Source organism: Nylanderia fulva, unplaced genomic scaffold (assembly GCF_048542155.1).
Source record: "Nylanderia fulva isolate GAGA-0341 unplaced genomic scaffold, ASM4854215v1 Scaffold96, whole genome shotgun sequence".
Taxonomy (NCBI): Eukaryota; Metazoa; Arthropoda; class Insecta; order Hymenoptera; family Formicidae; genus Nylanderia; species Nylanderia fulva.
In genome coordinates this window covers 162,643-273,368 of record NW_028191090.1, presented here as the reverse complement: position 1 = coordinate 273,368, position 110,726 = coordinate 162,643, and the positions used below count along the sequence as shown (strand labels likewise).

At 24.8% G+C, this 110,726-nt stretch overlaps 16 protein-coding genes and 1 long non-coding RNA gene across 24 annotated transcripts; 16 read left to right on the top strand and 1 right to left on the bottom strand.

Moving 5' to 3' along the window:
* Positions 1-4,945: 4,945 nt before the first annotated feature.
* LOC114930275 (uncharacterized) lies at positions 4,946-8,221 on the top strand. The gene is made up of 4 exons (XM_029302026.2): positions 4,946-5,072; positions 5,867-6,126; positions 6,824-7,124; positions 7,641-8,221. Exons 1-4 carry the CDS (start codon positions 5,048-5,050, stop codon positions 8,204-8,206), a joined length of 1,152 nt encoding a protein of 383 aa, XP_029157859.2. The 5' UTR covers positions 4,946-5,047; the 3' UTR covers positions 8,207-8,221.
* Positions 8,222-10,298: 2,077 nt separating this feature from the next.
* On the top strand, positions 10,299-15,066 carry LOC114930283 (uncharacterized). Of its 2 annotated transcripts, none has more exons than XM_029302036.2 (4): positions 10,299-10,586; positions 11,497-11,756; positions 13,445-13,727; positions 14,251-15,066. In XM_029302036.2, the coding sequence occupies exons 1-4, from the start codon at positions 10,562-10,564 to the stop codon at positions 14,823-14,825; spliced, it is 1,143 nt and encodes a 380-aa protein (XP_029157869.2). In that variant the 5' UTR covers positions 10,299-10,561; the 3' UTR covers positions 14,826-15,066. The 2 variants fall into 2 exon arrangements, with proteins under 2 accessions (XP_029157869.2, XP_085346200.1); XM_085490074.1 differs by having other exon boundaries at positions 13,445-13,736.
* Positions 15,067-24,682: 9,616 nt separating this feature from the next.
* On the top strand, positions 24,683-29,144 carry LOC114930266 (uncharacterized). Of its 3 annotated transcripts, XM_029302011.2 has the most exons (5): positions 24,684-24,822; positions 25,738-25,997; positions 26,649-26,925; positions 27,448-27,981; positions 28,792-29,144. In XM_029302011.2, exons 1-5 carry the CDS (start codon positions 24,798-24,800, stop codon positions 28,794-28,796), a joined length of 1,101 nt encoding a protein of 366 aa, XP_029157844.1. In that variant the 5' UTR covers positions 24,684-24,797; the 3' UTR covers positions 28,797-29,144. The 3 variants fall into 3 exon arrangements, with proteins under 3 accessions (XP_085346198.1, XP_029157844.1, XP_029157842.1); XM_085490072.1 differs by lacking the exon at positions 28,792-29,144 and having other exon boundaries at positions 24,683-24,822; positions 25,826-25,997; positions 27,448-28,294; XM_029302009.2 differs by lacking the exon at positions 28,792-29,144 and having other exon boundaries at positions 24,685-24,822; positions 27,448-28,292.
* Positions 29,145-30,988: 1,844 nt separating this feature from the next.
* Positions 30,989-34,454, top strand: LOC114930265 (uncharacterized). The gene is made up of 4 exons (XM_029302008.2): positions 30,989-31,156; positions 32,070-32,329; positions 32,977-33,247; positions 33,764-34,454. Exons 1-4 carry the CDS (start codon positions 31,132-31,134, stop codon positions 34,336-34,338), a joined length of 1,131 nt encoding a protein of 376 aa, XP_029157841.2. The 5' UTR covers positions 30,989-31,131; the 3' UTR covers positions 34,339-34,454.
* Positions 34,455-38,180: 3,726 nt separating this feature from the next.
* On the bottom strand, positions 38,181-39,620 carry LOC146719520 (uncharacterized). The gene is made up of 4 exons (XR_014926492.1): positions 39,174-39,620; positions 39,025-39,084; positions 38,357-38,405; positions 38,181-38,272 (listed from the first exon to the last, which is right to left on the bottom strand). It is a non-coding gene; the product is annotated as an uncharacterized LOC146719520 (long non-coding RNA).
* A 310-nt stretch (positions 39,621-39,930) lies between these two features.
* Positions 39,931-43,683, top strand: LOC114930262 (uncharacterized). 2 transcript variants are annotated; one of them, XM_029302000.2, is made up of 4 exons: positions 39,931-40,026; positions 40,940-41,199; positions 41,847-42,117; positions 42,634-43,677. In XM_029302000.2, exons 1-4 carry the CDS (start codon positions 40,002-40,004, stop codon positions 43,206-43,208), a joined length of 1,131 nt encoding a protein of 376 aa, XP_029157833.1. In that variant the 5' UTR covers positions 39,931-40,001; the 3' UTR covers positions 43,209-43,677. The 2 variants fall into 2 exon arrangements, with proteins under 2 accessions (XP_029157833.1, XP_029157835.1); XM_029302002.2 differs by having other exon boundaries at positions 39,942-40,026; positions 41,028-41,199; positions 42,634-43,683.
* Positions 43,684-47,078: 3,395 nt separating this feature from the next.
* On the top strand, positions 47,079-51,228 carry LOC114930279 (serine protease inhibitor 88Ea-like). Its single transcript, XM_029302032.2, has 4 exons — positions 47,079-47,199; positions 48,700-48,929; positions 49,566-49,902; positions 50,397-51,228. Exons 1-4 carry the CDS (start codon positions 47,166-47,168, stop codon positions 51,068-51,070), a joined length of 1,275 nt encoding a protein of 424 aa, XP_029157865.2. The 5' UTR covers positions 47,079-47,165; the 3' UTR covers positions 51,071-51,228.
* Positions 51,229-55,930: 4,702 nt separating this feature from the next.
* LOC114930269 (serine protease inhibitor 88Ea-like) lies at positions 55,931-60,101 on the top strand. Its single transcript, XM_029302015.2, has 4 exons — positions 55,931-56,083; positions 56,861-57,108; positions 57,900-58,230; positions 58,746-60,101. The coding sequence occupies exons 1-4, from the start codon at positions 56,011-56,013 to the stop codon at positions 59,369-59,371; spliced, it is 1,278 nt and encodes a 425-aa protein (XP_029157848.2). The 5' UTR covers positions 55,931-56,010; the 3' UTR covers positions 59,372-60,101.
* A 583-nt stretch (positions 60,102-60,684) lies between these two features.
* Positions 60,685-65,154, top strand: LOC114930267 (serine protease inhibitor 88Ea-like). 2 transcript variants are annotated; one of them, XM_029302013.2, is made up of 5 exons: positions 60,685-60,842; positions 61,966-62,213; positions 62,999-63,332; positions 63,862-64,501; positions 64,956-65,154. In XM_029302013.2, the coding sequence occupies exons 1-4, from the start codon at positions 60,761-60,763 to the stop codon at positions 64,485-64,487; spliced, it is 1,290 nt and encodes a 429-aa protein (XP_029157846.2). In that variant the 5' UTR covers positions 60,685-60,760; the 3' UTR covers positions 64,488-64,501; positions 64,956-65,154. The 2 variants fall into 2 exon arrangements, with proteins under 2 accessions (XP_029157846.2, XP_029157845.2); XM_029302012.2 differs by having other exon boundaries at positions 63,862-64,526.
* Positions 65,155-65,748: 594 nt separating this feature from the next.
* On the top strand, positions 65,749-69,794 carry LOC114930268 (serine protease inhibitor 88Ea-like). The gene is made up of 4 exons (XM_029302014.2): positions 65,749-66,005; positions 67,162-67,409; positions 68,236-68,560; positions 69,110-69,794. The coding sequence occupies exons 1-4, from the start codon at positions 65,843-65,845 to the stop codon at positions 69,745-69,747; spliced, it is 1,374 nt and encodes a 457-aa protein (XP_029157847.2). The 5' UTR covers positions 65,749-65,842; the 3' UTR covers positions 69,748-69,794.
* A 5,679-nt stretch (positions 69,795-75,473) lies between these two features.
* Positions 75,474-79,704, top strand: LOC114930276 (serine protease inhibitor 88Ea-like). The gene is made up of 5 exons (XM_029302027.2): positions 75,474-75,645; positions 75,974-76,190; positions 77,041-77,288; positions 78,102-78,423; positions 78,923-79,704. Exons 2-5 carry the CDS (start codon positions 76,145-76,147, stop codon positions 79,543-79,545), a joined length of 1,239 nt encoding a protein of 412 aa, XP_029157860.2. The 5' UTR covers positions 75,474-75,645; positions 75,974-76,144; the 3' UTR covers positions 79,546-79,704.
* Positions 79,705-80,864: 1,160 nt separating this feature from the next.
* LOC114930277 (serine protease inhibitor 88Ea-like) lies at positions 80,865-84,108 on the top strand. Its single transcript, XM_029302029.2, has 4 exons — positions 80,865-81,065; positions 81,260-81,495; positions 82,389-82,731; positions 83,269-84,108. Exons 1-4 carry the CDS (start codon positions 81,017-81,019, stop codon positions 83,817-83,819), a joined length of 1,179 nt encoding a protein of 392 aa, XP_029157862.1. The 5' UTR covers positions 80,865-81,016; the 3' UTR covers positions 83,820-84,108.
* Positions 84,109-85,390: 1,282 nt separating this feature from the next.
* LOC114930281 (serine protease inhibitor 88Ea-like) lies at positions 85,391-88,106 on the top strand. Its single transcript, XM_029302034.2, has 4 exons — positions 85,391-85,511; positions 86,122-86,366; positions 86,768-87,098; positions 87,429-88,106. The coding sequence occupies exons 1-4, from the start codon at positions 85,475-85,477 to the stop codon at positions 88,013-88,015; spliced, it is 1,200 nt and encodes a 399-aa protein (XP_029157867.2). The 5' UTR covers positions 85,391-85,474; the 3' UTR covers positions 88,016-88,106.
* A 1,213-nt stretch (positions 88,107-89,319) lies between these two features.
* On the top strand, positions 89,320-90,525 carry LOC146719519 (leukocyte elastase inhibitor B-like). Its single transcript, XM_085490083.1, has 2 exons — positions 89,320-89,556; positions 90,204-90,525. Exons 1-2 carry the CDS (start codon positions 89,520-89,522, stop codon positions 90,458-90,460), a joined length of 294 nt encoding a protein of 97 aa, XP_085346209.1. The 5' UTR covers positions 89,320-89,519; the 3' UTR covers positions 90,461-90,525.
* A 368-nt stretch (positions 90,526-90,893) lies between these two features.
* On the top strand, positions 90,894-92,405 carry LOC114930278 (serine protease inhibitor 88Ea-like). The gene is made up of 2 exons (XM_029302031.2): positions 90,894-91,230; positions 91,725-92,405. The coding sequence occupies exons 1-2, from the start codon at positions 90,939-90,941 to the stop codon at positions 92,309-92,311; spliced, it is 879 nt and encodes a 292-aa protein (XP_029157864.1). The 5' UTR covers positions 90,894-90,938; the 3' UTR covers positions 92,312-92,405.
* A 1,114-nt stretch (positions 92,406-93,519) lies between these two features.
* On the top strand, positions 93,520-96,662 carry LOC114930271 (serine protease inhibitor 88Ea-like). Of its 3 annotated transcripts, none has more exons than XM_029302019.2 (4): positions 93,521-93,857; positions 94,640-94,752; positions 95,149-95,491; positions 95,991-96,662. In XM_029302019.2, the coding sequence occupies exons 1-4, from the start codon at positions 93,821-93,823 to the stop codon at positions 96,566-96,568; spliced, it is 1,071 nt and encodes a 356-aa protein (XP_029157852.1). In that variant the 5' UTR covers positions 93,521-93,820; the 3' UTR covers positions 96,569-96,662. The 3 variants fall into 3 exon arrangements, with proteins under 3 accessions (XP_029157853.1, XP_029157852.1, XP_029157851.1); XM_029302018.2 differs by having other exon boundaries at positions 94,505-94,752; XM_029302020.2 differs by lacking the exon at positions 94,640-94,752 and having other exon boundaries at positions 93,520-93,857.
* Positions 96,663-98,638: 1,976 nt separating this feature from the next.
* LOC114930282 (serine protease inhibitor 88Ea-like) lies at positions 98,639-101,360 on the top strand. The gene is made up of 4 exons (XM_029302035.2): positions 98,639-98,913; positions 99,601-99,845; positions 99,962-100,280; positions 100,710-101,360. Exons 1-4 carry the CDS (start codon positions 98,877-98,879, stop codon positions 101,300-101,302), a joined length of 1,194 nt encoding a protein of 397 aa, XP_029157868.2. The 5' UTR covers positions 98,639-98,876; the 3' UTR covers positions 101,303-101,360.
* The last annotated feature ends 9,366 nt before the right edge of the window (positions 101,361-110,726 follow it).

The window sequence follows — 110,726 nt, the reverse complement described above, 5'->3', positions numbered from 1 at the left end:
AGTTTCGTGAGGTATTTCTAATATCTTGCAAGTTTCAGTTTTGTAAAATAAATATTAATAATTCAAGAACTTAATTTTGTGAGAACATTATGTGTTCGAGATAACATTTAAAATTAATATAAAATTTTCGTGTTATATAAACTTTGACATTGTCACATATGATTACAATTGAATAACTGTTGCGATAGATTTATTGTTAACGTTTATTTTATTCTTTATTTTATTTTATTCATTAAAATTCACACTTGGCAAGATATAACTTACTATATGTCGTATAAAAAAATCAAGAAACAAATTCCATATAACGATAATATATAATTTATATTGCGATATAATTTATTAAATTATCTCTTTAAAATAGACTGTGAAATAATGTGAAAAAAACCTTTTTGTCATTTTAGTTGTTGACACAAATTATTTTGTACTAATTTTTGTACTGGAACGGTTGTTTGTCATTTCTATCATAAATATAATTCAATTTACTGTTTTAAATGCATATGTAGCTTTATATAGTAGCAATAAATAATTCCTAAAAAACAATTTATTATATCTTTTTATTATTAAGAATAATGCAAATATTCATCATCTATATATCTAGAGCTATTAAATGTGGATTATTTTAACTATAAGTTTAAATTTTAGAACAAATTATTTACTAGTAAATAAATTATTAATAAATATTTAATAAATAATAAATTAGTATATTTAAATTAATAAATATTTTGTTTGTAGACATCTTCCAATACTAACGTTTATTTATAAGACAAAATTATTTTACACTCGGCTCGGCTACCAGTGCATAAATTACATTCGATTGAATTAGTTAAATAAGAGAATTGTGTGTGCTTTATCAAACAACGTGTTTGTTCCTACTTTTCTGATCGTATAAACAAGAAGTGGAACTAAATATTCAAATTGATGAGTTTAAAAATTCTTTTCTAGAAATGTAAATTTCCTGTCGATTTTCGAATAAATAATGATTTAAAATATACGTATTTTACGAGTATATGTGGTATTATTTTATATATTGCCAAGTAAATTTATATTTCGATTAATTTAATGATCATTACTTGGCAAGTCTTAAAATTTGATAGTTGAAAGTACTCTAGAATTGCGTACTTGTTTTTAAGGGGATAAAACTAACAACTTGTATTTAATTTTTTATCAAAACTTTTTAACGGACCGAAATATGATCATCTAAAAATATGCGTTAAAAAGTTTGATTTCTTTAGAAACTTTTTTATTTATTTAATTTCTTTTTCAATCAATAGTTAAAATCAATAGTTTTTAAAAAAATTAAAATAAAAATTTTATTTCTATTTTTGAAAAATAAGTATAATTCCTCAAAGAGGGATATAAATGTACTTATATAATTATACAAGAAACTCCCTTAACTTTTTACAAAGAATCATCTCCTAAAATTTTTCGCACTTATTTAAATGCGCTCGGTATATATATTATATAAATTTTCAAAAGTGCTTGCTATATTTTATATACAAGCTCCGATTTTTTATCCACTGACCTTTCTGGATCATTTTTGTTTTATCTTTTTCAATTCTCCATTTTTTCAAGCGTAAAGTACGACCTGGACTTGCACATAAGCGAGTTACACTGCAATGAAATCTTGTCGATGTTCGTGTTGTTATCGGAATATTGCACGCGGATGCACAAGCAAGACCACTCTTTTCAGGAAAGTAATATTGTCAACGATTTGACCCAACTGCTCAAACAGATTTCGACCAAAGAGGGAATCCGCAAATTGCGCTGTATTTTAAAAAATAACTCAACCAAGGAAAATTATTTTAATTTCATTATGTGATCGAACTTCGAGATAAAGGAGGAGCTGCTGATCCACGAGCTGTTGACAGCTTTATGTGCCGAAGAATTATTGAATAGCGAAATTCAGATGAGCGATTTTGTGGTGGACGACGATTGCGATTTACACTGGGAAGAAGTATTTTTGGCTGTTCAGCCGTATTATCTATGAATCCAGGAAATCCTACGTTTGGCTAAACTACGACAAGCTGCATCGGAACATCTTCGCCGGGGAACTTAACAAATTCAACGAGTAGGAAACTAATTTGATTGTAGCGATACGGAAATTGAGTTACGGATTTCTTTGAATTTTTTTTGGAGCCATGCACAAGTTGAACCAATGTTCACATTTATAAATAATGACAATGTTCTGAGTAGAAATCTGTAGTCATTAGAAAATAATACGCATTCTTCGAAGTCTTTAATGGATTGGTTTTTGTGTAATATATACTAATAATAAGAGCAAGACGTATTAAAAATAAATCTGTTGTTTCTCATCACTTGATATCAATGTTTGCTAACTATTAAATTTATAAGTTTTTAGAAACTTGAGAAAAGAAGTGAAGTTCATGCAATCTTCAAAAATTTCTTAAAAATTTTAAAGTCGATTAATTCGAATAATTGTTATTAATTCAATCTCGCATTTGAGCTTTGTTGTTTTATAAATTCTTAATATTTTAATTAACTTAAAAAGAGGATTTAAAATATTATTTAATAACTTAATAAATGTCTTGTACATAGTTTTAAGCTTTAAGTATTAAAAGATCTAGAAACGAATCTATAACAAAATAAAAGAACAAATCTATAACAAAAAAAACACAGAAAATGTTTTGAATAATAAAAATGCTTGCTATTTTATATACAAGTTCCGATTTCTTATCCACTGACCTCCCTTTTCTTTTTTTTTTCTGGATCATTTTTTTTTAAATATTTTTTCGATTCTCCATTTTTTCAGACGTATATTATGACCTGGACACATAAGCGTGTTACACTACAAGACTGAAATCTTGTCGAATGTTCGTGTTATTTATCGGAATATTGCACGCGGATGCACAGACATGACCACTCTTTTCAGGAAAGTATATTGTCAACGATTTGACCCAACTGCTCAAACAGATTTCGACCAAGGAGGGAATCTGCAAGTTGCACTGGAAAGGTTAATTCGATCATGGCGATATGGAAATTAAGTTTTGTATATTTTTGAATTTCCTTTTTTTTTTGAGTGCACGAGTTGAACCTGATGTTCACTTCTATAAATATGGACAATGTTTTGAGTAGAAATCTGTAGATTTGTAGTCACACACACACACACACGCACGCATGCACGCAAGCACGCACACGCACACATTTGAAAATAATACGTAATCATCGAAGTTTCTAATGGATTGGATATTGCGTAATATATTCTAATTGTAAAAGCAAGTCGTATTAAAAATGAATCAGTTCTTTTAGATCGTCGAATTTTAATGTTTCCTAGCTATTAAATTTATAAGGTTTTGGAAGCTTGAGGGAAGGAGTAAAGATCGTGCAATTTTCAAAGATTTCTCAAAAATGTTATAGTCGATTGATTGATTGTTATTAATTTACTCTCGCATTTGAATTTTGTTGTTTTATAATTTCTTGATATTTTAATTAATTTAAAAGAAGAATCTAAAACATAATTCATATTTCTTATGTATTCTATGAAAAATATTTTAAAACGAGATAACGATTCGGTGTCAAAATTCATTTATATATTTATGTACATATGTATTTAGATAATTCTTAAATTTGTAAAATGTAATTGTGCATTGATAATACAACAGGAAAAAATTAATATAAATAAAATAATAATAAATATATAAAATAAATATGCAAATAAATAAATCATTTTAATGCATATCTTAATATTAAATACCGATATTAATAAAGAATTTTCTCAGTATGTTTTCTCTTCAAAAATACAAACGAGTCGATTACTGAGCTAAAATATTTAATTAGTAATTACATTTATAATTCGCACAATTTGTTAATTAATTTTTAGATTCTCATATCTAGTAGCATACAGATATTTCCTTCTTGAACTAAATAAATTTTTGATTTTAGAAATACCTCCACTATTATATACATTTTCTGTTTATAATTGTAATCAAAATTTAAAATATTTTTAAAGACTTAAATACAGAAAGTTAGAATATATTCAATTAAGTTAGGAAAAATTAAAAGAATTAATTAACAAATAATACTAATTATACCCAGATAGTCACAGTAATTATTATGACATCATTTTGATGTCATAATAATTACTGTGGCTATCTGGGTAATCATTTTGATGTCATAATAATTACTGTGGCTATCTAGGTAAATTACTATATATGATGTTTAACTCAATAAACGTTTTCTACATATCTATAATTATTATAAGATACGAATCTATAACAGAAAGAACACAGAAAATGTTTTACATAATATATACTAATCGTTAAATATACCAATTACGAATTAAGCGATTACGTTTTATATTAACTTATTGTTAGTGTTAAGTTTCTTACGTGTTGAGCATGATTTTCTCTGTTTTAACTTAATAGTGTAGCTTTAATCTATTTTTTCAATAATGTACTTTAACTGTATTCGTTTCACACATCATTTTTTCTATCTACTATAGATTGTAAAAATAAAAAATGGCATTTATTCTGTGTACTCTTTTCATATACCTTTATTCTTATCATATTACTTTTATTGTATTTTGATATATAAAACAATTACAAAAGCATATATATATATATATATATATATATATTTCACATGCGCATATTTATATAATAATTACATCTAGCAAAAACTTTCAATTTTAATATAATTAATGCTACATATTATTCAATTGTAAATTAAATAAATGTTTTTATAAACCTGCGAAACATAAAATAATATTTAATAGTATCTAATAGATTAATTGATTTTTTCGAAATAATTTACAGAATGATCATATTCGAAGAATATCTCGAACATTCTTAGAAATAAGTCGAATATTCTTTGAAAATTAAGCTTTTCATGGTTGATTTCTCGCGCAGAATCGTCGTTAGCCAATTAGAAATCAGAACGAGAACATGTGATTCTAATAATATTTCTTCTTCTTTCACTAAATGAAATTCCCTAACACCACTCACCAATTCGTTAAAATTGGTTTATCATTAGCATTTCTCTCAGTTCACGTGATAGAATCCAAGCAGCAACTTTGTCATTATAAACCACGATGTCAGAAAGTTATAAGACAAGTGGTGAGTTAATAGTATATTAGCTGACAAGTGCGGGGGATCATAAATTGGACGAGAGTGCAGAAGTTTGGCGCACGAGGCGAAGCCGAGTGACATTTCGCAGTCTCGGCCGATTTATGACCCGCACATGTTGATTACGATATTTCGTGTGCGTGGAGAGAGAGCCCTTTCTAAAATTCCATCATGCCTAAGGGCGACTTTTCGCGTGCCGGTTGCACAAAAAATAATATATTATAAAGTAACACAAGTCTGTCGCCAATTTATCTCGCGTATATAACAATTTAATGTATAATAATATTAATATTTTAAATAATAAACATATGTTATTACGCAAATATTTACTATATATATTGTTTTATATAAAATTTTTGAATAATATAGCTTAACAATAGTCATAAAATAAGTTTTGCGATCCGTTAGATTCAATTATTCTAGAATCATGTGTTTGATTTTGAGGTCTGTTAGCATTGATTATATTTTATCGATACACAATAATTCGAAGGGTTTATGTAGATATATTAGTAAACATGGGCAGATATTATACAATATTTTTCGGATATTGTTATTTAATATTTTGCCTTCTTTTCTTCTTTCTTTTTCGGTTGTCTTTTCTTATTAATTACTATATATTTATATATATAAAATAAATTAACATTTGATTTCTAGAAATCAATTTAATTGTATTTTGATGAGATATTGTAAAATAAATTATGATTTTCTACTTTTAATATCTATATTTACTGCCTTTGTCAGTTTAGCTTAATTAACACATTTTCGTCTTCCATGTTTATCAACAGTTGTCATCGAAGGTATCGATTTCACCTTTCAATGTCTGCAGAAAATTATTCACATAATGCCACGGAAAGATTTTGTCTTTAGTTCGAATAGCTTATATGAAGGACTTATGATGGTTTATCGTGCATCCAGCAATGAGACTAAAGAACAATTGAAAAGTATCCTTCAATTACCGATACATCTTGGAACTAAATTCTGGGCATTAGACAAAATAGTGGAGGAAAGAGATAAGATACTAGAGAAAAAAAGAAAGAAAAGGATGGTAAAAAATATTTGTGCCTGATTTATATTTAATAATTCTCAAAATGTTTATTAACGACTTATTTCAGAAATTTAAGTTAATGTAGGAACATTTTTGCACAGCATATATAATTTGACCTATTATTACATGCGCGATCAATGGATATTAAAATATTTATATAATATTATAACACACAATGAAACAGATCATTTCTGCTAATTTTTAGTTTTTCAGATAGCTTTGTATAGAATTACGCAATTGATTAAGACTAACCAAAAATTTTAATAATTTTAATAATTTGTTAAATAATTTATTCAGCGGGACCGAAATTACGAATGCATTTTTAAGAGAAATAGAAAGTCAAGAATTAAAAACTTTATTTTTAACTAAATTTTGTCATTGTGCATTTTGAACAATAATATGTATTTAAATATAAAATAGTATATAATTACTACTTTATTAATCAAAATAGTTCAATAACCTAATATATATAAATATCTGGATAAGATAAGGATTCTGTTATATTAAAATATTACATAATATTATATTTAATATTATTAAACTAAAATTTATTATGAAAATGATTATATGAATGAATTTTGTATATATAATATAAAATTCTACTTTTAAAAATAAATTTATGTAATCCATAGATAAAGTCTTTTATTTAAAAGAGAAGAGAATATAATCAAAAATTGTTTTATATTTATTGTTCCAGGTTAATCCGATGTTCCATGCAATGGACGTTTGTTGCAGAGAGCATTGTTGTTGGATTAAAGATACCAAATGTTACAAAAAAAACAACCATTTAACTCCTGAAAATTGCAGATTGTTTGATCATTCCAATATTCCTAATGTAATGAATGATATTAATGAAGTATTGAAAAACGAGATGCAGGGTTACATCCCTCAACCTGTGGTATTTAACTCATTCAATAACAAGATGGAATTTATTCTTTCGTACGGACTGCGGCTTAAAAGTCACCAAACAGTCGCGTATCCCTTTAGCATTACTACCAGTAAATATGTCATTTTAATTTTATTTTACATGTGTGTGTACTTCAAATCTCTTTAATCTAATTCTATTATTGAAATTGTTTTAACTAATTTCATAATCAATTTATATTTCTAAATATTATATACTATCATCTATATGAAATACATAACATTAGTAATATATATTTACTAATATTTTATTTTATAGATGACGTTTTATATAACAATTTATAATAACAATTTTAATCTAATAGAAATGTTAGCATGAGAAAACATTTTCTACAGTTGATTAAAAGTAAACATAAACAAACGCACACACATGTACATTTCTCTAATTTATATGAATTTATATATATCATTTCTAAATTTTCAATATATGATCACAATGTGATTAAGTCAATACATTTTTATCTTGAGAGTGCAAGAAACATTATACGGATTTTTAAAAATTGAAATAAACAAAAATAGTCAATGCAGTAATATAATTCCACTTCTATTAACTTTTATTACTTTTTTCTATAGTCTTACAATTTTTTCAGGGATATCTCGCAAATTCGGCATGTTTGTGACTAAGATAGTATTTACAAACGAGACGTCGCTGTTCGCATTATTTCCAGCTGCGGAAAAATTATTAAAAGTTGATATTTGGAAAATTGATAAAGATATTTCTGGATTGGTCGAAAGATTGGCAACTAAAGAACAAGCCGAAATGCTCCGTGAAACACTGTTTAAAAATGAATTGGAAAAATTGCCGGAAGAAGATGCAATATACCTTAATTACTTTGAACTGGAGCACGAATTGCCAATCAATCAGTTGTTGGAAATGTTGAATATCAAACATGTATTGAGTCCAAAAAAGGCCAGCCTGTTTGGTTTTACTGAAGAAAATCTGCATCTCGGCGGTGCGAATCATCGTGCATATATCAACTTTACACCAAGAAATGTTACTGCTAATGCAGTTAATATATTCTATACCGAATCTGGAGGGTCCCTTACATCAATGCCCGAACATAACAATTGTACTAAATACGAAAATTCGTTTGTCTGGTTGTTGTGTAACAAAGAATATATTCTTTTTACTGGCGTTGTCAATAAAAATTGTTAGGTGACTTCCTCTTCAGCTTCTGTTTGAATTATTTTTAAAACAAAGTAGTACAACGAAATTTCTTTATAGTTTCGTGAGGTATTTCTAATATCTAGCAAGTATCAGTTTTGTAAAATAAATATTAATAATTCAAGAACTTAATTTTGTGAGAACATTATGTGTTCGAGATAACATTTGAAATTAGTATATAATTTTCGTGTTATATAAACTTTGACATTGTCACATATGATTACAGTTGAACAATTATTGCGATAGATATATTGTTAACGTTTATTTTATTCTTTATTTTATTTTATTCATTAAAATTCACACTTGGCAAGATATAACTTACTATATGTCGTATAAAAAAAATCAAGAAACAAATTCCATATAACGATAATATATAATTTATATTGCGATATAATTTATTAAATTATCTCTTTAAAATAGACTGTGAAATAATGTGAAAAAAACCTTTTTGTCATTTTAGTTGTTGACACACATTATTTTGTACTAATTTTTGTACTAAAACGGTTGTTTGTCATTTCTATCATAAATACAATTTAATTTACTGTTTTAAATGCATATGTAGCTTTATATAATAGCAATAAAAAATTCCTAAAAAACAATTTATTATATCTTTTTATTATTAAGAATAATGCAAATATTCATCATGTATATATCTAGAGCTATTAAATGTGGATTATTTTAACTATAAGTTTGAATTTTAGAACAAATTAATTACTAATAATCAAATTATTAATAAATAATTAATAAATAATAAATTAGGATAGTTAAATTAATAAATATTTTATTCGTAGACATCTTCGAATACTAACGTATATCCATAAGACAAAATTATTTCACACTCGGCTCCGCTATCAGTGCATAAATTACATTCGATTAAATTAATTAAATAAGAGACTTGTGTGTGCTTTATCAAACAACGTGTTTGTTCCTACTTTTACCGTATAAACAAGAAGTGGAACTAAATATTCAAATTGATGAGTCTAAAAATTCTTTTCTAGAAATGTAAATTTCCTGTCGATTTTCGAATAGATAATGATTTAAAATATACGTATTTTATATGTGGTATTACTTTATATATTGTCAAGTGAATTTATATTTCGATTCATTTAATGATCATTACTTGGCAAGTCTTAAAATTTAGTAGTTGAAAGTACTCTAGAATTGCGTACTTGTTTTTAAGGAGATAAAACTAACAACTTGTATTTAATTTCTTATCAGAACTTTTTAACGGACCGAAATATGATCATATAAAAATATGCGTTAGAAAGTTTGATTTTTTAAAAAATTTTTTTATCTTTTTTATTTCTTTTTCATAAAATCAGTAGTTTTTAAAAAAATTAAAATTAAAATTTTATTTTTATTTTTATTTTTAAAAAATAAGTTAAAGTAATTCCTCAAAGAGGGATATAAATGTACTTATATAATTATATAAGAAAAACCTTCTTAATTTTTTACAAAGAATTATTTCCTAAAGTTTTTCGCACTTATTTGAATGCGCTCGGGATATATATTAAATAAATTTTCAAAAATTTTTGCTATTTTATATACAAGTTCCGATTTTTTATCCACTGACCTCTCTTTTTCTTATTTTCTTCTGCATCATTTTTTTTTATATTTTTTGATTCTACATTTTTTCAGACGTATATTACGACCTGGACTTGCACATAAGCGAGTTACACTGCAAACGAACCTTGTCGATGTTTGTGTTGTTACCGGAATATTGCACGCGGATGCACAAGCAAGACCACTCTTTTCAGAAAAGTAATATTGTTAACGATTTGACCCAACTGCTCAAACAAATTTCGACCAAGGAGGGAATCCGCAAGTTGCGCTGTATTTTAGAAAATAACTCAACCAAGGAAAATTATTTTAATTTCATTATGTGGCCGAACTTCGAGATGAAGAAAGAGCTGCCGATCCACGAGCTGTTGACAGTCTTATGTGCCGAAGAATTATTGAATAGCGAAATTCAGATGGGCGATTCCGTGGTGGATGACGATTGTTATTTACACTGAGAAGAAGTATTTTCGGCTGTTCAGCCGTATCATCTATGAATCCAGGAAATCCTACGTTTGGCTGAACTACGACAAGCTGCATCGGAACATCTTTGCCGGGGAACTTAACAAATTCATCTTTCATGGTTGGCTTCATGCGCAGAATCGTCATTAGTCAATCGGAAATCCGAACGAGAACACATGACTTTAAACGATATTTGTTTTTTTCTCACTAAATGAAATTTCCCAACACCAACATCTTCCCAATTCGTTAAAGTTGGTCTATTATCAGCATTTCTCTCAGTCTACGTGATACAATCCAAGCAGCAACTTCGCCATTATATACACCACGATGGCGGAATATTCTACGTATAATCGTAAGTTCAAAAATATTATATAAAGTAACATAATAAATCTATCGCCAATTTATCTCTAATATAACAATTTAATAAATAATAGTAATAATATTAATAAAAAATATTTGTTTTAACGCAAATATTTCCTTTTTATTATATTTTGAATAAAGTTTTTCGATAATTTAACTTAGTGATAGTCATTTAATAAGTTTTGCGATCCGTTAATTTCAATTGTGGTAGAATAATGTGCTTTATTTAAAGGTCGGTTAACGTTGATTATATTTTTTCGATACACATAATAATTCATAGTGCTTATGTAGATATATTAGTAAACATGGGCAGATATTCCAATATCTTTCGGATACTGTTATTTAAAATTTCCTCCATTCCCTATTTCTTTCTCGATTGTCTTTTATTATTGAATTTTATATATTTAAATATAAATTAAATTAACATTCGACTTTTAGAAGTTGATGAACGGATATCTAAAGAATTTTTACTATTTCTTTTCTTCTATCTATTTTCAGATATAGATTATCAATTTATTTATAATAAAGTTTACATTATAAAGAATATTTGACTAAAGCGAGCAAAAATTATAAAATACATGTATCGCATATTTTCTCTAGTAATATTGCAACTTATTTATATTTTCTTCAAGAATATTTAAATAATTTTTTAGGATATACATCGTTGCTAATCTTTTATCGTATATTTTAACAAATTTGAAATTAAATTAAAAATTTTTGCAAAACAAATCATTGTCTTGCAAATTACTTGTCGAATAATTTTAATGCTATTTAAGTAGCATATTGAATTTAATTAGATTCTGATGAAATTGTAGAATAAATTATGACTTTCTGTTTGTAATATCTCTATTTGTCTTTTGTCAGTTCAGCTTAATCATCACATTTTCGTTCTCCATGTTTAGCAACAGCTCAGATAGGATATTTTGAATTCAACCTTAAATGTCTGCAGAAAATGATTTGTATAATGCCACAGAAAGAGTTTGTCTTTAGTTCAGACGGCTTATATGAGGGACTTATGATGGTTTATCGTGCATCCAGCAATGAGACCAAGGAACAATTGAAAAGTGTCCTCCAATTACCGATACATCTTGGAACAAAATTTTGGGCATTAGATAGAATTGTGGAAAATAGAGAAATGGAAGAACAAACAGAAGAAGATGTGGTAAAGAAATTTATCTGTTGTTGTATTAACATTTTTCCACAACATATGTAATTTAACCAATTATCACATGCATGATCAATGATTATTAAAGTGTTTAAATGTATTATTATATAACACGATAAAACTCAGATTATTCCTGCTTTTTCTAGTTGATAATATTGCTTTGTAGAAAATTAGCAATCGATTGAGGCTAAACGAAAATTTTAATAATTATATTAATTGTGAAATAAATTATTAAGCGGGACCAAAATTACTAATACGTTTCTAAAAGAAATAGAAAGTCCAAAATTAACAATTTCATATTCAATTAAATTTTGTCATTGAGCAATTTTTAAACAATAATATTTTCGACTATTGCGGAGGAATACTTAATCGGTACGATGCGAGTCGGAAATTAAATAATGAGAGGCTTTAATTGCATGAAACTGAAAGTATATTCGTTAAGAAAGCACAGTCTTAAAAAGTCGATACATGAATATTAAATCGCTCGGATTAACAATATACGTCCGTACGCGGTGACAGTCGATAACCGAATCTCTCCCACGCAAAATCGCTCCTCATATCTTTCGCCTCAAAAATCCATCTTCGATAGGCTTCGAGAGGCTTCGAAAATTTTCTGTTCGTTTATTTCCTTTGTCTCTTAACGTCTTAATATTTGTCTCCGTGCTTCTCGTCTTTTGTCTCTCTCTGTCTCGTCTGTTATGTTTTTATTTATATTTATTTGTGTCTCGGTACTTTTCGCATGTGTGTGGCCGTATTCGTATAAGTATTTTCGCTCGTTAATTTTTGGGAAGTATGTGACAATGTAATCGCCACAATATATATTTAAATATAAAGTATTATAATTACTGCTTTATTAATCAAAATATTTCAAACTAATATGCATAAATACGTCGATAATATTATGATTTTGTTAAATTATAATATTACATATAATGTTGTATTTAATAAAATTAGACTAAAATATAATGAAAATGATTATGTGGAATAATGTTGTGTATAATATAAATTTCTACTGTTAAAAATAAATCTATGTAATCTACAATTAAAGTTAAAGTCTTTTATTTCAAAAGAGAAAGATTTTAAAAATTGCATATATAATTTGACCTATTATTACATGCGCGATCAATGGATATTAAAATATTTATATAATATTATAACACAATGAAACTCAAATCATTCTTGCTTATTTTTAGTTTTTCAGATAGCTTTGTATAGAATTACGCAATTGATTGAGACTAATCGAAAATTTTAATAATTTTAATAATTTGTTAAATAATTTATTCAGCGGGGCCGAAATTACGAATGCATTTTTAAGAGAAATAGAAAGTCAAGAATTAAAAACTTTATTTTTAACTAAACTTTGTCATTGTGCATTTTGAACAATAATATGTATTTAAATATAAAATAGTATATAATTACTACTTTATTAATCAAAATAGTTCAATAAGCTAATATACATAAATATCTGAATAAGATAAGGATTATGTTATATTAAAATATTACATAATATTATATTTAATATTATTAAACTAAAATTCATTATGAAAATGATTATATAAATGAATATTGTATATATAATATAAAATTCTACTTTTAAAAATAAATTTATGTAATCCATAGATAAAGTCCTTTATTTAAAAAAGAAGAGAATAAAATCAAAAATTGTTTTATATTTATTGTCCCAGGTTGATCTCCATGCGATGGACGTTTATTGCAAAAATCATAGTTGTTGGATTCAAGACTCCAAATGTTATAAAAAAAAAAAACATATAACTCCTGAAAAATGCAGATTGTTTAATCGTTCCGAAATTCCTAATATAATGAATCATATTAATGAAGAATTGAAAAACGAGATGCAAATTAACATTCCTCAACCTGTGGTATTTAGAACATTCACTAACAATATGGACTTTATTTTATCGAACGATCTTCGGCTCAATATCCAACGTTCCCCTGTTAAGAAACACGGTATAACATGTAAATATATAATTTTTATGTTATTTATTATAAGTATATATTTTAAATCTCTCTAATCTAATTCTATATAATAAAATTGTTTTCTACTAATTTCATATTCAACTAATATTAACAAATATTATACACTATTATTTTTAAAAATAAATAATAATAATATATACATTATATTTTATTTTATAAATAACGTTTAATATAAAAATTTATATAAATAATATTAATCTAGTAAAAATTTTAGTATGATAAAACAATTTCTACAGTTGTTTAAAAGTAAATATAAACGCACGCACACACATGTACATTTCTCTAATTTATATGAATTTATATATATCATTTCCAAATTTTCAATATATGATTAAAATGTGATTAAGTCAATACATTTTTATCTTGAGAGTGCAAGAAACATATACGGATTTTTGAAAATTGTTGATATAAACAAAAATAGTATATGCAGCATTGTAATTCCGTTTCCATTAACTTTTATCGCTTTTTTTCTATAGTCTTACAATTTTTTCAGACATATCTCGCAAATTCGGCATGTTCGTGACTAGGATAGCATTAACATCGCGGACGTGGCTGTTCGCATTATTTCCAGTTACTCAGGAATTAACAAGACCTAATATCTGGAAAATTAATGAAGATATTTCTGGATTGGTCAAAAGATTGGCAACTAAAGAAGGAGCCGAAATGCTCCGTGAAATACTGTCTCCGAAGGTATCATTGGAAAAATTGCCGGATAAAAATACGATATACCCCGATTACTTCGAACTGGAGCACGAATTGCCAATCGATCAGTTGTTGGAAATGTTGGATATCAAACGTGTATTAAGTCCGGAAAAGGCCAGTTTGTTTGGTTTTACTGAAAAAAATCTGCACCTTGGCGGTGCGAATCATCGTGCATATATCAAGTTCACATCAAAAGACGTTACTGCTAATGCAATTAATATATTCTATACCAAATATGGAGGGTCCCTTTCATCTTTTCAAAAAAATAACAATTGTACTCAATGCAAAAATTCGTTTGTCTGGATGTTGCGTAACATTAATGAACATAAGATTCTTTTTACTGGCGTTACCATTAAAAATTGTTAAGTAACTTTCTCTTTGGCTTCTGTTTGAAATATTTTGAAAACAAAGTAGTACAACGACAATTGTTTATAGTGATGTATTCCTAATATTTTATGTCAATTTTGTAAAATATATTTTAATTATACAAAAGCTTAATTTTGATTTAAAATACTTTAGAATCACGTACTTGTTTCAAAATCTGCTAGCATTATTTATATTTTAGAATCATTTTGCGTTTTAAATACAAAATAAGTTTAAAAATATATCTTCGTCATACTTACATCATAATTTGTGTATCGTTGTATATAAAATATTAAATATTAAATATGTAAAATGTTAAATATTATTCTCATATTTCATCGATAATAGTACGTCGATCGAAAATTATGCATTTAATCTATTTACCAGAGTTAAATGCCGTTTTTTGAATTCGTTAAATATTAAATAAAATTTGAACATATACATGTTTGTAAACATAAGTTAGAATTGTCTTCATTAATATCTTTTTTTTATTACCATTATATATATTAATAATTTTATACTATCGTACTCTGTGTCTAAGATTATATTTAAATTTTAATTAAAAAAATATCATTGATACATGCAAAATAATTGTCGAATAAATTTTAAACATTTTGCTTTTCCTTTATCTTATATTTGATTATATAAATTGTCAATTATTATTATTAATTTATTAATTGCAATCAAAATTTATCTTAATTTTCTATTTATAATATTTCTATTTTGTCAATTTTACTTGTTTTTATTTTACCTATCCTTTTTTATTTGCCAGCGTAAACATTAACGGAGGAACGTTTTCGTTTCGCGATCGAATGTGAGAATAAGATCAAACAGCTGAAGCCGAGAGAGGACTATATATATATTTAATCCGAAAACGCATCTTGCGTTTATCAAACATCCCCATATGTAATTTAATCGAATATTGTTCATCAAAAAAAATTATCAAGTACAATAAGCAATAAATAATTTCTACCCATTTTTAAATTAAATAATAGAAACTATAATAAAAAAAATTCAAAATTTGTGTATTCCAGTTTGCATAAAAAAATAAAATTTCTAAACGCGATTTTTATGCAATATTAAAGATAAAATAAAAATAATATTGACGGAAATAAAGATTTTGGTAATAATTAAAAATAAAATAATTTTTATGCCAAACAAAGTTTCAATTCTTAAATTTGTCATCGAGCAATATTTTAACGCAATCAATCCATTTAATATCCAAAAAAATAATCGTGATATTTAATTCTGAATTTAATTTTATTTGCAATATAGATAAATTTGAATAAAGTAACTTGATAATTGTAGACTAGCCGACAAAAAGATCATCTCAAATAAATGTGTAAGGATTGTAAGCATATAATTCATCTCTTGAAATCATTTGATTTTTATATATGTAACATTTTTATTCAAGAATTGTCAATTAAATTTTAATATTATAAAAATTGGTGGTAAAAATGTTTGAAATTATTAAAAATATAATTCTGATTTTTTTTCTGCTTTGATATTTATTATATTTTCAAAACTTGAGCAAAACGGGACAACCCAAAGTGACTTTTATTCCATAAAAATATGAAATATGTAGGGTGTATTTTAATAAGTGCGAGAATTTTAGATAATTTTTAATCGAAAATTGAATGAAAATTAGTTTCTAAATATATATTCTTTAGAAAATATGTATATAAGGAAAGGATATAAAAGTATATTTTTATATATATATATAAAACAAACTCCCTCTAATTTTTGACAAAGGATCACCTCCTAAAATTTTTCATCTTTATTTTGAGATACACTTTGTATATATTACATAAATTCTTAGAAGTGCATAATATTTTATATTCAAGTATCGATTTTATAGGGTTCCACTAATCTCTTTTTCTCTTAATTCTTTTTGGATCATTTTTTTATACCCTTTTATTATTCTGTATTTTTCAGACGTATCTTACGACCTAGACTTGCACATATGCGAGTTACCCTACAAGAATAAAAACTTATCGATATTCAAAGTTGCTATCGTAATATTACACGCGGATGCACAATTAACGGCATTTTTTCGAAAAAAGCAATATTGTCAACGACTTGACCAAAATGCTCAAACGGCTGTCGACCGATTATTATTAATTTGTACTCTGCTTGCATTTAAGTTTTGTTGTTTTGTAATTTCTTAATATTTTAATTAACTTAAAAAGAGAATCTAAAATATTATTTAATAACTTAATAAATGTGTCGTACATATTTTTAAGCTTTAAGTATTAAAAGATCTAAGAACGAATCTATAACAAAATAAAAGAACGAATCTATAAGAAAAAGAACACAGAAAATGTTTTGAATAATATACGCTAATCGTTAAATATACATTTTTATTTTGTCAAGTTTCCTATGTGTTGTGTATAATTTTCTCTGTTTTAACTTATTATTGAAGCCTTAAATTATTGTTCCAGTATTGTAGGTACATTAATTATATCCTCTTCACACATCTTTTTTCCTATTTGCTAAAAATTGGTAATAATGAAAAAGGAAGTTTAGTATTTACTCGATGTTATACTTTTCATATACTTTTTTTATCATACTAGAACACAACCAGCGCGCGCTACGCGCGCGCCATTTAATTTATATTTATGTATATATATATTTATATACATATATATATATAATAAATTATATAATATATATAATAATTTAAATTATAAAATTTTAATTACGCCAAGTAATGTTTTTGACATAATCCAAATTTATGACTCAACTGTGTAAGTTATACATTATTTTCATTTTTAAAAGTGCAAGTAATATTTTTTTTTATATTTTATATATTATATAAAAAAAATCTTTTAAAAAGAGAAAAAGAGAGAAGTATTTTTTTATTATATATTATCTTTTTTCCTCCATTTCTATATACATTAATAATATAAATACTCTTTAATTCAAATAAAGTATTACACATATAAAAAGCTAATAAAAGCAGAAGTAATATTATGGTTATAAAAACTAATTTGTTTTAAAAATAAAAATAATATTAAAATTTTTTATTTATTATCGATATATACGAAACAAGGATGATAACTATATATGTATATGTATATTCATATGCCAAATATTTTTTCATCTACATTTTACAAAATGATATTTTATGTATAAATTTATAAATAATTTATGTCTGAGACATTTTGCTCTAAAATCAAAACTAAAAGAGTTATGTGGAGTGCACGTTTAAAATGACACATCCTGTATATATATATATATATATATATATATATATATATATTAAATTTTTAACTTCTTGAATTTGGTAATTTAAACAAAAATTAACGAGATATCAAATGTTTAATGTTTTCAATCTTTGAAATTCTGAAATAAAACTATAAATTAAAATAAGTAAAAAATTATTATAAAAAATAAAAATAAAATAATATTTAAAAAATGGGTTCCTCCAGCGAAGATTTGGAAACATTACAATAAGATGTTGAAAATTTATTAAGTGATGAAGATAAATCTAAAGTCGAATCAATTGACAATGAGTAAGTAAATTACGTATTTAAAGGTTAAAAAATTTCATATGAAAATTATATATTTTTTTTAAATGTAGTTAAAGCAACAAAAATTGTGTATAATTTTATTATTTATTTAGCTAGAATGCATAAATGTATTCTTGATTCGTTTTAACTACTTGAATCAATGTGGTTACACGTTCTCATGAGTAATTTTTTTATAATTTTTGACATTACTTTTTTTGCGTTCTTTAACAATTATCGTCTAACATAATTCAATTATTTATCTACGATCATAATATTAAAAATTTTTATATGTCTTTTTATTAATGATTTATTTCTCTATTCATCTCTGAATTATTATTCTTAATCGTTTCTAACTTTTATAATTTATAAATTATTTAATGTCATATAATATTAAATTTCTTTTAAATAATTTTTTCTATAATTTAATAAAAATAAAACAATAAGTTTAATCATTTTTTTACAATAATAATATCATTACAATTATAATATAACAAAACATTTATTATACGCTGTAGAATTCTTACGAAAAGTAATTATATGGAAATACAAAGGGAACCACAAAGTATACACGAGGAAATTGAACAATTGATAAGTTCAGTCGAATTATTTACGCCAAGTAATGTTTTTGACACAATTCAAATGTATGAGTCAACTGTGTAAGTTATACATTATTTTTATTTTTAAAAGTGCTAGTAATATTTTTTTTATATTTTATATATTAAATAAAAGAAATCTTTTAAAAAGAGAAAAAGAGAGAAGTATTTTTTAATTATATATTATCTTTTTTCCTCCATTTCTATATACATTAATAAATAATAAATTATTTTTAAAAAATTTTGTTTTAAAACAATATACTAATTAAATGCTTTTTAATTCAAATAAAGTATTACACACATATAAAAAGCTAATAAGAGTAGAAATAATATTACGGTTATAAAACTAATTTGTTTTAAATATTTTTTTTGTATGGACAGAGTTAATTTATAAAGATTTTATATAAAAAATAAATATATATATGTAATATATAATTAAATTTTAAATATATTTATTAAACATTTAATAAACATTTTTGTATAAAATATAATTAGATAAAAAAATTATTTTTTATATTTAAAATAAATAAACGTAGGAAACTAAAAAAAATAAAAACAAATAAAATAATAAATAATAAAATCTGATATTTATTGAATCACTTATTTATTTGGATGGTGTTCAGGCTAGGACCACAAACGTAGCCAGTTTAATTTAATTTTGTAATTAAATTGTTGACAATAATAAAAAAGCAAGTAAATTTTTTATTATTTGATTTCTTTTATTTCTTTTTTATTTTTTTAATCTTTTGGTATATTTTTTAAGTGTATTTTATTTTTTCATAATAATATGTAATTAAGTTTAATATTTAAATATAATATTATATTAATATAATTTTTATTACAGAATACCGCAAAAAAAAGACTTACAATTTAAAATAATGAGTTCTCGTTCAAGTACAAAATTCTTTATTCTTCCTTGTCTGAAGTAATCTCAATTTACCGTGCCCGGATGATGATGGATGTATCAAGCGACTTGTTAGCTTAATTATCACATGAAAAATGAATAAATTTAATTAAATAGGAATTATTATATTATATAATATTATAATATAATATAATATTATACAATATAATATAATATTATATAATGTAATATATAATATAATTAAATATAAATATATAATATTCTTTACGTTCCATTAATATTTTATTTAATTAATATTACTTACATTATATTTTATTTAATTAATTGAAAAAATATAAAATTATATTATGTTCAAAATTTAGAAATTTTTCTTAATAAAATTTAAATTAGAAAAATAATTAATTATCTTTCCTTTTTTTCACACACTTTTGATATTATAGAATATATTTAATTATTTTATAATCAGTTTAAAAATTACAAATTAAATTATAAATTAAATTACTATAATCATTTTAACACATAAATTATTTTTATTATATATATATATTAAAAAACAATAAAGCTAGATATATATTTCTTTATATACATAATTTTTAACGTATTTATTATCTCGTTGATTCCCATTGTAAACTTTTAATGCTTGTCAAGAACGAACTCGTGAAAAGGCAACATAAAGTTGTCCATGATTAAATACATCTTTACGAAGATCTAATCCGATTTTTTTCAAATGTCTGTCCTTGTGATTTATTAATTGTCATAGCAAAAGCTAATTTTATCGGAAATTGTCTTCTAGAAAAAGTAAAAGGATATACATTTTCACAATATAATGTTATACGATTTAAAAAAGTGAAAAGTATATATATTATTGAAATCTAAACAAAATTATTAATTTATAAATTGATCGTAAACTTATTAAAATTTAATTATTTTATAAAGTTTAAAAATATAAATATATATATATACCGAACACACAGATTAATATATTATATGCTAATTAAAATAAGAAAATACATTTACTTAAATATTTAATAATAATTAAAGAGAAATTAATAATAAAATTTATAAGTTAGGTATTTAAAAAAGTTTAATTTTTGAAATTTTTAATGCAAAAATAAACAAAAATTTATTAAATATATTAAATATATTAAAATAATATTATAGATTGATTATTAAAATTTGAATAAGCTATTAAAATTCAATCTTTTAAATTATTAAATATTAATTTGTGAACTTTAAAGTTTTTATACAAAAATTAAAATCAATATTATAATCAAGATTATCATTATCATCATTATTGTCATCATTATTATCATCATAATCATAATCATCATCATCATTATCATTATAATCATTATTATCATTGTCATCATTGTTATCATCATCATCATCATTATCATCATTGTCATCATTGTCATCATTATTTATTTATAAATAATTATAAATACAAATTTATATTAATGTACAGTATAAATATATTATATTATAATATAATTATATATTAATAGGCGATATTAATTAATAAATATTAATTAGTTTATATGTTTTAAGTTAAATTAAATTAAAATAAATTAATCAAATTAAATTAAATTAAATTAAAATTAATTAATCAAATTAAATTAAATTAAATTAAATTAATTAATAAATAAATTAAATTAAATTAAATTATTAATAAATAAATTAAATTAAATTAAGTTAAGTTAAATAATATTAAATAACATGTTAAATAATTAATTAAATAACATATATTAAACTATTAAGTAACTATTAAATAACAGTAAATCATGAAATAATTTATACTAAAAATATATATATAGATATAATATTATTAATAATATTTATTAATTATAATTATAATATTTTTTTATTTTTCTTTTAGTTCCTTTTTATTTATATATTCTTTGTTTTCTTTCTTCTTCTCTATTTTTCTTTCCTTCTCTTTCTTATATTTTTCTTATATTTCGTTCGTTTTAACTGTAAATAAAAACGTTTACATATTATACATATTAATTTTATATATACAGGTTATTATTTTAGATCTATTATTTTTAAAAATGCAATTGCTTATCTTAAAAATAAAACATTTTAAGAAAAAATATTTTGTATAAGTTTTATCTTTGAGGGGGACGTAAGACAATGTGATTAATTCATTTAAAGATTATATAAAAATTACTTTCAATTTTCTAAATGAAACATTATTTTTCATTAAATTATAGTTTACCTAGAAAGTTTTCATATACACTAATCTTCTTTTTCCTTTCTCTCTTTCTTTTAATTATTCTCCGTCACTTTTTTTTCTTTCTCTGTTATATATATAATTTATAAACTATAAATTAACATATATACATATATATATATATATATATATATATGTATATATATGTATATATATGTATATGGGGCATTCCATACCACACAAATAGACCACTTTTTTCCATAAACATTTTTTATTTGCTTCATTTTTTAAATATTTTTGCACTTATTAAAAGTAGTTTCCAAAATTAATTTCCATGATTTTTTTTTAGATTTTTCTTTCTATTCATACTTGAATTATGTATTTCAAAACAATTTTATTATTTTTTTTCGCTTAATGAGATCCTTTCGATTTTTTTTTTTAAATTGATAACATTTGAGACTTAAATACAAAATTTTTAAGTCATAAGTAAAAAGGGGATTTAAATAACTTTGATTTTTTAACGCCATTTTTTGCAATTTTTTTCCTAAAATCACATTCTTTAATTTTTTACATTACTAAAATAAAAAAGAAAAAGTTTACAAAGATAATAATTACTTATTTTAAAGTATTAATAATCGAGAAAAAATTCTAATATTATTTAAAACTATTTTTTTGCTATTTTGCTAAAAAATAATGTTTATTAATTTCTTAGACGACTGGTATCGAAAAAAAACTTTGCAAATAAAAGACATTAATTAAATAAAACATAAATTTAAAGTGTAAGACAGGCAATAAGAGTCAAATCGCGGATGACAGTACGTTATCCCAACGAAACTAAATTTTTTCGTTAGAATTAAATACTTGTGCACAAAGCACCAAATTTTACTTGGTCACGGCCAAGATTTAAAATTGGAATAATCTCTACAAGAGATTTAATTCAATACATCCTCTGTTCCCCCCTAAGGAAATAAATGCACTATCATCCGCGATTTGGCTCTTATTTTATTAAAAATTATAACATAACATTTATTTTTTAATAATTTAAATAATTTATTAAAATAATTTATTTTTTAATTATTTTCTTTTTCTTTGTTATAATTTTTAATAAAATGTATTATATTTAATTAAAGTCTTTTATTTGCAAAGTTTTTCTTTCGATACGAGTCGTCTAATAAATTAACAAACATTATTTCGAGCAAAATAGCAAAAAAATAGTTATAAATAATATTAAAATTATTTTTCGACTACTAACATTTTAAACTATATAATTATTATCTTTGTAAACTTTTTCTGTTTTATTGGAGTAATATAAAAAATTAAGGAATGTAATTGTCGAAAAAAAAAATTTCAAAAAATGGTGTTAAAAAGTTGAAATTATTTGAATCCCCTCTTTGTTTATGGCTCAAAAATTTTGTATTTAAGTCGCAAATGTTATCAATTTTTTAGAAAATAATCTAAGGGGTCTCATTGAGGGAAAAAAATAAATTAGATTAAAATTGATATGATCGTTACGGTGGTATGAAATTGCAAAATACTACTATTCAAGAATGTCTAAATATTTTCAAATCATGGAAACAACTTTCAATAAATGCAAAAACATAAAAAAAATAAAGCAAATAAAAAAGTGATTGATTTATGTGTGATATGCCCTATATAAATATATGTATATATATATATATATATATATATATGTATATATTTATATTTATATATATATACACTTATTAAATTTATAAAAAATAAATTTATTTACCTAATATTGTATATTTCCTTCTTCCTTCCTTCTGTTTTTATCTTTCTTTATTTTTTACGAATCCTCTTTTCTCTTCTTTCTCTTTCTTTTTCTTTTCTATGGTCCTTTTTCCTTTCTTTATTTCTCTCGATTAATCTCCGTCACTTTCTTTCTTTCTATTATATACAATATAATTTATTATATAATTTATTATAATTTAAATAGGTTACTATATTATAAATAGGTTACTATATTATATTTATATTATATTATATTATATTTAATTATACTTGCATTGCTACAATTACCTTACCTTTGTTACAATAGGAAATTGTAATAGAATTGTTCAGCGCGCGCTTGTGTTATTTAATTTCTTTCATATTAATTATCAGTATGACAGTTTATCAGTATGACAGTTTGACAGTCATATCGTATAACCAACATACGAGGATACGAGTGAATCAAGTCATAGCGCACGAAATGCTCGACAACCAACAACCAATCGGCATCACGATAAAAAGGCAACAATACATTCGAGATATTGCGAGAATACATAACATGCACTTTTTGGAAAGGGATATTATACGTTTATTGTATTTTGACATATAAAATAATTATAAAAGCAAATGTATATATTTCACATACGTATATTTATATAATAATTACATCTAGCTACTAAAAACACTTTTATTTTCAATATTAATGCTACATGATTAAATTAAAAATTAAATTTATGTATTTATGTACCCTTGCGAAACATGAAAGAAATAATTATTAATATATAATAGATTCTTTGATTTCTACAAAACAATTTTCAAAATGAACATAATCGAAGAAATTCTCGAATATTTTTATAAATAAGTCAAATAATCTTAGAAAAGTGAACCTTTCATGGTTGACTTCATGCGCAGAATCGTCATTAGTCAATCGGAAATCCGAACGAGAACACGTGACTTTAAACGATACTTGTCTTTTTCTCACTAAATGAAATTCCCCAACACCAACAACTTCCCAATTCGTTAAAGTTGGTCTACCATCAGCATTTCTCTCAGTCTACGTGATACAATCCAAGCAGCAACTTCGCCATTATATACACTACGATGGCGGAATGTTCTACGTATAATCGTAAGTTCTAAAATATTATATAAAGTAACATAATAAATCTATCGCCAATTTATCTCTAATATAACAATTTAATAAATAATAGTAATAATAATAATAAAAAATATTTGTTTTAACGCAAATATTTCCTTCTTATTACATTTTGAATAAAGTTTTTCGATCATTTAACTTAGTGATAGTCATTTAATAAGTTTTGCGATCCGTTAATTTCAATTGTTGTAGAATAATGTGCTTTATTTAAAGGTCGGTTAACGTTGATTATATTTTTTCGATACACATAATAATTCATAGTGCTTATGTAGATATATTAGTAAACATGGGCAGATATTCCAATATCTTTCGGATACTGTTATTTAAAATTTCCTCCATTCCCTATTTCTTTCTCGATTGTCTTTTATTATTGAATTCTATATATTTAAATATAAAATAAATTATAACACTCGATTTTTAGAAGTTGATGAACGGATATCTAAAAGAATTTTTACTATTTCTCTTCTTTTATCTATTTTCAGATATAAATTATCAATTTATTTATAATAAAGTTTACATTATAAAAAATATTTGACTAAAGCAAGCAAAAATTATAAAATACATGTATCGCATATTTTCTCTAGTAATATTGCAATTTACTTATATTTTCTTCACGAATATTTAAATAATTTTTTAAGATATACATCGTTGCTAATCTTTTATCGTATATTTTAACAAATTTGAAATTAAAATAAGAATTTTTGCAAAACAAATCATTATCTTGCAAATTACTTGTCGAATAATTTTAATGCTATTCAAGTAGCATATTGAATTTAATTAGATTCTGATGAGATTGTAGAATAAATTATGACTTTCTGTTTGTAATATCTCTATTTACTACTTTTGTCAGTTCAGCTTAATCATCACATTTTCGTTCTCCATGTTTAGCAACAGCTCAGATAGGACATTTTGAATTCAACCTTAAATGTCTGCAGAAAATGATTTGCATAATGCCACAGAAAGAATTTGTCTTTAGTTCAGACGGCTTATATGAGGGACTTATGATGGTTTATCGTGCATCCAGCGATGAGACCAAGGAACAATTGAAAAGTATCCTCCAATTACCGATACATCTTGGAACAAAATTTTGGGCATTAGATAGAATTGTGGAAAATAGAAAAGTGGAAAGACAAACAAAGGAACATGTGGTAAAGAAATTTATCTGTTGTTGTATTAACATTTTTCCACAACATATGTAATTTAACCAATTATTACATGCATGATCAATGATTATTAAAGTATTTAAATGTATTATTATATAACACAATAAAACTCAGATTATTTCTGCTTTTTTTAGTTGGTAAGATTACTTTGTAGAAAATTAGCAATCAATTGAGGCTAAACAAAAATTTTAATAATTATAATAATTGTGAAATAAATTATTAAGCGGGACCAAAATTACCAATACGTTTTTAAGAGAAATAAAAAGTCCAAAATTAACAATTTTATATTCAATTAAATTTTGTCATTAAGCAATTATTAAACGATAATGTATATTTAAATATAAAGTATTATAATTACTGTTTTATTAATCAAAATATTTCAAGCTAATATACATAAATACGTCGATAATATTATGATTTTATTAAATTATAATATTACATATAATGTTGTGTGTATTTAATAATATTAGACTAAAATATAATGAAAATGATTATGTGGAATAATGTTGTATATAATATAAAATTCTACTGTTAAAATTAAATCTTTGTAATCTACAATTAAAGTTAAAGTCTTTTATTTAAAAAGGATAAGGATTTTAAAAATTGTTCCATTTATGCTATTATTTATTGATCCAGGATATAATGAAAAACGTTTATTGCAAAAATCATAGTTGTTGGATTCAAGACATCAAATGTTATAAAAAAAATAAATATATAACTCCTGAAAAATGCAGATTGTTTAATCGTTCCGAAATTCCTAATATAATGAATCATATTAATGAAGAATTAAACGAGATGCAGATTTACATCCCTCAACCTGTGGTATTTAGAACATTCACTAACAATATGGACTTTATTTTATCGAACGAACTTCGGCTCAATATCCAACATTCCTTTGTTAGCGGTATAACATGTAAATATATAATTTTAATGTTCTTTAATATAAGTATATATTTTAAATCTCTCTAATCTCTCTAATCTAATTCTATATAATGAAATTGTTTTCTACTAATTTCATATTCAACTAATATTAACAAATATTATACACTATTATTTTTAAAAATAAATAATAATAATTTATACATTATATTTTATTTTATAAATAACGTTTAATATAAAAATTTATATAAATAATATTAATCTAGTAAAAATTTTAGTATGATAAAACAATTTCTACAGTTGTTTAAAAGTAAATATAAACGCACGCACACACATGTACATTTCTCTAATTTATATGAATTTATATATATCATTTCTAAATTTTAATATATGATTAAAATGTGATTAAGTCAATACATTTTTATTTTGAGAGTGCAAGAAACATATACGGATTTTTAAAAATTGTTGATATAAACAAAAATAGTATATGCAGCATTGTAATTCCGCTTCCATTAACTTTTATCACTTTTTTTCTATAGTCTTACAATTTTTTCAGACATATCTCGCAAATTCGGCATGTTCGTGACTAGGATAGCATTAACATCGCGGACATGGCTGTTCGCATTATTTCCAGTTACTCAGGAATTAGCAAGACCTAATATCTGGAAAATTAATGAAGATATTTCTGGATTGGTCGAAAGATTGGCAACTAAAGAAGAAGCCGAAATGCTCCGTGAAATACTGTCTCCGACGGTATCATTGGAAAAGTTGCCGGATAAAAATACGATATACCCCGATTACTTCGAACTGGAGCACGAATTGCCAATAGATCAGTTGTTGGAAATGTTGGATATCAAACATGTATTAAGTCCGGAGAAGGCCGATCTGTTTGGTTTTACTCAAGAAAATCTGCATCTTGGTGGTGCGAATCATCGTGCATATATCAAGGTCACATCAAAGAACGTTACTGCTAATGCAATTAATATATTTTATACCGAATATGGAGGGTCCCTTTCATCTCTCCAAAAAAATAACAATTCCACTCAATGCAAAAATTCGTTTGTCTGGATGTTGCGTGACATTATTGAACGTAAGATTCTTTTTACTGGCGTTACCATTAAAAATTGTTAAGTGACTTTCTCTTTGGCTTCTGTTTAAAATATTTTGAAAACAAAGTAGTACAACGACACTTGTTTATAGTGATGTATTCCTAATATTTTATGTCAATTTTGTAAAATATATTTTAATTATACAAAAGCTTAATTTTGATTTAAAATACTTTAGAATCACGTACTTGTTTCAAAATCTGTTAGCATTATTTATATTTTAGAATCATTTTGCGTTTTAGATACAATATAAGTTTAAAAATATATCTTCGTCATACTTACATCATAATTTGTGTATTGTTGGATATAAAATATTAAATATTAAATATGTAAAATGTTAAATATTATTCTTACATTTTATCGATAATAGTACGTCGATCGAAAATTATGCATTTATTCTATTTACCAGAGTTAAATGCCGTTTTTTGAGTTCGTTAAATATTAAATAAAATTTGAACATATACATGTTTGTAAACATAAGTTAGAATTGCCTTCATTAATATCTTTTTTTTATTACCATTATATATATTAATAATTTTATACTATCGTACTCTGTGTTTAAGACTATATTTAAATTTTAATTAAAAAAATATCATTGATACATGCAAAATAATTGTCGAATAAATTTTAAACATTTTGCTTTTCCTTTATCTTATATTTGATTATATAAATTGTCAATTATTATTATTAATTTATTAATTGCAATCAAAATTTATCTTAATTTTCTATTTATAATATTTCTATTTTGTCAATTTTACTTGTTTTTATTTTACCTATCTTTTTTTATTTGCCAGCGTAAACATTAAGGGAGGAACGTTTTTGTTTCGCGATCGAATGTGAGAATAAGATCAAACAGCTGAAGCCGAGAGAGAACTATATATATATTTAATCCGGATGGTATTAATGTGGAATGCCTAAAACGCATCTTGCGTTTATCAAACATCCCCATATGTAATTTAATCGAATATTGTTCATCAAAAAAAAGTTATCAAGTACAATAAACAATAAATAATTTCTACCCATTTTTAAATTAAATAATAGAAACTATAATAAAAAAATTCAAAACTTGTGTATTCCAGTTTGCATAATAAAATAAAATGTCTAAACGCGATTTTTATGCGATATTAAAGATGAAATAAAAATAATATTGACGGAAATAAAGATTTTGGTAATAATTAAAAATAAAATAATTTTTATGCCAAACAAAGTTTCAATTCTTAAATTTGTCATCAAGCAATATTTTAACGCAATCAATCCATTTAATATTTACAAAATAATCGTGATATTTAATTCTGAATTTAATTTTATTTGCAATATAGATAAATTTGAATAAAGTAACTTGATAATTGTAGACTAGCCGACAAAAAGATCATCTCAAATAAATGTGTAAGGATTGTAAGCATATAATTCATCTCTTGAAATCATTTGATTTTTATATATGTAACATTTTTATTCAAGCATTGTCAATTAAATTTTAATATTATAAAAATTGGTGGTAAAAATGTTTGAAATTATTAAAAATATAATTCTGATTTTTTTTTCTGCTTTGATATTTATTATATTTTCAAAACTTGAGCAAAACGGGACAACCCAAAGTGACTTTTATTCCATTAAAATATGAAATATGTAGGGTGTATTTAAATAAGTGCGAGAATTTTAGATAATTTTTTATCAAAAATTAAATGAAAATTAGTTTCTTATATAAATATATATTCTTTAGAAAATATGTATATAAGGAAAGGATATAAAAGTATATATTTATAAAACAAACTCCCTCTAATTTTAGACAAAGGATCACCTCCTAAAATTTTTCATCTTTATTTTGAGATACACTTTGTATATATTACATAAATTCTTAGAAGTGCATAATATTTTATATTCAAGTATCGATTTTATAGGGTTCCACTGATCTCTTTTTCTCTTATTTCTTTTTGGATCATTTTTTTATATCCTTTTATTATTCTGTATTTTTCAGACGTATCTTACGACCTAGACTTGCACATATGCGAGTTACCCTACAAAAATAAAAACTTATCGATATTCAAAGTTGCTATCGAAATATTACACGCGGATGCACAATTAAGGGCACTTTTTCGAAAAAAGCAATATTGTCAACGATTTGACCAAAATGCTCAAACGGCTTTCGACCGATTATTATTAATTTGTACTCTGCTTGCATTTAAGTTTTGTTGTTTTGTAATTTCTTAATATTTTAATTAACTTAAAAAGAGGATCTAAAATATTATTTAATAACTTAATAAATGTCTCGTACATATTTTTAAGCTTTAAGTATTAAAAGATTTAAAAACGAATCTATAACAAAATAAAAGAACGAATCTATAAGAAAAAGAACACAGAAAATGTTTTGAATAATATACGCTAATCGTTAAATATACATTTTTATTTTGTCAAGTTTCCTATGTGTTGTGTATAATTTTCTCTGTTTTAACTTATTATTGAAGCCTTAAATTATTGTTCCAGTATTGTAGGTACATTAATTATATCCTCTTCACACATCTTTTTTCCTATTTGCTAAAAATTGGTAATAATGAAAAAGGAAGTTTAGTATTTACTCGATGTTATACTTTTCATATACTTTTTTTATCATATTATACGTTTATTGTATTTTGACATATAAAATAATTATAAAAGCAAATGTATATATTTCACATACGTATATTTATATAATAATTACATCTAGCCACTAAAAACACTTTTATTTTCAATATTAATGCTACATGATTAAATTAAAAATTAAATTTATGTATTTATGTACCCCTGCGAAACATGAAAGAAATACTTAATAATATATAATAGATTCTTTGATTTCTACAAAACAATTTTCAAAATGAACATAATCGAAGAAATTCTCGAATATTTTTATAAATAAGTCAAATAATCTTAGAAAAGTGAACCTTTCATGGTTTCATGCGCTTCATGCGCAGAATCGTCATTAGTCAATCGGAAATCTGAACGAGAACACGTGACTTTAAACGATATTTGTCTTTTTCTCACTAAATGAAATTCCCCAACACCAACAACTTCCCAATTCGTTAAAGTTGGTCTTCCATCAGCATTTCTCTCAGTCTACGTGATACAATCCAAGCAGCAACTTTGCCATTATATACACTACGATGGCGGAATGTTCTACGTATAATCGTAAGTTCTAAAATATTATATAAATTAACATAATAAATCTATCGCCAATTTATCTCTAATATCACAATTTAATAAATAATAGTAATAATATTAATAAAAAATATTTGTTTTAACTCAAATATTTACTTTTTATTACATTTTGAATAAAGTTTTTCGATAATTTAACTTAGTGATAGTCATTTAATAAGTTTTGCGATCCGTTAAATTCAATTGTTGTAAAATAATGTGCTTTATTTAAAGGTCGGTTAACGTTGATTATATTTTTTCGATACACATAATAATTCATAGTGCTTATGTAGATATATTAGTAAACATGGGCAGATATTCCAATATCTTTCGGATACTGTTATTTAAAATTTTCTCTATTCCTTATTTCTTTCTCGATTGTCTTTTATTATTGAATTCTATATATTTAAATATAAAATAAATTAACATTTGATTTTTAGAAGTTGATGAACGGATATCTAAAAGAATTTTTACTATTTCTCTTCTTTTATCTATTTTCAGATATAGATTATCAATTTATTTATAATAAAGTTTACATTATAAAAAATATTTGACTAAAGCGAGCAAAAATTATAAAATACATGTATCGCATATTTTCTCTAGTAATATTGCAACTTATTTATATTTTCTTCAAGAATATTTTAATAATTTTTTAGGATATACATTGTTGCTAATCTTTTATCATATATTTTAACAAATTTTAAATTAAATTAAGAATTTTTGCAAAACAAATCATTGTCTTGCAAATTACTTGTCGAATAATTTTAATGCTATTCAAATAATATATTGAATTTAATTAGATTCTGATGAGATTGTAGAATAAATTATGACTTTCTATTTGTAATATCTCTATTTACTATCTTTGTTAGTTCAGCTTAATTATCACATTTTCGTTCTCCATGTTTAGCAATAGCTCAGATAGGACGTTTTGAATTCAACTTTAAATGTCTGCAGAAAATGATTTGCATAATGCCACAGAAAGAATTTGTCTTTAGTTCAGACGGCTTATATGAGGGACTTATGATGGTTTATCGTGCATCCAGCGATGAGACCAAGGAACAATTGAAAAGTATCCTCCAATTACCGATACATCTTGGAGCAAAATTTTGGGCATTAGATAGAATTGTGGAAAATAGAAAAGTGGAAGAACAAACACAGGAACATGTGGTAAAGAAATTTATCTGTTGTTGTATTAACATTTTTCCACAACATATGTAATTTAACCAATTATTACATGCATGATCAATGATTATTAAAGTATTTAAATGTATTATTATATAACACAATAAAACTCAGATTATTCCTGCTTTTTCTAGTTGGTAAGATTGCTTTGTAGGAAATTAGCAATCGATTGAGGCTAAACAAACATTTTAATAATTATAATAATTGTGAAATAAATTATTAAGCGGGACCAAATATACCAATACGTTTTTAAGAGAAATAGATAGTCCAAAATTAACAATTTTATATTCAATTAAATTTTGTCATTAAGCAATTATTAAACAATAATGTATATTTAAATATAAAGTATTATAATTACTGTTTTATTAATCAAAATATTTCAATCTAATATACATAAATATGTCGATAATATTATGATTTTATTAAATTATAATATTACATATAATGTTGTATTTAATAATATTAGACTAAAATATAATGAAAATGATTATGTGGAATAATGTTGTATATAATATAAATTTCTACTGTTAAAATTAAATCTATGTAATCTACAATTAAAGTTAAAGTTTTTTAATTAAAAAGGATAAGAATTTTAAAAATTGTTCCATTTATGCTATTATTTATTGATCCAGGATAAAAACGTTTATTGCAAAAATCATAGTTGTTGGATTCAAGACATCAAATGTTATAAAAAAAATAAATATATAACTCCTGAAAAATGCAGATTGTTTAATCGTTCCGAAATTCCTAATATAATGAATCATATTAATGAAGAATTAAACGAGATGCAGATTTACATCCCTCAACCTGTGGTATTTAGAACATTCACTAACAATATGGACTTTATTTTATCGAACGAACTTCGGCTCAATATCCAACATTCCTCTGTTAGCGATATAACATGTAAATATATAATTTTAATGTTATTTAATATAAGTATATATTTTAAATCTCTCTAATCTCTCTAATCTAATTCTATATAATGAAATTGTTTTCTACTAATTTCATATTCAACTAATATTAACAAATATTATACACTATTATTTTTAAAAATAAATAATAATAATATATACATTATATTTTATTTTATAAATAACGTTTAATATAAAATTTTATATAAATAATATTAATCTAGTAAAAATGTTAGTATGATAAAACAATTTCTACAGTTGTTTAAAAGTAAATATAAACGCACGCACACACATGTACATTTCTCCAATTTATATGAATTTATATATATCATTTCTAAATTTTCAATATATGATTAAAATGTGATTAAGTCAATACATTTTTATGTTGAGAATGCAAGAAACATATACGGATTTTTAAAAATTGTTGATATAAACAAAAATTATATATGCAGCAATGTAATTTTGCTTCCATTAACTTTTATCATATTTTTTCTTACAATTTTTTCAGACATATCTCGCAAATTCGGCATGTTCGTGACTAAGATAGCATTAACATCGCGGACGTGGCTGTTCACATTATTTCCAGCTGTTCAGGAATTATCAAATCCTAATATCTGGAAAATTGATGAAGATATTTCTGGATTGGTCGAAAGATTGGCAACTAAAGAAGGAGCCGAAATGCTCCGTGAAATACTGTCTCTGAAGATATCATTGGAAGAATTGCCGGATAAAACAATGATATACCCCGATTACTTCGAACTGGAGCACGAATTGCCAATCGATCAGTTGTTAGAAATGTTGGATATCAAACATGTATTAAGTCCGGAGAAGGCCAATCTGTTTGGTTTTACTGAAGAAAATCTGCACCTTGGCAGTGCGAATCATCGTGCATATATCAAGTTTACATCAAAAGACGTTACTGCTAATGCAATTAATATATTCTATACCAAATATGGAGGATCCCTTTCATCTCTCCAAAAAAATAACAATTGCACTCAATGCAAAAATTCGTTTGTCTGGATGTTGCGTGACATTAATGAACATAAGATTCTTTTTACTGGCGTTACCATTAAAAATTGTTAAGTAACTTTCTCTTTGGCTTCTGTTTAAAATATTTTGAAGACAAAGTAGTACAACGACACTTGTTTATAGTGATGTATTCCTAATATTTTATGTCAATTTTGTAAAATATATATTAATTATACAAAAGCTTAATTTTGATTAAAAATACTCTAGAATCACGTACTTGTTTCGAAATTTGCTAGCATTATTTATATTTTAGAATCATTTTGCGTTTTAGATACAATATAAGTTTAAAAATATATCTTCGTCATAATTTGTATTACATCATAATTTGTGTATCGTTGTATATAAAATATTAAATATTAAATATGTAAAATGTTAAATATTATTCTCATATTTCATCGATAATAGTACGTCGATCGAAAATTATGCATTTATTCTATTTACCAGAGTTAAATGCCGTTTTTTGAGTTCGTTAAATATTAAATAAAATTTGAACATATACATGTTTGTAAACATAAATTAGAATTGCCTTTATTAATATCTTTTTTTTATTACCATTATATATATTAATAATTTTATACTATCGTACTCTGTGTCTAAGATTATATTTAAATTTTAATTAAAAAAATATCATTGATACATGCAAAATAATTGTCGAATAAATTTTAAACATTTTGCTTTTCCTTCATCTTATATTTGATTATAGAAATTGTCAATTATTATTATTAATTTATTAATTGCAATCAAAATTTATCCTAATTTTCTATTTATAATATTTCTATTTTGTCAATTTCACTTGTTTTTATTTTACCTATCCTTTTATATTTGCCAGCGTAAACATTAACGGAGGAACGTTTTTGTTTCGCAATCGAATGTGAGAATAAGATCAAACAGCTGAAGCCGAGAGAGGACTATATATATATTTAATCCGGATGGTATTAATGTGGAATGCCTAAAACGCATCTTGCGTTTATCAAACATCCCCATATGCAATTTATTCGAATATTGTTCATCAAAAAAAAGTTATCAAGTACAATAAGCAATAAATAATTTCTACCCATTTTTAAATTAAATAATAGAAACTATAATAAAAAAAATTCAAAATTTGTGTATTCCAATTTGCATAATAAAATAAAATTTCCAAACGCGATTTTTATGCAATATTAAAGATGAAATAAAAATAATATTGACGGAAATAAAGATTTTGGTAATAATTAAAAATAAAATAATTTTTATGCCAAACAAAGTTTCAATTCTTAAATTTGTCATCGAGCAATATTTTAACGCAATCAATCCATTTAATATCCAAAAAATAATCGTGATATTTAATTCTGAATTTAATTTTATTTTCAATATAGATAAATTTGAATAAAGTAACTTGATAATTGTAGACTAGCCGACAAAAAGATCATCTCAAATAAATGTGTAAGGATTGTAAGCATATAATTCATCTCTTGAAATCATTTGATTTTTATATATGTAACATTTTTATTCAAGCATTGTCAATTAAATTTTAATATTATAAAAATTGGTGGTAAAAATGTTTGAAATTATTAAAAATATAATTCTGATTTTTTTTCTGCTTTGATATTTATTATATTTTCAAAACTTGAGCGAAACGGGACAACCCAAAGTGACTTTTATTCCATAAAAATATAAAATATGTAGGGTGTATTTAAATAAGTGCGAGAATTTTGGATAATTTTTTATCGAAAATTAAATGAAAATTAGTTTCTTATATAAATATATATTCTTTAGAAAATATGTATATAAGGAAAAGATATAAAAGTATATATTTATATATATAAAACAAACTCCCTCTAATTTTTGACAAAGGATCACCTCCTAAAATTTTTTATCTTTATTTTGAGATACACTTTGTATATATTACATAAATTCTTAGAAGTGCATAATATTTTATATTCAAGTATCGATTTTATAGGGTTCCACTGATCTCTTTTTCTCTTATTTCTTTTTGGATCATTTTTTTATATTTTTTTATTATTCTGTATTTTTCAGACGTATATTACGACCTGGACTTGCACATATGCGAGTTACCCTACAAAAATAAAAACTTGTCGATATTCAAAGTTGCTATCGAAATATTACACGCGGATGCACAATTAAGGGCACTTTTTCGAAAAAAGCAATATTGTCAACGATTTGACCAAAATGCTCATACGGCTTTCGACCGATTATTATTAATTTGTACTCTGCTTGCATTTAAGTTTTGTTGTTTTGTAATTTCTTAATATTTTAATTAACTTGAAAAGAGGATCTAAAATATTATTTAATAACTTAATAAATGTCTCGTACATATTTTTAAGCTTTAAGTATTAAAAGATTTAAGAACGAATCTATAACAAAATAAAAGAACGAATCTATAAGAAAAAGAACACAGAAAATGTTTTGAATAATATACGCTAATCGTTAAATATACATTTTTATTTTGTCAAGTTTTCTATGTGTTGTGTATAATTTTCTCTGTTTTAACTTATTATTGAAGCCTTAAATTATTGTTCCAGTATTGTAGGTACATTAATTATATATCCTCTTCACACATCTTTTTTCCTATTTGCTAAAAATTGGTAATAATGAAAAAGGAAGTTTAGTATTTACTCGATGTTATACTTTTCATATACTTTTTTTATCATATTATACGTTTATTGTATTTTGACATATAAAATAATTATAAAAGCAAATGTATATATTTCACATACGTATATTTATATAATAATTACATCTAGCCACTAAAAACACTTTTATTTTCAATATTAATGCTACATGATTAAATTAAAAAATTAGAAAATAATAATAAAATTTTTTACAAAAAAAAAACTCCCGACTGCTGCCAACAAAGTTTTAATGTTTAAATTAGAAAATAATGTTTAAATTAGAAAATAAATAAAAAAAAAATAATAAAAAAATTAGAAAATAAAAAATAAAAAACAATTAGAAATAAATAAAAAAATAAAAAACAAAACAAAAATTAAAAATAATAAAAAAACAAAAAAATTATAAGTATAAAAAATAAGCTTGTAAAAGTTGGAAATAATCACACATAAATAAAGTCTGTTGTTTATTATATAATTTTTCTTATTTAAATTTATTGTTATCATACATATTTAGCGCTATATAATTTACAAAAATTTCAGATTTTTGAATTCAAAAAATTTTTTTAATTATAATTATTATTATTAATTCTACAATTTACAAGAGCAGTCGGGAGACGCCGCGCGTCTAAAAACTGTAACGTCCGTTGAGTATCGATATTTGTGTTTGTGTCTATTTATTACATAAAACGTGCGCGTGCGTATATGTCTCAAATTTAGCGCGGCGTCTCCCGACTGCTCTTGTAAATTGTAGAATTAATAATAATAATTATAATTAAAAAAATTTTTTGAATTCAAAAATCTGAAATTTTTGTAAATTATATAGCGCTAAATATGTATGATAACAATAAATTTAAATAAGAAAAATTATATAATAAACAACAGACTTTATTTATGTGTGATTATTTCCAACTTTTACAAGCTTATTTTTTATACTTATAATTTTTTTGTTTTTTTATTATTTTTAATTTTTGTTTTGTTTTTTATTTTTTTATTTATTTCTAATTGTTTTTTATTTTTTATTTTCTAATTTTTTTATTACTTTTTTTTTATTTATTTTCTAATTTAAACATTATTTTCTAATTTAAACATTAAAACTTTGTTGGCAGCAGTCGGGAGTTTTTTTTTTGTAAAAAATTTTATTATTATTTTCTAATTTTTTTATTTTCTAATTTATTTTTTATTTTCTAATTTTTTTTTTTTCTAATTTATTTTTATTATTTATTTTCTAATTGTTTTTTATTTTTTATTTTTTTTTGTTTTTTATTTTTTATTTTTTATTTTCTAATTTTTTTATTATTTTTTTTTTTTATTTATTTTCTAATTTATTGCTGTTCTTATGCTGTTTCTTCATTCTTTTGTCTCTCTGCTTCTTCATCCTACACATATAAAAGTTTTTATTATGTAATATATATATTACAATGTATATAATATAATAATAATAATAATAAAGACACACATACACTCACCATGTGACTGCAATGTTCTATATTCTTTCCAAATATTTTTCTGCTACAATTTTTTAAATTAATATAATATAATATAAATAGAGAGATAAATAAAAAAAAATAGCTAGATAGATAGATTGATAGATAGAGAGAGACAGATGACAAAGACAGATGACAACAATATCTTATATCAAATACATAAACTTGTACGCAGTTATAATTATGGCTTTGACAAATATATTAACTTTCTTATGGCTATATAAGTTTATACATTATGTAATCACAAGTAAGTTTATATATTTGTATAGCCTTAATTATTATTACATATGTGAATAATCTTTTGTAGTAGATAATTGGCTATGTAAGTTAATATATTTGTCTGCATTGCCATAATTATTGGTGCGCTAATATCTTTGTATAACTATAAATATATTTGTATACATATTTTTAATTAATTATATAATTATTATATAATATACAAATAAGAGAAAAAATAACTATATACATTTATACAATTATATATGTGGATATTTATAGCAATGTGGCTACGTAGCAAATTTAATAGCAAATAAGTGGCTACGCAGACAAATATAAATTCATATAGCCATGTTATGACTACAACAGATTAATTATATTATTAATTATATTATATATTTTTATTAATTATTAATAACAAGACTTACTCGTTTTCTATTATTAATAATGTTTTCTTCTTCAGATATCTTCAAGCGAGTATCTTCTTCCTACATATAAATAAAGAAACAATAAATAAATAATAATAACAATATTCTAAATAAAGAAAAAAACAATAAATATAAAAGAAGAAACTTACTCCTTTATTTATATCTTCTTGAGATATATCCATAATAATACACTTCACTTAATATTGTTGTTGACAATAACACGCAACAGGTGACAGCTAACCTATCCTATCAGTCCCGTCATTATTACTTCGAGATGTATATACCAATGTCACCAACATTCCCTATCCGGATACTACAACGAATCTCATTGGTGAATCATTTTTCCTCTTAGGTTCACACAGCAGCCAATGAGAGACCGTATTGACGAAATAATACTCATTTTTCACTTTTTATTAATAGAATAAATAACGATAATAATACGCTTTAAACCTTCCTTGATTAATAAGAAACTTATGTTCCAAAGTTGATATAAAACTATGCAGTAGTTATCGAGAATTAAGGTCACGACCGATCCGGGCTCGATGAAACGCATACTTCCTCTCTTTTCGCCAACCTACGGTTGGCAGCAGTCGGGAGAAAAATTAAATTTATGTATTTATGTACCCCTGCGAAACATGAAAGAAATACTTAATAATATATAATAGATTCTTTGATTTCTACAAAACAATTTTCAAAATGAACATAATCGAAGAAATTCTCGAATATTTTTATAAATAAGTCAAATAATCTTCGAAAAGTGAACCTTTCATGGTTGGCTTCATGCGCAGAATCGTCATTAGTCAATCGGAAATCTGAACGAGAACACGTGACTTTAAACGATATTTGTCTTTTTCTCACTAAATGAAATTCCCCAACACCAACAACTTCCCAATTCGTTAAAGTTGGTCTTCCATCAGCATTTCTCTCAGTCTACGTGATACAATCCAAGCAGCAACTTTGCCATTATATACACTACGATGGCGGAATGTTCTACGTATAATCGTAAGTTCTAAAATATTATATAAAGTAACATAATAAATCTATCGCCAATTTATCTCTAATATCACAATTTAATAAATAATAGTAATAATATTAATAAAAAATATTTGTTTTAACTCAAATATTTATTTTTTATTACATTTTGAATAAAGTTTTTCGATCATTTAACTTAGTGATAGTCATTTAATAAGTTTTTCTATCCGTTAATTTCAATTGTTGTAGAATAATGTGCTTTATTTAAAGGTCGGTTAACGTTGATTATATTTTTTCGATACACATAATAATTCATAGTGCTTATGTAGATATATTAGTAAACATGGGCAGATATTCCAATATCTTTCGGATACTGTTATTTAAAATTTTCTCTATTCCCTATTTCTTTCTCGATTGTCTTTTATTATTGAATTCTATATATTTAAATATAAAATAAATTAACATTTGATTTTTAGAAGTTGATGAACGGATATCTAAAAGAATTTTTACTATTTCTCTTCTTTTATCTATTTTCAGATATAGATTATCAATTTATTTATAATAAAGTTTACATTATAAAAAATATTTGACTAAAGCGAGCAAAAATTATAAAATACATGTATCGCATATTTTCTCTAGTAATATTGCAACTTATTTATATTTTCTTCAAGAATATTTTAATAATTTTTTAGGATATACATTGTTGCTAATCTTTTATCATATATTTTAACAAATTTTAAATTAAATTAAGAATTTTTGCAAAACAAATCATTGTCTTGCAAATTACTTGTCGAATAATTTTAATGCTATTCAAATAATATATTGAATTTAATTAGATTCTGATGAGATTGTAGAATAAATTATGACTTTCTATTTGTAATATCTCTATTTACTATCTTTGTTAGTTCAGCTTAATTATCACATTTTCGTTCTCCATGTTTAGCAACAGTTCAGATAGGACGTTTTGAATTCAACTTTAAATGTCTGCAGAAAATGATTTGCATAATGCCACAGAAAGAATTTGTCTTTAGTTCAGACAGCTTATATGATGGACTTATGATGGTTTATCGTGCATCCAGCGATGAGACCAAGGAACAATTGAAAAGTATCCTCCAATTACCGATACATCTTGGAGCAGAATTTTGGGCATTAGATAGAATTGTGGAAAATAGAAAAGTGAAAGGACAAACACAGGAACATGTGGTAAAGAAATTTATCTGTTGTTGTATTAACATTTTTCCACAACATATGTAATTTAACCAATTATTACATGCATGATCAATGATTATTAAAGTATTTAAATGTATTATTATATAACACAATAAAACTTAGATTATTCCTGCTTTTTCTAGTTGGTAAGATTGCTTTGTAAGAAATTAGCAATTGATTGAGGCTAAACAAACATTTTAATAATTGTAATAATTGTGAAATAAATTATTAAGCGGGACCAAAATTACCAATACGTTTTTAAGAGAAATAGATAGTCCAAAATTAACAATTTTATATTCAATTAAATTTTGTCATTAAGCAATTATTAAACAATAATGTATATTTAAATATAAAGTATTATAATTACTGTTTTATTAATCAAAATATTTCAATCTAATATACATAAATATGTCGATAATATTATGATTTTATTAAATTATAATATTACATATAATGTTGTATTTAATAATATTAGACTAAAATATAATGAAAATGATTATGTGGAATAATGTTGTATATAATATAAAATTCTACTGTTAAAATTAAATCTATGTAATCTACAATTAAAGTTAAAGTTTTTTATTTAAAAGGGATAAGAATTTTAAAAATTGTTCCATTTATGCTATTATTTATTGATCCAGGATAAAAACGTTTATTGCAAAAATCATAGTTGTTGGATTCAAGACATCAAATGTTATAAAAAAAATAAATATATAACTCCTGAAAAATGCAGATTGTTTAATCGTTCCGAAATTCATAATATAATGAATCATATTAATGAAGAATTAAACGAGATGCAGATTTACATCCCTCAACCTGTGGTATTTAGAACATTTACTGACAATATGGACTTTATTTTATCGAACGAACTTCGGTTCAATATCCGCCCTATGTGCGAAAAGGTTACAACATGTAAATATATAATTTTAATGTTATTTAATATAAGTATATATTTTAAATCTCTCTTATCTCTCAAATCTAATTCTATATAATAAAATTGTTTTCTACTAATTTTATATTCATTTATTATTAATAAATATTATATACTATTATTTTTAAAAATAAATAATTATAATATATACATTATATTTTATTTTATAAATAACGTTTGATATAAAAATTTATAAGAATAATATTAATCTAGTAAAAATGTTAGTATGATAAAACAATTTCTACAGTTGTTTAAAAGTGAATATAAACGCACGCACACACATGTACATTTCTCTAATTTATATGAATTTATATATATCATTTCTAAATTTTCAATATATGATCAAAATGTGATTAAGTCAATACATTTTTATTTTGAGAGTGCAAGAAACATATACGGATTTTAAAAAATTGTTGATATAAACAAAAATAGTATATGCAGCAATGTAATTCCGCTTCCATTAACTTTTATCATATTTTTTCTTACAATTTTTTCAGACATATCTCGCAAATTCGGCATGTTTGTGACTAAGATATTCTTATCATACCGAACGTCGCTGTTCACATTATTTCCAGCTGTTCAGGAATTATCAAAACCTAATATCTGGAAAATTGATGAAGATATTTCTGGATTGGTCGAAAGATTGGCAACTAAAGAAGGAGCCGAAATGCTCCGTGAAATACTGTCTCCGAAGGTATCATTGGAAGAGTTGCCGGATAAAATTACGATATACCCCGATTACTTCGAACTGGAGCACGAATTGCCAATCGATCAGTTGGTGGAAATGTTGGATATCAAACGTGTATTAAGTCCGGAAAAGGCCAGTTTGTTTGGTTTTACTCAAGAAAATCTGCATCTCGGTGGTGCGAATCATCGTGCATATATCAAGTTTACATCAAAAGACGTTACTGCTAATGCAATTAATATATTCTATACCGAATATGGAGGGTCCCTTTCATCTTTCCAAGAAAATAACAATTGCACTCAATACAAAAATTCGTTTGTCTGGATGTTGCATGACCATAATAAACAAAGGATTCTTTTTACTGGCGTTGCCATTAAAAATTGTTAAGTAACTTTCTTTTTAGCTTTTGTTTGAAATATTTTGAAAACAAAGTAGTACAACTACACTTGTTTATAGTGATGTATTTCTAATATTTTATTTCAATTTTGTAAAATATATATTAATTATACAAAAGCTTAATTTTGATTAAAAATACTCTAGAATCACGTACTTGTTTCGAAATTTGCTAGCATTATTTATATTTTAGAATCATTTTGCGTTTTAGATACAAAATAAGTTTAAAAATATATCTTCGTCATACTTACATCATAATTTGTGTATCGTTGTATATAAAATATTAAATATTAAATATGTAAAATGTTAAATATTATTCTCATATTTCATCGATAATAGTACGTCGATCGAAAATTATGCATTTATTCTATTTGCCAGAGTGAAATGCCGTTTTTTGAGTTTGTTGAATATTAAGTAAAATTTGAATATATACATGTTTGTAAACATAAGTTAAAATTGCCTTTATTAATATCTTTTTTTTATAACCATTTTATATATTATTAATTTTTTACTATCGTACTCTGTGTCTAAGATTATATTTAAATTTTAATTATTATTTAATTTTATAATAAATGTAATATGTATATAATAAAAAAAATTTATTCTCCATAAAGAAATGCAATAAAAATCACGTAAAAATTCAAACTTTTCTCTTAATAAAATGCGCTTCGACGGAACTCGATATGATATTTTTTCGCTGAGTTAACTCGTAGGTTAAAAAAAGTTGGATTTCTTAAGACAAATTGTGCACCTGCTATATACCTTTAAACCGTTACACTTCTTTTCAAGAATGCTGCACTGAATGCGGGATGTCCCGCCAGTAAAACGATGCAAATCGTTTTGGGCATCTTGTTTGAACAAAAAGAAAAAAGAAAAGATAATAAAGAAAAAGGTCACATTGTTAGAAATCACATCTGTGTTTGTGTATGTGACTTCCTTTATATCGTCTTTCCTTCCTTTTATTTATGGGCAGGAAACCTTTCCGAATGTATATGCAGGGTGCAACGTGATAATCCATGCTTAAACTGTGTGTTTTCTTGGTGTCCATTCTAAGTCCAAAAGTTGCGAGACAACCTGTATACCTATATCAGTTTTACTTTGGGCGTGCTTGGTTTTAGGGTAAAAAATTGCCCTGTTACGAGAAAAATAGCTGTTGGATAACAAATACCAGATATATAAATGATACAATGCAATGTTTATTTGCAAATGAATTAGAAGTAGTAGCTTTTGACAAAGACTCTATTAATTTAAAAAATCGGATAAATGAATTGTTGAGAATAAAGACGCAGGGTTATATTAATAAACTTGCGAAATTAAACGTGATATACGAAAACATGGAAATTATTTTGTCGACTGTACTCGGCTTTAGAAGTGTTGCATATCAACAGGATTTCTTTGCCAACGTATCAAATATATTTTTGATGAAACAATCCAAAACTGGTAAATATTTATCATTCATTTTACTTCTCTTCATAAACCTTATTTAATCAAATTCCATTTAATTAAATTGATTTTCAACAATTGAAAAAATAATATAATTTGCGAATGACATTTAATATTAAGTTTTAAAATAATAATTTTGGTTTATAAAAAATTGAGGAAAATTAAACAATAGCCACATTTGTTTCAGATTACACACAAACACATACATATCTTTGATTTTTTGCATTTATATTATTTCTAAAATATGATTAAAATGTAATTACACAAATTACTTTTTATTTTAAGAGTGCAGCAAGCATTATTCTGATTTTTAAATATCGTTGATGTAAAAAATATTGTATTGTGTTAAAATTTAATTCCGCTTGCATTTATTTATATCACTCTTGTCAGTCTCTCAACATTTTTTTTTAGTTTTATCTCCCAACCTAGATATCTTTGTGACAGAATTATCATGCGTAAATAAGACTCTGTCGCTGTTCCTTTTATTTCCCGCGGCGCCAGATTCAAAAACTAAAAGGTGAACAATTAATAAAGACATTACAGAATTGATTGACAGATTGACGACTACAAATGGAGTCATTGAACTTCGTAGAATTCTAGATAATGAAAAGTCAGCAACAACAAAACTCCATAATATAATATTACAATATATTTTTATAAAATTACATTTATATATATATATATTAATTATACATATATAATACATGCATATACATGTATATACATATATATATGTGTATATTATATAACACTCATTTATATACATATATGTATATTACATATAATAATTAATAATATACATATACATATATACAAAGTATAATGCGTATGTATATGTATGTATATAATATATAATATATATATATATATATATATATATATATATATAAGTTTTCTTTAAAATTCTCTCATATAAATTATTTCGCCATCAGTCGTATAGAGATACTATATGTATAATACATTATATCAAAATTAATTTTTTTTATTTTGAATTTGCTATATGACATTTTTATACGAGAGATGGTAGAATATTTTCTGAATTTTGAAGACTTTATTAATTAATATTTCTTTATTTATTAATTATTATTTATGTAAAAGATTAATTTTATCACAGTATATTAGATATTGGAGTATATTTTCGAATTTATTATACAATATATTTATATATATTATCATATGAATGCTACATGATTATGTTGCAATAGATAAATTTTTGACACTCAAAGACAGTCATTCACATTAGTTTATCACACTGTTTTTGACGAGCTAGAATGATTGAAAAAATTTTCCATTTATTATGTTTATAACACAAAAAATCGAATTTGTAATTTTAAAATGTATAAAGTGTAATTTTAATAGCAATAAACCATTTTTAATAAATAAAATAATTCTTCATATTATTAGAAATGTTTAACATTTATATACTATAGAAATTATATATTAATTATAATTAATTATAAATTTAAATTTATATTTATTTTTCTTCAAATTTATATGTTACGTATAAGTTTTTTTTCCTTAACTTTTGCCTTTAAAATATTGATTTATAAATACTGTTGTGTGCCTCGTGTAAGGCATAAAAGGGGTCGCGCCAAATTAGGATGAGGATCCGGGTTGTCAGGGCTTGTATCGGGTGATTAAATAAATGCACTTTAAAATTTTCACTATTAAAGAACTCTTATTCCAATTAACCACTTGACGTTTTCTTTATTTCAACAATGTTACACTTGTACGTTACGTATATCAGTTTAGCGGCACTATTTAACTATAACTTCGCGTATCGCGCGCGCGACTGCGAAAAGATGTTATAGATCGCACGCGGCTAGCGAGGTTGCTTTAATTAACGACTCGAGAGCGACTGCCGGGCGCGTCTCCTGCTCCGTTTTTATAGTATCGCTTTTGGGAAGTTTCTCGATCGGAAGGAGTGCCTGGCAACGGGCAGCAGCGTATGCGTTTTTACGCGGTCAGTGCCCGTTGTCAAGTGGATGTAACATGAGCAGTTATACCTTAATAGTTATATTTTTTAGGGATATAACAATACATAGAATTTTTTTTACATTTATTTTGGCTTGTACCTTTATTTTGAGAAAAATAGCATTAACATTTAAATCATTTAATCATTGAATTACTAAACACGTTCTCTCAGTCATATATAGTTGCATTGTAAATTAAATTTTCGTATTTGTACACCCGTTAAACATGAAAAAATAATTATTAATAAATGTTTAGTTTGTTGACTTCTTTGAGAATTGTTTCGTAGAAAAATGTTTTTAGAAATTAAAAACATATTTCTTCGGATAATGTTATAGTTAGCGAGTTTTTACACAATACAATATATGACTAAATGTCTTTAACGATAACATTGTCTCCTTCTCCTCTAAATATATTAATACATTTCAACACTAATTCGTTAGCCACTTATCATCATTTCAAAATTAGTCGAGACACGCGACACTATATAATCGTAAAGTGATTCTGTCGTTATAAATATTTAAAAAATAAACCAGCATGGCAAAAGCACATCAAGTTTCAATACCAATTTGTGAGTATTATTGAAAAATATGATAAAAAATCACATAATTTTGAAGTCGACTTATCGAATAGATAATAATTTTAATATAATATATTCCTTGCTACGCAATTTTTATCCTTTTTTCCTTTATTCTATTATTTTATATTGTTTTTTAATAAATATTTACTTTAATGTATTTTAATGATTGTTGTTTGATAAGCCTTGCGATCCGGTATATTAAGATATTTCAGAATCATGTACTTTTTTCGAAATCTATTAGTATTGGTCACTTTTAAAAAATTGTTTCCGTTTGAGATAAATTTAAGATATAATTAATGTCATAAGAATTTTATAAATTCGGTTTAGTGTAGTTAATAAAAATTTAATTTGAATAAATGACATATTAGATAGACATTTTATTTTCTAAAATACAATTACTTCATCAAATTAATTGTAAAACATTTATTATTAAATTCCTCTGATACTAATTAATATAACTATTTATCCCGAAATTTTATTCGTTTTATTTTCTGACAAAACTAAACGAGTTAATTGATGATATCTTATCTCGTTTGACATAATTCAAAGTTCAATAAGCATAGATAAAGATAGATAATAATGTTTCGGAAATTACTATTTCAAATCGTCCTTCTCATTTTTTCTCTTTCGGTTATCTTTTATTATTGATTTTTACAGATACACTAACATACATACATACATACATATACATGTACTTAAACATTTAATTTTTAGAAAATAACTTGAGAAGAAATCTCAGGAATAAAGAATCATTTTTGAATATTCTCCTCTTTTTTTCTTTTTTTCTGAGATTGCTATTTCTAAATAAATTTTCTGACGTTTCAAATAATATTTAACCGTTTATAATATTTAACATTTTATATAACGTTTATACTATATAATTTTCCATTTTACAGTAATAACTATTTGAAAATATATATATGTAAAATTACATGTTTATTAATAATTATTTAACAATCATAAGCATTAAACTTTGTTGAGAATATTTCATTTTATAAAATTGCTTCTAATTTGCTTCTAATTTATGTTATATATGTCGATTCTTTTTTAATATATTATATTTAAATTATTTCTTGTATAATTGATACTTAATGTTTCAAGTTTTGACAAAAATTATAAGCATTACATGATATTTTAACATAATAGCTATATATTGATAGCTGTTATGTAATAATTCTATTTAAAGAAATTTCTTAAAAGTGATTAGCATTTATTAAAATTAGTTATTCAAAAATGCTTCTTTGTTTTTAATCCAAATAATAATTTGACCGTTTCTATATAAGTTTAAATATAAATTCGGATCTGTGAAAAAAATCATGGAGATACAAAATAATAATAATAAAAAATACAGAACAGATCAAGTTGTACTTGCATTTAACATTTTAATAAAATTTTATATAATTAATTGTGACATTCTATTTATATTATTTCTTTACTGTCTTTTGTCAGTTAAGTTTAATTTTCTTTTTGTCTTTTATGTTTATCACACAGCGGATTTGCTATCGGAAACACACTTCGAATTCGCAATCAAATGTCTAAAGAATGTTATGCACATAAAAAAGTCGGAAAATTTTGTCTTCAGTCCGTACAGCATATATGAAGGACTTTTATTGACTTATTTCGCATCGAGAGAGGATACCGAATTATGGTTAAAACGCATATTATTGTACGAGAATTTTCCCCCAAAATTGTACTTGTTACACGATGTGGCAATGAAAATGGTGAGCAACTTTGATACATTTGATCGAATTAAATACATTATTGAGATATGTCAAAATACATTGCAAAAAGATTTGTGCATAATTTATTGTTACATAACATATATTCGAATTCTTAAAATTTTATTTTCAATCTTCATGTCAAGAAGAATAAATATTTTAAGATACATATATACATTATCATATTTTAATCTAATAAAGCTTAAAAAATTCCGCTTAAAAAGTTGATAACAAAATATAAAGATGTTGTCGAATTGTTTCATATGACATTAATGTTTATATTCTCGATTGTTATTCAATGAAAAGTTTACCATGTTAAATAATTATTAAACGTTATAATAAGGATAATGGAGGAATATATTTTTAAGTGATAAAAACAAATGTTTGAAATTCTAATGCTGTTATTAATAAATTTTTAATATGATAAGTTTTTAAATATGTAAAATTTAATAAAAAAAACATACTTTTGTGAGTAATATAAATTTGCATCATTCTTTTTACAAATAATTATGTTTTCTTGCACCAATTAATTTAGCTCATTCTTTTATACAGAAAATGATGTGTATATTTATATTTTTTTATTGAGTAAAAAATATATTTTGTAACAAATTGTTTAATCTTCGAAATTTTTAATTTTAGGATAAGAAGTTGCCCAATTGTTATGAGAATAATAGTTGTTGGATTACAAATTCTATTGGATGTATAAATAAAAAGATGGAGCTCTTATTCACAGATGAATTAAAATTAGTACCTTTTGACGAGAACTCTATTAATTTGAAGAATTGGATTAATAAATTGTTGAGCATAAAGACACAGAAATATATCCATAAACCTGTGAAATTAGACATTATTGGCAAAAATTTGGAAATTATTTTGACAACCGTACTTGGCTTCACAGGCATGGCATATCAAAAAAATGTCGCTGCCAATAAATCGAATACACATAAGAAACATTTGGTGAAAGAACCTAAAACTGGTAAATATTTATTATTCATTATAAATATATATAGTATATATAAATTAAAATATAAATAATTTATTTTACTTATATATGTATATTCACGAAACCTTTCCAGGATACATCATTTTAATGTCAAATAACGTCAGTATAGTACTTGGGTTATTTAATCAAAATATATTTAATCAAATTAATTTTCAAAAAACAATGTAATTTGCAAATAACATTTAATATTAAATTTTAAAGTAATAATTTTAATCTAGTAAAAAATTTAGGAAAATAAAACAATATCGACATTTCTTTATAATTGCACACACATTTCTCTGACTTTGATTTATTTATATAGTTTCTAAAAAATCATATAATCGAAATTTGATTATGCGAACCTTTTTGAGAGTGCAACAAGCAATACACTGATTTTTAAAAATTGTTAAAATCAAAATATTCTAGACTACAATTTATTTATCACTTTTTGTTGACATAATCTATAATGTTTCAACACATTTTTTCAGTTTTATCTCACAATCTAGGTATGCTTGTGACAGAATTGCCATACGTAAATAAGACCCTGTCGCTTTTTCTATTATTTCCTGCGACGCCAGATTTAACCACTGAAAAGTGGAGGATTAATGAAGACATTACAGGATTAATCAAAAGATTGACGAATGGAGCCATCGAGCTTCGTGCAGTGCTGGATGACAAAAAGTCATCAACAGTACAGTTGTCGGAAGACGTGATACATCCAGATTTGTTCGAACAGTTGCCGAAAGATAAGATATTATGTCCAGATATTTTTGAACTAGAGAACGAACTGCCGATCAATCAGTTATTAGAAATGTTAGACATCCAACAATTATTGGAACCCGACAAAGCCAATCTCACTGACTTCATTATGAATAAAAATCTGCGTCTCGGTGGTGCCAAGCATCGTGCTCATATCAAGGTGACACGAGACGACGTCACTGCCGGCGCAATTAGCATGTTTTTTACCAAAAATGAAGCGTCCTTTAAGTCATTCGTACAGACTGATCGCTCCAAATGCAAAAATACGTTTATTTGTCTGCTCTATTGCAAATATAGGCGCACTATCCTTTTTATTGGCGTTGTTAATAAACTTTGCCCGTTGCCTTCATCAAACAACAAACTAGTGCGCGCCTTTTCTTCTTTCTTCAATTTTTTTAAATAGTCTAAGTAACTCCACAATATAATGTACTCTAGATATACATATATTATAGATAGTGCGATAGATAAATTTTTGACTTTCAAACGTTTCAGATACTTATCATTATAGTTATTTTTAGTTAGGAGCGATTTATAGGATTGTATGATTTATTATATTTATTATACAAGTAATTAAATTTGTAGTTTTAAAAGTATGAAATGTAGAAATGTAGAAATGTAGTTTTAATTGTATGAAATGTATTTTAAATAAAATAATATGTTATAATATTGTATTAAATGTATATGAAATGTAGTTTATTTAATTAAAATAAATCCCAACTAAACGATTTATATCTTGTATCAATATACTTATCACTAGTTAATCACTAATCTTACTAAACTTATCACTAATCATTAAACTTAACACTAATTAATAATTATATTGTTACAAATAATGCAAATTCAACATTATATAAATGCCAATTCTAATTAATTATAAATTTTACTTTTTTATATTTACAATTTCTTCTCATGCATTGTGTATTGTTTGTTTAAACTTATTGTTATAGTGTAAAATTATTCTTTCAATGTTGTACATATTTTAGCTAAATTTTCTTTTACAATATTCTCCAACAATCATAAACTGATATATTAAAAGTAAAAAAACTTTCACTAGATGTATATAATATTGTTCTGAATATTTTTTTCATATTGTCTCAGCAAACACCGATATATAATTGTTACATTGCTATAATAAAACGAAATATAACAGGTAATATAACGTGTACGTTACATGTAACATCCATGCTAGTTGTAATTTCCCACTCATAGATGTAACATTTTAATATAACATATATTACATTGTAATTATATACCAAATAGCACATTGATGTATTGATAAGTCAGTGCTATCTTGGGATATAATAACAATATAACTACAATGTAATATATGTAATATTAAAAATGTTACATCTATGAGTGGGAAATTACAACTAACATATACGTTACATGTAACATGTTTAAGTATATAACATTTATATACTGTGTTTGCTGGGGTCTTTATTGTATTTCGACACATAAAAAAACCTGGAAAAGCTTCCTGCGGCTCTCTTTGTTAAACCTTGCGCTTTATTTCAGAAGCATGACCTGTTATTTATGCAGGATAAGGGATGAGCTGGGGCTTCCGGGGAGGAAGTGAGAAAGTTGGAGTTTTACTATGTATTCTGTTATAGAGCTGCCTCATTTAATAGACCAAGTGTATCCTTTTGTAAAAAATGGAGCTTGGGTAGGAATCTTTAAGGAATGGGACCTAAGAAAGAGCGGAATGGAAAGAAAGACGGTACCTACTCTTTATTCTTTTCTACCTGAGCTTTAGATTTAGCGCCTGACGCTTGGTCCATTATGTTACCATGTCTATGTAATTTAGTTTCGATTTCGGTTAACACTCAGACAAAAGCCGAAATTCAGTTTTGGTTTCGGCTACAAAACTTCGTTCCGGTCGGACACTAGGAATTTTCCTTATCCTTTTTTTATTTCACAGTGGAGATCATCCCCAGACAGCACAGGTAGATTCTGAGTATATATACGCAGTATTTCGCAAACGTAGATTGTGTATATCCCATTAATATTCGAAATACGTACCAGATATTTTGAGAATGTACGGAGGATGTTTTAATGTCTGCCCTAGAAGCCTACTTAGTATATACTGAGAATATTTCTTGGTATATCCTGAGAATATTTCTTGGTATATACTGAGAATATTTCTTGGTATATCGTAAGTATATTAATAAAATATTTTGATCACATTACCAGTGTTTACTAGAATATCTCTTGGTATATTATCAGTATATTTGTAGAATATTTTAAGCATATTACTAATATATGTAGAAGATAGTTGAAATATATATAGGTGTAAGATAAAAAGTAGATTTTTCATGTAAAAAATAAATAAAAATGTGAAATTATTTAGTGAAATTTATAAGCAATTTATAAACAAAGCTTTAGACAAAAATTTACACTTTTTACTTATTTTTATATGAAATATTTACTTTTTAATAGAAAAAATTTCTCTCGTTTTTATATCACATATATTGCACGTATATTTCATCGTTTTATATCACATATATCGTATATATTTAATATACACATATACATATGTATAATATATTATATAGATATGTATAATATTATATTAATACCTAAAACCTTTGGAGAAACTTTCACTGTACTATACAACAAAATTCGAAGAAATTTCCAAATATATCCGTTTATCAGATCTTTCTTCACACTGTATGTCTTTGATGCATAGAGATAATGAACAATAATCAGTTTCGCTGATGGTGATGCACAAAGGCAATAAAGAGACTTCTATGTTTGTTCTGCGAGAAAGTAATAGAAATGTTAAATTTTTCTTTTTGTTCAATATATTTATATATATATAGTGTACATATCTATAATTAATATATATACATTTGTCGCATAACAAAACATATATTAATTATATGTTAAACATGTATATTTTTTTTTATATATCCCATATGTGTAATTGATTTGCTCATAACTATTAAAAATAAGAAAACATGATAGAAATCATATTTTAATTAATGATATTATTTTGTTAATATAATGAAGCACTTTAACAATTTAGATTCTATCTTAATATTTATATTAGAGCGTAGACGTACATAAAAATTAGTAAAAAGTATAAAAACGCTATTAATTTCAAGCCATTCATTTCAAATGAAGTGGAATTTAGAATTAGGCGAAGAATTTACGTTGCAACACGTGATTTTTCGGATAACGATTTTGCAAGATATTAATATAATTAAAGTATTTCAACTTGCACTTTTATTTTTTTGACAATGTTCCAATATTGTAAAAATTTTTTAAGAATAAATATTTAAAAATAAATATTTTTTATAAATTCAAGCAATAAAATAGACAAGTTCCAAAAATATGCGATTTTAAGGTTAATTTGCAATAATATTTTATCGTAATCAAGTATAACAAAAAATGATAAATATATTTTGAAAATATCTTTTATAGAGTTTGAAAATTTCATGCATTTTAAATTAAATAAAAAGCGAATTACCTGTGATTAATATCGATCCAAATTTGGATGAAAAACCACACACGTGTTGCTCACTCATCGTTACGAACACAAAAGAAGAGGAAGAAACTGGCGCCGCACCGGCAATACCGACAATTACGTATCGAACATGGCGTTGCATACACATATCCGCCAATAAATAAATTCGCGTATTCTAAAGTATATTCTTGACATATACAAGAAAATACGAGAAATAATATATTGTAAAAGATGTTTACAGTATATTCTAAGAATATATATAAAAGTATATTTTGAGAATATACGTAAAAGTATATTCTGAGAATATACGATATATATACAAGAAATAATATACTATGAAAGATGTTTACAGTATATTCTAAGAATATATATAAAAGTATATCTTGAGAATATACGTAAAAGTATAATATATTCTGAGAATACTGAAAAATAATATACTACAAAAGATATCCCGAAAACATGCTGAAAATATACGGAAAATGATATACTACAAGAGATATTATAGAGATATTCTCATTATACGTACATTCATAGTATGAATATAGAATATTCGTATAATATCATGTGCTGTCTGGGTCGGTTTCTAACTAAATTTTATGACATTTCCAAGAGTTTTATATTAAATAAATATTAATTACATTCTATAAATACCTTCTAAAAATTTCTAAATAATCTTTAATAGTTTACCTACTCATATATATCAGTTAAATTTTCTTCTTAAATAATTTTTACATCTTATTGTCACAGTAATAAAATCTCTTTAAATTTCATTGCACATGTACGAAAATTGAATAGAGTTATGTACATACATATATGCATATACAAAATAATAAATAACGCATTTAAATATATGTAACATACAATATAGGTGAATAAATTGAAAACCTTAAATATTTTTATCTTGTAATTTATGGAATACAAAAAGCACACATTTTTACATTATTATTTCAGGTAGTCTCCACGAAGTGCAATATGTTGCAGCTGTTCGAAAATGGAAATCTCGAGGCAAAAGGTTTTATATCTGAGATATAGGTACCTAAGAGATTTACCTTTTCTTATTTCTATAAATATTTTTCGCATTCACCGTTTGAGAAATCGTTAATCATTTTCACGTCATTGAATGGAAGGCTAGTCTCAGAGACTAGATTATGCAAAGTATTAGTATTAAAAGAATTTTATATTAAAAAAATTTTGTAAAAGTTTCTCTGATTAATATTTTTTACTCAATAAAAATATTAATATTTAAAATAATAAGATATAAAATATGTTCGATGCATTTTATTATGTACATAATAAAATTTACTACGTACATATCAATATTTTTTATTGCAGCAAATATTAATTAGAGAAGCTCTTATAAAATTTATCCTATTCTATATTGTCCTACGATTATCATAATTTTCAGAATAAATTCTAAAAGAAAATTCTCTCCGTGTACAAAATATTATTCTTACCGCGTATATTATATTTCATGCACAGACAAACTGCAGAATTTTTTTATTAAATAAGTATTGTTACGAACTGACACAAAGAAGTCGATAACAAAACTGTAATTTTTTTATTTTTATATGATTTATATATGCAATCATAGCTAACGCGGTCCGTTTTTATAAGTACTTTGAGTATAAATTTATAGTATTTTTAGTATAATCAATAAAAAGTTATTTAAAAAAAACTAAATATTCGCATTTGGTCAGTAAAAACATACTTCCGGCATTCCCTTAAATCACATTTGACAACACTGTAAAGCAATATCGCACGAGCGACAAAACAGCAGCTATATAATATCATGATCGAGAAAATAAGGGATAGAACTTTGCGTGACTTTGGCACGGTCGAATTCGTGTATATACGACTAATTTATTTTCTAGACAAGGATGGCAGGAGAATTCTCAGATAATGAAACTAATAAGAGGACAAAAATGACAGAGCAATACTTAAATCAAATTGGTGAGACAAAAAATTTTCTACAAAACCTAATAATTTTGAGGCTTATTTATAAATAATTAAAATATGCACATTATAGATAATTAAAATATTATTCTCTTTGTATTATCATTATTCTATATATTTATACATAAATATTATATAGTTAATATAATTGTTCGTACATAAAATTCATAATTTAGTACAATTTTGTGAAGAAGCCACAGCAATCTATTAAACTCTAACATTATATACTTGCGACTTTTTACTTGTAGTTCATAATGGCACAATTATATTTTAACAGATCTTTTCAAGATAAAGATGTATTTAAAATTAAAAAAAGATGTTTAGAATAATTTTGAAAACATAGATAAATAAAATATAATTTAATTATTATCAAAATTAAAATATTATGATAACATGTGATTAATTAATATTCAGTAGTCATGTTAGTAAACACAATATATAATAAGAGAACTTTTGGTTAATATATAATAAGTTCAAATCTCATCCATAATTTTTTCTTTTTTAATTGTCGTCATAATTATTAACGATTTTACCATCTCAAAAATTTTAAATTATACATAATTTGTAAAAAATCGTATCTGCAATATGCAAAATTATTGTCTAATAAATTTCAGTACATTATAATTTGCACATAAACATTTTTTCTACATATATTGTAAATTACTTTTATCAATTCATTAAATATATCTGCAATTAAATATAACACATTATTTGTAATATCTCTCTTTTGTCAATTTTGTATATTTTATTTATTAAATATATTTTCTATTCCAGAGGAAATATTGACAAAAGCACGTATCAAATTTGCAATTAAATGTCTGTGTTCAATTATGGATCTAAAGAAAAATAAAAATATCGTCTTTAGCCCGAGTAGCATATATGAAGGACTTTTACTGATTTACTTGACATCCAGTAATGACACCGAAAAACAATTGAGACGCAAACTCGAATTGCCTGACAATTGTAATACCCAAAATATGATTACAGACTATATATTATATATAATGGAGACAAGAAATACAGTAAATAATTTTATTTATAATTACATTATCGATATATGTCAAAGATATGCATTTATTCATGATTTATCGTTATAACAATATATTTAGAATACTCCAAATTTTCATAAACTATTTATCTCCGAACTGCAATGTGAAAAAATATTTACAGAAATATCTTTCTTAATAAAATAATTGATCCTTTATTTCATAAAGAATACATATTAAAATACTTTGTTATTTTGCATTTACTCATCGTATTTTGCATAATATAAATAAAATATATATGTTTTGAAATCTATATAGAATTATTTTTTAAAAAAGACACAAATAAGTATTCTTTATATAAAAAATTTTTTTCTATAAGGATTTCTATAAATAAATCTACATATAAAATTATTTATAAAAGATATAGTACCTATATATATAAAGAATTTTAAAATATCTATATAAAGAATTATATGTATAATAATGAATTCTATTTAATTGAGAATTACGAAAATAGATTTTTGTTTCGCTAAGCTATTTTGTATAAGAAAATGTAAAATGGATTGTTTATAAGAAGAAAATTTTACCACGATAAATATTAAGCACAATAATGATGATAATTACATTACATTTTTAAGCAGAATTATGTCAACAGCTTAAAATTTCAATGATGATCTTAATTACCAATTAAAGAAATTTGATATAAATTTCTGCTTTTATATATAAAAACTATATGTAAAAAATCTATATTATAGATTGTAATACCCTTTCATTTAAAAAAAATATAAATGCAAACGCTTTACTGATATTCTTGTTTTTGGTTTCAGGGTGAAAAATTACTCAATTATAAGAAAAAAACCAGTTGTTGGATTACAAATTCTAAATTTGTAAGTAATGTGACGCAAAGATTATTCAAAGGAGAATTGGAATTAGTAAATTTTCACAGAACTTATTACAATTTAAAAAATCAAATAAATGAATTCCTGAGAAGAAAGACAAAAGATTACATACGTACACCTGTGCAATTCAACCATATCAATAAAGAAATGCAAGTTATTCTATCGACCGTACTTTGCTTAAAAGACGAACTAGTAAAAGAAAATACCTCTACCAAGCAAATACTGCGTTCAATGCATTCATCGAAGATAGTTAGAAGCTGTAAATATATCTCTTTTTTACTTTTCCACCGTCTCTCCCCTCTTTCTATTACTCTCATTTTTATATTATTTTTTCTTTATTGTATATTCTTTCATGCTTATAATATTTAATCATATTTTATTTAATCACATTTTTTTCAATTAAATGAGAAGATAAAATATTTCGCAATAGTTTGTTATCTTAATTTAATAATAATTTTATAATCATAAAGCATTTTCAAAAGTTGGTTATAAAATTAAACATACACACACACACACACACACACACACACATATATATATATAAATATGTATCTAATTTTGAACATTTTTTTATATTATTGTCAACTTTCCAGCATGTTACTAAAATATTACTAAAAAAATATTTTTTTTATTTTTGGAGTGAGAGAAGCACTGTATGCATTTTTAAAACTAAATGATATTTGATATTTGATAGCGACAGCTTAATTTTGCTAACATTCAATTTTCATTACATATTGTTACTCCATAGAGATTTAACAAATCTTTTTATTTCAGTCGCATCTCGAAAACTAAAGATGATTGTGACAAAGTTACCATTCGTGGACAAGAATATTTCGTTTTTCCTGTTAATTCCCGCTTGGCGCTGTCGAAATGAATGGTTTGTGTATAAAATATCGGATTTGGCTAAACAATTGATGACCGAAGAAGGAATCGATGAGCTAAGGGGTGCGTTAGATGCCGAATGTCCATATGACAGGTTTGACAAAAAAGACGATATAATATATCCCGATTCCTTTGAATTGGAGAACGAACTTGAGATGGATAAGTTATTGGACAAATTAGGCATTCAAGATTTATTGCAACCCGACAAGGCGACTCTGTCTAAGTTCACTGATGAAAATTTGCACTTCGGCGGTGCCATACATCGCGCGTATATTAAGGTGACAACAGAGAACGTCATTGCCAGCACAGTTAACATGTTCTTTACGAAAAAAGAAGCGTCTTTTAATTCATCCAACGATATTAATAATTCTGCATGTACACAAAATTTTCTATGGCTACTCTATTGTAAAAAGAGCCGTACCATTCTTTTTATTGGCTCTATTAATAAAGAAAATCCATTGTCTCCATCAGAAGAGGGCAGAGGTTTTGTTGACAGAATTCGAAAGATGTTTAAATAATTGAAACTGTAATGGTACAAAAGAAATCCACAGTATAATATAATTATAACAGTATAATTAGATTATGCTTTTCTATATACAATATAGTAATAATAAATATATAATATAATAATAATAAATATATATAATTTTACTTTAAATATATATCTAATTTATATTTTATTTTTCAAAAATCTCACATTTGTTATTTTATTGTATATCGTGTAAGGATAATATAATTAATATCATTATTGAGACATTTTTCATTAGACAGCTGATGGAATAACTTGTAAGTGTGAATTTTGAAAAATAAATTAAATAGTAATTATATAATAAGCTGATTTTCACGAAAAATGTATATATATTTACTATATATTATTTAAATATTAAAATTTATGTTTATATCTATCATTAACATAAACTATACATATTATTTATGCACTAATTAAAGTTAAATGTAATTAATTGGTTACTATATGTGTTCATGCACAATTTTAAGATAAAACATTGATGATGGTTATGATTTAAGTATTTTAGATATAGCCACTAAGTATGTTTGACAAGTAAAAGCGACTATGGATCATTTATAATTTATTGTATTTATGGTATAAATAACCTATAGTTTGTAAGATTTAAATTTATGATATAATTTTAATAACAACAGTTATTAATAAACATTTGATAACTTTATATTAATAAGAATAATGCAAATGTTCAATCACGCATTAATCACGAATATATACGTTGATTATTGCTAATAAAAAATTGTACATTTTATTTACCTTTTCGAATTTCCCATATGTTGTACATATTATTCCATATTTTATATTTTATTACTGTACCATTAAATTATTTTTTTTTTATTTTTTATATCTTCTATTTAAAAAATTCTTTATGCTAAAAGATTATTCAAAGTAAAACAAAATATTAGTTTTCTTTAGACATATAGTATGTTCTCTTACATACACTTTTTTCATATTGACTTCATTGTATTACAATATTTAAATAAAATATTAAAAGTGTATATTAAATATATATGCGCATGCTCAACAAAAATAAATAAATATTTATTTAATTAAGTCAATATATATAATAATATTGCGATCAAGTTTTAATTAATCGCAAGTGAGAAGATTCTTTCAAATATAAGAAGAAATAATATAATAATAAATAAATATAATAAGAAAATAATATAATAAGAAATAGATATAAGAAGAAATTCTCACATATTTTCTGGTTTAATTTTTCGCGCTTGAATCACATCTGACAACACTGTAAAGCAATATTGTCGCACGAGCGACAAAACAGCAGGTATATAAAATCACGATCGAGAAAATGAGGCACAGAACTTTATGTGACTTTGGTACGGTCGAATTTGTGTATACGACTAATTTGATTTTCTAGACAAGAATGGCAAAAGAAGGACGGTTCTCAGATAATAAAATTGATGAAACGACAAAAATGGCAGAACAATACTCAAATCAAATTTGTGGTAAGACAAAAAATCTTTTATAAAATCTAATAATTTTAAGACTAATTTATAGATAATTAAAATATACATATTATAGATACTTAAAAGATTATTCTCTTTGCATTATCATTATTCAATATATTCATACATAAATATTATATGTTTAATATAGTTGTTTGTACATAAAATTCATAATTTAGTACAATTTTGTGAAAAAGCCACAGCAATCTATTAAACTCCAACATTATATACTCGCGTCTTTTTACTTGTAGTCTATGATGGCACAATTATATTTTAACAAATCTTTTCAAGATAAAGATGTATTTAAAATTAAAAAGATTTTTAGAATATGATTTTGAAAACATAGATAAATAAAATATAATTTAATTATTATCAAAATTAAGATATTATGATAACATGTGATTAATTAATATTCAGTAGTCATGTTAGTAAACACAATATATAATAAGAGAACTTTTGGTTAATATATAATAAGTTCAAATCTCATCCATAATTTTTTCTCTTTCAATTGTCGTTATAATTATTAACGATTTTACCATCTCAAAAATTTAAAATTATACGTAATTTGCAAAAAATTGTAACTGCAATATGCAAAATTATTGTCTAATAAATTTCAATATATTCCCAGCAAACACCGATATATAATTGTTACATTGCTATAATAAAACGGAATATAACAGGTAATATAACGTGTACGTTACATGTAACATCTATGTTAGTTGTAATTTCCCACTCATAGATGTAACATTTTAATATAACATATATTACATTGTAATTATATACCAAATAGCACATTGATGTATTGATAAGTCAGTGCTATCTTGGGATATAATGACAATATAACTACAATGTAATATATGTAATATTAAAAATGTTACATCTATGAGTGGGAAATTACAACTAACATATACGTTACATGTAACATGCTTAAGTATATAACATTTATATACTGTATTTGCTGGGTTATAATTTGCACATAAACATTTTTTTACATATATTGTAAATTACTTTTATCAATTCATTAAATATATCTGCAATTTAATATAACACATTATTTGTAATAATATCTCTCTTTTGTCAATTTTGTATATTTTATTTATTAAATATATTTTCTTTTCGCCAGAGGAAATATTGACGACAGCACGTATCAAATTTGCAATTAAATGTCTGTGTACAGCTATGGATCTAAAGAAAAATAAAAATATCGTCTTTAGCCCGAGTAGCATATATGAAGGACTTTTATTGGTTTACTTGGCATCCAGTGATGACACTGAAAAACAATTGAGATGCAAACTCGAGTTACCTGACAATGATAATACCCAAAATATGATTACAGACTGGATATTACATACAATGGAGATAAGAAATACAGTGAATAATTTTATTTAGAATTACATTATCGATATATGTCAAAGATATGCATTTATTCATAATTTATCATTATAACAATATATTTAGAATACTCCAAATTTTTATAAACTATTTATCTTCGAACTGCAATATGAAAAAATATCTACAGAAATATCTTTCTTAATAAAATAATTGATCTTTTATTTCATGAAAAATACATATTAAAATACTTTGTTATTTTGCATTTACTCATCGTATTTCGCATAATATAAATAAAATATATATGTTTTAAAATCTATATAGAATTATTTTTAAAAAAAGACACAAATAAGTATTCTTTATATAAAAAATTTTTTTCTATAAGGATTTCTATAAATAAATCTACATATAAAATTATTTATAAAAGATATAGTATATATATATATAAAATTTTTAAATATCTATATAAAGAATTATATGTATAATAATGAATTCTATTTAATTGAGAATTACGAAAATAGATTTTTATTTCGCTAAGCTATTTTGTATAAGAAAATGTAAAATGGATTGTTTATAAGAAGGAAATTTTACCACGATAAATATTAAGCACAATAATGATGATAATTACATTACATTTTTTAACAAAATATGTTAACAGCTTAAAATTCCAATGATCTTAATTACCAATTAAAGAAATATGATATAAATTTCTGCTTTTATATATAAAAACTACATGTAAAAAATCTATATTATAGATTGTAATACCCTTTCATTTAAAAAAAATATAAATGCAAACGCTTTACTGATATTCTTGTTTTTGGTTTCAGGGTGAAAAATTACCCAATTATAAGAAAAAAACCAGTTGTTGGATTACAAATTCTAAATTTGTAAGTAATGTGACGCAAAGATTATTCAAAGGAGAATTGGAATTAGTAAATTTTCACAGAACTTATTACAATTTAAAAAATCAAATAAATGAATTCCTGAGAAGAAAGACAAAAGATTACATACGTACACCTGTGCAATTCAACAATATCAATAAAGAAATGCAAGTTATTCTATCGACCGTACTTCGCTTAAAAGGCAAATCAATAAAACGAAATACCGATCGTTTCGAGCAAACACTGCGTTCAATGCATTCATCGAAGGAACTTAGAAGCTGTAAATATGTATCTTTCTGTTACTTTTCCACTGTCTCTCCCCTCTTTCTATTACTCTCATTTTAATCTTATTTTTTTTTTACTTATTTACATATGTATATAATATTTAATCATATTCTATTTAATCACATTTTTTCAATTAAGTGAGAAGATAAAATATTTTGCAAGTTTGTTTTATTATTAAAATCAATAAAAAAATGTATAATTATAATCTTAATATAATAATAATTTTATAATTATAAAACATTTTCCAAAGTTATTTATAAAATTAAACATACACACACATATATAAATATGTGTCTAATTTTGAACAACATTTTTTTTATATTATTTTAAACTTTCCAACATATGTTACCAAAATATTACTAGAAAAATATTTTTTTTATTTTTGGAGCGAGAGGAGCACTGTACGCATTTTTAAAACTAAATGATATAATTGATATATTTGATAGCGACAACTTGAATTTGCTAACATTCAATTTTCATCAAATATTGTTACTTCATAGATTCAACAAATCTTTTTATTTCAGACGCATCTCGAAAATTAAAGATGACCGTGACAGAGTTACCATTCGTGGACAAGAACATTTCGTTTTTCCTGTTAATTCCCGCTTGGCGCTATCTAAACGAATGGATTGTGTATAAAATATCGGATTTGGTTGAACGATTGATGACCAAAGAAGGAATCGATGAGCTAAGGAGTGCGTTAGATGCCGAACTGTCATGTGGCAGTTTTGAAAAAAGTGAAGATATAATATATCCCGATTCCTTTGAACTGGAAGACGAACTCAAGATGGATAAGTTATTGGACAAATTAGGCATTCAAGATTTATCGCAACCCGACAAGGCGACTCTGTCTAAGTTCACTGATGAAAATTTGCACTTCGGCGGTGCCATACATCGCACGTATATTAAGGTGACAACAGAGAATATCATTGCCAGCACAGTTAACATGTTTTTTACGAAAAAAGAAGCGTTTTTTAATTCATCCAACAATATTAATAACTCTGCATGTACACAAAATTTTCTATGGCTACTCTATTGTAAAGAGAGTCGTACCATTCTTTTTATTGGCTCTATGAATAAAGAAGACCCATTGACTCCATCAAAAAAGCGCAAAGGGTTTGCTGACAGAATTCGAAAGATGTTTAAATAATTGGAACTATAATGGTACAAAAGAAATCCACAGTATAATGTAATTAATAAATTATGCTTTTCTATATACAATAAATATATATAATTTTACTTTAAATATATATCTAATTTATATTTTATTTTTCAAAAGTCTCATTTAATTTATATTTTATTTTTTAAACGTCTCAAAAATAATACAATTAATATCATTATTGAGACATTTTTCATTAGACAGCTGATGGAATATCTTGTAAGTGTGAATTTTGAAGAATGAATTAAATAGTAATTATATAATAAGCTGATCTTCACGAAAAATTTATATATATTTATTATATATTATTTATATATTGAAATTTATGTTTAAATCTATCATTAACATAACAATTTTACATATGCATTATTTATGCACTAATTAAAGTTAAATGTAATTATTTGATTACTGTGTTCATGCACAATTTTAAGATAGAAAAATTGATGTTTATGATTTCAGCATTTTAGATATAGCCACTAATTGTAAGTATATGTTTGACAAGTAAAGCGCCTATGGATTATTTATAATTTATTGTATTTATGGTATAAATAACCTACAGTTTGTAAGATTTAAATTTATGATATAGATTTAATAACAACAATTATTAATAAACATTTTAATAACTTTATATTAATAAGAATAATGCAAATGTTCAATCACGCATCAATCACAAATATATACGTTGATTATTGCTAATAAAAAATTTTACATTTTATTTACCTCTTCGAATTTCCCATTTGTTGTACATATTATTCCATGTTTTATATTTTATTACTGTACCATTAAATTATTTTTTTTATATTTTTTATATCTTCTTTATAAAAAATTCTTTATGCTAAAAGATTATTCAATGTAAAACGAAATATTAGTTTTCCTTAGACGTATAGTATTGTTCTCTTACATACACTTTTTTCATATTGACTTCATTGTATTACAATATTTAAATAAATTATCAAAAGTGTATATTAAATATATATGCGCATACTCAACAGAAATGAATAAATATTTATTTAACAAAGTCAGTATATAATAGTATTGCGATAAAGTTGAAATTATTCGCAAGTGAGAAGATTCTTTTAAATATAAGAAAAAATAATATAATAATAAATAGATATAATAAAAAAATAATATAATAAGAAATAGATATAAGAAGAATTTCTCACATATCTTCTGGTTAAATTTTTGGCGCTTAAAATCATATCTGACAACACTGTAAGGCAATATTATGGTACGAACGACAAAACAGCGGTTATTATCGTGATCGAGACAATAACGAACAGAACTTGTGTAACTTTAATACGGGCAAGTTTGTGTACACGATCGATTTGATATTTCGAGGCGTAAGGATGGCAGAACAAATCTCAGATAAAATTGAAGAGACGACTTCAGATGAACAAATTGATAAGATGGCTTCAGATGAACAAATTGATGAGACGACTTTAGATGAACAAATTGATAAGACGGTTTCAGATGAACAAATTGATGAGACGACTTCAGATGAACAAATTAGTAAGACAAAATATCTTTTATAAAACCTCACAATTTTGATGTCGATTTATAGATAATTAAAATATACGTTATTATTTTTCTTTGTATCATCATTATTCAATGTACTGTTCGTACATAAAATTTAATACTTTGATATAATTTTGTGAAAAAGTCACAGTGAATCTTGTAATCTGTTAAATTCAAACATATAGTCGACTTTTACTTGTAGTCCATGATGGCACAAATTATATTATAACAGATTTTTTAAATATTAAGGTGTATTTAAAATTAAAATAATTTTAAAATATAACTTTTGAAACATAAATAAAAAAAAACATAATTTAATTATTATCAAAATTAAAAGTATAATAACATGTAATTATTTCAAATTGTCATATATTAAATACATATTATTAATAAATAATAATATATCAATTTGAACCATTGCGTTTGTTCTGTTAAAAAATTGTCCATAAATTCGTTATGTATTGAAAGTTTTTATATAGTAATGTTAGTAAACATAAGCAATAAGTTCTTTTATCCATCTTTTTTTTTCTCAATTATTTTCATAATAATTAATAACGATTTTACCAAATTTTAAATTTAAAATTATACATAATTTGCAAAAGAATATGCCTTCAATATGTAAATATTGTCTAATAAATTTCAATATACATTATAAGTTATACATAAATGTTTTTTTATTACATATATTGTAAATTATTTTTATTAATTTATTAAATATATTTACAATTTATTATAACACATTATTTGTAATATTCCAGATAAAAAAATCGATAGAAAATATTAGGAAATAGCATCTGTAAAATATTTTATTGTTTCCTATCGTATAACGTATTGTTTCACTTTTATGTTTCGAAAGAAATGTTATCGTTCCTTATTGTTTTCTTTCATTTTATGTTATCAATCGGATTCAGTCGTTAGAATACAATAAAATTCTTATAGTAATATATTGCTTTTTATCGTTTTGTTGCGGAATTTTATCGAGAAAAAATGATTGAAAATTTATTGTAATAAATTATATATAATTATATAGTTATGAAACTACAATTAAAAACGATGCAATTTCTAATGTTTTTAATCGATTTTTTTATCAAGGATCTCTCTTTTGTCAATTTGAATATTTTATTTATTAAATATCTTGTCTATTCGCCAGAGAAAATATTGACAAAGGCGCGTTTCCTGTTTGCGATTCAATCTCTGCATGCAATGATGATTCTAAAAATGAAAAAAAATGTCGCCTTTAGTCCGTATAGCATATATGAAGGACTTTTACTGGTTTACTTGGCATCGAGTAATGACACCGAAAAACAATTGAGATGTAAACTCCATTTGCCTGACAATGATAATGTTCAAAATATGATTACAAACTGGATATTACATACAACGGAGAGAAGAAATACGGTAAATAATTTTATTTTTATAGAATTACATTATCGTAGTATGTCAAAAATACGGCTGAAGCATTCGTAAATGATTGATCGTTGTAAAAATATATTCGGATTCATCAAATTTCATTAAATTATTTATTTGCGAACCGAAAATATGTAAAAGTTTCTACAGGAATATCTTTCTTAATAAAATAATTGATCCTTTATTTCATAAAAAATAAATATTAAAACATTAAAATACTTTGTTATTTTGCATTTACTTATCGTATTTTGCATAATGTAAAATAAGATATTTACGTTTTAAAATCTATAGAATTATTATACATATAAAATTATTTCCAATAACGACTTACAAAAAAGGTAATTTTTGTGTAAAGAATATTTTCTATTAGGATTTCTATGAATAAATTTATATATACTATTTATGAAAGATATACATATACATATGTAAAGAATTTTCAAATATATATAAATAATTGTATGGTATAATAACCAATTCTATCTAATAGTGAATTATGATAATAGATTTTTATTTCCTTAAGTTATTTCGTGTAAGAAAATGTAAAATAAATTGTTTATAAATAGAAACTTTACCACGATATATAAATATTAAGCGTAATAATGATGATAATAAAATAATATACTTTTAAGTAAAATAAGTCAACACTTTAAAATTTCAGTGGTATTAATAATTAATAATAAAATATGGTATAAGGTTCTGCTTTCGTAAATAAAAACTGCTTGTTAAGTAATCTATATTATAAATTGTAATAATCCTTCATTTAAAAAGATATATATTATGCAGACAATCACTTTATTTTCATCGTTTTTGATTTCAGGAAGAAGAATTGCCTAATTATAATAAAATAAACAGTTGTTGGATTGCAAATAATAAAGTTGTAAATAATATAGCGCAAAATTTATTCAAAAACAATTTAAAAGTAGTAAATTTTTGCAATGTTTGTGACAATGTAGAAACTCAAATTAATGAATTCCTGAGAAGAAAGACAGAGGATTATATCCATCCGCCTGTGCAAATCAACAATATCAACAAAGAAATGGAAATTATTCTGTCGACCGTACTTTGCTCAAAAGGCGACATAGCAAAACAGAATGTTTCTACCGAAGCCGGCGAGATGCATTCACTGAAGAAACCTAGAAGCTGTAAATATATATATTTCTCTCACTTTTTCTTACTTTTCCACTGTCTTTTCTCTCTTTCTATTACTCTCATTTTAATATTATTTTTTTCTTACTTATTTACATATATAATATTTAATCACATTTTTACAATTAAATGAAAAGATAATATATATTGCAGTATTTTATTTTCTACCTGATGTTTAATAAATTCAATAATTAATTTTTATAATATTAATAATATTAATAATTTATAATATTAATAATTTTTATAATATATTAAGTTATATTCTAACAACAGTTCTAAAATTATAAATTATTTCCTATCATTGTTTATGTAATTAAATATACATACATATATACATGTGTGTCTAATTTTACTCGACATACTATATTATTCTAAACTTTCTAACATGTTAAATATCTTTTTTTATTTTTGGAGTGAAAGAAGCACTGTACGCATTTTTAAAAATAATTAATATATTTAGTAACAACAATTGAACTTGAATTTGTTAATATTCAATTTTTATATCTCTTCTTGTTATTATATGTATACAACAAACTTTTTTTCAGTCATATCTAGCAAACTAAGGATGATTGTGACAGAGTTACCATTCGCGGACAGGAACTTGTCGCTTTTCGTGTTATATCCGGCTTGGCAGTTTATGATGGAATGGTTAGCGCACGATGATATGTGGACTTTAGTTACACAATTGTGTACCGAAGAAGGAATCGACGAGCTTCTCAGTGTGTTAAATTCCGAAGAGTCATCCGAACAATTTAGAAAAAGAGAACAGGTGCTTTATCCAGATTTCTTTGAATGGAATCACATATTCAAGATAGATAAATTATTGAAGAAATTAGGCATTAAAAATTTATTGAAACCCAAAAAGGCGACTCTGTCTAAATTCACTAAAAAAAAATTGCACCTCGGTAATGCCGTACATCGCTCGTATATTAAAGTGACACGAGACAACGTCGTTGCCGGAACAGTTAATATGTTCTTTACAAAAAAAGAAGCGTCTATTAATTTATCCAAAAAAATTAATTATTCTGCATGTACAAAAAAGTTTCTGTGGTTACTCTATTGCAAGGAGAGCCAGACAATCCTTTTCAGTGGCTATGTCAATAAATATAAATCGGCGCTTTCTCATGCAAAGCACAAAACTTTAATTGACACACTTTTAGTTCAACAATGTAATTTAATGTGAAACTATAATGGCACAACAGAAATCCACAATATAATATAATTAATAAATTATGCTTTGTATATATATATATATATATATATATATATATAATATATAAACATATAAATATATATATATATATAATATAAACATATAAATATATATATATATATTATATTATATAAATTATATATATATATATATATATATTATATAATATAAATCATATATATATATATATATATATATATATATATATGATTTATATTTTATTCTCCAAAATTCTCACATAAGTTGTTTTACTGTACATCGTGTAAATATAATACAATTAATATCATTATTGAGAAAGTCTCCTATAATATTTTTCATACGATAACTGATGGAATATCTTGTATGTGTGAATTATAAAGAAGAAATTAAATGGTAATCAGATAATAAGCTTGTTTTTTAGAAATTTATTTAGATAATTGAAAATTATGTTCAAATCAATTACAAACATAATGATTTAATATATTATTTATGTACTAAGTAAATTTCAATGTAATCATACAGTTATTGCACACGGAGAGAGTTTTCTCTTAGAATTAACCCTGAAAATTATGCGAATTATAAAGAATAAATTAAATGGTAATCAGATAATAAGCTTGTTTTTTAGAAATTTATTTAGATATTGAAAATTATGTTCAAATCAATTACAAACATAATGATTTAATATATTATTTATGTACTAAGTAAATTTCAATGTAATCATACAGTTATTGCACACGGAGAGAGTTTTCTCTTAGAATTAACCCTGAAAATTATGCGAATTATAAAGAATAAATTAAATGGTAATCAGATAATAAGCTTGTTTTTTAGAAATTTATTTAGATAATTGAAAATTATGTTCAAATCAATTACAAACATAATGATTTAATATATTATTTAAGTACTAAGTAAATTTCAATGTAATCATACAGTTATTGCACACGGAGAGAGTTTTCTCTTAGAATTAACCCTGAAAATTATGCGAATTATAAAGAATAAATTAAATGGTAATCAGATAATAAGCTTGTTTTTTAGAAATTTATTTAGATAATTGAAAATTATGTTCAAATCAATTACAAACATAATGATTTAATATATTATTTAAGTACTAAGTAAATTTCAATGTAATCATACAGTTATTGCACACGGAGAGAATTTTCTCTTAGAATTTACCCTGAAAATCATGTTAATTGTGGGACAATAAATATTGGGATATTGGAAGAATTTTATAAGAATTTCTCTGATTAATATTTATCACAATAAAAATATTAATATGTACATAGTAAATTTTACTATGTGTACATAGTATAATTAATCGAACATATTTTATATGTTATTGTGGTAGATATTAATATTTTTAATGTAGTCAATGAAATAAAAATAAAAATTAATTAGGGAAACTCTTATAAAATTTAAGAGTTTTAACTTATAAAATTCTTCCAATACCATATTGTCCCACAATTACCATGATTTTTAGGGTAAAATTTAAAAGAAAATTTTCTCAGTGCATGATTTTAGAATAAATAAATTGATGATATTTAATTATTTCAAATGTTCGCACTAAGTATTTAACAATTTTGTTTGTTAAATTTAAATTTGTAATATAGTTTTATTAATAACCAATTAATATCTTTATCTTTTATTATTATTAAGAATAAGGTAAACAACAGTTAAAAAAAACCAAGCGCAAAAATTATAAAAGTAACAAATTTATTTTAAAGTCCTCTTTATTTTATATGAACTTCGGTTTGATTGAATTTTCATCCTTTCTTTGAATAATCTTCAACAGATTAATTGATAAAAGATGAGTATGATAAAAGATAAGTATGAGCATTAAATTCAAATGTGCTTATTGTTTATCAAAATGCATGCAAGTAAATGAGAAGATATAAAAAACTTATTAATATTTTATTTTAATTATCAAATAAGTTAATGCATGCAAGTAATTGAGAAGATATAAAAAACATATTAATATTTGTCATCAATATTATAAATATTCGAATCAGCTATATTGCATACATTCGTATTTCAGAAGCATTATATAAGATGAAGTTTAATATAGTAACAATTAGAATCTGTTTAATATTAAAGAGTTTATCTATCTGTAAGGTCGAAAAAACATGTATTTTTAGGAATTTTTCTTTTCAAATTAAAAGATTTTTTAAAATAAATGATTAATTATTTGAATGTATACATTTTGTAGATTGTATAGTATTCTTTTTATTACAAAATATATTTTTTATTAAAAAAAACAAAAAATATATTAGCAAGAGCATTTTTTTGATAAGTTTTTTGCGGTGAATACTGTAGCTTTAAACTCGTTCATCTGAAATAAATAATTCGGGCGAATTTAGTTAGTGTATTAGTTTATCTAGTGCCAAATCATTTGCTTTTTATTTTTCGTTGCGTAGTTTTATTTACGGATGAAAATAAACAATTTTTTTGGTCGAAAATTGATACTTTAACTTTAAACAACCGCCATATTTTGTCCCAATCTAATTTTTCGAGATAATAAACAATCGGGCATTAGATAAACTAATATATTAACTAAATTTCCCTGAATTATTCATTTCAGATGAACGAGCTCAAAGCTACAGTGATCACCGCAAAAAACATACAAAAAATACTTTTGCTAATACCTTTTTTGTTTTTTAATATTTTGTAATAAAAAAATACTATAGAATCATCAAAATGTATACATTCAAATAATTAATTATTTATTTTAAAAAATCTTTTAGTTTAAAAAAAAATACTAAAAGTACATGTTTTTTTCGACTTCACAAGTAGGTATAGCTCCTTAAACAACAAACATAATTAAAGAGAAGAACTTGGTAATATTAATTATTGTGAATTTTTTTAACTAATTTATTATGCATGTAAATGTAGGCTCACATAGATGAACAGTCTTAAAGGGTCAACAATTTGGACGCGAGATTTGGAAAGAAATGCTGAAGATAACGTATTATCACGGACATGAACTATTAAAACAATACTTTTGTTTTAATTACTTTATTAAATCGTCTGACTAAATTGTCTTCCGATTGAACAAAGTATAGATAAATTAACATAAAAACTGGCATCCTTGACTTTATCGCTTATCTTTATAATATACAGCGTGTATGATCTTATTTTATTTATTTATATCAACTTAACTGCAAAACTTACATTTTTTACATTATTTTGTAATTAAACATTATACATTAATAGAGGTCTTTATTTAGATATCCATCACTTTTTTAAATATTTTATAAAACATGTATAAAAAAACTTGTATAATCTTTAATTGTATAGTCAATAGATATTCATCATTTTATATATTCTATATCTTGCGTATAATCTATATATATATAAATATATATATATATATATATATATATAATATATATATATATATATTTATAAGGATATAAAATATATGTAGCGTGAAATAATCTTATATCTGTATTGAAAAGAATTGTTATTTTAATTAGTTAATTTGTTAATTAAACATATGAATGTTAGTATTTAAATTAATAATACGTTTTGTTGATTTCATGTTTTATTTAATTTAATGTTTATATATTTAATTAACAAAATAATATTTAAGAGAAAGATTTATTCAAGTTAATAAATTTTTGTTTGCAGTTATATCATATTATCTGTAAACATGTTTTATAAATATTATAAAAGTAAGCATGCCCACACATTTAAAAATTTTCTCGAAATTTTCTCTAAATATCTATCATTTATTAATGTATTTTATATAACATATAATATAATTTATATAATATATGCATAACATTTTATATATGTAATTATTATGTATATTATGCATAACATATCTTATATAATTTATAATTATATTTTTTTCAAAAATAATTGTAACAAAATATATTAAAAACCATGCATGTACATATAAAAGTTTTTTCAAATAAAATATTAATTTTTTTAAACAAGAATATATATTCTGATAAAATGTTTTATATGAATGTAAGAAGAAAAATATAAATTTGATAAATTATAATTAATAAATAATATTGACATTCATGAAACGATATGACATCCATAAAAAACAAAATATCAAACACGCCTTCTTCACATATATATCACAAATCTTTAAATAATAATTTGTGGATTAAATATTTAATGCAGATAAACTTTTAAATCAAATTTCGTTTATATCTGTTGTAATATTTGAAATTTAGTAATTTTATCTATTACATGCATACTATATCTATATAGCATAATATATGATATTATATTAATATTTCATGAAATAAATTATTTTTAAAATTATAATAAAGATAAAAACAAATAAATATGAAAGTTTCACTTATAGATTGCTTCAATATATACTTAAAACTCATTTTATACATTCTTTATTTATAATGAAATTCAAGCTGGTACATGTATTTACTTCATTTCATTTGTCTGGTTTGAAGATAACATATATCTTTTACATATTATTTAAATTGCAGAAAGAATTTCTGATTTAGATCGGATATGTATTTTTCTATTCAATATATCTCAATATGTCGAATCTGTCATTTAACATATAATGATGTATGAGTCCTAGTATTCTCTCTTTGAGCAGAAATTTTTTTTATATGACAAAATTAATATTTTAGGCGAACGCAGTAGCCAGAGAAATATTTTTCGTGAAAATCGCTCATTCAAACACATACAATTTTCGACTGTAATAATATTATTATATCATACAGGGTGTAAGTTATTTTATAACGCACTTCTATCTCTTTTCTTCCTTCTCCAATATTATGTCAATTGTTCTCCGTCTCAGAAGAATATACAATAAAAGATCATATTAAAATAATTAAGACATGATCGAGGGACGTTTCCATTTTGCATTTAAATGTCTGGAGGCAGTTATGCGTTTGAACCAGAATAAAAATGTTGTCTTTAGTCCACACACCATATACGAGGGACTTTTATTGCTTTACTTGGCATCCAATGATGAGACCGAAACACTTTTAAAACAAAAACTCGAATTGCCTGAGGATAGTACAAGCTTAATATAATATTCACGTTTCAATTAATTACATTATATTTTTGACAAATAAATGTGATTTTAAAATTCATTTATAATTTATTGTAATTACTATATAAATAATAGCATATAGATTTAAATGTATTTGTTGAAATGTTGTTTTTTTAATATCACTAAATTATTAATTTAACAAGTAATATCTTTACATTATTAAAAATAATACGAATGTTCAATGTCAATCTCTATTAATTGACCATTATATCTAAATTTCTCTGCGTGTTGTACATACTTTTCTTCATTTCAATTTATATAAAGTTAAATAGTTTTTGTCTAGAATATATTTTTATTATATATTCTTTATAAAATATTTTCTTTATTTGCTAAAGGTAGATCCGATTGAAAATAGATTTAAACTTTTATTCGACGTATAGAATCTTTTCACTTTATTTTCATATTTTCGTATTTTTTGTTATATTTCATACATGAATAAATTATAAAAAAAAGTATATTTAATATATGTATGCGTATATTTATTAAAATAGAGACATTTTTAATTTAATAAAGTCGTTATAATTGTGTCGGAATCAATTTTGTCTCAATAAAGATTTTTTTGTTTAAAAAATAAGGCAATTTAGATAAATATCAAAATAGCACAGAATGATTCCAAAGACATTGGGAAGAAGAAACAAAGTCATTTCATATTTCCCGGTCCAACGTTACACGACTAAATTATATCTGCGGCAACAATAATAATATGTTATGACGCGAGTGTCAAACAGCGGCTAAATAATACCGCGACCGAGAAAATTAGGCATAGACCTAATGTTCTTTGCATAAATCATACGAGTTTGTGTGATATTTTCAGGCAAGAATGGCTAAACAAAACTTATTGTTAGATTATCTAACTGGTAAGTCCAACAACATTTAATTAAAGCTACCATATTTTTACGACAATTTATCAAATACATAATTAAAATATACGTTATATATTATATGTACTATTTTTTCCATGTATTGTAAATTGGTAAAATTTACAATTTCACATATAATTTATTAATGCACAATCAATATCACGATTTGTACATAGAAAATAAATTTTGGTACATAGAGAAAACTTCAAAAGCGTTTATTTAATATGTATGCGAATTTTTAAAAATGATTTTTAAATATAAGAAAGTAGATATAATTGTGTTAAAATCCATTTAGTGCATAACAAAATCATTTTATATTTTGCAGCCCAACGTGGTTAAATTACATCTGGCTACAATGATAATATTATAACTCAAGCATCGAACAAAGACTTTATAATACCGTGATTAAAACAATATTAAGCACAAATTTTGTATATCCTTCGCATAGGTAATGCGAATTTGTGTGAGTGTATAGCCATATTTATATTTTTAGACAATGGCACAGCAACACTCAGACGATTTCGATGGGATTGATAAAACTGGTAAGTTAAAAAATATTTCACAAAATATAACTGTTTTAATGCTGATTTATTAAATGAGATCATTTAAAAACATTAAGCTAATATTTTTTTCATATTACTATTTTTTTTGGGTGTTTATATAGATAAAATTTAAAACTTGATGTAATTTAGTCAGTACACAGGGAATCCCGCAATCCGTTAAATTCATATTGTAAAAATGTGTATTTTTACTGGAGATATACTAGCATAGACATGATATAATATATTCGTTCTCGTTTGAAATGTATTTAAAATAAGAATGATTATTATATTATAACTTTTGAAAAAAGTACATTTAAATAAATATCAGAATTAAATTGTCAATTATTAAATATTACTATTAATATATTGTAAATATTACTGTTAATATATGAAATATTACTATAATAAAAATTAATAAGTTTAAAATCAATTTTAAACTTTGCGTTTGTTCTACATCTAGAAAAACAAAATAAGACATGGTCCGCTAAAATCTTTCTATTTGTTTTGTAAAGTTTTTATGTAGCCATGTTAATAAATATAGCTAACATTATATGAGCTAATATCATTTTCTCTTTTGATTGTCATTATATATATGTATATTGATTTAATTGTATTTCAAATTAAAAATTATACATTTGAGTTAAAATTAAAAAAAAAAAATACTCTCGACATGCAAAATAATTGTCCAAAAAATTCTATTACATTATACATTTCATATTATGTATTTTTTATTATTAAATACATTATAAACTATTATAAATTTCTTAATTTTAATTACAATTTATATTGTGACTTTATTCGTAATATTTCTTTTTTGTTTAAATTTGCATGTTTTTTTTTTATTTACCAGAGAAAATATTGACACAGGCGCGTTTCCAGTTCTCACTTAAATGTCTGGAGATAGTTATGGATCTGAACGAGAATAAAAATTTTGTCTTTAGTCCATACAGCATATATGAAGGACTTTTATTGGTTTACTTGGCATCCAGTGATGACACCGAAGCACATTTAAAAAGTAAACTCGAATTGCCTGACCATATTCTCCAAAAAGAGATTACAGATTGCATATTACACAGCATAACGGAGAAAAAAAAGAAGGTGAACAATTTTATTGCATTTGATAAAGATATGGCATAAAGATTTGTACATGATTTATTGTTACGTCATCATATTCTGATTTTCAATATTTTCATAAACTAATATCTCACAATCAAATCTGCGGATTTTTTAGAAATTATTGTAGAAATGTTATGTTTAGTAAAATAAATAACCTTTTATTTTTATAAAGAATGAATTAACATATTTCAAAATTTATATTATAATTTTAGGCTCGTATAAATCGAATTAATAAAAGATAAAGGAAAGGCCAACTTAAACGAGCTTTTCATTTTCTTTATGCTTTTTATTTCATTTTTATTTCACCATTTCGTATAAAATAATGTAAAGTCAATTGTTATTTAAACTTTACAATAATTATTAAACATAATTAATAGCGGTAATAAAAACAAAAATATACTTAGAAGAATAAACCAACAATTCAAGTTTACAATTATGTTATTGATTAATTTTTAACTGCATTATATTAGATTTTATATATTCACACACACACAATATCATTTATATAAAAATACATTAACTTAAATAAAACAATTTGGTCCCATTAACAATGTTACATAATATAATTAATGTTGTACGTTATTTGTAATATAAAATATTTATATAATATAAATATATATTTTAGACATATTATCTATAATATTAAAATATAATCCATAAAATTTTCTGCTTACATAGATAAAAACCTCTTGCAATATAATCTATATTATAGATTAAAAAGAAACTTTTATTAAAAAAAAAATATATGTATATTAAATATAAACAATCGCTTTACTTTCATGCTCTTGATTTCAGGATAAGAAATTGTGCAATTATAATGACAAAAATAGTTGTTGGATTACACATACTAAACGTGTAAATAATATGGCGCAATGTTTATTCCATGAAGAATTAAAAGTAGTAAATTTTCACCAGGACTCTATCAATTTAAAAAATCAGATTAATAAATTTCTGAAAAAAAAGACAAGAGATTACGTCTGTACTCCCGTGGAATTAAATAATATCGACAAAAATATGGAAATTATTCTGTCAAATGTATTTTGTTTAAAAGGCGACACAGTTACATATGTTCCTGCAGACGCATACAAACCGCAATCATGGAAAAAACCTAGAACCAGTAAATATTTTTCTCTTCTCCCTACTCTCTCTCTCTCACTCTTTCTTTCATCTTAAATATAATTATTTTTTTACAAATTTATAAAAATTCTATTTAACCATATTCTATATTTAATTATTTTTTTTTTTTCAATTATATGAGAAAGTAATATATTTTGCAATATTACTTATAAATAACGTTCCATATTTTATAATTTTAATTTTAAGTCTAATAACAATTGTATTATCAATTGTATATGTAAAACATTTTCAATCGTTGTTTTTTAGACGATTAGACACATACATACATAAGTATCTCTGATTTCGATCGACTTTATTTTATTTTAAAATTTCTAACATGTTATCGAAATATAAATGTGCAATAATTTTTTTATTTTGAGAGAAAAAGTAAAACTGTACGCGTATATAAAAATAGTTGATGTAAAATAATATTTTACTGTTTAATAATCTAATTTAATTTCCTCTTTGTGCCGCATCAATTCAATAAGTTTTTTTTTCAGCCATATCATCGAAACTAAAGATGTTCATATCAGAGTTACCATTCGCAGACAAGAACTTGTCGCTTATCCTGCTTTTTCCGGCTAAAAAATTTCCTAAATGGAAAATTGGTGGAACCATATTGGAATTGGTCGAAAGATTGACGGCCAGAGAAGGAATCGATGAGCTTCGCAGAGTATTATTAGATAATCAAGAGTCGTCAACAAAAATATTAAGAGAAGAGATGTTATTGTATCCAGATTTTTTTAGACTGGAGAACGAACTGGATATTAATGATTTATTGAACGAATTAGGCATTAAAAGTTTTTTGGAACCCGACAAGAGCACTCTATCTAAGTTTACTGATGAAAATCTGCACCTCGGCGGCGCTAAACATCGGGCTTATATCAAGGTGACACAAAAAACCGTCACTGCCGGCGCAGTCAACATATTCTTCACAAAAGAAGAAGGTTCCTTTAAGCCGACTGCAGGCATTAATGATTTTATATACAGAGGAAAGAAGTTTCTTTGGTTACTCTATTGTAGAGAAAGCCACACTATCCTTTTCATTGGATCTGTTAATGAAGAAGTACCGTTGTCTTCACCCACAGGTTGTTTCGAAAGAATTCGACGAATGTTCCGTTAATTGGACTGCACAGTATACATATATATATATATAATAGCGCAATTATATCTATATATAATATATTATATTTTTAATATACTATTATTTATGTTTTGTTCTTCAAACATTTCTCACATAAGTTATTACACTATTATATATTGTATAAAAGTGATATAATTATGAAGTGATAATAATATATAATTATATTAATATAAATAATATATGATATACTATTTATATGTAACTTTAAATTTTTCTTATAACTATATTTCATGTGATAGCTGATAGAACATCTCATAAGTGTGAGTTTTAAAAAAATAAAATATTTAGTAATTCTATAATAAATTTATTTTTCCAACATATGTATTATATATGTTGTAAAATATATATTATATATATGTTGGAGTTTATGTTAAAGTTCTAATATATTATATAATTTTGTGTCAAATAAATTTTGTCATCATACTTTGCTGCTTTTGCTGCAAGCAAAATAAATAAATTGTTCATATTCAAACGTTTTTGTTAATCCAGATATTTTTAATGAGTGAAAACGACTTTAATTGTAAAGACAATTAAAATGTATTGCGCTTATTATATGAATGCATGTATCAAATGTAATTTTAAGAACCAATTTTGTACATATTAATGTATGTATGGAATGTAATTTTCTAACGGTAATAACGTTTTAATAAAAATTAAAATTTATAATTAATATATTTGCAATGTTAAAAAAAATGCTTGTAATGCTTGTAATATTAATAAATGTTAATGATCAATATCAAATATAAATATTTATTATTGCTAATTATGAAATCAACATTATGACATTTCTTTTTCCTAATTGATTACATACTTTCTTTTATTTTAATTTATTGTTATAATTTATAATGCTAAATTATTTTTTTTAGAATATATTTTTATTATATTTCTTTACATAGATTCCTCTCTATTTGCTAAAAGTTAATTCGATTAAAAATTGAATTTTAGTTTTTACTTGATGTATTGATTATCCATTTTAAATATTTGTTTTCCTTTGTATTGTCTTAATCGTATTTTGATATTTCAAAAAATTATAAATAGCACATAATTAATATATATGCGCATATATAATTTTTAAATCCAACAAAGTCGATATGATTGTGTTAGAATCAACTTACAATCAGTCGCAATAAATATTCTTTTTTTTTTTTAGAGAAGACAATTAAATCAAAATAGTACAGAAGAATCTCAAACCATGAAAAAAGAAAAATGACTAATTGTTTTTCATATTTCCCGGTCCAACATGCCACGAATTATCGACAATTTTAGTTCCGCTTAGATGAGAGCGCTAACTCGTCGGAGTTCGCTTCGGCATTTTTTCCCCTTAAATCTGATAATAATGAAAATATTATAACGCTAAACAGCGACTGTTTTCGAAACAGAGCTTGTGTGCTCTTTGCACGGGTAATACAAGTTTGTGTGAGTATAAAACTTCTGATACTTTCGAACAAAAATGGCTTACAGATATAAACAGAACATTCTAGACAGAGATGATTTAATTGGTGAGTCAAAAAATATTTTACAATATCTAACAATTTTGACGCCGATCGATTATCGAATAGTTAATTAAAATATATGCTAATAATTTTTTTATAATGACATTTTTTTATAATTACAATTTATTGTGACTCTTTATTTGTAAAATTTCTGTTTCGTTATTTGCATGTTTTTTTTAAATGTGTTTTTTATTTGCCAGAGAAAAAATTGAACGAGGCGCTTTCCAAGTTCACGTTCAAATGTCTGGAGACAATTATGCGTCTAAAAAACAATAAAAATATCGTCTTTAGTCCGTATAGCATATATAAGGGACTTTTATTGATTTACTTGGCATCCAGTAATGAAATCCAAGCACATATAAGACAAAAACTCGAACTGCCTGATATTAATATCGAAAAAGGTATTAGAATTTGGATAATGAAGAAAAGAACACAGGTAAATAATTTCATTGTCTTTGATAAAATTTCATTGATATATGTTGAAGATATAACAGAAAAATTTGTACAGAATGTATTAATATATTCGAATCCTCAATATTTTCGTAAACTATTTATCTCATAATTAGGTCTTTTTAAAAGTTAGAGCAGACGTAACAACGTCTTGCTCGTAAAATAACTGATCCTTTATTTCATAAAAGAGGAATATTGAAAAGATATTTCTATCATATTTTAGCAAAATATAAATTATATATTTTTGCTTTAAAACCTAATCAAAAATTAATTTATACAAAATTAACAAAATGGTTTAACAAAAAGGAAATAAATTTTATTTGTGTGTTAAACTATTTTGTATAAATAATATAAAATCAATTGGTACTAAACAAAAATTTTACAATGGATAAATAATAATTACATGTAATAATAGCGGTGATGAAAATGAGAATATACTTTTAAGCAAAATAAACTAAAAGCTTAAAGTTTCAGTGATGTTTTTATTAATTTCTAATAATGAGTTTTAAGTATATAAAATATATAACACTATATTTAATATATAATTAATATTAAAATACATAATTAACTTAAGCAAAACAATTTGATCATATTATATAATATATCATAATATATAATAAACGTTGTGATATGTAATAAACATCTTCCTCTACACACACACACACACACATACACATACACACACACATATATATATATATAATGTATATTTTTTATATGTACTATAATATTAAAATATGATATAAAGTGCTTGCATAGATAAAAACCACTTGCAAAATAATTATCTATATTATTTATATTATGAACAATACAAGTTATTTTTTCAAAAGACAATATATTATAAAAACAATCGGTTTACTTTAACGTTCTTGGTTTCAGAATCAGAATTTGTCTAATTATAATGACGAAAATAGATGTTGGATTACAAATACTAAATGTTTAAATACAAAAACGCAATTGTTATTTAGAGACGATTTAGAAATAGTAGGTTTTCATCGACCCCATACCTATTTAACACATCTAATTAATGAATCTCTGCAAAATACGATAGGTAATTACACGCGTTTATTTGTGAAATTAAAAAATATCTCTAAACATATGGAAATTCTTCTGGCGACTACACTTGGCTTAAAAGGCGCAACAATTAAAAAGAATAATAGTCATCATTTTAACAAACACAAGAATATGAAGAATATGCATTCTTCGAAAAATCCTAGAACAGGTAAACACACATATATATATATATATATATATATATATATATATATCTCACTCATTTTAATATAATTTCTTTTTACATAAATTGTAGATAACCAAATTCTATTTAATTAAATTTTATTTAATAATTGAGAAGCTAATATGTTTCGCAATATTTTGTTGTGTAATTAACGTTCATTATTCAATATCATAATTATTAATTATAATATTAATCTAATAACAATTATTGTACCATGAAATATTTTCAATAGTTGTTTATAAGAATAGACACATACACACACACACATACACACATACACACACACATGTATATTTATATTTCTGATTTTAATCCGCTTATTTTATGTCTATTAAATTTCCAACATGTGTCTAAAATATATCTATGCCAATATTTTGTGAGTAAAAAGATAAGCATTAAATAACGTTTTTAAAAATATATTTAATGTAAAATTAATATTTTATAAGCAACAACTTGATTACGCTTACATTTATTTTCACCTTTTTTATTATTTTATGGCTTCAACAAGTTCTCTTTTTTCAGTCGTATCTCCCAAACTAGCGATGATCGTGACAGAGTTACCATTCATAGACAAAAACTTGTCGCTTTTCGTATTATTTCCCGCTGTCAAGTTTTCCGCTACCTGGATAGTTCGTGGAGAGTTATTGGAACTATTCGAAAGATTGGCGACCAGAGAAGGAATCGATGAGCTTCGCAGAGTGTTAGATGACGAAGAGTCATCGACAGTAAAGTTGCAAAAGGTCATATATCCAAATTTCTTCGAACTGCAAAACGAACTGGGGATCAATAAGCTTTTGAACACTTTTGACACTGTCAGACTACCTTATTTCACTGCTCAAAATCTACACCTTGGTGGTGCCAAGCATTGCGCTTATATCAAAGTGATACCTCTAAACAGTGTAAAAGTCACCGCTGGCGCAATTAATATGTTCTTTACAAAAGATGGTGGATCCTTTAAACCAGTCCAAAATATTAATCATTCTAGAAATTCGAATAAGTTTATTTGTCTACTCTACTGCAAAGACAGCCACACCATCCTCTTCATTGGTATTGTTAATCGAGATAAACCGTAGTTTCCATAAAGTTTTTCTGACAAAAACATGTCCTGTTATAATAGCACAACAAAATTCCACTATAATATTTTTTAGTAAATTACTTTTTGTGTGTACATATATATATATATTTATTACATATATAATTTATATTAATTATATACACACAACACACATACATATACATATACATACATATATATATATATATATATATATAATTTATATTTTTTCTTCATAATTCTGTCACCTAAGTAATTTCACTATATGTCGTCTAAAAATATTAGTTATATTAATATAATTTTAATAATCGAAGAAATTAGATAAATATATAATTTAAGTTCTAATAACAAATAATATAAGTTCGAATGTGTAGAAATATAAATCACACATTTTTCACACAATAGATAATAAAATATCTTGTAAGTGAATTCTTAAGAAAAAATATTATTATAACATAATGTGTAATTTTCTAAAAATGTATGATATTAGAGTTTATGCTCAAATCTATTTTATTTTTCCATTTAATTTTTGTGCTAAATAAATTCAGATGACATTATATGTTTGCTGCACAACTTTTCGATCAGCTTATTAATATACAGACGTTTTTATTATTCGTGCTTGATACTTTTTACGAATGAAAATGTCTTTAGTTTAATAATTAATTATTATATAAAAAAATCTGTTCACATTTAAATTTCAGTAATTTGTACAAATTGCCTTGTGCACAGGTATTTAATTTTAACAGAAAAAATTTTAGTTTTGTTAGGATAACGCACTGTCATCCGCGATTTGGCTCTTATTGCCTGTCTTACACTTTAAATTTATATTTGTACAAATTATTTTTTTGACAAAATAAAATGAATTAAACAAATATATATTTTATTATATTTATTTAACAAATAATGGAATTTAAGCTGGTAATCTAAAACTTTAAATGCATTGAATATAGTTTTCTTAGCAATAAATTTTCCATACATAATTAACAACTGTATATTAATTAAAATAACGCAAATGTTCATTATTTAAATACTATATGTAAATGTTGATTATTGGTAATCACTTTAACCTTATATTACGTTTATACTTTAATTTTTGTTATAACCTTGAATTATCCTTTCTAAAATAAATTTTAATTATCTTTTCTTTAAAAAGAATTCTCTTTATCTGTTAAAAGTTGATGCAATTAAAAATAGAATTTTAGCATTTACTTGATGCATTGAATGTTCTTTTTATTATTATCTTCATAAAAATAAATAAAATGTATTTAGATATATGAAAAAACTACTAAGAGCGTATATTTAATATGGATGCACAACTTTACTAAAGACAAATAATTTTTTAAATTAAAAAAGTTAATAGAATTTTATGAGGATTAATTTAGATCGTAATAGAAATTTTTTGTGTAAAAAAAGAAAACATTTTAATAAATATTAACACAGAAACAGTATAAAAGTATCCTGGGAAAAGAAACAAAGCTACAATAGTATTAAAGAGTTCCAAAATTTTGAAATTAAATTACTTCTGACAACAATGATAATATTGTGGCGCGAGTGTCAATCAGCGGCTAAATAATACAGCGACAAAATTAAGCTTACAATTAGAATTTGTGTGTTCTTCACACGGAAAACACTAGTTGTGAGAGCATATGACCGATTTGATATTTCTAGACAAGGATGGCACAACAACATACATTGCAGGATGACAAAATAGGTGAGATGAAATATGTTTTATTAAATCGACCAATTTTACCAAACGATATGCATAATTTAAATATACATTAATATTTATAACATTATTACTGATCCGTGTATCGTTCGTAAGTAAGATTTAAAATTAGATGTAATTTAGTCACCACTGCATAGTAAATTTCCTGATCCGTTGAATAAAAATATTGTAAATTCATAATCTATTCTAATATTAATATTATAAGAATAAACTTTAGACTTTTAAGTAGCGCGTTTGTTGAACGATTTAAAATATTAATAAAATAACGTCTATCAAGGTCGTATTTATAATAAAATTTGTTGTAGCCATATTAGTAAACATTGATAATAGGTATAAATCTTTTTTTTCTTTCAATAAATATATTATTGATTTCATCAGATTTCAAATCTGAAATTATACGTCTATGTTGCAAAAAGATCCCTCAACATGAAAAATAATGATCCAATTTTTGCATATACTTTGCAGATAAAGTATTTTATATTGCATATATATTTTAAATTGCAACTATTAATTTATTAATTTTAAATACAACAATTTATTGTAACTTGTTCGTAAAAATTGTTCTTTTTTCTTAATCGTCTTCTCTATCCGTTAGAGAAAATATGGTGTGATTCACGTTTCCGATTCACGATCAAATGTCTGCACAATCTTATGCAAATGAAGCCGAAACAAAATTTTGTCTTCAGTCCGCATAATATACATCACGGACTCTTTTTTGTTTACTTGGCAGCCAGTGGTGCCACCGAGCAACAATTAAAACGCATACTCGAATTGCCTGACAATATTGATCAAAAAGTAATTATAGACTGGATATTAAAAAGACTCAACAAAAAAAAAGAGGTAAACAATTTGTCTGTATTAAATCCAATTAGATCTTTAAGATGTCAATAATATAATATAAAAAAAGATATAAACTGTATATTTCATAAACGCAAATCATTAAAAGTTATTGTAGGAACATTTTGCTCGATAAAATAATATTTCCTTTAATTCAAAGTGAAAAGTAAATATTATTAAGATACTATCATATTTGAGCACAAAATATAATTTAAATATTTCCGCCTTAAATGTTAGAAAAAATTACGGAAATAGATTATAATTTTGTTACATAGATTCGCATAAAATACGTAAAATAAATTATTATTAAACGGAAACTTTATATTATATTTATACTTTATTATATAACTTTATATTATACTTTAACATCATAATTGTTTTACTTTCAACGTTCTCTGTTTCAGATTATAAAGTGCTCTGTTTCAGATTGTAGTTGTTGGATTTCAAGTATGAAACGTGTAGATACATTAATGACAAATTTATATGGAAACGAATTAAGAATAGTAGATTTTCATACAAACAATTTAAATAATGCAATGAAATCGATTAATGAAGTACTGACAACAATGAAATATTACGATCAACCCGTGGAATTTAACAATATCTGCGAGAAAATGGAATTTATTCTATCAACCGCACTTTACTCACAAGACGTAATTTCCTTTCGTACAAATTTATTTGAGGACAAATCTACAAAGTACAACATAATTAAACCGATAAGAAGAGCGTTATGCGGTAAATATGTATTTCTCTATATCTTTCCGTCTAATAAGGATTTTAATAAAATTATGAAGCACTATTCATAGGATTAAATACGTACCTATACATACACATAAATTTTCTTGATTTTAATAGATTTAATTTATATCCATATTTCCAACACGTTATCGCAAAATAGCAATGCAAACATTTCTCTATTTTGATACTTAAAGAAGCATTATACGCAGTTTTAAAAATAGTTGATATAAAATTAATATCTTGTAGAAAACCATCTAACTTCGTTTACATTTATTTACGCCTCTCTTTGTTGCTCTATAGGTTTAACAAAGTTTTTTGTTTTTTCAGCTGCGTCTTCTAAACTAATGATGTTCATGAAAAAAATACTATTAAACAACGACGATGACTTGTCGCTTTTCCAATTTGCTCCTATTATTGGGACAGAACAGAAAGAATGGAAAGTAGATGATAACAAATTATCAGAATTAGTCGACAGATTCATGACCAAAGAAGGATCTGAAGAGCTTCGCAAAGTGCTGGATAATCCCGAGTCGTTAACTGAAATGAAAAAAGAAATGTCTATACCTTTAGAGGTTTTTGAAATGCAGAACGAACTGGAAATCGACAAACTATTGGATAAATTGGGCATTCAAGATTTATTAGAACCCGACAAGGCCACTCTATCCAATTTCACTAAACAAAATCTGCAAAATCTGCTCCTCGGCGATGTCAAGCATTACGCGCGTATTTGTATGACACAAACTGAGGTCACTGCTGACGCAGTTAGCATGTTCTTTACAAAAGAAGGAGGATCTCTTAATCAAATCAAAGACATTAATATGTGCAAAGAAATAAAGAATAAGTCACTTTGGCTGCTGTATTGTAAAAAACGACACACCATTCTTTTCATTGGTATTATGAATGAAGATAAATAATCTTTATTGCAAAATTTTCCTTAGAACAAAAATGTATTCTCGATTGAAATTTTAATAGCACAACTAATCTCCACAGTATGATATGTTTTTAATAAATTACACTTTTAGTATATATATATTTATATGTAATATATTTATGATATATGTTAAATATATGTATACATATTGTATACTTAACATATATATATATATATATATATATGTATATATATATATATATATATATATATAATTTATATATTTTTTAAATATTTTATCACTTAAATTTCTTTTATCATATGTAGAAAAGAGATATTATCATAGAAAAATAATATTAAAATAAAATAATAATTTCGGATATCTATTCGAAATTATGATAGAGGAATATCACTTTTTCTAATAATAGATAATGGAATGATCTTGTAAGTGTGATTTTTTTAGAAAAACATGACTGATACATTATAAAATAATTTTTAAAAATTCATTATATATTAGAATTTACGTTTAAATCCATTTGACAATTCTCGTATTAAATAAATAAATTTAAATATCATCATGTGTATGCACTATATTGAGATAAATTGTTGATATTCAAACGATTTCAGTTATTCATACTGGATATTTTTGGCAAGTAAAAAAGACTAGTTTAGTAAATTTATAATTAATTGTATTTCCCTTTGCTATAAATAAAGTTTGTAGATTTTTATGCATGTTTGGAATAAGATTTTGATAGCAATACATTTTAATAAACATTTAATATCTCTACTAATATATAGAGATTTACGATTGATGCAAATGATAGACATATATACAAATGTTCGAATACAAATGTTGATTATTGCTAATTATAAGTTTCAAATTTTTATTAATATTTCTACAAATTTTCTATATTGTACATATTATCCTTTTTATATTATTATAACAGCATTTACTGTTCTTAGAATGAAGTTAATTATTTCTTCTCTGCAAAAAATTTTTTTTCTGCTATATATTGATCCGATAGAAAATAAAATTTTAGCATTTACTTGATGTATTGGATGTTCCTTTCATCATCATCTTCAATTATTTAAATATACATTTATTTAGATATATAAAAAAACGGTAAAATATGTATATTTAATATGTTTTTTGCAGTTTTTTCATATATCAACTATACGTTATGTTCATCTTTACCAAAAAGTCAAATAATTTTTAAATTTAATAAGGTTAATAATATTATATTTGGATTAATTTGATCGTAATAAAAATTCTTTTGTATAAAAAAAAAGCATTTTAGATAAATATCAAGTAGTATAGACAAATTTTGAAGACGTGAGGAAGAAGAAACAAAACTATTCCATAGATCCAGTGCCAACGCTTTGAAATTGAATTATATTTGGCAATAGTGATAATATTGTGGCGCAAATATCAAACAGCGGCTAAATAATACAGCAATCGACAAAATTAAGCTTAGTACTTGTCTGTTCTTCGCACGGGCAACACGAGTTGTGTGATTATATGACCGATTTGATATTTCTAGACAAGGATGGCACAACAACATACATTGCAGGATGATGAGATGGGTGAGATAAAATATATTTTATTAAATCGAACAATTTTGCCGAGCGATATATCATATAGATAATTTAAATATATATCAATATTTATAACGTTATTATTGATTCGTGTATCGTTCGTAGATAATATTTAAAATTATATGTAATTTAATAACCAATGCATAGTAAATTTTGTTATCCGTTAAATACAAATATTGTAAAATCATAATTTATTCTAATACTAATATTATAAGAATAAATTTTAGACTTTTAAACTGCGCGTTTGTTGAATGATTTAAAAAATTAATAAAATAACGTTTATCGAGTTCGTTAGATAATAAAAGTTTTTCGTAGCCATATTAGTAAACATAGATATTAGAAATAAATCTTTATTTCTTTTACAATAGTCGTTGTAGATATATTATTGTTTTCATCAGATTTCAAATCAGAAATCATACGTCTGAGATGCAAAAAAATCCCTCAACATAAAAAATAATTGTCCAATAAATTTTGCATATACTTTGCATATACAGTATTTTGTATTGCATATATTGTAAATTGCTACTATTAAGTTATTAATTTTAAATACAACAATTTATTGTAACTCATTCGTAAAAATTCTCTCGTCAATTTTGAATGTTTTTTTTTTCTTATTCGTCTTCTCTATCCGTTAGAGAAAATATGTAGGTATTCCAATTCACGATTCCAATTCACGATCAAATGTCTGCACAATCTTATGCAAATGAAGCCGAAACAAAATTTTGTCTTCAGTCCGCATAATATATATGAGGGACTTTTTGTTATTTACTTGTCAGCCAGTGGTGCCACCGAGCAACAATTGAAACGCACACTCGAATTGCCTGACAATATTGATCAAAAAGTAATTATAGACTGGGTATTAAGAAGACTCAACAGGAAAATAAGGAAGTAAACAATTTGTCTGTATTAAATCCACACACATACACACACATACACACACACACACACACAATTAGATCTTTAAGATGTCAATAATATAAAAAAAAATATATATAAACTGCATATTTCAGAAATGCAGATAATTAAAAGTTATTGTAGGAATGGTTTGCGCAATAATATAATTTTTTTTTTTTTCTAAAAAGTGAATAATATTAAGATGCTATCATATTTGAGCACAAAATATAATTTAAATATTTTTGCCTTAAATGTTAGAAAAAAATTACGGAAACGGATTATTATTTTGTTACATAGATTCGCATAAAATACATAAAATAAATTGTTATTAAACATAAACTTTATATTATAATATGCTTTATTATATAACTTTTTATTATACTTTAATTTCAAAATCCTTTTACTTACAACGTTTTCTGTTTCAGATTGTAAAGCGGTCGAATTATAATGACAAAAGAATTTGTTGGATTTCACGTATGAAATCTGTAAATACAAATATGAAAATTGTATTTGAAAACGAATTAAAAATTGTAACTTTTCATACAAACCATTTAGTTAATTCAAAGAAATTGATAAATGAAGAACTGAAAATTAAAACAATGGATTATTTCGATCAGCCTGTGAAATTTAACAATATCTGCGAAAAAATGGAATTTATTCTATCAACCATATTTTACTTAAATGACAACATTCCATTTCATAGAGCTTTATTTAAAGACAAATCTACAAATTGCAACAAGATTAGACCGATAAGAAAAGTTTTATGCGGTAAATATGTAATTCTCTCACTTCCCCCACCTCTATACATTATTTTTTTTTATTTAATTATCTTTTTCACATAAATTCTATTTAATCCAATTATATTGCACGACATTTTTTTCAATTAAAGAAAAGTTAATTAACATAATTTATAATATTTTATGCAAATAACGTCGAATATTAAAATATTAGAAACATAATTTCTGTCTAATAAAGATTTTAATAAAATTATGAAACACTGTTTATATAATTAAGTACGTACTTACATATACATATGTGTTCTTGATTTTAATATTTAATTTATATTCATATTTCCAACACGTTATCGTAAAATAATTATACAAACATCTCACTACTTTGATACTTAAAGAAGCATTATACGCAATTTTAAAAGTAGTTGATGTAAAATTAATATCTTGTAGAAAACCATCTAACTTTGTTTACATTTATTTACGCCTCTCTTTGTTGCTCTATAGGTTTAACAAAGTTTTTTGTTTTTTTAGCTGCGTCTTCTAAACTAATGATGTTCATGAAAAAAATACTATTAAGCCACGACGATGACTTGTCGCTTTTCCAATTTGCTCCTATTATTGGGGCAGAACAGAAAAAATGGAAAGTAGATGATACCAAATTATCAGAATTAGTCGACAGATTCATGACCAAAGAAGGATCTGAAGAGCTTCGCAAAGTGCTGGATAATCCCGAGTCGTTAACTGAAATAAAAAAAGAAATGCCTATACCTTTAGAGGTTTTTGAAATGCAGAACGAACTGGAAATCGACAAACTATTGGATAAATTGGGCATTCAAGATTTATTAGAACCCGACAAGGCCACTCTATCCAATTTCACTAAACAAAATCTGCAAAATCTGCTCCTCGGCGATGTCAAGCATTACGCGCGTATTTGTATGACACCAAATGAGGTCACTGCTGACGCAGTTAGCATGTTCTTTACAAAAGAAGGAGGATCTCTTAATCAAATCAAAGACATTAATATATGGAAAAAAGTAAAGAATAAGTCACTTTGGCTGCTGTATTGTAAAAAACGACACACCATTCTTTTCATTGGTATTATGAATGAAGATAAATAATCTTTATTGCAAAATTTTCCTTAGAACAAAAATGTATTCTCGATTGAAATTTTAATAGCACAACTAATCTCCACAGTATGATACATTTTTAATAAATTACACTTTTAGTATATATATATTTATATGTAATATATATTTATGATATATGTTAAATATATGTATACATAAATACTTAACATATTATATATATACATATATATATATATATATATATATATATATATATATATATAATATATACATTTTTCATAATTTTATCACTTAAATTATTTTATCATATGTAGGAAAGAGATATTATTATAGAAAAATTATATTAATACAAAATATTAATTTCTAATATCTATTCGAAATTATAATACAGTAATATCATTTTTTCTAATGAGAGAAAATGGAATGACCTTGTAAGTGTAATGTTTAAGAAAAACATGACTATATGTATTCTCTTATAAAATAATTTTTAAAAATTTATCACATATTAGAATTTACGTTTAAATCCATTTGACAATTCTCGTATTAAATAAATAAATTTAAATATCATCATGTGTATGCACTATATTGAGATAAATTGTTGATATTCAAACGATTTCAGTTATTTATACTGGATATTTTTGGCAAGTAAAAGAGACTAGTTTAGTAAATTTATAATTAATTGTATTTCCCTTTTCTATAAATAAAGTTTGTAGATTTTTATGCATGTTTGGAATAAAATTTTGATAGCAATACATTTTAATAAACATTTAATATCTCTACTAATATATAGAAATTTACGATTGATGTAAATGATAGACATATATACAAATGTTCGAATACAAATGTTGATTATTGCTAATTATAAGTTTCAAATTTTTATTAATATTTCTACAAATTTTCTATATTGTACATATTATTCTTTTTATATTATTATAACAGCATTTACTGTTCTTAGAATGTAGTTAATTATTTCTTCTCTGCAAAAAATTTTTTTTCTGCTATATATTGATCCGATAGAAAATAAAATTTTAGCATTTACTTGATGTATTGGATGTTCCTTTCATCATTATCTTCAATTATTTAAATATACATTTATTTAGATATATGAAAAAACGGTAAAATATGTATATTTAATATGTTTTCTGCAGTTTTTTCATATATCAACTATACGTTATGTTTATCTTTACCAAAAAGTCAAATAATTTTTAAATTTAATAAGGTTAATAATATTATATTTGGATTAATTTGATCGTAATAAAAATTTTTTTGTATAAAAAAAAAGCATTTTAGATAAATATCAAGTAGTATAGACAAATTTCGAAGACGTGAGGAAGAAGAAACAAAACTATTCCATAGATCCAGTGCCAACGCTTTGAAATTGAATTATATTTGGCAATAGTGATAATATTGTGGCGCAAATGTCAAACAGCGGCTAAATAATACAGCAATCGACAAAATTAAGCTTAGAACTTGTCTGTTCTTCGCACGGGCAACACGAGTTGTGTGATTATATGACCGATTTGATATTTCTAGACAAGGATGGCACAACAACATACATTGCAGGATGATGAGATGGGTGAGATAAAATATATTTTATTAAATTGAACAATTTTGCCGAGCGATATATCATATAGATAATTTAAATATATATTAATATTTATAACGTTATTATTGATTCGTGTATCGTTCGTAGATAAAATTTAAAATTATATGTAATTTAATAACCAATGCACAGTAAATTTTGTTATCCGTTAAATACAAATATTGTAAAATCATAATTTATTCTAATACTAATATTATAAGAATAAATGTTAGACTTTTAAGCTGCGCGTTTGTTGAATGATTTAAAAAATTAATAAAATAACGTTTATCGAGTTCGTTAGATAATAAAAGTTTTTCGTAGCCATATTAGTAAACATAGATATCAGAAATAAATCTTTATTTCTTTTACAATAGTCGTTGTAGATATATTATTGTTTTCATCAGATTTCAAATCAGAAATTATACGTCTGAGATGCAAAAAAATCCCTCAACATAAAAAATAATTGTCCAATGAATTTTGCATATACTTTGCATATACAGTATTTTGTATTGCATGTATTGTAAATTGCTACTATTAAGTTATTAATTTTAAATACAACAATTTATTGTAACTCGTTCGTAAAAATTCTCTCGTCAATTTTGAATGTTTTTTTTTTCTTATTCGTCTTCTCTATCCGTTAGAGAAAATATGTAGGTATTCACGATTTCAATTCACGATCAAATGTCTGCACAATCTTATGCAAATTAAGCCGAAACAAAATTTTGTCTTCAGTCCGCATAATATATATGAGGGACTTTTTGTTATTTACTTGTCAGCCAGTGGTGCCACCGAGCAACAATTGAAACGCACACTCGAATTGCCTGACCATATTGATCAAAAAGTAATTATAGACTGGGTATTAAGAAGACTCAACAGGAAAAATGAGGAAGTAAACAATTTGTCTGTATTAAATCCAATTAGATCTTTAAGATGTCAATAATATAAAAAAATATATATATAAACTGCATATTTCAGAAATGCAGATAATTAAAAGTTATTGTAGGAATGGTTTGCTCAATAATATAATTTTTTTTTTTTTTCTAAAAAGTGAATAATATTAAGATGCTATCATATTTGAGCACAAAATATAATTTAAATATTTTTGCTTTAAATGTTAGAAAAAAATTACGGAAACGGATTATTATTTTGTTACATAGATTCGCATAAAATACATAAAATAAATTGTTATTAAACATAAACTTTATATTATAATATGCTTTATTATATAACTTTTTATTATACTTTAATTTCAAAATCCTTTTACTTTCAACGTTTTCTGTTTCAGATTGTAAAGTGGTCGAATTATAATGACAAAAGAATTTGTTGGATTTCACGTATGAAATCTGTAAATACAAATATGAAAATTGTATTTGGAAACGAATTAAGAATTGTAACTTTTCATAGAAACCGTTTAGTTAATTCAAAGAAATTGATAAATGAAGAACTGAAAATTAAAACAATGGATTATTTCGATCAGCCTGTGAAATTTAACAATATCTGCGAGAAAATGGAATTTATTCTATCAACCATATTTTATTTAAATGACGAAATTCCATTTCATACAGCTTTATTTAAAGACAAATCTACAAATTGCAACAAGATTAGACCGATAAGAAAAGTTTTATGCGGTAAATATGTAATTCTCTCACTTCCCCCACCTCTATACATTATTTTTTTTTTATTTAATTATTTTTTCTCACATAAATTCTATTTAATCCAATTATATTGCACGACATTTTTTTCAATTAAAGAAAAGTTAATTAACATAATTTATAATATTTTATGCAAATAACGTCGAATATTAAAATATTAGAAACATAATTTCTGTCTAATAAAGATTTTAATAAAATTATGAAACATTGTTCATATAATTAAGTACGTACTTACATATACATATGTGTTCTTGATTTTAATATTTAATTTATATTCATATTTCCAACACGTTATCGTAAAATAACTATACAAACATCTCACTACTTTGATACTTAAAGAAGCATTATACGCAATTTTAAAAGTAGTTGATGTAAAATTAATATCTTGTAGGAAACCATCTAACTTACTCGTTTACATTTATTTACGCCTCTCTTTGTTGCTCTATAGGTTTAACAAAGTTTTTTGTTTTTTCAGCTGCGTCTTCTAAACTAATGATGTTCATGAAAAAAATACTATTAAGCAACGACGATGACTTGTCGCTTTTCCAATTTGCTCCTATTATTGGGGCAGAACAGAAAGAATGGAAAGTAGATGATAACAAATTATCAGAATTAGTCGAGAGATTCATGACCAAAGAAGGATCTGAAGAGCTTCGCAAAGTGCTGGATAATCCCGAGTCGTTAACTGAAATGAAAAAAGAAATGCCTATACCTTTAGAAATTTTTGAAATGCAGAACGAACTGGAAATCGACAAACTATTGGATAAATTGGGCATTCAAGATTTATTAGAACCCGACAAGGCCACTCTATCCAATTTCACTAAACAAAATCTGCTCCTCGGCGATGTCAAGCATTACGCGCATATTTGTATGACACCAAATGAGGTCACTGCTGACGCAGTTAGCATGTTCTTTACAAAAGAAGGAGGATCTCTTAATCAAATCAAAGACATTAGTATATGGAAAAAAGTAAAGAATAAGTCACTTTGGCTGCTGTATTGTAAAAAACGACACACCATTCTTTTCATTGGTATTATGAATGAAGATAAATAATCTTTATTGCAAAATTTTCCTTAGAACAAAAATGTATTCTCGATTGAAATTTTAATAGCACAACTAATCTCCACAGTATGATACGTTTTTAATAAATTACACTTTTAGTATATATATATTTATATGTAATATATATTTATGATATATGTTAAATATATGTATTCATAAATACTTAACATATTATATATATACATATATATATATATATATATATATATATATATATAATATATACATTTTTCATAATTTTATCACTTAAATTATTTTATCATATGTAGGAAAGAGATATTATTATAGAAAAATTATATTAATACAAAATATTAATTTCTAATATCTATTCGAAATTATAATACAGTAGTATTATTTTTTCTAATGAGAGAAAATGGAATGACCTTGTAAGTGTGATGTTTAAGAAAAACATAACTATATGTATTCTCTTATAAAATAATTTTTAAAAATTTATTACATATTAGAGTTTATGTTTAAATCCATTTGACATTTCTCGTATTAAATAAATAAATTTAAATATCATTATATATGTTTGCACGATTTTGCGATAAATAGTTAAATATATATATATATATATATATATATATATATATATATATAATTTATACATTTTTCACTTAATTTCAAATAATTTTCTCACTTAAATTATTTTACCATATGTAGAAAAGAGTCATTAATATAGAAAAATTATATTAAAACAAAATAATAATTTTGAATATCTATTCGAAATTATGATAGAGGAATATCACTTTTTCTAATAATAGATGATGGAATGACTTTGTAAGTGTGATTTTTTTTAGAAGATCATGACTGATACCTCATAAAATAATTTTTAAAATTCTACCATATATTAGAGTTTATGTTTAAATCCATTTGACAATTCTCGTATTAAATAAACAAATTTAAATATCATCATATGTTTGCACGATTTTGCGATAAATTGTTGATATTAAAACGTTTCAGTTATTCACACTGGATATTTTTGTCAAGTAAAAGAGTAAAATATATACATATATATATATATATATATATATATACAAATAATTTATACTTTTTCTTCATAATTTTCTCACTTATATTTTACTATATGTAGTAAAGAGATATTACCATAGAAAATTTATGTTAATACAGAATAATAATTTTGATTGGACCTTCCAATGGAAATTTGAAATTATGATAAAAGAGTATTATATTTTTCTAACGATATAAATGATGGAATACCTTGTAAGTGTGAATTTTTAAGAAAAAAATAAATGAAACTTATAAAATAATTTTTAAAAATTTATTATATGTTGGAGTTTATGTTCAAATTCATTTGACAATTCTCGTATTAAATAAATAAATTTAAATGTCATCATGTGTTTGCTGCATAATTTTGCGTTAAATTGTTGATATTCAGACGTTTCAATTATTCACACTGAATATTTTTGTCGAGTGAAAGAGACTAGTTTAGTAAATTTATAATTAATTGCGTTTCTCTCTTCTATAAATAATCAAATTTATAGATTTTAATGCTTGTTTGGAAGATAATTTTAATAGCAATAAATTTTTAATAGACATTTAATATCTCTATTATAATATAGAGATTTACGATTGATGCAAATGATAGACATCTATACAAATGTTCGAGTACAAATGTTGATTAGTGCTAATTATAAATTTCAAATTTATATTAATATTTCTACTTTACTTTCCTAGAATGTATAGTTTAATTATTTTTTATTTACAAAGAATGTTTTTCATCTGCTATATATTGATCTGAATATAGGCTATATTGACTGAAAATAGAATTTTAACTTTTACTCAACTCAATGGAAAGATCTTTCTTATAGATATATTTTATATTGCCTTCATTAAATTTTGATATATACAAAATTTTGAAAAGCATATACATTTTTAATATACATATGTACATATTTATATATTTACATATTTAATAAGAAAAAAATATTTATAAATCTAACAAAATCGACATGATTTTATTTATATCAGTTTGATCACAGTGAAGATTTTTTTGCGTAAAAAAATAATTTAATTAAATATTAAAATAATGCAGAAAAATCTCAAACCACGAAGACCTAAGGGAGAAATAACGAAATTATTTCGTATTACCCGGCGTAATTTTTTGCCCTTAAATAACATCTAGCAACAATGATAAGCAATAATATTATGGCTTGAGCGCTATAACAGCGGCTGTGTAATATCGTAATCGAGACAATTAGACATAGAACTTGTGTTCTTCATACGGGCAATGCGAATTCGTGTGAGCATATGACTGTTTTGATATTTCTAGACAAGAATGGCGCAACAACACTTTTTGCCAGATGATCAAATTGGTGAGTTGAAAAATGCTTTACAAACCTATTAATTTTGACGCTGATTTATTAAATAGATACTGCGCAAATATATCTTTTGTACTATCATTTTTCAATGTACGTCAATATTTGTAGATAAAATTATTATATTTTGATATAATTTGGTGACTACGTTGTAAAATGAGTCTCACGGATCTAGGCTACAACAAATTTTTTTCGGATTTAACATAATTTATTTAAAATAATAATTAAAAGAATAATTTTTCAACAAATGCGACTTTTGCAATATAAATAAAAACTACACTTTAATAAATGTTAAAATTAAAATTACGACAAATATAATGTAATTATTTCATTTTCAATTGATAAATATTACTAATAATCCGATAATAATCCTTTGACTTTGAACTTATTTGCGTTTGTTCTACATATTGAAAAAAAAAAGAAATAAAACATCATCTATCTAGTTTGTTATGTATTGGATGTAGTACATATATAGCTTTATTAAAAAAATACTCAACATGAAAAATAATTATCCCATAAATTTCAATACATTATAATTTACATATAACATATTTTTATTACATACATTGTTAATTACTTTTATTAATTTATGAATTTATTAATTTTAATTGCAATATATTATAGCTCTATATTCGTAATATTTCTTTCTTATCAATTTTGCATATTTATTTTTTCTTATTCCAGAAAAGATATTGACGGAGGCGCGTTTCAAGTTTGCGCTCAAATGTCTGAAGACAGTTATGTGTCTAAAGAAAAACGTTGTCTTTAGTCCATACAGCATATATGATGGACTTTTATTGATTTACTTGGCATCCCATGATGACATCGCGTTACAATTAAGACCCAAACTCGAATTACCTGACTATATTCACCAACAAAATATATCTCTAGGCTGGATATTAGACAGCAAAACTAAAAAAAGAAGAGAGGTAAATAATTTCATTACAATTTGATCGAATTATATTATTAAAATATGGCAAAAAATTTGTGCATAATAAAAAAAAATATATTTTGTGAACAATCGTTTTACTTTAAAAATTTTTAGTATGAGAATATAAAGGTGCCCAATTATTATGATGAAAATAGTTATTGGATGACATATACTGATAGTAAAAGTAATATGACGCAATATTTATTCAAAAAGAATTTACGAATAGTAAATTCTGACCAAACATTTATCCATACAATCATGAAGAGGATTAATCAATTGCTGAAAAGAACAACGCAGGGTTGCATTCGTAATTCCGTAAAATTAAACAATATCACCGAAAAAATGGACATTATTCAGGCGACTGTACTTTGCTTGAAAGGCAACACAATTCAACAAAATATCTTTACAGATGAGTCCGAGATACCTAGAACCGGTAAACATGACATTTTTTCTCTCATTTGCTCTCATTAAAATTTGTTTCTTACATATTTACATAAACTCTATATTTAATTAAACTTTTTCCAGTTAATTGATAAAATAATATATATCGCTAATATATTTTATTTTACAAAAAACGTTGAATATATTAAATTTTATAATAATAATTTTAATCTAATAAAAATTGTATTTTATAATAAAATATTTTCCACAATTGTTTAATATTAGTTTCAAACATCTTTTATTTTATTCCAAAATTTCTAACATGTAACCAAAATATATGAATTATGAAAATATTATTTTATTTTGAGAGTATTAGAAATATTATAAATATTTTTAAAAATCATTAATGTAAAAGCAACAACCTAATTTCGCTTCCATTTATTACTTTTTGTTGCTCTATAAATTCAATAATTTTTTTCAGTCTTATCTCCCAAACTAAGCACGTTAGTAACTGAGATACCTCTCCCAGAAATCAAGCAGTCGCTGATTGTGTTATTTCCTGTCCAGTCAACTCAACATATTAAAATCTGGAAAATTAACAAAAACGTTACCGAATTGATCGATAGATTGACGACCGAAAGTGGAATGGATGAGTTTCGTAAAGTATTAAATAACGAACAGTCGTCACAGAAAAGGTTGTTAACAGGAGAGGTGTTTTATCCAAATTTCTTCGAACTGGAGAACGAATTTTCAATCGATCAGCTGTTGGATGAATTAGACATCCGGATTTTATTGGAACCCGACAAGGCCAGTCTACCTACTTTCAGTGATCAAAATCTGCATCTCGGTGGTGCTAAGCATCGGGCGTCAATCAAGGTGACACGAGAGAATGTCACTGCTTGCTCAGTCAACATGTTCTTTACAAAAGGAGAAATGTCCTTTAATCAAACCGCAGACATTAATCATTCTGAATCCATAAAAAACTTTCTTTGGTTGCTTTATTGCAGAGAGAGCCACACCATCCTTTTTATGGGCACTATCAATAAAAATTATTCGCTGCCGCCACCCCAATAGCACAATTCTTTTACATATTTTGTTACCTAATTAAAATTGTAATAAAATAAAACAATACTCTACAATATAATATATTTTTAATAAATTATATATTCTTTTATAAAAATACATATATATCATATATAATGCTATATATATACATATATATAAAATACATTTTATATTATGTATATTATATATAAATTTATATTATAAATGTATGATATATAAATATAATTTATATAATTAATTTTATTATATATATATTATATATAGTGTCATTTATATGTGATTTATATTTTTTTATATTTATATTTATATTTGTGTTTATATTTTATTCTGCAAAATTATCTCATATGAATTATTTCACTATCTGTATATCGTATAGACATATAATGAATTATATATATATATATATATTAGTATAAATCATTATTTCTCGAATTTGTCTTATAAACATTTTTCACGTGTTAGATAATGTGGAATATCTTATAAGAATTTTGTAAGATCTTCTATGAATTTTGGAGAATAAAGTATATAAATAATAACTATATATTAAATTTATTTTCTAAAATTTTATTATAAATATATTGGAGTTTTGTGATAAATAAATTTTTAAGATATGAAATATCATATGATTGCTACACAATTTTGCAATAAATAAATGATAATTTATATTTAAATATTTTGGTACTTTGTACAAATTATTTTTTAGTAAGAACAACTTTAATAAATTTATACTTTATTATGTTTATGATACAAATAATCGATGATTTGTATTTTTAAATGAAATGTAATTTTTGTAGGAATACATTTTTACGAAATATCTCTATTTTATCAGGAATAGTTCAAATATTTAACATCTGTATAGAGTATACATCATTTATTATAAATATAATCAACACTTTATTTTTACATTTCTTCAAATGTCAAATCTTAAAGACGTGAAGAAAAACGACGTCATTTCATACTTGGCCCAGATAAATTTCCCGCGCAAAAATAGACAGAATTTGCACGCTTCGTGTTATTGTTTCAGTTTTCTTTTCTTATTGAATGTACAAATAATTATATATATCGTAAATATATAAAAATGGAGCAAGATGCGATACATAGCGAAAGTGGTGAGTCAAGTTCTTTGTTTTACAAAATCAAGTAATTTTGTATTTATCATATAAATCAGCGTTACATTATAAATATAATAAAAATATACAGCGTTAATATTTCCTTTATTTCTTTGTGCTATCATTTTTTGATATATTTTTGATATTTTTAAAATATTTTCTAACATATTGTTCTGAGATAATATTTGTATATTTTTCTCGATGTAATTTAATAAAATTTTATTGGGTAGTTAGCACTTATTTTCTTTTCAGTTGCATCGTCCGAGCTATGCATGATCATAAATGAGATACCCTTTCAAAATAAGAACGAGTCGCTGTTCATGCTATTTCCGGCTACGTGGACAATTACAGAGAACGATATAATAACAAAGAAGCACTTTGAAATATGCAAAGACATTTCCGAATTGATAGAGAAATTAACGACCAAGGAAAGAATTGATGAAGTTTTTGAATACAAAGACCCTTTGTATTTTATTTCGAAGGTGAAGAAAAGTTTGTCGATTCATAGATTTGGATAATAAAATATTTATTCGTATAATATCAATTTATAATTGTTTTGAATAATTTTTTATTTTATTCATAATTAATATATGTTTGACACGAAATATCCTAGAAGAATATGTCAACTTTCCGATATTTTCACACGTATTTTCTTTTTAATTTTTAAATTGTGACCGATTATGGAAAGCAATTGTTAAATTGACATTTATATATATTTTATTTATTTATTTTACATTTTTTTATTTATTTTTAATAGATAAGAAAGAAAATACAAAACAACTCGATAAAACAGATCTGTCAACGCTTAATTGTTTTCTAAGAAAAATTCGCATGGAAAATCGTTTGTAATACTTAAAGTTGCCACTTTCCTTTTATATTCTTTAGTTTCATAAATTTATAATTTTAGATGTATTTATATCCTCGCAATCGCGTTCAAAAATATTTTCCATGCGAATTTTTCTTAGAAAACAATTAAGCGTTGACAGATCTGTTTTATCGAGTTGTTTTGTATTTCCTTTCTTGTCTATTAAAAATAAATAAAAAAATGTAAAATAAATAAATAAAATATATATAAATGTCAATTTAACAATTGCTTTCCATAATTACCAACAGTGCGTAAGAAGATTTATCGATCGATTTCTCGACGGATTTACCTCGCCGAGAGCTAACGCCTCTTCTGGTCGACTCGACAAGCTTCAAGGCCTCTTTTGTGAGGACTGAGGCCCATTCACGAAGCCTGACGTCATCGGGGACTCGTCACTGCTGGTTTGTGGTTTTCTGGGCACTTGCTCGCTCGTATATATATATATATATATGTGTGTGTGTGTTTGCTGTGTGGCTTTGTATATCAGCGACCGTTAGACGGTAGCATCCGCCAAACACGAGCACGTCAGGATCTGCTGCAGCCATTGGCATCCGATTGCGTCACTTGGAACGCACACATACACACACACACACACACACGACACGCGACATACCTGGGACACAGACGAATGCGAGTCCTGGTTCACGCTCCCGAGTCCTTGACGTATATTACAAGATGAGAAAGAGAGACACGATCTCTCGTATTTCCTCGCCAATAAATAATGCCATTAATTTCCTTCCCGGATCCGGTGATCCCAATTTAAAATCGTTTGTCGAGAGTCATTTATCGATTCTCTCGGCCACAATTTAAAAATTAAAAAGAAAATACGTGTGAAAATATCGAAAAGTTGACATATTCTTCTAGGATATTTCGTGTCAAATATATATAAATTATGAATAAAATAAAAAATTATTCAAAACAATTATAAATTGATATTATACGAATAAATATTTTATTATCCAAATCTACGAATCGACGGATTTAATTATTCTCATAAATCAGATAGAACTACAATTTTTTTTTTTAATTTGTCATATAAATGCTCTCTCTTCTTTTATATAACTTTTTTTTATATTTTCTCTTTGATAATTTCATAATTTTTTATATGATATATAATTGTGCTTAAGCGTGTTACTATAACTGTAAAAGTACAAATAAAGTATAAGTTAAATAGTAAAATTATAAAAAAAAATAAGTTTGAAAATTATAAAATAAAATCTCTCTTAAGAATAATTTAAAATAAATATAATACATTCAAAAATAAATAACTAATTAGAATATTGTTAGATATCCTTTGATGCGACACAATGGCGATAGTTAAGAGAATTATATCTTCTCTCGCTATAAATGTGTCAGATTTCGTAGGTGGGCGTCTTTCATTACCCGCACAAAATCGGCAATTATTATCGAATCATCGGCACAATGTTTTTTTTTCTTGCTTTATTCGAACGCGAGATGCCCGCTGGCGTCTCTCTGTTTCTCTCTCTCTCTCTCTCTCTCTTTCTCTTGCACGCGATATGAAAAATGACGTTGTTCTATCCGGACCCCTCATAATGCCGGCTCATGATCCGCCAGCTTTGTTAAGACTCGCGATTTTTCAACGCGCTGTAAAAGAGATAACGTGTATACGCGTGTAAACTAGCGCAATTTTTTATAATTTTGATGATTTTTTTAAATATCGCGATTTTTTAAAGAACTACTGTGACTATACAGTCTCTGTCCGTTGAATGAAATTTTGAAATAACTGTGAGCGCCATTATTGATCTTAAAATCTGTCAGGAACGATCATCAAGCAGAAAGAGTGATTATGAAAAAAATAAAAAAATTATTCAAAATAATTATAAATTGATTATACGAATAAATCTTTTATTACGCAACTCTACAAATCGAATTTGCATTGTTCTCATAAATCAGATAAAACTACAAAATTCTTTTTTTTTTTAAGTTATATATCATATAAACGTTCTATTTATCTATAATCTCTTCTTTTATATAAATCATATAATAATCTTCTTTTATATAAAGTATATAATATTCTTTTTTTTTATATTTTTCCTTTGATAATTTCATAATTCTTTATATGTGCTTAAGCGTGTTACTAAACTGTAAAAATACAAATAAAGTATAAGTTAAACAGTAAAATTATAAAAAGAGTTTAAAAATTATAAAATAAATTCTTAAGAATAATCTAAAAGAAAGATAGTACATTCAAAAAATAGTTAATTAAAAAAAAATACTGTTAGTGTTTTAACTATCTCGCAGTATAATTAAAATGTTATAAAGTCAAATATAATATTAAGATATAAAAGCAATAAGAGAAATAATTAGTGTTCTTAATTTAAGATTACGTTTGAAAAAAAGTTGATTATAAATAGATAATACATTATTAATTTCTATTTTATTTTGTAATAGTAAAATATAAAAATGAATTAAGACGGAACTAATATACGAGTGCGTAGATGTGTCATATTGAATTTTAGATAAATATATAAATAACTATATATATATATATATATATAATATATATATATATAAATATACATATAATTAAATAATTAAAAATATTATATATTGTATATAATTAAAAAATTGAACAAACATTAATAAAGAAGAATAAAATTATATAGTTATATAGAGATATTAAAATATATTTATATTATTGAAATTATTATTTAATAGCTATATAAATAATTATTATTTATTAGAACACTATATTTTGAAATTGAAAAATTAAATTCTTTTATATTATTTATTTCTCTTATTATTTGACATTTTTCTCTCTATATCTCTCTTCCTTCTTATAAAATTTATTTGATTGTGTATATGGTTTTATGATTATATTGTTGTATAATTAAGATTTTGCATCCGGATGTGAAAAGCAGAAAATGTCGATTAACTTTATTAACAAAAAAAAAAGAAAAGAAAAGAAAGGAGAATATTCGGGTCGACAAACAGCTGGATAAGAAACACTTGAATATTATTAAGGAGAGTGTCCCTCCGGGTATAAAAAATGTAATCGTACAAGAGAGCTGGTCCTGCCAGATCGTTTTTCGTCGTCTTCGATCGAAAACTCGTCGTGTCTCGACCACCTTTTTCTTTTTCTTTTTTTTTTTTTCGAATGCGCGATAGCAAACTGTGCTCGTATGGTCACTTTCTTTCTTTCTTTCGACGATGACGATGACGATGACGACGACGACGACGAAACGGATGACGGCGAGTCGGTCACGCGGCGCTTTTTCGCACGACGTTCCATATTATCCTTTGTTTGCGCCTCGTAATTATATATGACTTCGCGAACGCGATCATTCGAACCGAGACTTCGCGCGCCGCAAAGTCACGCGTGTCAAAATTCCGCACGGTCATCCGCTCGTTTTTCTCAAACCGCAAATCGGTCGACGAGTAGCCCCGAAACGCCGGCTGGATCCGGAATATCGATTTTCGAAAAAATTGGAGCTAAAATGCAAGGATTGAATTTTACTTAAATAAAATTAAATGCAATTCAATTTTCTAATTAAATGCAAAGTCAATTTATTTTATTTTAATTTAATTTTCTATAATTAAATGCGAAATTAATTTATTTTATTTTAATTTAATTTTTTATAATTAAATGCGAAGTCAATTTATTTTATTTTAATTTAATTTTCTATAATTAAATGCGAAGTCAATTTATTTTATTTTATTTTAATTTTACCCCTTGGAAAACTCCAGGTTCAAAGTCGCGCAGTATTTCGAAAGTTTGCATGCAGTGTATCTTTTTTCCATTTTTTTCAGAGTTGAGAGGGAGAGAGAGAATCGGATCATAATTGAATTTTGAAATTCGCCAGATTGCGGGGCGCGTTTTTTGCTCTTCGTGATCTCGTAATCGTCGAAGCGGAGATTCGTGGAAATTGTGCGAGACGAAGAGAGGAGGAAAACAAGACTGTAAAAAGAAAAGGAAAGAAATAAACCGTCTGCACGTTGATTATGACCGACAAAAGCTTCTTGACGCGCATGATTGGTCTTTGTGCCCGGTTTCGTCATCTCAAAAAACATATCTCATCTACATCTCGTATCACGATTTTTGTCTCAACATTATCTTGCCTTTTCAGAGAAATTAATCTATGTCCATATTTTACATCTCTCTCTTCTCGCAGAATCTTCATTAACAGAGATTTATATCTATTTCACAATTTGTATATATATAATATTATTTAATATAATATAATATAATATAATATAATATAATAATATAATATAATATAATATACTATAATATAATATAATATAATATAATATAATATAATATAATATAATATAATATAATATAATATAATATAATATAATATAATATAATATAATATAATATAATATAATATAATATAATATAATAATATAATACGTTAATAATATTATTTAATATTTTTATATAATATTATTTTTTATTATTTAGTTTTATTTTAATTTTTTTTTTTACGGAAGAAAGAAAAATAATATTTCTCTAAGAAGCTGCAGGCTTGAAATTATAATGATCAAGGAAGAAAATGGGATATATGTAGTCGCCATCCATCACTCGGGAAACCTCCCCGCCTTACGGACACCTTATAACGCCTGGCGTAGTTATTTAAGTAACTATGTTAACGCGCGGAATATTTTCTGCATTCCTCGCGCGAAACCGCGACGCAATCCGCAACTTTTTACCTCGGCTCCGACTATAGAAAGACGAACATTTCTCGGAGATAATTGACGATCGAGCGTTCATCCGCGTCGACGAGCGCTGATGAGCTGACGGGAATAAGACGACGTTATTTTTGTTTATATATCCCTTTTTTACGTTCGACGAATATATACAGGGTGTGCTGGAAATTAAAAAAAATTAGGCGACCTGTACTCGCGCCGATTTTCCAATCTTTTCCAATTAATTTTCCATGAATATCTCAAAAAAGTACACTGAAAAAAATCCATGTACCTTTACATAGAAATTACTTGTTCAGAAAAAGTTACTTGCTTATCACTATAATTTTTTTTTTATTTGTTTTAAAGTAAAAATACATATTAATAAAAATATATGTACAATATAAGTAAAATTATTATGCAAAAATTATACGTAATTTTAAATTCACTATTTTACTTTATTAGAACTTTATTTCATAAGTATTTATCTATTTCATTTATAACATGATTTTAAAACATTTATACATTACTAGCATTTACTATGTGTAATTCCACATTCGGTGGAATATTTTTAATCATAAATATATATATAAGATATACCTATTTCATATAAAATTACATATATAATCTGTAATCTTTCATATAAGTAGCAATATTACATGATTATGTTGGAAGTTAGAAAAAACCCTAGCATAATCATGTAATTTTACACAAATATTTTTTTCAGGGTCTAGATGCATGACTTTTCTACTCAATTCAACCTGCTCTACCCGCAGACGAGAGATGAAACGATTTTATTACCTGTGACACCCTGGGTATATACCCCGTGCAATTGAGACACCTGCGATCGTCTACCGTATCGTGCGAAATTTCGACAGGTGGATCTCTTTATCGATCTTCTTAGACGAGCGCGTTCGCCGATTAATTCGCCAATTGGCCATGAAAGTTAGTTTGAATGGGGTCGATCGAGAAAGAGACGCCGGCCCTTCTCTCGAATCTCCCGCCTTTCGTTTGTCCTGGTTTCCTTGCCGTTTGTCGTCGACGTCATTATCGTTATTATTATTGCGCTCGTAATCTACGCCGGTCTCGAGGAGACTAGAGTTAGACCGCCGTAAGGGCGGTCGCCGCCGCCTTAGATTGAACGTCGCCAGATAACGATCGTAATGCAAATTGCACGAATTCTATCCGCCCGTTTTCCTCCCGCGAGCGAGCTAAAGGCTAAGACTCTCCGTGCAATCGCGATCGCGATGAAAAAGAGAGAAACGCGAACCCGCGAACGGCGGGAAAAAAGCGCGTCACGCGCGGCGCGCGGTCGATCTCGTATCTGTCAGAAGATAATATCGAATTCCAATGGCGGCTCACCCACTCTCCACGTGGGTGACTTACACGCCCGTAACGTCAGCGAAACGCGCCCCACAATTAGAATCTTAGAATCGATCTCCCACGAGTTTCGGAAGACACGAAAACTCGTCCTTGTATTAAGAAATTATTAAAAAATGGCTCAGGACTTTTCGATTTAATTTGTCGTTCTAAATAAAAAATTATATACTATAATAATAAATATAAAAAAAAATATATATATAAATTTTTTTGTATTTCACGTGCAGGCAAAGTGGCACTTTGTGTGCGTGTTTTCTGTGCGGAAAGCGGCCGATTTCTCACGCCGCCATCTAGCGGCGACGCGGTGAGTGAATAAGCCGCATTCAAAGCCATTGCCTACGGCTGAGCCGCGTTCAAAGTTATTGCTCACGGCTAAAGCCGTGGGCAATATATTGCCCATGGCTTCAGCCGTGGACAATGACTTTAAACACGGCTATTCCCGCACTGTGCCGCCGCAAGATGGCGGCGTGCGATCGTCCACCTCGCGCACAAAGCCACTTTGCCTGCACTTGTAATACAAAATAGTATGTGTATCACGTGCGGATTGACAATTGGTCACAATATACTATTTCAGGTATCATGTGTAAAGGGAAGACGATGGAAATAATAAAAAATGCTACGAGAGGGAGCACAAAGAGAAGTCTCGCGTTCTAGTTACGAGTCTGATAGATAAACGCCATCGCCGCCGCCTCTAACGTTTATCCATAAATCAATTTAATCGTGCGTACAACACGATAAGCATCGCGGCGAGTTAATGTAATCGTCCCAATGCCGTGTGTATGTCCGTCGATTCAGACCGCAGAGTAGTTTCTCTGCCTCTCGCAAAAAACTTGGATCAGAGAAGCCAGCCCTCTTCCTCCCCCGAGCTGTCGCTAATGCGACATTTATCGTCTTTAGCCTCCGACTTGTCGTGCAACATACTTGCGAATACGCATTTACATGCACAACATGTGCTTCATTATGGTTTTTATATATACAGTTTTATGCATACACAAATATATCTTTTTATAAAATTATCAATTTTTAAAGATTCGATTCCAATAAATCGGGTTATAAAATTATTCTGGTATAGTACAAGAAATTTTTTAGGATAAATAAATATATATAATAATATAATAATATATTTTTTGGGAAATTAATAGTATAAAAACTGTTTGACTTGCAATTGAAATTTTTTAAAATTATAATTATCGTGTTTAATGGGTTAAGAGATTACATCTCCGCGTCGAGAACAGTTTCAATCTCCTGTGAACCGCGACTCGATTCTGTTTATACAAAAACCGTGCAGTTATGTCAAAAGAAGGAGTTACGGGTTAAAGCGAGAGAGGCGTTCCTAAGCGGCGACGTTTATTTAGTTTACCCGAAGATTCCGCTCCACAGGGGAGAAGGAAGAACGAGAGGAGATTTTATGCCGCGGTCATACACTGGT

Bases quoted from the DNA above. Each gene is read 5' to 3' on its own strand.
- LOC114930275 (XM_029302026.2), top strand. From the start codon at position 5,048: ATGTCAGAAAGTTATAAGACAAGTG. The intron at 6,127-6,823 runs GTAAAAAATATT...TTATTGTTCCAG, and splicing joins AAAAAAGAAAGAAAAGGATG to GTTAATCCGATGTTCCATGC. The intron at 7,125-7,640 runs GTAAATATGTCA...CAATTTTTTCAG, and splicing joins TCCCTTTAGCATTACTACCA to GGATATCTCGCAAATTCGGC.
- LOC114930283 (XM_085490074.1), top strand. From the start codon at position 10,562: ATGGCGGAATATTCTACGTATAATC. The intron at 10,587-11,496 runs GTAAGTTCAAAA...CTCCATGTTTAG, and splicing joins GGAATATTCTACGTATAATC to CAACAGCTCAGATAGGATAT. The intron at 13,737-14,250 runs GTAAATATATAA...CAATTTTTTCAG, and splicing joins TAAGAAACACGGTATAACAT to ACATATCTCGCAAATTCGGC.
- LOC114930266 (XM_029302009.2), top strand. From the start codon at position 24,798: ATGGCGGAATGTTCTACGTATAATC. The intron at 24,823-25,737 runs GTAAGTTCTAAA...CTCCATGTTTAG, and splicing joins GGAATGTTCTACGTATAATC to CAACAGCTCAGATAGGACAT. The intron at 25,998-26,648 runs GTAAAGAAATTT...TTATTGATCCAG, and splicing joins GACAAACAAAGGAACATGTG to GATATAATGAAAAACGTTTA.
- LOC114930265 (XM_029302008.2), top strand. From the start codon at position 31,132: ATGGCGGAATGTTCTACGTATAATC. The intron at 31,157-32,069 runs GTAAGTTCTAAA...CTCCATGTTTAG, and splicing joins GGAATGTTCTACGTATAATC to CAATAGCTCAGATAGGACGT. The intron at 33,248-33,763 runs GTAAATATATAA...CAATTTTTTCAG, and splicing joins CTCTGTTAGCGATATAACAT to ACATATCTCGCAAATTCGGC.
- LOC114930262 (XM_029302000.2), top strand. From the start codon at position 40,002: ATGGCGGAATGTTCTACGTATAATC. The intron at 41,200-41,846 runs GTAAAGAAATTT...TTATTGATCCAG, and splicing joins GACAAACACAGGAACATGTG to GATAAAAACGTTTATTGCAA. The intron at 42,118-42,633 runs GTAAATATATAA...CAATTTTTTCAG, and splicing joins GTGCGAAAAGGTTACAACAT to ACATATCTCGCAAATTCGGC.
- LOC114930279 (XM_029302032.2), top strand. From the start codon at position 47,166: ATGGCAAAAGCACATCAAGTTTCAATACCAATTT. The intron at 47,200-48,699 runs GTGAGTATTATT...TTTATCACACAG, and splicing joins TCAAGTTTCAATACCAATTT to CGGATTTGCTATCGGAAACA. The intron at 48,930-49,565 runs GTGAGCAACTTT...TTTTAATTTTAG, and splicing joins ACGATGTGGCAATGAAAATG to GATAAGAAGTTGCCCAATTG.
- LOC114930269 (XM_029302015.2), top strand. From the start codon at position 56,011: ATGGCAGGAGAATTCTCAGATAATGAAACTAATAAGAGGACAAAAATG. The intron at 56,084-56,860 runs GTGAGACAAAAA...TTTCTATTCCAG, and splicing joins GCAATACTTAAATCAAATTG to AGGAAATATTGACAAAAGCA. The intron at 58,231-58,745 runs GTAAATATATCT...TTTTTATTTCAG, and splicing joins ATCGAAGATAGTTAGAAGCT to TCGCATCTCGAAAACTAAAG.
- LOC114930267 (XM_029302013.2), top strand. From the start codon at position 60,761: ATGGCAAAAGAAGGACGGTTCTCAGATAATAAAATTGATGAAACGACA. The intron at 62,214-62,998 runs GTGAATAATTTT...TTTTGGTTTCAG, and splicing joins CAATGGAGATAAGAAATACA to GGTGAAAAATTACCCAATTA. The intron at 63,333-63,861 runs GTAAATATGTAT...TTTTTATTTCAG, and splicing joins ATCGAAGGAACTTAGAAGCT to ACGCATCTCGAAAATTAAAG.
- LOC114930268 (XM_029302014.2), top strand. From the start codon at position 65,843: ATGGCAGAACAAATCTCAGATAAAATTGAAGAGACGACTTCAGATGAA. The intron at 67,410-68,235 runs GTAAATAATTTT...TTTTGATTTCAG, and splicing joins CAACGGAGAGAAGAAATACG to GAAGAAGAATTGCCTAATTA. The intron at 68,561-69,109 runs GTAAATATATAT...ACTTTTTTTCAG, and splicing joins ACTGAAGAAACCTAGAAGCT to TCATATCTAGCAAACTAAGG.
- LOC114930276 (XM_029302027.2), top strand. From the start codon at position 76,145: ATGGCACAGCAACACTCAGACGATTTCGATGGGATTGATAAAACTG. The intron at 76,191-77,040 runs GTAAGTTAAAAA...TTTATTTACCAG, and splicing joins CGATGGGATTGATAAAACTG to AGAAAATATTGACACAGGCG. The intron at 77,289-78,101 runs GTGAACAATTTT...TCTTGATTTCAG, and splicing joins TAACGGAGAAAAAAAAGAAG to GATAAGAAATTGTGCAATTA.
- LOC114930277 (XM_029302029.2), top strand. From the start codon at position 81,017: ATGGCTTACAGATATAAACAGAACATTCTAGACAGAGATGATTTAATT. The intron at 81,496-82,388 runs GTAAATAATTTC...TCTTGGTTTCAG, and splicing joins TAATGAAGAAAAGAACACAG to AATCAGAATTTGTCTAATTA. The intron at 82,732-83,268 runs GTAAACACACAT...CTCTTTTTTCAG, and splicing joins TTCGAAAAATCCTAGAACAG to TCGTATCTCCCAAACTAGCG.
- LOC114930281 (XM_029302034.2), top strand. From the start codon at position 85,475: ATGGCACAACAACATACATTGCAGGATGACAAAATAG. The intron at 85,512-86,121 runs GTGAGATGAAAT...TCTATCCGTTAG, and splicing joins ATTGCAGGATGACAAAATAG to AGAAAATATGGTGTGATTCA. The intron at 87,099-87,428 runs GTAAATATGTAT...TTGTTTTTTCAG, and splicing joins GATAAGAAGAGCGTTATGCG to CTGCGTCTTCTAAACTAATG.
- LOC146719519 (XM_085490083.1), top strand. From the start codon at position 89,520: ATGGCACAACAACATACATTGCAGGATGATGAGATGG. The intron at 89,557-90,203 runs GTGAGATAAAAT...TCTATCCGTTAG, and splicing joins ATTGCAGGATGATGAGATGG to AGAAAATATGTAGGTATTCC.
- LOC114930278 (XM_029302031.2), top strand. From the start codon at position 90,939: ATGAAATCTGTAAATACAAATATGAAAATTGTATTTGAAAACGAATTA. The intron at 91,231-91,724 runs GTAAATATGTAA...TTGTTTTTTTAG, and splicing joins GATAAGAAAAGTTTTATGCG to CTGCGTCTTCTAAACTAATG.
- LOC114930271 (XM_029302018.2), top strand. From the start codon at position 93,821: ATGGCACAACAACATACATTGCAGGATGATGAGATGG. The intron at 94,753-95,148 runs GTAAACAATTTG...TTTCTGTTTCAG, and splicing joins TCAACAGGAAAAATGAGGAA to ATTGTAAAGTGGTCGAATTA. The intron at 95,492-95,990 runs GTAAATATGTAA...TTGTTTTTTCAG, and splicing joins GATAAGAAAAGTTTTATGCG to CTGCGTCTTCTAAACTAATG.
- LOC114930282 (XM_029302035.2), top strand. From the start codon at position 98,877: ATGGCGCAACAACACTTTTTGCCAGATGATCAAATTG. The intron at 98,914-99,600 runs GTGAGTTGAAAA...TTCTTATTCCAG, and splicing joins TTTGCCAGATGATCAAATTG to AAAAGATATTGACGGAGGCG. The intron at 99,846-99,961 runs GTAAATAATTTC...AAAAATTTTTAG, and splicing joins AAACTAAAAAAAGAAGAGAG to TATGAGAATATAAAGGTGCC.